General features: G+C 46.1%; 1 protein-coding gene across 1 annotated transcript; it reads right to left on the bottom strand.

Moving 5' to 3' along the window:
- Positions 1-36594: 36594 nt before the first annotated feature.
- Positions 36595-127688, bottom strand: WNT3A (Wnt family member 3A). The gene is made up of 4 exons (XM_037385484.1): positions 127499-127688; positions 76625-76866; positions 40083-40348; positions 36595-37077 (listed from the first exon to the last, which is right to left on the bottom strand). Exons 1-4 carry the CDS (start codon positions 127567-127569, stop codon positions 36598-36600), a joined length of 1059 nt encoding a protein of 352 aa, XP_037241381.1. The 5' UTR covers positions 127570-127688; the 3' UTR covers positions 36595-36597.
- Between the last annotated feature and the right edge of the window lie 16491 nt (positions 127689-144179).

The following is a 144179-nucleotide window of genomic DNA, read 5'->3' as shown; positions in this document are numbered from 1 at the left end:
AAACCTTGGGGTTTCAAGAGGGAACGAGAGGTTAGATTAAGCCTTCCCAGCAACCTCTATCCAAAAAGTTATTTTTTTTTAAATCTTACATTTACATGGTGATGGAATTTCCTTGGCTTTTTGATAAATGCTTTGAACTTCCAGCTGTTCTTGGGAAGAAAAGGAACATCAAAGGCATCTCTGTGACAGCTGTTTGTGTACCTGAGTGGATCAGGGCTGTGTTCTTCTCCTGGAGTGCTGCTATGAGACTGTGCAGGGGGACCAGGGAGGGGGAAAGTCTGAATTTAGTAATGAGGGACAAAAATCCAGTACAGGGAACCCTACCAAAAAAGCCAAATGCATCCAAGAACCTTCATATAATGCAATATTAATGTGCATATTAAGAAGACAATGTTGTGTCTGGGATTGCACGAAGCTACCTAGGGACTCTTCTCCCCTCTGGGGCTGGGGTGCCAGTTTCATCCTGGATTTACAGGGTTTTGTTTGAAGCAATGATTTATAGGGTGGTAGGAAAACCATGATCTCTCCTGAGCTTTTCCTGAGGTGCATGATGGTTTTTGTCCTTCCTGTATTTGGTTGAAATTCAATGTGCAGGGCATCACACTTGAAAACGTCATGGTCTTTTTTGGTGTTCAATTCTTGTACATTTATGAAGTGCTAAAGAAAATTAATATCCTTGCATATAAGTGCTTAAATGTAAGACACTTGCTTGGCAAAGCATGTTTGAACCAGCTTAGTTCCTATGCATCCTAACAGGGCTGAATTATACATTTAGAAATGTTTTTTAAAGTTTTTGCAAAATGTGAGGAATATTCTGATTTAATACATGATGAAACAAGTGAATAGGGAATACAAGGGTGAATTAATAACGTAAGAAATCTTTATAGCATGGTCCAGATGTTTAAATATTCAAGCTATAATAATAGCTGTCTCACTCATATCCAAAGTGGTTACAGACAATGGTTTAGACACATTCACAGAACCCTTTAAACTGGGAGATGTTGGGAGGTCCCTGACCAGCCTCCTGCTCAAAGCAGGACTGGTGTCTGAGTTGGATCCAACTTGGACATTAGATCTACTTGCTTAGGGCAAATTTTGACTCTCTCCAAGTAGAAGGGTGATGTACCCTGAAACACCTCCCTGGTGCAGGGTGCACCCAACAGAGTGTGGTTCCCCAGTCCTTTGAGTCTGTAACTACAAACTAGCAGCAAGAGGACAGCAATATGGTACAGGCACAGACCTCCGCAGGCAAGAGTCGTGGCCTTGGTTGAGGAGGAGCATACAGGAAAGATGGAAACCATCAGGAGAAGCTTGGGTGACAGCAGCAGGAGAAAGCAGAGGCACTATGTGCTCCTGCGGCTGGTGTAGTAGGCAAGGCTTGTCATGCAGGCAGGTCTATGTGTCCTCCTGGGCCAGCTCACCTCCGCTTTATCCAGCTCATTTCCAGGGTGGTCCCCGGGGTGACGATGGCGTTGGTTGTTGCTGACCAGCACAAGCTTTCCATAGCCATGAGATTGGCTCCCTCTGGAAAAGAAGGCTGGTTTAAAATCCGTAAGACTAAAGTAGATTGTCTTTCGTTGAATACTGATTTGGGCTCGTAAGTTAAGTCTTCCTCATAGTCATCAAGGTTGGCCGTTAGCAGTTAGAAAAGAAAGGGAGGGAGAAATAGGTAGAGAGGAAGAAAGCAAGAAGGCAAGACAGAAGAAGAACAAAAAGAAAATGATACCTGGAAAAGTGACAGAAGGAGCATGGGGCTGTGCAACCAGCCGCAATATCAGGATATGCTCAGAAAACCCCAAGAGATGGCAACATGGTAGCAATCCAGCTGCAGGTTGGAACAGGGCTGGTGTGGCTTCTCTTGGGAATTCAGGAGAATTTCCTGGGTTTTGTGATAGACTGGCCTTTTCATCAAACTTCACTGGAAAAACTTCTCCATCTGTCACTGTTCTCCAAGGCCCCACAGCACCTCAGTTCTGGTCGCCTCCCAGCCGTGTGCAGAGCCACATTGCACTGTGCAAGGTCCTTTGCTCGGTCTTTCCATAATTGCTTGAACTGTCTCATAACAACATTTCAAAACACTGAACAGCAACCATTTCATTGCTGAGAAAGGCAACCAAAGGATGGCTCTGAAGTTGGGGCACTGCCTGTGGGTGAGAGAGAGAGTGGGGAAGGGACTCCCGTGCCACAGATTTCTTGGATGACCTTGGGTGAATCACTTATCCTCAACCGGAGTCTTGCTTTTTAAAGAAATCAGAGCTGGTATTGCTTCCTCAGCTCAGAAAGGTTGAATGAAGATGAGCAGGTGAGGCCATAGGGCTCAGATGGGCGGTGGAAGGGCTGTGCAGGGCGGTGGAAGGGCTACAGGGTGGTGGAAGGGCTGTGCAGGGCGGTGGAAGGGCTGTGCAGAGCGGTGGAAGGGCTACAGGGCGGTGGAAGGGCTGTGCAGGGCGGTGGAAGGGCTGTGCAGGGGCTCGGAGCCAGCCGGGAGCCACCTCGCCTGGTGGGTCGCTGCGTGCAGGCAGTGTTCCCCCTGCAGGGAGCTTGCTGCAGCTCCGGAGCCTTCGGTGCTTGTGGTTTTTTTGGGAAGGCAAACTGATACAGGCAGCTAGGAAAGCAGAGTTGTGTGATTTATCACGGGGAATACGCACAACTGGCTGTTGCTTAAATAATTGCTAACGCTGTCGTGGTGTAAGGTAGGAACGACTTAGCAAGCAGCATCCATTCCTTTTGAAATCAGAGCTTCAATAAACACTTCCTGCAGGTTGTGACTGGAGAGATGAGCTGCCTGTTTTCATTTTTGGTTGCTTTTGTTTTCTTCACCACCACCACCACCACCCCCTCCTATTTTCTGGAGGAGAAAGTGTTGCTTGCAGGCAATCAATAGAAACAAACCCAGGGGATTTGAAAGTTGGAGGATCTGATTGTGCAGAACGTCCCAGTTCCAGGCCTGAAGTGACGGGGGAAGGGGAAAGGAGAAGAGAAGAGAGGAGAGGAAAGGAGAGGAGAGGAGAGGAGAGGAGAGGAGAGGAGAGGAGAGGAGAGAGGAGAGGAGAGGAGAGGAGAGGAGAGGAGAGGAGAGGAGAGGAGAGGAGAGGAGAGGAGAGGAGAGGAGAGGAAAGGAGAGGAGAGGAAAGGAGAGGAGAGGAGAGGAGAGGAGAGGAGAGGAGAGGAGAGGAGGGGAGAGGAGAGGAGAGGAGAGATAAAAAAAAAAGGAGAAAGAAGAAAAGAAAAATGAAAAGAGAAGAAAATAAAAGAAAATAAAAGCAAAGCAAAGCAAAAAGAAGAGAAGAGAAGAGAAGAGAAGAGAAGAGAAGAGAAGAGAAGAGAAGAGAAGAGAAGAGAAGAGAAGAGAAGAGAAGAGAAGAGAAGAGAAGAGAAGAGAAGAGAAGAGAAGAGAAGAGAAGAGAAGAGAAGAGAAAAGAGAGAAAAATACAAAATCAACCCCCACCACGTTAAACACTCTGACCTGAGAAAGGTTTAAGAACAGGAACAGGGTGGAGGGGATAAGAGAGAGATTGGTGACTCAGCCACTTGGCAGGCCTTTCCACAGGTCCAGTGACTTCTGGGATCTGGGAGGGATCTGTAGATCACCAGGGACCACCCTGACCTCTCCCTGGAAGAGAAAACCAGGGGTGCATTTGTGTACTTCAGCCTCACAAGCACATCTTATGCTAAAGAGCATTCAGCTTTGAAGCAAAGTTCAAGGTTTAGCCTAAATTTGGAAGGTAGGGAATGGGGAAAGGGATGGAAGAAGGTGTCTAAGTTACATGGGATGTCTGGGTCTTCTCATGGAGCATAGGGAGGGCCTAGGCAGATCCAGGAGGTTGGATGCTGGGTCTGACCTCCTAGACTGTGCAAGTGTGAGTGATCCAGTTGCAAACTTGATGCCTTATGGTGAAACAGATTTTTCTTCATTCAGCAAAAGGTCACCCCCCAAACAAGTAAAAGAAAATAAAAAGGGCAGTGACGCTGTGAAAACCAAAAGTGTTGTTCTTAATCGACTAAATGAGTGGAAAGAAAATTACTCTGAGCTGACAGACAGTCAGTTCCGTTTTTTCACTCATTTTAAACATCCATTTCTTAAAAAAAAATTAAGTGTTAAAAAAAGAATTTAATAACAAAAGTGGCATTGAGGCACGTTGATGATCAGAAACCATACCTCTTCCTTTGGAAATGCTGAAATGAAACATTTCCATTTTCCTCTGATCCTCCACCGACAGATTTTCCCCCTACATAACAAAATGAAAGAAAATCAAACCCACCAGTTAAACTGTCAGAATCTTGTAATGCATTTCAGGACCAGGGGCACGTGGTGAAAAAAAAAGATGATGGATGAAGAAAAATTACTTTGCCAGGCTCTTGTTTTCACTGCAGGAGTTACCAATGCCTGTCTGCAGGAAAGCAAAAGCAATTTTGCTACAAAACTTGTGTACTTGGGTTTGCTTTATGTGGGGACAAACATCTGGGATGCCACAGCCAGCTGCTGCCCAAACAGCCCCTGCACGATGTTGCAGTGCTCACCAACATCAAAGGCTGAATTATTCGACCTGGAGTGTGACACATCCCCAGTTTAGGAAAATGGTTCAAATAGCCCCCACCACAGCGGTAGGGATGTATAGATATGCAGGAACGCCGTCCCTCTGGGCTGTTCGCCTTGGCAGGGGGAGAGGGCGTTATGGCCGTGTTTTTTTGTGCGCTGGATGCTTGGGAGGGAGCTGATTGCCCTGAAAGCCGCCCCCAACCCTTTTATATGGTCATTAGGAGACCTGAATGGGGGAGGTGGGGGGAGCTTCTCACGCCTCCAGCCCAATCCAGCCAGCAGCCCCTCTCTCAAGTACCTGCTAACAGGTCGACTTGCCTTTGGTCTCAGTCAGGTCCCAGCGGAGACCAGGCACCATTTCCTAGGCTAATAGGTGTGAGGGGAGCCAAGAATTTCACTCTTTTTTTTTTAGGGCTTTTCAAGACAGGCTATAAACCTCTTGTTTTCGCCCTCCTTCTCTGGGTTTGTTTCTCTGTTTCCTCCCCCCACCCCCCACCCCTCCCCAGGTGGTGTTAAAAGTCAACAAGCCCCTGTATCTCAGGGCTGGCTTTTTTTTCTGGGATGCTGGAGCAAATCCACGTTGCTGGGGAGGTGGCAGTCCCACATCCTTTCGGGCTTTCCAAGTCCTCACTGGGACTTTCCCCACCTTTTGCTGCAGCAGATGATAGCCAGGCTTGGGGCAGGGTCCTTGGTACGCAGACTGCAGCCCGACAAGGCTGGCAATCCGCGTTTTCCTTCCTTGGCAGTGGTGCAGGTCAAGAAATACTGCATGACGAGCTGCAGGGATGCTAAGCTGAGGACAGCCTGGCTGGAGCAGGGGCAGGGACTGGCAGCTGGGTTTCCCCCTCCTGCCCTGGGTCACTCTTGGACCACTGGAGGTTGAACTGGATCCCAGTTTGCCTTGTAGCTCCCGATTCACCAGCCAAGCACCCAGAGCAGCAAACCCAGTGCATTAGGAGTCCTGTTGACAGCCTGGCATGGGCCGGATTCTGCTCTTCCTCTGGTTATTCCCACTGGAGCAAAATGGCTGTGAGCTGTTTTCCCAGTGCAGCAGGAGCAAGGAGGGATCGGGCCCAAATCTGAGGCTGATTCCGTGGTTTTGGCTTGGATCACGGGTGTTGCTCCCCTCACCAACCTTTTCTGTTTTTTAAAATTTGAACGACCCAGACCTGGAACATGGTTTTCTCCCCTCTCAGAGTGTTAACACTGGAGTAATTACTGTTACCTTTTCCCTATAGGAATTGCTGGATGGTGTTGAGAAAAAGTTGGTATTTGCTAACCAGCTTTGCAAAGACCTTCTCCTTCAGAGGTTGTTTGGGCTCTGCTCTCGAAAGACCTGATTTCGATGCTGTGGCTGCTAGAGAGCAGTGGGGCTGCTCTGCCTCTTTGCTTTTCTGTGGACGATGGAGAGCTGTAGCTCTGATGTCCTTACCCCTGGCCATGGGAAAGAGGGATGTGATGGTCCATGCACCAGGTAAATGTCTTGGTTTCTCCAGCCACCACCATAAAAAAGATACTTACCAGCAGCCCCTCAGGTCACTGGGTGGAGGGTGACTTCCGAAGAGGGTAGGTGAGCCATTAGGTCCGTGTGCCATTTCATCTGGTGTCTTCTTTTAGCCAGTCTCCCTCCCTCAGTTTCTCCACCGGCAAGCCAGGGATGGTGAGCCACAGCTCTGAGCTGAGCTTTGGGAGCTGCAATGTAGTTTTGTTTGAAAGGGCTTTAAGTTCTCTCCCCTCCTGCATTACACTGTCTTTTTTACCCCACTGCAGGAGAGGACTCAGACCTCAAGACATTTTCTATTTCAGTGTAAGTTTTTTTCATTGCAGACTTGACTTTTAACTCTTCCATGTGCTGTTTCTAACACTGGAAAGGGGGAATGACAGGATGGCATCCAGAGGTCTCTTCCAGCCACCATCTCCAGGACTTTTTCTACTTGTCAACTCTTCCCCTCCTGACAGCATCATTCATCCTCCTTGTCCCAGTGCAGTGGTAGGCAGAAACACCAAAGCCCCTTGCAGGGGTTGGCAGGGGAAAAAATTCCTGTGTAGTGCTCAGAAAAATCCCATCAGTATGTGCTTTTGAGGGACACCCAGAGACATTCCCTACAGAAAGCCTTAGATCTTATAGAAAAGAGGCCGTCCAACAGTGGTGAAGAACTATGAAAAAAATCCTTATATCAGGGGACCCTAAAGGAGTGCCTTTCTGACCAGGATAAGGCAGGTCTCAAGACAGCAAGGGATAGTCTGGGCTTAGACAAAAGCTTGGCAGTGTCATTCCTTCTCTGACCACATTGGCTTCCCCAGAAAAGAAACAGGCACTTTGCCCTCACTTCTCTTGACCGTTTAGACTAGAAGACCCTCCAAACGCCTTAGGTGCCTCCTGCTGAGGGCAATGCAAGAGAACACCTTTGTGGACATGAGGCTGGGGACGCTGTCATTTAAAAACCTTGGAAAGATGAGGATGAACTCTTAACAGGGTCTCTGAACCCTCATGTCCAGCAGAGATGAATGATCTTTCTTAACTGTTGCCTGGAGGACAGCAGATCCCTCTCTCATGCATTTTTTTTGTCCATGGACTGGGTTTTGAACACCACTGTGGAGGTGGTGGGGACAGGTGGGGACTGGAGGGATCATCCCCTGGGGATGTGCAACCTGGGGTGTGGCGTACAGAGGGTTAATTGTATTAGAGTGAATACCTGAGGAATTAATAATGATTTGCTGTTCATCAGGCAGCCTTCCTTGAGAAATGTAATGCAAGAAAAGACACGTTAGGAAGTGCCAGAAAAATGCAGCAAAAAAAGAAATTGTGGGTGTGGGGGGGTGGTGGTGGTGTGAGGAAGCAGTCTGGAACCTTGGCTGGGCTGGCTCCAGGAGTCACACAAGACGTTTGATTGCCTGCTGGAGGGGGCCACCCAGCACCCCCAGGGCCTGACTCTGCCCTTTGCTCAGCTCCACCAGCCTCCTGGAGACTAAAGGGTTGTAGGGGCTTTCATGCAGGGCACGACCTGGCTTGCTGTGGTGCTGCAGTTCCGTAAAAGGTAAAAGGAGCCTGGAGAAAGCATCTGTCTGTGCTGGGAAGGAGAGGCACAACCGTGGTATGACAAGTATTTGTGCCGAGGATAGATCATCTGGGTTCCCGTCAGGGTGAAAGGGAGGGATGCAAGCCCCACACAAGCCATGCACGGCTGTAGCGGAATGTCCCCATCTAGGGAACTCCTTGCTGCAGGACACTACTGTGCTATCATAAAGAAGAAAAGAGAAAAAAAAAAAAAAGAGAAATAAAGCACTTTAGAAAAGTGATAAAAGCATCTGAAGGTCTGCTTGGACCTCTGAGCTCTTAAAAATGCTCATGTTTCAGGGTATAGGGAGGTGAAGCAGAAGTGTTTAACAACTAGCCCTAACTTCGTACATTAAGGGTAGATGTAGACAGCCACCTTGGCGTGGGAGCATCTCTGAAACTTGAATGTCCCTGCTACCGTAGGGATGCCCTCGGAGGGATGGCAGTGCTGCAAACCCCGCTGCACAGAGAGGGATGCTGAGGTGCAGGGAGGTGGCTGAGTGATTTGGCAGGACACATGCAGATAGCCCGCAGCTGCCCCAGGCCCTAAGTGTGCCTCCACAATAGTCCCCTTATTCCCCCTCTGGGCACTCGTCCAACTTGCCATGACAATGCCCTTCCAGGGAAGTTGGGTGTCAGAGGGTGGGGGGGACTCGGCAAGATGAGACATTCCTGCTTGGCATCCTGTCCCCCACGGGGGCTGTCCCTAGTCCCCTGTTTCTTTTCTTTGGGAAATGAAATCCTTTGGTTTGCATCAGTCCCACGTTGCCCTCCTTGTGCTTGTTGGTTCCCACCACTGGCTTTCCCTAAGCTGGGGCTTGCGTTAGCCTGGGACCTGCTTGCTAACGGTATTTTGGCAGCAAAAGACAAGAGACATGTCATGCACTTCCCGACGGGCACCATGTAATGGCAGGGACGTCCAGAAGTTTTGAGGGCATTTTTTTCCCCCTCCCTTTTTAGAGGCTTTTGGGGTACCTACCCTAGTTATTAAGCAAGCCCACAACGTCAATGCAATCTACTGCCTGTCTTCTGCTTTCTCTCCCACCCTCTTCCCCCCTGAAGTGCAAGATCTGTCTTTGGCAGGTTGGAAATGGCCCAGGCTGGACGTCAGCTCCGCTATCAGAGAACTGATGCAGCCATTTCTGGTGTCAAGGTATATATTTCGATAGCCAAGGTGCTGCTCCCAACTCCCTTGTCTGTCACCCGCTCGGAGGAGGCAGCTGCCTCGTGCTTCTGGTTTGGAGCCAGCCCATGGACCAATGCTGCTTTCCTGCCGGGCTAGAAGCTCGTGACACTGCCAAACAGCTGATGAGCCATTTCACAGCCATCTCTTTCTCTGCCTTTTGCTTGGCATGATTTTTGTCTTGCTACCAGCAAGTTGTTGGAACATGGGAGATGTCTGATTTTGAGAAGAAATTTGTAATTGTACCATGTCCAAAAATCATGCAATAGAAAGAAAATATCTGGTGACTTCACAGACATCTATTTCATTGACCTTAGTGGGTATCAGGAATTCATTTAATTAACACCTTGCACCAGCCTTAAAATGCAGAGATTGGACCCTAGCTCTTGGATTTGCAGGGCTCATATAATCCTTCCTATATGACTTTTCCTGAAACTGGCATTCCTGTGAGGAAAGCAGGAAAAAAAAATAATCAGGACAATTTGTGTCCATTTACAGATCTGTGGTTCAACACCCCAGCTCATTCTCTCCTTTCTAATTGCTGCTTTCTTCTCTTCTTGGGCTCCTTTGTTTCTCTCTGCAAGCAGCCACAGCTTTCAGATGTTTTAGGGTCATTCCTCCATGTGCTGCAATGCTAATTATTTCTTCTGCCCTAATTCAGTTTTACATATCGCTCCCAGCCACACGGGCCACGTAGTGCACACAAGCACGCTCTCTGCATTCACATGATAAAACCTCCCCACAGACACAGGCAGGACAACACAAAGCCAGAGGATCCTGACGCCGGAGAGCAACCCACGGTTTCTGTCGTGCTGCCATCGCTTCGTAATCGTGCCATCTTAATTAGAGGGTTTCCAAAGCTAGAAATCTGGTGCAGCCGGGTACCAAATTTGCCCCATGAAGTCTTTGGAATGATGAAGATAGCATTGACAATCATTGCCAAGACTCCCTTCCTTGATGTTTATTATGGCCTGTCCGCAGCATCCAAAAGATATTAAGTGGAAACTACCCAAAAGACTTTCCGGTTAATGAATGATTGGTGAAAAGCTCTCTCTTCCAGAAATGACCAATATTAGAATCGGTGCTGATGTCATGTAACAACTCCCATTCAGGAAAACTATTGAAAACAGTCCAAATTCCTCAGAACTGTTAAATCTCTTTTAATTTCTCCTCTTTGTGTATATATAAGCTGTGGGGGTTTTGTTTGTTTGTTTATTTCCCTCTTGTGGAGAGTGAGCTTTAATTTAATTTGCATGTTGGGTTGCTGCTCTTTTTGTGTTGCATTTAATATATTCAGATCATTTGGGGAGCCTGAGGTTTGGAGGCGGCGGAGAGTGAGATTGTTTCCATTGATGAATGTGGCTTTCAGAAAAGAAACGAAAAAGTTGAGGAAAATAAGTTCCATGAGTGCCAGCATGGGCAAGGAAACAGAGGATTTTTTTTTTTTCCTTGCATTTTTCCCAGGTAAAATCAGCAAAAAGACCATCCTTACTCCTTTTGTTTGTTTTTGTTGTTTTTGTTTTTTTGGGTTTTTTTTAATGGCATCTGCTTTAATAACAATAATTGCAGTGATGGCAAGAAAACAACAGCCTAGGCAGGGATTAAGGTAGATAGGTCCTAAGGAGCAATTAATCAGAAGAATTAATGGAGATGTGCAGCTCCTAGCCAAAAATATACTGGGAAATTAATACAGAGAGGCTTACGCAGAGCTCTCCACGCACAGCGTTGGGTCTTGTGTGTTCGGATGGTGTTTTGCAACCTAAGCACTGTCTGCAAGGATGAGGGGCTGTGGGATGGGGATGCACAGCATGTTTTCTGATATATAAACCACTCTTCCTTAAGATCATTTCTTCCCTCTCCCATCAGTTCCTCAGACCTGCTTCTTTTCAAAGCAGTATTTGTAATTTCATGTTTTAGAGCCTGAAATGAGCGATGTGTTACAAGGAGGAGGTTTCATCCTGGCTGAAGGAGGAGGTGGTAAAGCTGAGGACTCCTTGCTGAGGACCCTTGTCTCTCCTAAAGAAGGATTTAGTATTTTTGAAGGGGAAAGAAAAAGCAGCTGTAGGAAGGCTTGTCCCTGGCTAGCAAAAGGCTGTGTGATCTAACCAGATTTTGCCATCCTGAGCTGCTGAGGTTTGGTGTGGTTGAAAGACACACCGTGCACCTGCACCCGGGGTCAGCCTTGCAAATTCTGCATTTGCAATGGTCTTTGGGAACATGTGGCCAAATCCAGACTTGCCTTTCAAAATGAAAGAGGAGGGTCCCTCAAAGGGACCTTGGGGATGTTTATTTTTTTCTTCCCTTCCCCCCAAAATACACATTTAGAAAGTGCACCTGTCGCCTGCCCAAGGGGTGCATCTGGGGGATGTGAGGACTGGCGAGAGGTGATGCTCAGGGATGCCCAGATGAGGGTCAAACGCCTGCATTTCCCACTTAATGCCGGCGACCCGTCCATGCTCCAATGTGAATTCCTGGAGACAATGCCAGCCGTCCGCAGCCGGTGAAAGGCTCCCGTCCTGCTGGGTCTTTGGGGAGATAACCCCGCCAAAACCCCCGCAAGCCTCCGCCGAGCGCCTGCAGCCCTCCCGCCGGGGAACCCGCAGGATTGTATCCCCCGTGTTTGCAAATTGTGTGTGTGGCACCATTAAGAATTGATATGCTCGATATGAATGGCCATACTTCAAAACGCCTGAATAGACCCTGAGCTCACCACCATCCCCCCCCCTCCCCCCCCCCCAAAAAAAAAACCAACATTGTTGAAAAAGTCCCCTACTCAGCCTGGGAGGGAAAGTTTGTGTATCAATCTAGTTTATAATAGTGTAATTTAGTGTCTAGGCCTGGGCTCTGGTGGTGATATTGTACTGCAATGAATGAAACAGAGGGCTCCAGGCTGAGCAAGAGCTCGAGGACCCGGCTGGCTCTATTCAGGCCAAACTAATCGGCTTCAGCTCAGCTCTCCGCCAAAGCTCCCCTCTCAGTAGTGGGTTTTTCTCTGGGTTTTTGTTACTGTTTCTTAAAGAGCTCAGCTGGCTGCTGAGGCTGAAAAGAATCAAATTATTAAAGATTTTGTGGAAAATCCAGTGAGAATGGGCCCATGCAAGAATAATAGCATTGTGCCACCGTGGGCCATTCCCAGCTTCCAGTCGGGAGAAATTGTCAACTCTGTCTTTGTTTTCTTAACCCTTTCAATGGAAACAAAATAATATTTAGCTCAGCACAAAATACTTTCTTTTTAATTTCTAATCCTTTCAGGTTCTTTTTTTTTTTTTTTTCCCTTCTCCTCCTCCTCTTCCTCCCTCCCTCTCTCTTTCTCTCTCCCCCTCTCCCTGTTTTTGTTGGCTGTCTTCTGAAATACATTTATATACCTCATACAATCCCCTTTTCCTTGCCAGTTGGCCAGAGGGGCATCTGTTATCAGGAAAGCCCCTTCTTTTTTAAGCAGGATGTAAAATGGGTGATGAAATCCTTTATTAACAGTCACCAATAGAGAAGGGAAGAGGAAAGGGAAATGTTTGCTTTCAAGCTTTTATTTTTAACATTTATTAGTGGTTAATAAATTGTTAGGACATTGTTCAACAGGCTGGCTATATGTGTCATGTTTTTAAATGCCTGTACATTTTAAATTCAGAGAAGGTATTTAATTGGGGCATTTTAATGTCATGAAAGGACAAGAAGGGAATCCCTGCCTGTCTCTCCATCCATCCTCAATCCATTAAGGCAGATACAGACAAGCAATTTTATCACTCTCCTCCTCTTGTGTCTAGGGAGTAAGTAGCTTTCCATTTGTGGGCGATATCTTTTCTGGGCTCTTTCTCTGCTGCATGTGCTGATTCTAAATGGGCTGAGGAGCAGCATTGTGTCGGTGATGGGAGGAAAAGGGCCCCGGCCACAGGGTGGACGTGGAACCCAGCTGTGCTGCCGGTCTCTCCAGCCTGCAGAGCAACTGGTTGTGGGGAGCTGGGCTGCACCCCATCTTTGCAGGGTAGACAAAAGCCCATGGCCATGGCTGCTTTGTGTGGGGAAGGCAAAGCTGCTGCCACCTTTTCAAGGCTTTCTCAGGAATGGAACAGAAGAAGGAGAAGGGATAAAATAACCCCCACAACAACTTGTCAAAACAACCCCCCTCCATGCCAGCCGGCCAGCACCAGGGATGGGGTGACAAAGCGCAATGCCGGATCTGCTCCTGGTGTAAACTTGACACTGGCTGAGTTAGGCGGAGGTAAACTGGACAAGCCTGTAACCTGCTGAGTTATAATGTTGATAGCAAGCCCAGTATTAGGGTATGGGGTGAAAATTAAAGGACAAAAGGGTACTCACTCTCCCATTGTGGGAGATCCCTCTAATCAGGATATTCTCCCTCAACTTTGCTCCAGTCTAACCTATTAACAACAGAACTAGGTCATCTTGGTGAATGGAGTAGATTTTCTGCCGCCTCAGTGTCTTTGAGGCTGGAAGGGATTGTGTGTTCAGTGTTACAAACAGACCTTCTGTCTTTATTTCCCGACCAACAGTGCGCCGCTTAACAAGGAGAACTGGACCAGCCATTTTTTCCCGTAACAAATGGAGGGTCCCATCCAAGCTGTCCTTGCCAGTTGGCTTTCAGACAGGGGAAGCTTATTCATGTTTTTAGACCTCAGCCAAGTTCAGTCAGGAAGCCTGAGATGTTTTAAACTGGGGGAAAGGCGCGGGTATTCAGGGCTCCCTTGCCAGCTAGGAGGAGGGAGATGTTGAATTATTTAGGTATTTTCTTGAGTTGGGTCTTTTTTGTTGTTGTTGTGGACTCCCAGGGATAGAGTTGTCTCTATCCCTGGCATAACACTGGCTTGGGAGGGAGGTATGCAAGGACTTTTTTTGTTCTCCTGGCACTCATCAGGAGGACAAGTCCACCCCTGCTTGCTTGAATCACCGACAATGGTGGGAGAAGAATGGAGCTGAGGTTGCTGGTGGTGAGGGATCTCACAGGTGAGTCACCACCAGTGTAGGTGGATATTACACTACAGCCCAAGACACTAAAACATCTTGTGATGAGCCAGACACAGAGAAGCTGTTGATTACCTTGCTTTAGAGAAGGTGTTTATTCCTCATCCCACCCCAGGATCTTTCCTCTTCAGCTGTCTGCTTTGGGGAAGGACAGAGCATCATCATGTTTTCCATCTGAGATCATGGTGCAACATCCCAGAAAAACACTTGCACTGCCTTTGTGTAATGTTGCTCCTGGCCCTTTTCAAGTCAAAAAACATCCTCAGATCTTTCAGGGTAGATGATAAGAATACTCCCTTCTAGGGAATAGCATTGCTCTATCGTAGAAATCCCACAGACATTAGCTCGTGGCCTTACGCCCGCTTTCCTAGTTAGCTAAACCTCACCTTGTTTACGATGAATGAGTGGCTGGTGTCCTGCATCCTTCTCTGCCCGTTTTCAAGCATCAGACAGAAATATCACCTATACCTGCTGAATGGCCACCTCCTGTGGATGGATATGCAGGAGAGAGCACCCTGCACTGTCCATCAGGTGCCCTGTGACTTTCCCCACTGTGATGCCCATTCCTGACCCCACAGCCACTCCTCAACATCCCCTTTTGGGACGTCTGAGATTAGGATGAAGGAGGAACACCTGGATGGGGCTACGGAAACACCGCAATGGTGTTTGATGCAGCAAAACCTTCTCAAGGACATGTCTCATCCTGGTAACACTCAGCCTGCCTCTTCACAAGCTTGGAGATCGGACAAGTCGGGTCAGCAGGAGAAGGGATCCTTCTCAAAGTGTCCTGTTACTTGTGGTCATCTCTAACTGTCCTCTTTTGTCTGCTCTTGGAGACTAGTTTTGGGGCTCAGGAGCCTTTTGGTCTGATCTATTTGAGCTGTTCTTGAGCTGTAGGATGCTCTTGTAACTGCTACAGCCAGTGCTGAAGATATTGTAATACAGGAGACAATGTGTCCTAAACTTGGCTATATGCCTGGATTAGAAATTAAAGGCAAATAAGGCAACCTAAGCTCTGGAACTGCATCAAAGGCAAATCCAGGCTAAACGGGAAGGATCCAATTTCACACTTAAGTTTGTTAAATAGGTGGGTGGTGGTTGCTGGTGGTGCACACGTCCCTTTATTAACAATTTAAAAATGAAAGGTCCCTGCCTGGAGATAGCTGGGGGATCAGACCTTTTTCTGGCTGCCTTGCCATAAGTAATCCTTACTCATGCAAGGTTCTGACTAGAATCGACAGAGCTGCTCACATGCACAAGGACCATCCTGGATAAACGGAATGTAACGGCAAAAATGATGGGAAAATTGCAAGGAGAGTAAGACATGCTTGGCAGACCCAGCACAGCAAAAAATAATCCGACAAATCTAGCTCTTTCTTTTGCACTTGTGAGTAGTCCACAAGCAAATAACACCCAGCCAGAAATTGTTCAGCTGTTTGTTCAGGCAAACATGTTTTTCATTTTGGATGCCTTCTGAATTTTGCTGAAATAAATTATACTTCAGTGTGTGCCTCTTGCACAGAGCCTCTGCCTGCTCTCCCTGAAGCACACGTCAGTTAAGGGTGACAATTGGCAGAAGAGATTTTGACAGATGATTTTTTTTCTGGTGAAAATCATGTCATCCTTAATGGGTATTCATTAAAGCGGGAGTTTGTAGAGCTTCCACTGACACTGTTTTGGTACATAATTCACATACAGATTACTTTTTGTAATGTGAAAAACAAAGGGTCTGTATAACCTTAGAAAAAGTTTAATAGTTTCGTTCAAGGGCTCTTACATATGTTTGTTCACAGTGTTCACTGGATGTGAATTATAAAAGGTGCTTTCTCCACCTACATCAACATCAGGATGAACAAATGTGACTATTAATATGCCACCTTTTGTATATATCTTTGTGTGCAATGCTGAATTCTTACTACCTTTTGGCTGATTTCTTTCTTGTTTATGGTTCTTTATGATTATGTTGCAGACCTTTTATATCTGAACACTATCCATAGCATTCCCATTCTCAGCCGTGTGATAAGTAGAAAAGAAACAAAACCTCTTCCCTGGATTTTTAGTACTTGGAATCAGCTTTGACAAAGAACCTCACAAGGACTCAGAAAATAGAAAACAAATTGCATGAATCCAGCACAAACTATTTCTAAGATGTCATGATTTTTAAACAGATCTTGTAATTTTAGCAGGGAAATGACTGGAGAAGCTAGGCTGCTTGGCAAGGGCAGTGCTGTGGTATGCTACATGAAATGGTCCTATAAACAAAAGGAGGTAATTAAAATACATTTGCCAGAAAAGAGCCCAGATTTCCCATGCAACGTGCAATACTATCTACACAGCAGAGCTTTTCCTTTCTGTGCTCCCCTCAGCTCCTTGGTTTTATCATCTCTCAGTCAGAGGCAAGCAAGACAATAGACATTCTTTGAGAAATTCACTACAGGGGATACGAAGCTAAGGTTTGTGGTGCCAGTTTTACATCTCCTTAGGACTTGTCTTCATGGCAAATGTGACCAGAATAGCTATTTTAGAATTAGCTTTCTATGGTGTCACTATTCCAGAGGAAAGAGATTTTATTCCAGATGAATTACCCTGTTCAGGAAAGCACTTGTTATTTTGCAACTGAAACACGTATGTGTGGAACAGCACATGGTGATGTATGGGGAACCCTGATATGAGGAGGGTCAGCACCAGCATGGCTGCACTAATGCCCTGCTCAGATCATGCTCTGATCTGCAGCATCATGTCGTTACATGCCCCCAGCAAAAATAGGGTATTCCTCAGTAAAATGTAGTTGCCTAAAATGCCCTGCCCAGTGTGAGCTGGCTGGACACCGTGTCTCTCTGCAGGTGTTGGGGTGGCAGGGTGCTCCAGAAGGCTGTTGGTCTCAGCTCCCTCAGGTATCCTAGGGTGGGCAAACCGCTTTGTGTTAACATTTGCCTCTCTGCCGATTACAAAGGAAGCCAAAATTCAGAGCTTAATCTAGATTTGCAAGAGTGGTGATGAAACCAATCCTTCTTCAGGTGACTTCTGTTCTCAGACAGGGGGTGGGACTCACCCTCCCCAGTTCAGGTCAGGGTACACATTGCTTTTGCAGGGCTGAACACACCTAAGGTAAAAGTTGTTGCAGTCCCTGTGATAAAGGTTTAAAATGCCAGCAGGTCACCTGTAGACAAAATCTTGGCACCTGAGTTCGGTTGTGTATCTGAGCTTCTTAGAAGTTACCACCTTCTCATGAATTTCCCTACATCGTTACCTCTTGCCAAGCAGTGTCTTTTGTGTGGCTCAGTTCCCACCACCTGCATGTTCTCTGCTGGATTTAGTGTGTGTTTAAGTGGATCAACTGGCCCTTGCCTTCGGCTGGGAAGCTGGCCACCGCTGCCTGGTAGTGACCTGCCTGCAGAAGCATCCATCCTGTCCATGATGGAGTTGATGCTTCTTTTTCGTTAACCATGTATGACCCATGGGGAATGATAAAACAAAATAACACGCTACCTTCAGGCAGCATCAGAAAGCATCTCTGAGCCACAGGACCTCCCGGGACAGTACCCCAGAGGACGCATGCCTGCATGGTTTCTACCACTTGGATGGAAAATGAGTAAATATAGCAGCTTTGGGGGGAGAGAAGAGAGTGAGGATGTTCTCCTCTAGTCAAGTATTGTTGGGGAAACTGGTCATACCCTCGACCTTGTGGTGAAAGATGCTTTATTAATGCTGAGGAAAATCAATGCTAGAATAGATATGGGCCAGTCAGAGTTTGTGGGGAGGCAGAATATTTTTTTATTAGGCCATCTGATACAACTGGAGCAAAGAGATGTGCTTCTGGGTACACAAGATCTTCTTTTCATCTAGATTAGTCAAAATTAGGAGAGATCAGACAAATGAAGTATGTAGATTAGATTGTGCCCTGTGGTGGTAAATGGTTTTTCAGCCTCCTAGCTGTGACGTAGGCTGAGCCTTATCTCATCAAGCTATGCTCAGAATGAACCTCAGGGGCCTTTTCCAGGTACAAGCATTTGTACAGGTTGGCCTTATGTGAAATACAGTTCCTAAGGATGTCAATGGATGGCTCTGGAGAATATGGGCTGAAAGGTTAGTGTGTTGCAAGACCGATTCCCTACTCAATACATGGATCAAATGTTTCTCCTTGTTGCCAGAAGGCATCTTACAAGGGTTAGGTTGAAAGACTGGCCCTTGGGATGAAGGGGATTCAATCCCTGTGACGCAAACGCAACATTGGGGAAATTATTTGATGTAGGACCTACCTCACATTGCCTATCAAAAAATAATGCCTAATCCAAGCTAGTCTTGAACCTTCTACAGTTAATTAGAGAGATCTAGTTGTCTAGCAAGTGATTTATCCCGTCGGTGTCAGAGGCAGTCCAAGACTGTAAGCTCAAGGTGTGGCAAATCAAAGACTCATTTCAGCAAGCTTTGCAGAGTGAGGCATGCCCATCTGTCTCTCCCGAGGGTAGCAAGAGGCTTGATACCTGAATTTGAGAAGACCAAAGTCAGGTGAAATGACTCGTCTTTTGGGTCTTTGTGCTTCAGCTCCTCATTTGTGAAATAAAGTTAAGTGCACTCTACTCCATCAGAGAAGGTGTGGATAGAAATACTGTGTTTGCTGTGGTCACAGAGCTGGAAGGGCAGTGTAGGTTAATTATCCTGACATCTGCTGTCTACTGCCTTGGTGGACAGCGGGTGAAGGCATGCAGTTCAGAGAAGGCAACCTATACAGTAAACCTCATCCCTGTTTCTGCAGGCTCACTACCCAAAATCAAATGCCACCACTGGGAGGCATCACTGGCAGGAGAGTTCAGTTACGCTCAGGAGTTTGGACTACAGCTGGTGAAGAAACCAACCTGGTCCTAGCATAAGGAAGTGCTCCAGCTTGCCTAAAGCAAAGTTGACTTGGGGAATTTTTGTAGGTGTTGATTCACTATCCAAGAAATAGTGGTGGAAGACCATGGAGAACTGTTGTCACAGTTTTGATGCCTAACATGACCTCATGAGTAGGTCAGTCCATCATTGTGCTGTCACTTTTAGCCTTCTGAACCGGGCTGAAGTGCTGATCTAAAACCCTTGTCTAACACAGGTGAACAAAGAGTGTGTGTTGCTATGGGAACGCTTTTGGTGGTGGGTACTTTACAGCCTACGACAGCTACTAACAGACCTGTGTACCTTAGTGAATCCCTTAGCAAATAGGGATAGTGATAGTCAGCCAGCGCTGTGCTGTACTTCAGTGCTTGGGGTGCCAAGAACCACGGGAAAACAATGTAGTGTGGGCCACCAGCTGAGAACGAAGCTAATTGTGGTACATTTTTTTCTTGCCTTTTTTTTTTTCCATTCCACGAGTAGACAATTCCATAAAGAAATCATATACTGGTGACTCTTCAGCTTTAGAGTCTGGACAGATTAACTGGAACCAGTAAAGGTGTGTCCTCTCCATCAGTGCTGCAGGTCTAAGACCTAAAGATCTTGAGAAGGTTTCTACGCTAGTCATACAGTGGAGGATTAGGAGGAATCACTGGCAGTGCTTCTGTAGGATTACTTTCCAGCTGCTGGTTTGAATGCTGTGACTCTTCTCTTTAGTCAGCTTTTGCTCTGGAGGACTGTGGGGGTTAACCAACCCTCTGCTCCACCTGAAACTCTGCTGCTGAGTGCAGAGGAGCTTCTTATGAAGCCCGGTGGGAAAAAAAACCTTTTTTCCCATATTTTCGTTAGGAAAGGAGAAATCAAGACCTGACTGATCACCATTCCTTGGATGTCCTCTGAAGTGAAATGAGAGAGGGCAGAAAGAAGACTGGGATGAGGGAGATGGGCTTGAAGCCAGGACTGGAATTCTTAAGATTTTGTTTGTATTCCCTGTTTCTCTGCACCACCACCACCACCCCCGAGATATTTTCATTCTTTGTAAATAGGGTTTGTGTTATTTATCTTTCCTATCTATTTTTAACATCTATGGGGCACACAGTGCCTATCATTATGTACATGCACAGTAGCCCAGCTTTGATTATGCCATAATAGAAATAAAAAAAAGAATTTTCTTGAGACCATTGTGGCAGAAAGACACCTTAGTACCAACTGCGTTGAACGCCTTTGCTGCACTAAAGCTGTGCAACATATCTCTGAGATTTGAGCCTTTTTTTGTGTTTGTATAGCCCCGAGCACAATGGAGACAATATAATTGCAGAATCTAGGCTCTGTTTGAAGGTAACAGCTGAACACTGTGACTAGCATTGCAGCGTAGGGGACAATACACACCTGCTGGCAGTTGTCCTCTACCCGGACAATAGTCATGCAACTGCTCATGTGCATTCCCCAGGACAGGGATGGTAGGCAACAGAATTTTTAGAGCAGAAGGAATTGCATATGCTGGTAATAAGAGGCGGTTTACACAAGCATTACAGACCTAGACTTGTCCCTGTTCCAGTCTGCAGTCACTGTACCATTCATCGCCTCAGTGGAGTGAGCGGTGAGAACCATCCCCAGTTCATTTCAGTGCTGTCAGCAGTTTCCAGTGAAATCCAGTGTCTGAGGCATCAAGAAGACATCCGTTGTCTTGTCAGACACATTTTGGGCTCTTTTTTATTGAATGGCAGATCTATGATTGAAGTGGGAGGTGTGACGGTGCTTCCAGCAAACTGAACGGCACTGTGCCTGGGAAGATACACATGAAGCCTGTGTCCGGGAAGATAAACATCCTTCTTGAGACACCAGCACAGCAGGCACAGCCCGGGAGGATGTGCTTGCTTGCGAAGAATCATTCAGCCACCAGATGTCTCTCCATGCTACCCTGGTGAACAAGGAAGACAAAACTGGAACTCCAAGTCATACAGAAAAAAATCCTCATTTGCCGTTTCTAACGCTTGTCTTTATTAAACACCTTCTGCCGGGAGTTGGCTTTACACCACCTCAGGAGATACTCTGCTTCAGGGGTGGTGTTTGATGCGTCTCCTTGGGTTGAGGAGACTGGAATAGATATTCTCTGTAGCTTTGTAAATCAAAGGGTTTTGTCTGCCCATGACTATACATGACAGCGCTGTTGAAAGATTAGTACTAAGAAGGTCGCTGAGGAGGTCAGAGGAGCTTTATGGAAGTGGTGGTCTTTAATGAAGGGCTTCAAAATGGGGACTAAGACGTAGTAGTCGAAGAAATCCAACCATGAATATAGAGCATGGAGAACAAGACTAGAGAGGACTAATTTCCAACATGCATTGTTTCTGCTGACTGCTGGTTCTCAAGCTTTTCATCCTTCAGATACCCTATACTCAGTCTGGAGTCTGAAGCAACTTTTGCCTGCTGTTTATTTTGAGAAGTTTATGGTTAGAGACCATCATGTCAGCCTGACATTTTAGGGTATTGCAAACAAAAGGGGAGACTGCACATTTCTGACGCTAAGAGATCATGGCCCTGGAATAAGTAAGTGCAGCTTCCTCTGTCCTCACCATTTGTGAGTGACTTCAGTTCCTAATGTGTTAGATCTTTTTTCCCAAAGCATGTTCTCTCTTCTTCTGCAGGACAGTCACATCTTTCCTAAAAAACTGCAGCATGAGCTGAGTTTGTGGTACTTGTGGAGTTACAGCCCCTTAAATTTACTTTTCAAAGTCACCCCCAATTTGGATTTACAATCAGCTCCTGAATCTGCCAGGAAGCCCTTCTCTTGTGGAAGTGAAAAGACAACAGCTCTTATGACTTTGGATCTGGAAGAGGAGTCCACTCATCACCCGGCACACTCTGAAAGTGTCCTTGCTAAGGAAGGCTTAGCAAGATGCGCACTAGGTTTGAACTGCCTAGATTCCTTGCAACCACAGGGTCAAAATCCAGCTGACTCAACCCAAGCTTGTTGTGCTTCTTCAGCAGCTGAGTAGAGTCTGTTCAGATTACTCCCACTAAGGATGTATTGATTCATGGTCTCGACAGACGTTAAGGCCATTTTTGGGTCAGAAATGGAAATTGCTTTGGTGTCCTCAGTTACAAGTGTCTCCCTAGTTAGAAGTGACCTTCATTCTTCAGGCCCTGTGATTATCAAAAACTTCTACTTATGGAAAGCATTTTAACTTCTCAAGGAGGACTATTCTGGGGGGCAGGAGCGGGCATGTAAACCTGGGGGGTTTAAAGGAAATTTTGGTGCCAAAATGGAGTTAGCCCATACAAAGTAATATTGAAATATATGTGCATTTTCTTTAGCCTTCAATACCTTTTTTTGGTATTTTTTTCATCTTCCACCTCACAGCTGAGATTCCTGCAAATTTGAGGTGAGGCTTGCAGTTTTGGGATCGTTTCATCAGCCCTAATTTACACCTCTAAAAGTTAGATGCACAGGTCCAAGTTAGTCAGCCCAGGTTTGCTTTGTAGTCAAGGGAGAGGAGAGTCACCCTTAGGGGGAGATTCATCTCTTAAAACACACAGCCAAGGCTGGCCATGCCAATCACTCGCTGGACATGTCCTGTTCTCCCTCTTGGCTGTAAAGGTTTGTTAGACTTTTAATCTTTTCAAAGTTAGGTGACATGACCAGTGTCTTCAGGATTTCTAGCCAGACTGAAAGAATAAAACAGCTTTTTCCTGGAACTCATTCACCGCTGATGCATAGAAAGAATATTAGTCTTCCCAAGTGTGTTTCATGGACATTTACATGTCGATGAATATACGATCAGCTGTGCTGGATCAGACAGAAAGTTGTGTTGGCCCCGTCTCCTGTCTCTGACAGAGGCCAAGTGTAGGTGCCTGAGGAAGAGCAGAACAGGACAAACACAGGGTGATATTTCCACTGGCATATGCCCAACTCTCAGCAACCCCCGGCTGGGATTTCTGATTGAAGAGCTGTATCTTGGAGTGTAAAAATTCCTCATGCATTTTTCTTTAGTGAATTTTGTCTGGTCGCTTTTTAAACTCAGGTAGATTTAAATATCCACAGCTCCCTGCAGCAGAGATTTCTGCTGTCAAACTACCTCCCATGAGAAGAAACACTCTTTTCTATTGTTTTCAAGCTGCTAATTACAGTAGATGGCTCCTAGTTTTAATATGATGAGAAACGGTGGATATTTGTTCTATATTCACCTCTCAGCCCTATTGTCTCCCCAGGCATGGCTGCTCCAAGGATTTCTTTTGCAGATCATGCCAGCTTGCACCCTATGGCCTCTGCTTACAGAGCAGTTCCCACCTCTTTATGCCAGCGAGGTGTAACCACATGCTTGGTGAGCTAGCAGAACTGTAACTTTTTTATTGGATTGTACTAATTGCAAGCCACAAGTGAAAAAAAGTAATTTCCTTGGCATGTTTGATAAATGATGCTAAAAGGTGGACGTTGCTTTTCTGTAGTTAAGCCATCATTGTTACTGTTACTAACTTGACGCTATGCTTGTGTTCAGGTGACTTGCATGGCATGTGCTTGACATGTACAGCTTTGTGGGCTCCTTGGGTATGGTTGTGTCTACAGGCAAATGGGCTCAGGCAGCCTACAGCCATGGCTAGGAGCTATTTTTATCTATCAGCATCACTGATGAATGTAAACAGGGTTATATAAAACCTGGTCACTTGGACTGGAAGTTCTTTAGGGCAGGGTCACCACTTCATTCTGCATTTGTACATCCCCCAGCACTAGGGTTGGTCTTCAGCCATGATGAGCCCAGAGACACCCTCACAAGAAGGAGATTATGATTGAGGGTATCATAATAACAATGGCACCTGGATCTTATTGTGTTCCTCAGATATGGAAGCATCCTAATTAAAGGGGAGGGAAAAAAAATTCAACAAAGTTGCTCAGCCGGCCTTTTGGTTGCATTTTATTCCATATGAATTTGGAATGTCTGCTGCCTTTTAATGTGTAGCCTTCCTCTCCCCTGCAGGAACAACATCTGCTGCTACGTTGAGGTGTGTCAAGCAGTCCCTGCCAGCCCGTAACAGCAGCTGGGGAACTTATTCAGAGCTCTTGAGGACCACTCAATTATCATTCATTAACAAGTCTAAAGGTTAGCTCCTTGCCAGCCTTCCATGTGCCAAACTCCTGGGTGACTGCTGTGCTTGGGGGATGGTGTTCCCACTCTGTGTCTGAACCAGTAACAACTGTGCTTATTGATTTAGCTGTTAATGTCAGCCAAAGTCCTTCCCTTACCCAATTCAGGAACTATTTACTTGTTCTGCCCTCTCTACTTCATTGAGACACCCTACTGTCCCAATGGACACTGTGGAAAGCACGCCTGAGAGAAATCCCCTACAAAGTCCAGCCTGCTATTCTGGCCCGGGTAAGCAATGTGGAAAATAACACTATCTCATCACGTCTATGTGCAAAGGGATAAGTCTTTGTCAAAAAACTTACCCATCTTTCATTCACATTGACTAGCCAAAGGCTACTGTGTAATCTCTGCTGTGAACTTGGGTCTAAAGAATGGGTCGGACCAAAGTTGCTTTTTTATTGTTGAGAGCACTCGGATGCAGGTGTATGGCTTGAGAGGGAGCAGCATGAGGAACAGAGAGGGAGCAGCAATTTCAGAGGAAGCATTTTTCCGCTGGAAACCAGGAGTTTGTTGAAATCAGAATTCCAGTGAGGTTGCTCAAGACTAGGTTAGAGCTATCAGTCACTCAGAAACAGCTGGTGACTCACCCAGGATACTGGCTGTAGGTTCAAGTCTCTGTCTGATAGGGAGGGGAGGCTTGCACTTGGATTTCCATACGCTGCCAGTTGTCCTTGCTGTGTGGCTGTTATGAGATGCTTTTTCTCACTGAAGCTATGCCATTTTGCATAAGGACCTTGATATTCCGGGGATGAAAGATGCTGCCTGCATAAACCAACTGCATTGATTAGGACAGAAAAAACAGGTTCAAGACTCTCCTTGGATGCCTGCATGAAAGAAATTCTCATTCTAACAAGTTGGCACCCCATCACTACCACCACTGTTTCCCACACACACCGGTGCTGCAGAATTGAGAATGGCTATGGCCTCACATATCCCAGGGGAAAATATCATAGGGAAAAAAATCACTTTATTCCTCAGAGCTCAGGTGCTTGGTAAGAGATACTCAACACAGCCTTGCTCTACTGCCTTTGACAAAAGAGCAGATGAAATTCAGGGTATTGGGATGTGCACGAGCCAGGGAGAATAGAACAAGGTTTCAAAGGGTCAGGTCCAGAGCACAGATCTCTTTTAGATCACTGTTAGAGTCTTTTTAAGCTTGCTGTCCTTGCACAAAACCAACTTGCAGAGAAACTGAGCTGACCTCACCTTAACACCACCAAGTTCATTAGTTAACACTTCACCTGTTGACACTCGCAGGCAAATCCCAGACCGGATTGTAGCCCTGTGGAATGCAAATCTGGCTATGTGCCTCCAAATGACTATATGATGGGGAAAAAAAAATCCACACCTGCAAATAAAAGAGATCTGTAAGCAAATTCCAAAGCCAGGCTGGGTAGCAATGAGATGGCAAAGCTTTCAAATTATTTTGGGTCACAGCTTATTTCTTTATGGCCTGGTTAGCTGCTGGTCAGGAATTGCTTTCAGCTGGTTTTTCGCAGCTTCAAAGGATGCTGTATTGGACCGATTGCTCAAGCGGGATTCAACTTGCAGATTAAGACATCTAAATTCAGGCAGCAATAAGTAGTGCACTGCCTACATGTGCTCGGAGAGCCTCGGCTCCCATTACAGCCAGTGGAGACTGAATTTTCAGCGTGCTTGTCTAAACACGGGTGTCTGGTACCATCTATGGTATCTTAGTGTAATTCCCCCGGTTAGCCACCTGCCAGTCCAGAAGGACATGTATCTCCTGAAGAGTCTGTAGCATTATATGTGCCAAGCCCATATGATATCGCAGACCCTCAGTGACAGAAGGCAGCACTCAGACCTCATGGTGAAATGAATCCCTTGTTAGACTTTACTAACGGGAATTTGAAAGTCAGACCTCAAATTTAGGCAAATTGGTCTCAATTTACTTGACTAAAACATCTAGTGCCTTTTGACATGTCTTGGGGTATCTGAGGCATCTTCCTGGAGCTGCCAGACATGATTCAGACCTGCAGGACACCCATGGTGGTTCTGGAACAGCCCCTGGAGGACATTAAAACGCCTGGAGGGCATCATATGCCTATTTGTTGTTCTGTGGGCACCTAAATTTGTGTGTTTGAACCTGTGAGTTGAATCCCACTCCTTGCCATCAGTGAAGCCTGTGTGGCAAGTCTGCAAGCTCATGGAGGCTTTGGAGGCCTTGTTCACATGCAGATTTGTCTGACTATGGGTGGTTTGTTTCCACCAGACTGGTGCGCAAGGACTCGGGGGGCTCTCAGAAGCCTTGGGCTCATTCTGCATCCACAGACCAATTTGTACATGGGCGGTGAATGTGGCACATCCCAGACTGGTTTGAGTTACTGTTCATATGCAACTAGGAAGCCTGTGCAAGGAAAGCAGTCGGGAGAGATGATGTAGTACTACCAGCAATGTGATGTGTGAACTTGGCCGTGGTTTTGCTTAGGAACAGCGTGGTCAGTACTGACTTTTTGCTTGGAACCAAACCTTTGGCCAAGTTCAGTGCACTGTTTCTTGATGAAGAAATGCGGAGCTCTCAACTGCTGATTACAGGAAGTTGGATGCTCTACTACCTCTCTGCACCCAGACCTGTGTGCACATCAATCCTTAAATTATTTTTGGGAATGAGGTTAGACCCTTGGCTCTGTGTATCAAATAGCTGCCACTTGGCAGTGGAACAATTTTAGGCGACTTCTGTGACCTAGGTTGTCACAAGCAAAGCCCATTGCCATGGTTAAATGTGGCTACAGTTAGGCTGTGCTACCTACCCATAGAGGGGAAGAAGATTGCTCTGCAAAAGATATGACCTCTACTGTTTCCTAGTGATGAAAAGTCCAAGTCATGGGGTAGCAGTGCTTTATCAACACCAGATTTTCTTTAGTTCATAAAAGAAAGGGTCTGTAGGGGTTAATAGCACATATAAGGCAAAAGTGACTGAGATGTCCACTCATTTCTTAGTTTTTCCTATTTAAGCTGGAAAAAAAATAAAAAAAAAAGGCTCTTGCTCAAACCTGGTGAAGCAGGCAACACAGCTTAACAAATAAGCTTATCTCAAGGGCTCTTAATAATAAGAATGTTTATCATTTATTTCTGGAAAATATGCTGAGTCTGGTATGCTGAAAGCTCTCTGTGGTGTTTGACCTGTGTCATTCAAAGCAAGGTGTGGGTGTGGGTTTGGGGGGGGGGGGGGAATATTTTGTCTGGGACATCACGGTATGCTACTTGTCTTCCAGTCCCTTGTCATAGGAAAGGTCTTTTTTTGTTAATAGATGTGTTCATTTAGAGTCTCTGTAGAAAAGCAGATGTCTCTAGAAGGTGATTTATACCAACTATATTCTCTATGTTTTAAATAAGTGGGATCAATCTCTGGATGTGCTCAAATCTCTCCATTGGCTATAAAGGAGTCATCAAGGACAAGCTTAGAGGAGATACCTGTTCTATGAGGGATAAAGTTGGGTGGCTTGAATTTCTCCTAAATCAGTGCCACAAGACCTGTGGGATCTGATCTGTTTCTGTTTGTATGAGTGGGGTGGGAGGTGAATAAGTACAGAGCCACTGGAAATGCTGCCCTGTCTGCCTACAGCTGTCTCCTCTGCAGCCAACCCATCACCTCTGCAACCAGCCCATCACCTCTGCAACACAGCCCATCACCTCTGTAGCCAACCCATCTCCTCTGCAGCCAACCCAGTCAAACTGAAAGTTTGAAGTTGAAGCTGTGCTGCTTTCTGAATCAAATGAGCCCATTTCATGAGGATGCCATTCCTCACTAAGGACAGAGGAATGGGAAAGGCTGCTGCAGGGTTTCTTTTGGGAACAGATTTCTCCGTACGCAGTCCATGGCAGGTGCAATGAAAGGCCAGTCATGGTAGGCTCCAGTGAAAGGAACATGGGTTCTCCATCTTGTTGTCACAGTGTCTCCTCCTGTGTGTATCCTGATGCTCGGTCCCTGCGAACTATTAACTTTTCCAGCCTGACTGTGCCCAAGGTACTAAAAAATTGGGCTCTCAACCCAATGTGCCAATAGAGGAAGAAAATGGCCTGAAATGGCAGAACCAAAATAAAATTTCTTAGAGCCTTCCAGGGGCATTGTGCAAAGTGATGTTTTGCCCATGTTGGGCTTTTCTTGCTCCAGAGAAGGAATATTTACAGTACTCATGAGCTGAGGTGGTAGTGGTTTACCACGTACCAGCTTTCAGCCATGAGTAGCCATGTGGCTGGTCTTTGTCCTCTCGATGTTTGAAGCAAGATGCATGTATTTCAGCCACCTGTCTTCACATTACAGCTGGACTCTTGGAAGGAAACTGGGGCCCCTGTCCTAGTGATGCTTAGTGGAGAAATAGGCTTGTTTAAGTGTACATGGTTTACTCATAATTGGATTGTCACCTACCACAGCAGCTGGGCATGGCTTAAATGGTGCCAAGTCAGGTGGCATCTCTTCTTCCAAATCGTGACTTCTGCCTACAGGAGGAAGGCACATTTGTTCCCCACTTCTCCCCAGCTGTATTTCAGCCCATGATATGAAACACCATCCCATCAAAACTGTGGAATGGTGGGAAAAATACCCAAACACAGATTAAAATTAATGCTTTTTTTTTTTTTTTAATTTTCATTATAAAGTTAACACATCTATCAAACTTAACTGGTAACAAAAAACAGTTACAAGACATCGCTAGTGTGCTGTCAGTAGAAAATAGGGTAAAAGCCAATGAGGTCACAAGCACAACAGCAGAGCAACAACACTGTCCCGATGAGTTATTTCCGCAAATATATACTCTTACTAATATATACATTTATTCATAAAATAAATAATCATAAAAAAAATCATCAGACTTAACAAAATACTGAGGAAAAAATGGTGACAATCCTACTTTGTACAATAGCTTTGGAATTTCAAGTTGTATCATACATGCAATCTGTACAAAGGGGTGCTCAAGTGGGGTGAGGGCAGGGGCAGGCTGGGGAAGGGTTACAGACAGTGATGTAGCTTTGAAGAAGGCGATGTAATCAGGCAGACAGTCTGTGGGAAGGGAAAGCAATAGTGAAAAAACCCACCCACAAGAAAATACTTGTCCATGACTGCTGGACAAACATGTTTTGTACCATGGGGGAATCCCCTGGGGTGCTACAGGTCTGTGTTTTATGTCTTCCACACTGCTGGTGGGCTTGTCAGATAGTCCAAAGCTACGACAGGTCTTGTTCAGGCAGGTTTTGTCCTGGGAGTGACAGAAAGTGATGCCATAAGTGATAGATCAAGTGGGTCTCCACTGAGATTAAGGGGCGTAAGGCTGAGCTGCAGTCAGCTGGGGACAGGTGGGCAATGGGGCAACCAGGGCTGGAGTAGCACACACCGATGGGAACCAGGGTTTCGGTGGGGAGGATTTAATCACCCACAGGAGGATTTCTGGAGGTTTGGGGGGGCCTGCCTTGGAAAGGCTCAGGCCTCCTCTGCTTTCCAAGTGGTAGCAGCGGGTTGCAAGTGCATGTTGGAAAGGAGATCTGACAAGATGGTGCCTTCCCTTAAAACCATGAGTGATACTCAGCTGTTTGCTAGCCTATGCCTGTAGCAGATGTGCCTTCAGTATTTTTGGTGGAGTGGAATGAATAGTGAGAAATAAATAAATACTAATAAATAATAAGAAGAAACTTGGGAAAGAAAGGAAAATGAGGAAAGCATCTCCTCACACCTTCCCCACTCTCCACTCCCATGCAGGGCTGTCCGAGACATCCCTTGGTCCACAGAGCATGTGTGAGAAAAGAAAGGTCTACAGAAACAGAGGAGGAGACCAAGTCCTGTGGAAAAGACCCTTGTGACTGTTGTGCTTCAGGAGCTTTCTCTATCTGGATGGTATTTATATAACAGCAGGATTTGGCCTTGGTGGAACTTGTCCGTTTTCACTGGGTGCTCACCAACAGCAAAAGCAGAGATGCTCCCTTGGGGGTCAAACCCATTACATACCAGTCAGTAGTGTAGATTCAAATAATTATTCTTACAGAATAGGTTTGCCCTCTGCTCCCTTTGATAAAGTAGTAAGTCTGGCATTATGGACATAATGGCTTCTGATTTATATCAGTTTTTAGTGAAAGCATAATTGAATCATCTTAAAGTCTCTAAAGACATGAGAGTTAGGAATCTGGAGTGGGATCCAGCTCATAGATTAAGACACACACTTATAGAAGCCCACAAGCATGTGCCTCCATGTGAGTTAGACATCCAAGCACCCATACCTGATGGAGATCTGGTCAGCACGGGCAGTGGAGTCCAGAGAGTGGTTCAGCTTGTCCTACAGCAGACACTTCAATTTGGGCAGCTGAATTGCTCTCTAGCCTCCACTGCTTATTGACCAGGAGCTTGACTGAGTTGCTCACCCTCAGGCATCTACTGCCATCTGAGATACGCTGGGGTTTCTGAAGCTGGCAGATAGGTCATGGGACTTAAAGGAAGCCCACAATCTTTCAGAGTAGCTTCTAGAAGCCAGTGGGGTACCCTGGAGCATCACAAATGGCTTTAGAGACCTATCTTCAATAATTTAGTTCAGCCCTAGATGCTATGTTTAGTAAAATGGATCCAGCCCATCACTGGGCTTGTATGGGAGTTAAAGCACCTAACTCACATGTAGATACCTGCATTTAAGCATCTCACTTTATAATCTGAATCCCACCCTAGGTACCACTGCCTGGGAGTTTTGGACTCTTGTTTTGCTTTGGAAAGTCTCTCTCTCCAAGGTGGAAATGCACCAAAGACACCTCTGCAAACTGCAGCAAAGTGGGAGAGGAATGACTTGTCTAAGTCCATGAAGATCCAGACGTGTCAGGAACGAGGACCAAACACCCTTTTCTAAAAATGGAGGCCATGGGAGCCTCTGTTCCCCACCAAATGGAAGTATCTGCACCCCACAGCAGTTAACAGGGGCCTGAGGCAGGAGTGTCCTGTGCCCTTGCTGAGTAGTGATTGACTGCACATCAGTAGCTCTTGTTGGAGCACACAAGAGAGGGCAGGCAACAGGAACATGGGCGAACTAGCCATGAAGAAAACAATTCAGCAAAAAGCAAGCTAGATCCCACTGTTACTGCCCAGTGAGAGATGAAAAATCTAGAAAAGACATGCTCCCATACTAAGAAGTCCCTACTATAACAGCCAAGATTTATCTTGGAGGGAGGTAGGAAATAGGAGATATATAGCTATGAGGAGGAGATGGGATCTCCTCCCACCCAGCCCACCTTCTCTCCCATCATCTAATGCTCCCTCTACAGCTTCTCATCCAAACAGCTGTTTGGGCACACGACTGACAGACCTGAGTGAACGTCCCACTCAGTACACCTGTGATGGCAAAGCATTGCCTTCTCAGCAGTGTCAGCTCTGGAGCAGGTCTCTGGAAGAGCTGGCTGTCAGTTTCCTATGGACAACCTATTTAACCAGGTGCAACGGCTGGTATCTGCAGGGCAGTTTGATTCAGTGCCTTTTCATGGCCCTGTTTTATCTTCCCAAAGCAATATCATTAAGGCATCAAGGGAAGCCTAGAGTAATTTTCATAGTGCAGAACCTAGGACTGGATTCACAACTCCTAGCTCCTGCAGAGTGCTCATGCTGTATGTAACCTTGAATATCCCCAGGAACATCAAACTCTGGATTTTCAGCACTGAAACCCCTCTTTGAAGCTAAAAATGTGACCCAAAGCTCATAGCGTTTCTCCTGTATTAGAATTTAAGGATGGGGGCATGACAAGTGTATGAACACACATGACAAATGTATTATAATCCATGGACATCTCTGTGGCAATGTATCTGAATGCACTGAAAACACCAAAAATATTTTAGATTGAGTGGCAGAAGAAACTGCTCTCTGAGGTTTGCTGATACAGAAATCCTGCAGTGCTCAGCTAAGGCTACTGCACCTCTGTCTGCAGGGCTGATATGGTTGGTGCCGGCTCAGAGACTTCTGCACCATATTGCATTTTGTGGTGTGGTTGTTGCTGCCGCCCCCTCCCATGATTAAATCCTGACTGCTTTAGTTCTGCACATGGAGATGCTCATAAGGAGCGGAAACAATTCTGGGAACTTCAAAATGCTTTGGAGAAGACTGTCAGTGCTGAGCATGACACTTAGCCATAAGAGATACATCAGGGGTCAAGTAATAGAAACTTTCATGCATTTCCCACCCTGTGTTTTTCTTTTCTCTGAGAAAGAGAAGCCCCAAATTCTAAAACTAAACTAAAACAAGAAAAAAACCCCAAACCTCTAAACATTCCATTTCTTTCATAGAAAGAGAAGAGATGAGGCCAAATTCACCCCTCGCAGGTAACTCCACTGTCTTTAATGAGGTTGAAGGTGGAACTGATGGGGCCCATCAAACCCATCTGTTCAGCTAAAGGAAAGGTTGGATAGCAGCATGTAAGAGGATGGAGTTATGTTCCTTTTTTATTTTTATTTTTTACATCTGTGTTACTTGGTTGGATAATATCTTCTCCCTTTTCCCTGGTACTGCCAGACACATCCCTGATACAAACCATCTGCCTGAGGACAAACCTCATCAGAAGTGAAGACTGAAGGGAAGGACACCATGGATCATGGAGGCTGAGTTGGCCAGCTCCCTTTTGTGGGAAATGATCTTTTCCTTTTGATCATAGACTGGTGCATTACCCAGCTCAGCTGAGGTGGAGGGGAAACTTTGACAGAAAACCATTTCCAGAGAAGTGCACAATTCAACTGTCTACACATTGGCACCTCATGTCATTTTGGACACCCTACAGTCTCTGACATATCTGCCCAGGTTTAAGGCTTGTGGGAATACTATGTCATTGAAGCAACAGATGGATCCCAATAGGATATTGTAGGGCACCTAAAATGTCACCAGATGCTTCTATTATTGAGTGAAACCATAAGTCCCCTCCGTCAGGGAGGCCCTATCATTGTCACAGAATGGGAGAACTTCAGGCAGAAGACGGCTCTGGGTTGTAGAACTAAGTTTAGTTCATCTTCTAAATGAGGCTCAACATAGGCATGACGATTCAGAGCAAGGGATGGCACCTCGCTCATCATCGACTTGATCTTTCACACCACTACTGTGGCAATCCTGGCTTGAGACATACATCTAGTATAGGCAGTGGAATGGGATCTTGGTTTCCCAGAGACACTTCCTGAATTCATATGTATTTGTGTACAATGGCCCAAGTCCCTTCTCCAAAGCCATGGGGTCAGTTGTGGGCCTGGCATGGGCACTCAGCGTGCTCCCAGAACCTTGGCTGGCTCTCTCTATTCTCTCCTCATGGGTGGCCAGAGTCAGACCCATGACTAGGACCTTCAGGTGCTCTTGGGGTGATTAACAGAATTCACACAGGCATGTTTCATTGACTTTAGTAACAGCTGCTCATTCCCTTACATTATATTGTCATGGTGGATGACTAATCACATAATAAAACCGAACAGTATGTATAGGCTTCATTAAAAATCCCTTGAATGGGGTGGAAGTCCCTATCAACTCAGCTGTTTCAAGCCTGACCCCAGCTCTGAATGGAGTACAACTTCCAGCCCATCTCAGTTGATGATCAGATTGTAGCTTCACCTCCTTGACTCATGGTGAACTTCACATCATCAGACTGTACCCTTCAAAGAGCTCATAATCTAGTATGAGCTCATGAGCTAAAGTCAGAAAAAAGACAGAGGTACACCAGAGGGCAATTTACCCAGCATAGTTTAGATACCATCCTAGGCTATAATTCGTCACCTTCTGGACTGGTTTGTTTCTTGCCATTGATCCCAGCAGAAAACTAGATAAATAGCTTAGACTAGATGACATGGCCAGATGAAACAAATTCCACTGCTGCAGTCAAAACTCTGTTTGTTCACCTCAAGAAGCAATTACTCAGCAAATGCCTAGTTTGTTTTTTTTCACCCCCGTGTTTCCCAAAGAGCTTCACCTGTTAGTGATATTGGGCTTGGTTCTGGTGCCAAAGCAGAAACAGTGGATATTAGCGTGCTGTGGATGGGCTGGGGTCAAAGTCTAGCGCCCATGCATGGAAGCCAAATCTTTCAACCCACTTCTTCACCGGTATGGTGTAAAAGGAGTTTGAAACCACCTTGCTTAAAAATATTGGGGTTAAGTAAGTTGTGGGTGTGACCCTGCTGAAGTCAATGGACTGACAGGGACTGTGACCTGCAATGATTTGCATCTTTGCTGTTGGGGCACCATTCACTGACAGAAGTACCTGGTGGGACATGTCTAACATCTCTGGCTGTGACTGCTAGCACTGTGTCACATTCAGTAGATCAGATATATCTTCCCTTGTCCCATCTTTTCCAATTCATCAATATCTTCCACCGCATATGTGATTTTCTTCAGCGTTTGCTTTCTCGACAGCTTGTGCTATTGTGGCAATTTCCCCCTGAAGTGGCTTCCTTCTCTATTTGCCATAATGATCAGTTTTTCCTTTTCTCCCAGACTGTATTACAAAAATCAGTCACACATTCATTAATTGGTCCATCTTTCTCTCAGTTTTTAGTCATCTATTGCTTTCTAACCTGTTGGTGTATGGCCATCCATTGGGTGCGATGTTCACATGTACAGGTAAGATTGATTGGTTTTCTCCCCCTTTTTTTCTTTGCCTCTCTTCTTGATCTCTTCCTCTCTCCTTCCCTCCCTTCTGTGTCTCTGCTCTCATTTCATTGCAGCTTTTTTTTTGCAGAGCATTGATAGAAGTGCCTCCATCAATAAGCAAAGCTTGCTTGTGCCCTTGGGCACAGCCCTGAGACAAATGGGTGATGCATAAACTGCACCAGCCTAGGAGTAGTCCCAGGAGACGCCATGACTCAGAGTCAACCCTTGGAGGCATCATTTCCTCCTGTTTTCTCTCTGATGGGATTAAGCTCTGTTCCCTGCCTCTTCTGCATACTCCCTCCTTTGGTTCCCGGGAATAAGCTGACGTGCAGAGAGAGAACAGCACTCTGCTTCCTCTACATAGATGTCCAGGCATGAACTACGCAACAGCCATGATTGCGTTGCCATGAAAACACTCTTACCGGTCCTTGGGGGTTAGATCTTTTGCCCCATTTCCCTTCCTGCACTGAAGAGGAAGAAAAAATGCCAATCCATTGTCCTTTTCCCAAGATAGGGACTCGGAGGTACAGGTAAGGCAAAGAGGACACAGGACAAGTGCATCTGAGGCTCATCAGGCTGCCACTCTGTTCTTGATTAACCACTCATTTATCTCAGTATTGACCAGGAATAACTCAAGCAGAGTTACAGTGCTGTAAATACTAAGGTGATGGGCTGAGAGTCACACCTGATACCCACGGCTGAAGGAAGCCCTGATGCCCACGGAGGAGGTGAGAGCTGTTTCTGTAAACTGGCAATCCTGACCTGAAACCAGAAGTAAAGCAGCATGCAAAGATGGGGAGTCAGAGGTGAACAGCAGAGATGGGCCAGTACTGCAAAGCTGGGATTTGGCTCTGTGTCCAAACATGCCCAAGCTCTGGGCTGGTTCCGAGTCTGGGTTTTGTGCATTTTAATCTGTGCCACTTTTAGACATGGGAAAGGCTGTAGAAATTAGGTGTGGAACAAAATTTGGCCCGAGTTTGAAACTGTTCCAGCTTGTGGGGTGTGGTGGTGGTGGGTTGGTTCACCATCATGTAAATTAATGGGTGACAAGCAGTCCTTCAGAGTCATGTTCCAAACAGACTTGTGGTCTAGGGCATTTGCTAAGTGCCCAGAAGGAAGCAGCCTGCATGAGGTGCAGAAAGTGGATGGAGTAAGTGCACTTTCCACTGTTGGTGACGGTGTTCTCTGATGAGGTGGGAGGGTTGAATGCTTTCCCTTCCCTTTACTCTTCTACAGGAACAAGCTGGGATGCTGAGGAGCTGGATGTCCTATGCCCAGAAGCACGTGTCCAACCCCGGGAGACTCGCTCTGCACCGCACATTTTCCAAGGAAGACTTGTTGGCTGAGCCACATAGCAGGCCACAGCTGGAGCAACATCTCTGTTGGTGGGACTCTCTCCTCAATGCACACACCGAGTCCTCTTCAGTTCACATATCAGGCACTGAACTTTTCCATACCGTGCACTTCACCTGGGTGCCAACAGGGCATTTGCAGGAAAACATCAGCAGTTCTCTCCCTTTCTCTCCCTCTCCTTCACCCTCCCTCCCTCTCTACAGACGTGACTAAATCCTATGCCAAATCTGGCAGAAGCTACTATGCTACAAAGTTCACGCAAAGAGCCTGCCCACTCTACAGCTCTAGGATATACTTGTAGACTTCTCCAGTTCCATGGCAAAAGCAAAGGAGTATTTGTGTTTTGTGGTTGGTTTTTTTCCCCCTTAAATCATTAATTTATCTGCTTTGATTTCTTTTGCTGCTGTTGTTGTTGCTCACATTATACACAGAGTCCGGCCGTTTGGGTATGTAGATAGATCTCAGAAAGCTTAGTGCTGCTGTCCAACAGCCTCTGCCTGGCTGAGGGAAAAGGAGATACTTGGGAAGATGCAAGTCTTTCAAAGGACACTTAATCACGAGTCACTTCACGTGGGTGAGAGCAGAGCAAATCCATGCTTTTGCTAATGCTCTTCTTTCCAGCTCTGTGTTGTCGGCTGGTTGAAAAGCCGCTGTCTCCTAGAGGAGGCATCGTTGGGGCGTAACTTGTGTGACTGCCAGATGTACCTTGGGATAGCCCAGAAGTCATTAGACCTATTCTATCCAACCAGTTTTAGCCTTTTAAAAAGTTTTTATTCTTTTATTATCAAAAATGTAGACTTCTCTCATGTCTGCAACCTCAGAGGAAGTAGGCTCAAATCTGTTTCTCCCCTTGGAGCCCAGCGAAGGGTTTTGTCTGCTTTATTTGCACGTGTGGACATCGTAGACTCGTATGCACTCCTGGCAGCGGACGTAGCAACACCAGTGGAAGATACAGTGGCACTTCTCTTTCCGTTTCTCAGTCCTTGTGTTGTGCCCGCGGCCGCAGCACAAAAGGTCACAACCGTCAATCCCATGGGAAGTGACATTACAGATCCTGTCACGGGTTCCAAAGGAACCTGTCTCAGGGTTGGGCTCACAAAAGTTTGGTGAGTTCTCATAGTAAACCAGGTCCTTCTCAGTTGGAGCCTTGAAGAAGTTGTATTTGGGCCTGAGGGTTTCAACCCAGCCACGGGATTCTCGATGTTTTTCCACCACCATTTCGGAAGCGCTGTCGTACTTGTCCTTGAGGTAGTCACCGATGACCCTGAAGTCTGGCTGAGACCACCAGCAGGTCTTCACTTCACAGCTGCCTGAGAGGCCATGACATTTGCACTTAAGATGCATGAGTTCAATAATAGACTGAAAAAGAGGAGAGGAAAGGCAAAGAAGGAGGAAGATGTTAGTCTGTGATCAAAACACATATTGCATTCTGCTATTTAGCCAAGATTTCCTAAAAAAATGCAATGTTTTCATAGATACATTTACACTTGTGAACAAAACCCATCTTATCCTCCAGTCAATGCCCTGTACAGATGCCTGGTCTAAGGCAGATAAAACCCCTGCAATTTAATTTTGTTTCCCAGTGACTATCTCTGATTCCCACTCCAACTTCAAGCACCTACCAAGTGCTTTTACTAAGGGCGGAAAATATTTCTGTGCATACTAACTTCTGTCTTCTCAGTGTTCATGTGTGAACGTTGCAGTACTGTCCCACAAGAACATAATTCAGACACATAGGGCAGAGGAGTAAAGAACACACAAACCTACTAAAACAATGTCTTCATAAACGAAGTACACAGCCACTCCACTGGAAATTAAAGAAATATCAAATGTTTTAACCATCTAGCATAGAATTCCATCCTATATGTATGTTTCATGTTTACTTAAACAAACAAGGGTCTAGCCTTGCTGCGGCTATGTTTGGAAACCTGAAAAGCGATGTATTTTTGTTGTTAAGCCAGGCTTATGTTTTTTTTTCTAAAACCATTTCAAAGAAAAAAAATAGGAGCCCAACTTTTTATTTTGAAAGGCTCAGACTTCAACGCAAAACGCTGTCCTGGAATAAATGGAAAGGTGATTATTGATCCCAGAAGTTTGCTATTCACTATATGAATTGCTATTATGAAATTAGTTTAAAAGTTTCTAGAGGTGTTGCCCCACAGTATTCTGAGGTGGGAGACAACCTTATGCAACTTACTTGATAATCTGCATTTTCAGGCTGATCAGCAAATTTCCGAGTACGTGAACAGACTAGTGCCAGCCTGAGTCCAAAAGATTTGCCATGAATCAGCACCTTGGTGTTCACCAGGTGCTTTCCTGTGTTATTTACGGAGTATCGCCCGCCGCAGAGGAGGTTGTAATTAGCCATGAGGGAGAACCACAAAATGTTTGGTTCATATAATCATGCTGAACTTAATCAAAGCTTCTGGTGTAGCGGTAGGGTTTGAGTTCATATGGGAACTAATATGAAGTGTTGCCTATGGCTCAGGTTTAGCTGGAAACACTTGAGTATGGAGGCCTGGAAGAGCTACCCCATGAATGCTGGCACGTAAGATTGGAAAACACTAGTGCTTTATAAAGCAGTAGGATTTCAGATGGTGGTGTCACCTGCTGTCTAATCTTTGACATCTCTAAAATGTCAGAAGATAACTCGGTGTCAAGGAATGAGACTTAGAGCAAAAAGAGCTCTGCAGGCCTGTGGTCACAGGGATGTTTGCTCAAAGCTCAATCCAAGGATTCTCACTTTAAGGCAAATCCCTCCTTTCCACTCTACCCAGCTTCTCCACAGTCCTATTTGTCTCGTTACCTACCCCATCAATGGCCACCAGCAATGCATGATGCCTTGGGGTACCTGGGATAATTTGGGCCAGTGCTGGAGGAGACCAAATTATTGCTTGTAGTCATCTACATGGCAGACAATTCTTGTTTCTGGTGGTATTTAATTTTGAAAGGTTGTATTCCCTATTTGAAACCAGGCTTTCTGTGGTGTGAGGTGGGATAACTCCACTGGACTTTGATGGTGTCTACCTGGGGAATTCACAGGGGAGCCCTGTCCTGCCTGAGGACAGCCGTTTCTTCTCACAGTACAACTGTGGTGGCTTTGCTATAGCTCATTGCAGTCATATGTTCTCCTAGACGTATGTAAGGCCTTCTGCTGAGGGAACAAGCCCATATTTTCCTTCTGATCACAGCGAGGTATCTTTCTTCCACTGAGGGATAAGCTATCTCAAGTTCACTACCTGAGACAAAACATTGTTACCTGAGAAGTAGAAGCATGGTCTCCATTAGCAAGAGCTTTGTGGTTCAGATTTATAAATTGTTTCCCTTAGATTATGTTCTTCTGGTATCTACAAGCTATTCCTGACATGAAAACCAGGATGTCCTCTCACTGGGATTGTCCCACTTTATGGAAAAGATTCACTGTGTATGAAGCAGTCACTGAGATGAGGGCAAGGTTTTGTACTTTCTGTTCCCTTATACATTTTACTCCATGACTATTTGAAGCAAAAACAGATTAACCGGCTCTGGGGCATGGTCCAAGTTTAATCAGGAGGTACCAGAGTCACACTGCCTGTTATTTCCTTTAAATATTCTCTGGGAAATAGAAGAGTGTTGAGAAAGAGGGGTGGTAGGAAATGCTCTCCTGCTCTTCCCCACCCTCCAGCCTACAGAGCAGAGTGGTGATCCCAGGGGAATGGACAGCTGCACTCAAGCTACGATTCAGTTGCCTAAACACAGGCATCTAATCCCATTTGTGAGCTCCAGAGGTGTCTAAAGCATCAATCCCAAGATGGCAGAGGACCTGCAGGAGATACACAGTCATTCCCAGTAGCAGTCCAAGGACAGGCTGGATACTTCAGGATATCTCAGTTTATACTAAGATTCATTTGCTTAAGGAGCTGAATCCTCCCTGTAAACCCTGATCCTTCTCTCTTAACTTCAGGTGTCTGCAGTACAGAGATCTCTGGCTGTACTCCGCATCTTCTTCCAACAGCCAATGGAAGGGAACAGGCACAGTTAGGGCATCATTAACTGGGCTATTTCAAATGTCTCCTTCAAGCTGGGATGAAATCCCATCCTAGACCTGTCTGTCTTGACCCATTCTCTATAAAAGAGGTCTGGACAGCTGCCTTCAAGGTAGACATTTACATCTGGGTGGGTGAATTTACTTCTAACTTTCATAGGTCAAGTATATCGATCACCTCCCTGACAAGAACTACCATAGGACAGGTATCATCACTTCATGATGTAGAACTTCCCAGATTTATGTTTGGTTATTCCTCTCAGCTCCCTCCCACTGTTCATTATGGACAGTAAGAAAAGGTTGAAGGGAGATTGAAATAGGTGAAACTAAATGTCCTTACGGTCCTTCCAGCTTCGTTGTTGTGCCTGTTCATGGCTGATCGAGCATCTGGTCTGTTCTCACGGGCATCCGCAAACTCCCGAGACACCATGCTCCCAAACTCCACGTCCTCGCTGCAGCCCCCCCATTTCCAGCCTTCCCCAGGAGAGCCCTTGTGGCGGGTGTCACAGCCGCAGATGGTGGCTGAGCCTTCGGCGCAGGATCTGGTCACCGCAAAAGCCACTCCAGCAGAGGCAATGGCATGGACAAAGGCTGATTCCCTGGTAGCTGTGAAAGAGAGAAATCAATGAATAGCGGCCAGTGAAGGGACCACGCGTGGCTTTGATCAGCCCTGTGAACACCTTCACTCGAAGGCATGGCAGAAGGCCAGGAAACTCTTCTCTTCCTTCTGGTCCAGCTTGGAACTACTCCAAAGACATTTTCTTATCCTAAGAAATAAGCTCCTGTGTAGGCAGGACCAGGCTTGATTCAAGACCACTGAGGTCAGCCAAGAAGTTTCGACTAAGGTCATCCTAAGGTCTTAGCACAGGGCCATGGCAAAACAAAAAGCAGGGCAAACCTGAGTTTCAGGGGACATACAGAAGATACTATATGGTACTTTGCAGGCAATGCACCACATAGTGATACCCTGAGCTACTGTCTTGGCTTTAGATGCACAGAATTTGGGCTATGTTCCTGGAACATGGAAAATGCAGGTATACACTTAATGACAGCCTCCATCCTTTGTGGTGGGACCAGCACCAGGTAAAGCACCTCTTCCTCCTTGACTGGGAGAGCTGCTGATGGCTGGAAGATAGGATAATGCCAGCATGGCCAGATACTCCCCAATCCTCACTATGTAAACTATACATTGTCCCCACCCTCCATCCTAAGGCCACCTTTTTTTTACCAGGCTGTCCAGTTCACTTAGAGACTGTGTTCAGTATATGACAACTTGCATCTATTCAAAGTTTTACTTACTTGCCCGATTACCTGACAAGGGGACGGGAAATGAGCTTTCCTTTTCTGCCCACTGCCTCAGGCTGGTAGGTGGGATCAGCCAAAAGATGTCATGGTTAGGGATTGAGGAGCCTTAGTCTCTGTGGAGACCTTCCTCCATAGCCTTTCATCCTAGCTGGAGCTGAGTGGGGAAGGGCAGCTCAGCATTAGCCTGGCTTTCCTGGGTGACAGTGCTTTTTTTCTACACTGTGCCAAAATGAAAACCAAACACTTCAAACTGGTTTTTAAATGAGGAATATATCAACATATCAGTTTTTATTCCCCCTCCCCCAGTTTTGGTCGCATGAGATTTTGTCATTCACTAGAAATGACCCTGGAGTTCAACACCGCACCTCAGAAAATGCCACTGCAATGCTTTTTGGTTACAGCAAAATGACATTTTTACCACAAACAGGGATTTTCTCAAACCTCTGTGGTAATTCCAAGAAGACACAAGAATTCTGATAACTGGCCTCCCTTAACCACTCCCCCCACGAGGTCACCTTGTGCCTATAGACCACTTAGCCAAGAACACATGTCTCTGACACATTTCAGATGGTTTGGCTAGGACAGAGTTGGAATATGAATGGATCCATCAAGGCAGAAGCTCAGGTTTTCAGGTGATGCAGCTTCACCAGCTTCTACTGAGCTTTGCATCAGCTAACGAGGTGCCTACTCAAAACCACTCAAGCCTTCTCTGCACTGCATTTTGCTGATCTGAGCTTTCTCTGAGCATTTTGGCTTAATCTTTGCCCTCTAGATGCTTCCAGGCTTTACTAATGTGAAGAGAGTTTAATACTCCAAGTCAAAAAGCCAACATGTTCTTGGGGAGAAATAAAAACTGCATGCTTGCAGAGAGGTCCCGGCTGGACTGAAGGCTTAAGCAAGCACTGGTGCAACACCACTTTGCTTTGGGAAGAGTACCAAATACAACAATATGCAAATCAAATAATGTGCATGAACTTACAAGCTGAAAGTATGAGCAATGTCCTGGAACATGTTCTCAATGCGCATTGTGAGGTTAGTAAGTCACTGAGGGCTAGAACCAAAAAAGGAAAATGCAGGAACCTTCAGTTCCACAATGTGATTTTAAAAAAACCTTGTTCAGCATCTGTCCACTCTGGAGGATCCCAGCTTCCTACAAAAGATGCATCATGCAGTTCATAAGCTGTGTGAAGGCTCAGTTTCTGAGCATGAACAGATGAGTCCAGTTCTAACAGGACTGGGAACCTGGCATCTTGCCCTTGCCTAAGCCCAGGTGGGATCCAGAAATTGAAACTTCAGGCTTCATATAATGTCTCAAAGGGTATCAATGACCAGCCCTGGAGTCTCTGAAAGGCAAAAGGGAACTTCTCTTAGAAGCCAGTCAGATAAGCTGGTGGGACAAATGCCATTACCCTCTGGTAGGGAGGTAGAGGGTATAGTGCCTGAGAATAACTGACACCCCTTCCATTTCCTCCCATTCTGGCCCAACTAATCTTGGAACCTTTTCATAGAATCCTAGAATGGTTTGGGTTGGAAGGGAACTTAAAGACCATCTAGTTCCAGCACCCCTGCCAGGGCAGGAACACCTTCCACCAGATCAGGTGGCTCCCAGCCCCGTCCAGCCTGGCCTTGGGCACTGCCAGGGCTGGGGCACCCACAGCTGCTCCGGGCAACCTGCGCTGGCACCTCATCACCCTCACAGGGAAGGATTTCTTCCTAATATCTCGTCTAAATCTCCCCTCTTTCAGCTTAAAGCTATTCCCCCTTGTCCTGTTACTACAGGTCCTTGTAGTAAGCCCCTCTCCAGCTTTCCTGTCAGCCCCTTTAGGTACTGGGAGGCTGCAATAAGGTCTCCCTGCAGCCTTCCCTTCTCCGGGCTGGACAGCCCCAGCTCTCCCAGCCTGTCTGCACAGCAGAGGGGCTCCAGCCCTCTGAGCATCTCCATGGTCTCCTCTGGACTTGCTCCGAAAAGTCCGTGTCCTTCTTATGTTGGATGCCCCAGAGCTGGCACAGCACTGCAGGGGGGGGGGGTCTCACGAGAGTGGAGCAGAGGGGAAGAATCCCCTTGCTTCACCTGCTGGCCATGCTTCTTGTGATGCAGCCCTGGATTTGGTTGGCTTTCTGTGCTGCAAGTGCACATTGCTGGGTCATGTTGAGCTTCTTCCACCAACACCCCCAAGTCCTTCTTAGGGCTGCTCTCCATCCGTTCTCTGCCCAGCCTGTATTTGTGCTTGGGATTGCCCCGACCCAGGTGCAGGACCTTGCACTTGGCCTTGTGGAAGCTCATGAGGTTGTCAGGGTCCCTCTGGGTGGCATCCCTTCTCTCCAGAGTGTCGACTGCACCACACACCTCGGTGTCATCGGCAAATGTAAACTTTGCTGAGGGTGCACTTGATCCCACTGTCCCTGTCACTAACAAAGATACTAACAGTGCTGGTCCAGTATGGACCCCTGAGGAATGGCACTACTCACTAGTCTCTACTTGCACATTGAGCCGTTGCCTATAACTATTTGAGTGTGACCATCCAGCCAAATCCTTATCCACTGAGCGGTCCATCCATCAAATCCATGTGTCTCCAGTTTAGAGACAAGGGAGTTGTGTGGGACAGTGTGGCTGTCACTGGTCACCTCCTTATTTTCCAGGTGCCTTAGCACAGCTTCCAGGAGGATCTGCTCCATGATCTTGCCAGGCACAGAGATGAGACTGACTGGCCTGTAGTTCTGCAGGTCTTCCTTGTTTCCCTTTTTAAAAATGGGGGTTACGTTTCCCCTTTTCCAGTCAGTGAGAACTTCACAAGACTGGCAAGACCTCTCAAATATGATGGATAGTGGCTTAGCAGCTTCATCCATCAATTCCCTCAGGACCTGCAGATGTATCCCATCAGGTCCCATGGACTTGTGCACCTTCAGGTTCCTTAAATGGTCTCAGCCCTGCTCTTCTCCTGCAGCAGGTGGTTCTTCATTCTCCCAGTCCCTGTCTTTGCCTTCTGTGACTTGGGCGGTGTGGTTGGAGCATTTGCCAGTAAAGACTGAGGCAAAAAAAGTTGTTGAGTACCTCAGCCTTCTCCATATCCCCGATAACCAGCTTTCCCATCTCCTTTCAGAGTGCGCCCACATTTTCCCTAGTTTTCCTTTTATCATTGAAGTATCCATAGAAACTTTTCTTGTTGCCCTTGATGTGTCCAGCCAGATATAATTCTATCAGGACTTTAGCTTTCCTAACCTGATCTCTGGCTGCTCAGACAATTTCTCTGTATTCCTCCCAGGCTACATGTCCTTGTTTCTGCCCTCTGTAGGCTTCCTTTTTGTGTTTAAGTTTGTCCAGGAGCTCCCTGTTCATCCATGCAGCCTCCTGGCATTTTTGCCTGACTACTTCTTTGTTGGGATGCATCATTTCTGACCTTGGAGGAGGTGATCCTTGAGTATTAACCAACTTTCTTGGGCCCCTCTTCCCTCCAGGGCTTTATCCCATGGTATTATACGAAGCAGATCTCTGAAGAGACCGAAGTCTGCTCTCCTGAAACTCAGGGTAGTGATCTTGCTGTGCACCCTCCCCACTGACTTAATGATCTCAAATTCCACAATTTCATGGTCACTGCAGCCAAGGCTTCCCTTGAGCTTCACATTCCCTACCAGCCCCTCCTCACTGATGAGAACAAAATCCAGCATAGCACCTCTCTTCACTGGCTCCTCTGTCACTTGGAGAAGGAAGTTACCATCAATGCATTCCAGGAACCTGCTTGATTGCTTATGCCCTGCTGTGTTGTCCCTCCAACAGACAGTGGGGCTTTTGAATGTGGGGCTGCTCCTGTCTGTCTAAAGAGGGGCTCAACCACTCAGTCTTCCTGGTCAGGTGGCCTGTAGCAGACCCCCACTATAATGTCATCTGCCCTGGTCCCTGCCCTCCCTTTAATTCTGACCCATAGGTTCTTGATTGGCTCCTCATCCATTCCCAGGCAAACCTCCATGCACTCCAGCTGGTCGTTGACACAGAGGGTGACACCCACTTCTAAAGAGCCTGTAGCCTTCCATCAAGCCATAGGAGCCATCCCACCAGGTCTCAGTGATGCCAATAAGATCATGCCCCTGCAGGCATGTGCAGGTCTTTAACCCCTCTTGTTTATTCCCCGTGCTACATGTGTTTGCATAGAGGCATTTAAGTTGGCCCCCAGATGAAGGTGACTGACTGAAGCTGCCTTTTGATATGCTGCTATGCCATGGACAGGAGAGGGAGATGATAATTCTTATTCTTCTTCCCCCTTCTGTCTGATGGCTGTAGTGGCTAAAGCATGCCGCTTGGGTAGGTTAGCCCTCATCTCTTGGGAATCACCCCTTCCTCTGCTCAGGAGAGACCTGATTGAGGCCTTTGGCTATCTGGGAAGGTTCTGTACGTGCTGAACTGATGTTTGCAAATTCTGTGGAGAGCCACTGAAAAGAAAGCATCTACAGCTATGATGTTTGTGTAGAAAACCTTCTCTTGTGTGGGTATGAGAGGGGTGGCCTTGACTTGGAAGTCCACAGGTCATGGATCGCACCGGGACTTCAGCAGGAGCCATTAGCTCAAAACAGAGGTATTTCTCTGTGCGTATGTGTGCAGAGCTCACCAACACCCAGGGAGCTTCAGGCAACGCAGCCAGCGGGTCTGCAGAATTTCTGTATTCGCCAGGACTTGGCTGCAGCTGAACAAGGAGTTAAGAGGACAGCCCTGGCTGTAGATCCTCCATCCTAAATCCCAGGTCCATTACCTAAGCTCTTCACTGTCGCTAGCCTCTACTGCAAGCCTACAGCTCGAGGAAGGTTGTGATAGGATTTGCCACAAGAAGCACTGATTATACTTGGCTCTCCTCTTCCCAGAAAGAGCCTGATGCCTTTTACAGCCTGTGCACGCCGTAATCACTCCCCTGCTTTTGAAATGCAGCCACCCCTGGGGTGGAGTGCAGCCACCACTTAACAGCACACAACAGGAAGCAAATAGCATTGTATCTGATGGTAACTACCTGGGGAATGTAGGCAGGCAGAGCAAAGCAGCTGAGATCTGGCCCCGGGCACTGAGGTTAGGAGTTTGTCTCTTGAGAAAGTTGCAGCCGATCTCTTAATGACTCTACGAAATTAGGGCACTGGGTTTACAGCTCCTACCCCTAACTTAAGGCACCGAGTTCAATATTGACGCAGATGGAAGAGCGCCATTGCGTGAATCACGTCCTGCCACCTCCTAAGTTATAGGACTGTCCTCCGATTACTAAGCAGACCTGACCCTGCTGAGCTCTGAAGAGCTCCCCAGCCTGTAGCCGGAGGCAGTGTGGCTGCAGGAATGGAGGAGGAGTGTATAAAGATACAGATAAGCAGAAGGAAAGCATGCACTTGTAATGGAAATGAGGGGTTATTAAGGTGCCATATAAAAATGCAAGAGACTTCGCAAAGATAACAGGAAAGCGCAGTATATTTGTCAGGTCGCCTCATTCCTCTCTGGGTGGTTCTGGTAGCAGAAGACAAGCAGCTCGTTATGACTTGAAGAGAGCTTCTGGAAAGGCATCCGGCAAGAGAAGGTTAATAGGGACTCATGCCTCTTGGGGAAGCTGACTTAAGAGCATTTTTACCACTCTGTTTTCACCGCAGCGTAAGGTCAGCTAGAAAATGTTGCCCATTTCTTCTGCTGCAAGCTCTGCCTTCAGCTTGTCTAACTCCTGCCTGCTCCTGAGTTTTCCTGCAGGGCTTAGAGACTTGGATGGCAGGTGCTGCAAGGTACGCTGTTCTGAACCCTTTTGAGGGAGTTGACTGTTAGTGAACAAGGGGCTGAGACATACAGAGGGCCTGTAAGGATGCTTTGTAGCTGCCCTCTGATGCAGGGGACTCCAAGTCACTGGTCACTTCTGGAAATCGTTTCTTAAAGAGCCCAGACCATGAAGCTGAGAGCCTGAATGTCCTGTGCAGACCAGCTCCAACTACCCTGGCTCAGCAGCAAAAACATCTTGAGGTGCAAAAACCACAGGTCTGAGCAGCAGCAATATGACGGTTGAGAGGCCCGAGGATGAGGTGACCTGAGATTTGATTTCCTGCTTCACAGGGCTTTTTTATGTGACTTTGGGAAAATCCTTTAGTCGGTCTGTGCTTCTGCTTCCTTACCCATACACCTGAGGAGAATCCTGCTTATCTCCTCAGGAGACTGCAATGCTAAATTCAGCAATGTCTTCAGAATTGTGGGCAGAAGATGTTGGAGCCAAACAGAGTGTCATCAAGTTGTGGGATGAAGAAGACAAATGAATAACCACATAAATATCTCAATTGCCTTATATATTAAATCTTCTCTTGTGTGTTCTTCTGCCCAGACAGTGACCTATTTTCCCTGAATCTTCCTCTGAATGGCTAAATGATTAACCCCAGGTCAGGTAGATATCCCAGATATGTGGGAGGAAGGACTGTGGTGATGCAGAAGAATGAGCATAATGGTTTATTTGGTCTTTAAAAGCTACAGCCCCTTTTACTACCTTCATATCCATAGCACTGAGCCCTGTCACCCCCAGTCTTGACACCCTAAACCTTTCCCTCCTCCCTAACCAGTGGCCAGGTGGTAACAGCAGGTTCATGGGACAAGGCAACACAACCCACCTTCAGATGTGTTGGGAGCTGAAATTGCAAGTCCCTTGTCCTGGATCACAGCTTGAATAACTAGGTGGTATTTTAGAAAGGGGGCACTGCTGTTTCCACTGACTGCTCTTAGAAAGAAAACTGAGATCTGTGCAGTCAAAGAAAGAAAGAAAGAAAAGAAGGGAAGGGAAGAGAGAAAGAAAAAGGGGAAGGGAGAAAGAAAGGGAGGGAGGAAGATATCTTGTTTGAGATGGTTCTGGGCTGTACATCTTGCAAGGAAGGAAGCAGATCCTAGCAGCTGGAGAACAGACAGCCAAGCAGTAGAGATGGACCCTGATCTAAGGGTTTTCCACTCAGTGTGCCACTTTTCCAGCTCCTGAAGGTGTAGAAGTTCCTGTGCAAAGGAAACCTTGATGCCTCCAGGATGATGCGTCACACTGACTCTGCTGTGTGAAGACAAACTTCCCATGCCAATAACCGTTTACTGCCCAGGACCATGTCACCATCCTTTTTGAAACATAGCTCTTTGAGTAAGACACTGACTTGATGCCTTTTTGGGCTCATTAACGTATAAACAACATGGAAAAGAACAAATTTGTCCCAGATAACTCCTGGACATCTATGACAGTTAAGGAAAGAGTTCCCACATCTTAGCCACTCCTCCCAGCCATCATGAGCATGTCTGCTTTTGAATGGAGGCTCCTACTCCCTGTTCCACACTAGGAAAGACACTATCATGGTAGGACTGCAAGTCTTGAATTTCTGACACTGCAGACTTCTTAAATGCCCCTGGGAGAGTCACTTAGCAAGCAGTGCAAAATGGAGAAAACACCCCATCTGCTTAGCAGGACTGCAGGGGGAGACATGCGGTTTTCTCTGAGCTTCATTTTTCAAAGCTAAAAGACAAGAGAAAGCTACCTGTTGTGTCAGCTGCTTCAGGCACCCAAACACCCATCTCTGAGGGGCAGAAGGTGTAAAGTCTTTCCAGCACTTGTCTGGTAGGACACGCACCCAGGGAGTGCAAGAAAGGGTTTCAATTCCCTCCTTGGTTTGAGGGATTACAAACCCAGAGCTGTCATGTTTAGGATTTACACATCAGTTGACACTACATTGACTCTAGATTAAAAAAAATAAAATATATATATATACACACCTCTAAGTAATCTCCAGGAGCCAATAAACTGGGGGAAGACTGGCGTTTATTACTTAGAGCCAGCACAGACCTGCTTTTACACTGGGGGGCCTGTCCCGACAGCTCAGTTTCCCCCCAGTTACTGTGGTTTGGGGTCCTTCTTGCAGGTTAGACATCACAGGGATTGCAGGGGAGGAAGGTGGTGAGGAATTTGTGAAGTGAGCTTTGAGAGTTTTGGAAGCTCAGTCTTTGACTTCGGTCAGGTGAATTTTGTTTTTGACTGGAGTATAAAGAGGACTACCCAGCTGCTGTCAGCACAGTGGGGTTTTCTCCTTGAATCCATCAAGAGAACCACCTCACCAAGATGCAGGAGGAAAGCTGTGCTGTTCCCTTGTGGGAAGGGTCACCCATGAACTCCTCCATGGTGAAAGCTAAACCAGAGGGGCTGGAATGAAAAGCCATGTTACATTGCTTTGAATGAAAAGGAAGGATGCCAGAAAAGATTGATACCAAGCGCTCGTCACCATGGATGCGGGAGCTGAAGCACTGGTGGTGTAAGAGTCAGTGCATGCTCATTAGAGCCTACACTGAGCCAAGGCTGGAGAAGATGGCCTCAGCTGTGAAGGGTACCTCTCAGAGCTACCTTGGGCCAAAGCCTCATCACTTGTTAAGCAGATGTTAAATGACCCCCAGGAGAAGTGGATTTCTTTAGGCTTACTCTGACAGCCTTGCAGGCGCAGCTACTTTCAAAATAGCAGAAATGAAATCCAATGGGACTGATGAGTCAGAGCTCACAGGAGCTGCAAAAACATACGCAGACGTCACTGTTGGCTTGTGCTGCCATAAACGGCATTGCCTGCTGGCCCTGAAATCTGTACGCAGGATGAGCAAGGACCACCTGCAGCAATACAGCCTGGCTTGTTCCAGATACCGGCACAAGACAGAATCATTTACATTGGAAAAGGCCTTTAAGATCATCAAGCCCAACCATTAACCCAGCACTGCCAAATCCATCACTAAAACATGTCCCTAAGCACCGCCTCTACATGCTTTTTGAACTCTTCCAGGGATAGTGACACCACCACCTGACTGGACAGCCTGTTCCAGTGCTTGACCACCCCTTCAGTAAAGAAATTTTTCTTAATATTCGATCTAAGTCTGTCCTGTCACAGCTCGAGGCAGTTTCCTCTTGTCCTATTACTTGTTACTTGGGAAAAGAGACCACCTCCCACCTCACTACAACCTCCTTCCAAGTAGCTGTAGAGAGCAATATACCCCAGTCCTCTGCGTAGGTGGCCTCTGTGATAAACTTGCCAACCAGCAGATCCCTCAGAGCCAAGAACTGAGAATTCAGGACATGGTGTCCCCTACCTTACAATACTCTTTGCACTAGAGGGGGCTTATAAGAAGGGTGGGGGCATGTCACATCACTATCAAAACTAGCTGGCTGCAACAAGGCTTTTACCATCCCATCCCAGGTTAACTTCAGTAAGCAGTTCCCACGCCTTGCCCCAGCACAGCCACCAACCCCCCACAAGGTTTCAAAAGTTCATCTACTGTCCAGGCTGTTTCTTCAGCCTCTTCAGTCCAGTCCACCTGCTTCTTGCCTCTGCTGTGCCTGGACTTCTCCCAGCTGCTCTTCCAGCCAACCTTTCCTCAGCCAGAACCCCTTCTTCTCCCAGGGCCTCGCCTTGTCTCTCCCACATCCCCAGGGCACACTCTCTCCTCCCTCTGCTTCTTCCAGGTCTCCCTTCACCCAGTGCTCCCCTTCCATCCCCTTAGAGCTATTTAACTACTTAGCAGGAACCAGCCACAGCTGCACCTTATCCACATCAGCCAGCCCACTGCCCCTGAAGCCAGCCCACAGCTGTGTATTGTCAGTGTTAATTAACCTGCCTTCATTCCTCTACAATTCCTCTACAGGGGCAGTCTTTTTAGTAGGGCCTGCTGCATTAGGACAAAGGGTAATAGTTTTAAACTAGAAGAGGGTAGATTCAGACTAGATATGAGGAATATTTTTTTTTTGTGCTGAGGGTGGTGAGACACCAGCACAGGCTGCCCAGAGAGCTGGTTGATGCTCCATCCCTGGAAACATTCAAGGTCAGGCTGGACAGGGCTCTGAACAACCTGGTCTAGTTGGAGATGTCCCTTCTCCCTGCAGGGGGTTGGACTACATGGCCTTTAAAGGTCCCTTCCAATCCAAACCATTCTATAATTCTGTGGTTCTAAGAAATAAAGGGTCACATCTCAGAGCACAGGACATACTTCTCCCCAGGGAAAAAAGGAGGGAAGGTGGGAAAAAAATGTTAAAAGACATTTCTTTTTTTTTCTTTTTTTTTTTTTTGTTCACAAAGATGCAAATGGTTTGCCAATCAGAACTATTAAATATTGGCACGGCACCAGGTGAAGATGGAGAACAGGGAACCCCTTGGCACACGCCAGCTGACAGATCCATCCATGCTGCAGAGACAGTGCCCAAGTGCTGGAGGGTGAGAAGCGTTGTTCCCATCATAGAGGAGGAGGAGGAGGATCACAGAGGTGTCATGGTTGCTTTGAGCCTGACATTGCTTGTGGGGAAAATACAGGGAACGTTGGAAACAAAATATTGGCTCTCGTAGCCTTGGAGGCAGGCGAGCTTCAGTTTCACCACATTCCTCTCGATTGTAGCAATAGAGGATCCCATATCAGATAAACCAACTGAAAGGGTTTTACATAAACTGTCTGGCTCAGCCTCAAACTTCCTTCAGCTCCTCTCTGGAGCAGCCCCTGCTCCCAGCGTTCATATTTCCCCTGACTCATCCTCACCAACCTCAACATGTTGGTCTCCTGCAACAGCATCTCCTGGCCTGGCACCAAAGGCTCCTCAATTACCCCCTTACCCCTTAAAAGGGGAATCCTTGCACATGGTTGCTGTTTGCTTTCAAAGATGCACCTTCCACCTGTTAGGAAAGGTGGAAGGGAGCGAGCTGTGGCCTTGGACGTGCTCAACACAAGGACTATAAAAGAAGGGGACAGGTCAGACTTCTTGCTGGGAAGGTGAATCATTCCACAGACCACATTCCCAGATGTGACAGCATGTGCTGTATTCATACTAGGTACATTGGAAAGCACTTTCCAAAGGCAAAGCTTTAGGAAGAGATCCTGAGCTGCTTTAAAGCTTCTTTACTCTGTGTCACTCCCAAGTCTCAACACCAAGCAGCCAAGTGCCCTGAGCCTGATTTTCTGTTCTATCACAGCAGCATCAGTCAGGAAGTCCTTGTTGTTACCCTGAGAAGACCCTGGAGGCTTTAGGAAGGTCAGAGCCTGGTGACTGCCTCACCCAGTGGCCTACAAATACTGCTCACAGTCCCTCTCTGAACACAAGTGATTCTGAAACTCTGCCTCAGTTCCCCCTATTTGCAAAAATGAACAAAATTCATATATCATGGCACATAAAAAACCACTCATAAAGCCATTTAAATGGTGATCACTATTGAGTGAAACCACAGACCACATCTGACGTATTGTCCATACAGGACAGAGACAGAAAGCTCAGCTTACACTCTATAGCCGAAGCATTGAGCATCCTTTCAACCTACAACATTACAGAGGTGAGGGACAGAAGGGAGGACTTTTCTTCTCACCCAGTACTGCATGATGCTTTATTATCCTAGGAGTGATGCTTATGCTTGGATCACTCTCTTTCCACAGGGTATTCCATGAGAACATCAGTCCTTCAAGCTGCCTCTGTGCTGAGCTGTGTGGACATGGCTACTTTCTTACCAGCACCTTATCTGTGCTTAGAGCCATTATAGGTCTTGGCAGTAGCTCCATGACTTTCCAGAGCAGCTCTGTATTGCACAGAGAAGACCTGTGAGAACTATATAACCTCCCATCGATCTTGTCTAGAAGAGCATGATTGCATGGGATGCTTTGGACAAGAGCAGAGCCTAAATGATTGTCCGGGATCCCTCGGACACAGAAGGATCAACAAGTCCATGCCTTGGAGAGCTGTTTGTAAGACTACAGTCTCGGCGTAGATTTAGAGACTGATCTGAATGGTTTGGAGCCAAACACCAGTGAAAGCCCAACGCCTGCTGCCGTTGTCAGGTGTATAGGCTTGTTCCAGGTTTCGCAGTCTTTAGCAGCATTTCCCAAGTGGGTTTATCTCCAAGTCTGGGGAATCCTGCTTTGCAAAAAATGCAGTCCTTGGGGGCTGCAGATAATGGAGGCTTTCAGCTCTAAGCCCTGAAATGGGGTGGGGGGGGCTCCAAGAGCTAATGAGGAAATGCAGCTTTGAAGTACCCACACTGCAGCAAGTGATGTCCACCAGGAGCTGCCCCACAGACCCATGCTGGGCTCTGCATGATGCCACAGCCTATGCCCTTTGCGGAAAGCCAGGCCAGTTCCATGTCCAGCTGATTCTGCACTGTTTCTCATCAAAATCCGGCTCTGGGATTTTTTTTTAACTTTTTTATCCTTTTAAAAATCAGGCCCCTAAATGCAAAGCCTTATGCAAATGCAAAGCATAATAACAAGAAGCTAACCACACTTTTGCATATCGTAAAGGAAAGGTTAGGTTTGGGTCCCATCTGTGTTTTGAACAAAGTTCTGATTGAGTTCTTGTTTCCTCTGAACCAGCGTGCTAGTGTCAACACATCCCTGGGAAGATGAAAGGCCCTAAAAAGACATTTGATCAGATTAGCTGTGATTCAGATCATCGGAGGGAAATTATTAAGTGGGCAATTCCTGCCAGGGAACATGAAGATAAGACAGAATGTTGGATTGAAGGAGGTTGGATTACCAAGCTTGTAGAATCCTGAAGGCCAAGTTCCTCTAAAACACCTGAAGGGAACTTTTTTTTTTTTTAATTTTTTTTTTTTTCGGCTGGCTGCTTACAGTGATCGTTGCACCCAGCACAACAGAGCTGCAACCTCCAGTGTGGCGCTCGCACTTCCAAACCTTTCAGACTCTACTGAAACAGGTAAAGCCAGATTGTCAGACGCCAGAGCAGCCCGGCAGCCTTGTGTGCGGTGCTGGAAGCAGGGCTGGTGCTCCCTGGTGCCCTCCCAGCCCTCCTGTGAGCCGAGGGTGGGTCGAGGGCTGGAATGCTCTCCCTAATTAGCTACTGTCAAAATAACCCCAGGTGATCACAGGTAACCAGACCCCCAAGACAGGCAAATCAGCAGGACAGTCTGATATCAGTAACCCAAGTCTGGTACCTGCGAAGCAAGCATCCCTCTATCTCTCGCTCTATCGCGCTATCTCTCTGTCGATCTAATCATTACCATGGATGTCTCCCTACCTACCCTGCTTAATGCAAGTACGTTTTATCTGTCTTTCTGTTGGCTTGGTCATGTGTGAAACGCTCGGTGTCTGATCACCCCCCTCCCACCATCCCAATCCCCCCCCTCCCACCATCCTATAAATGCCGCCTTCTGAATATTTCATCGCTGTCTCGAGTCCTGAAGCAGCACGGTCCCCTCGGCCCTTCAAACTGCCCTGAATTACCCCGAGCCCTCGTCTCCCCAACCGTCCGATGGCCCTGGGAGGCTCTGGACAAAAGCAAGCTGTGTGCCAATTGGGGGTTATTAGCAGAGATACAGCGAGCTCATTGTGGCAGGACCGAGTCCTTAATGAAAGGGGAAGATGGAAAAGGAGCAGGGAAGGACCGGGGTGAAATTCTCCGGGGTGTGTTCCAGGTTAAAGGATCATCGGGGTCCCTTCTGGCCTCGAAAAAAAAAGACAAGGAAAAAAAGGCAAGCCCCAAAGACTGCTATGCAAAACAGCCCTGCTGGTCAATAGGATACGGGGAAGAAAAAAAAATATAATTGTATTCTGTTATCAGAAGCAACATGGTCGAACAAAAGGATTGCCTTCGCCCACCTGAGAATGGAATGTGAGGCTCCATTTCGCTGCTCTGATCGTATTTGACAGCCCCCCTCGAGACTGCCTGGTTGGTATGGCAAATCGTCCTTATTACCTGCTGGGGTGAATGAATCTCCCTTTGTGCTGGCACTGTCACGCTGCATTAGGTTGACAATGGCCCAAGATATTTTATATGAAATTTGCCCTCACTTGTGATTAGCCAGCACCAACTAAGTCATAGCAACCTAGAACTATGCATTGGCCGGGCCCCGTTGTCGGCCGAAAGGGAAATCCCTATTCAAATGGTTTAATAAAACAATCTAAAGGGCGTGTGAATCGTGAAAAGCATTTTCACTTTTCTCTTTAGCTTAATCTCATGGTCGCTGGGATATTGTGCTCTGAGCAGACCCCAGCAGGGTGTGGGCTAAGGTCCCCCATCAACTTCTTTTACAGCCTCCTTTTCTGCGAGTTAATGATATACCGGTGTGATTGCCTCCCGCAGCAAGAAGAAACACGCATTTGATGAAAAGGATGGACCTCCTAACACATCCTAAATGGCAACAATTTCTCATCCAAAGGTCACAGGTCATAACCTGGATTTTGAATCACCACCCAGATCTTTTTCAAAGCCCTGCTAAAGCTGAGGGATTCTGCAAGGCCGTTTTACACACACAGACACACAGACACACAGACACACACACACACACACACACACACAGGCACCGCGTTATCTCCAGAGGTTCCTGCTCCGCTTGAGTCCTGAGTTTAGTGTTTGGATACAATTGGATTTTCCCCTGGTTTTGGGCTACAGTTTGCTGCCATTCACATCCCCTCAACCCCAGGTTGCAACCAAGGGGAAAGTACAAGACAGAGGTGGGCAATGCAGAGATGCATAGTGGCTCTGCAAGGCACCTCCTGAGCATCCCCAGAGGGTCACCCGGAGCTCGGCGGTGCCCGGGGTGCAAGCAACACCCTCGGTTAAATGAGCAGCTGGCCCTTCATCCAAACCCTGCCATGTTCCCAGCCCCAAGCATCACCTCCAGCAAGGCTCTGAGGTCTCAGAACTCTCCCCGCTCACTTGCCGGTGTAGAAGCTTCCTCCAGCGCTGACCCCTCGATAAGCAAGGTCTCCCACGCACGGGCGAGATCAGCCGCAGAAACTTGGCTGTGGGGCAGGGTGGGAGGAAGGGGAAGGAGAAGCGTAGGGTTCCCCTTTCACATTTTTGCTCCTCTTCCTCACCCAGGCCAGGAAGCAGAGGAGGGCAGCGGCGGGTGCGGGGTCTCTGCAAGGCTAGCTGAAGGCCGGGTGCTCATCTTAGCATTTGCCTCAGCAGAGGAACGCTTCGCGTCTGCGAAATGAAGCTGGAAATCCCCGGGGAAACAAGCTCCCTCATGAACCTCCTGCAGCCAAGCTTCCAAGCACAAACGAAAGGCGAAGGGGAAAGCAGCACGGGAACCTGTTTTGTTTTCCCTGCTTTCCTCTTCTCCATTCACTCCCGCTTCCCACCGTGAAGCCTTAGCCCAGGTGGGGGGTTCCTCTCGTGGTTGTATCTCAATATTCCCCCTCGTTTTTTTCCTACCAGAGCTCAGCGAGGAGAGCGGGGCTGCAGGGGGCACACACAATGAAAGCAGCCCAGGCTCTCAGGAGGGACCCTTTTGGTTTTCCAAATCCACATTAGCCTCTCCTAGAAGGTGTTCACACTAGCTGGGGTATGCTTCCATCGCAGCTCTCCAGGTAATCATAAGCTATCTGGGGCAAGGAGTGATTTTGTTATGATGTGCTTGTACAGTATTTACCACAATGAGGCCCTGATCTCTGCTTGGGGCCTCAGAGTCTACTGTAATACAAATAATTAACCATAATAGAGCTGGGAAAATATCTTAATAAAACCATGGAATCAATTTGAGGCAATTAAGCAATTTTTTGGTTTGCAGAACTTTTTGCTTTACAGGCTCAATCTGGAGAAGGAAGGGGGGTTCTGGGTGCTGGGGGCACTGCAGGCAACTGCTCACCCTCCTGCAGCAGGCTTTGGCAAGCTCCTTTTTTTTTTTTTCCTGTGGGTTTCAGTTTCACCTACTTGGGGAGGCAGAAAATTCTTCTGCAACTCCCAAAGCACAAAAGCCACTTTTTATAAATAGCTCGTAAGAGGAAGCATGGCTTGGAGGCTGGAACTGTGGTTGCTGAGGGAGAAGGGGCTCAGTCCCCAGCAGCGTGACTTTCCAACAGCTCATCTGCCCTGCCTCTGCCCCACTTGCCCACCTGTGAAATGGGGAGCAGTCACGATCTTCCTGCTTTCTAATCCCAAGCACTTGTGGATGCAGAGAGCTGCTACAGCAGTGGGGATTGCAGACCTATTTAGACAGAGAGGAATAAGAAAACTGCAAAGCCCCGGACACAGACTGGATGATTTATAAGCAATTTTAAGTCAGCAGATAAGCTTTGGTTGACAGATACTCTGATTATAGCTGAAGCTCTTGTATAATTTGTAACTGGAAAGGGGAGCTAAATATATTGAACACTTGTTTAAAGCTGTATTCAGTTCTGTACTTGTCCGTCACGGAGGGATTGCATGTGAGGACACTACAGCAAGGAGCACAGCTTTTGAGGATGGGCAAACTAACAAATCTACTGTCTTACCCATCCAAAACAGTAACCTCGAGAACTGAATTACAAAACCCTTTCCTGAAGGAAATAGCTGTCTCCTTCACAAACTCATCCACTGGCCAAGTGAATGCAGACCCTAAACTTTGTCATGCACAAATCTTCTAGGGCCAAGCTGTTGCAGGAACTCCGATGACCAACAGCCATGTTCTAAGAGGCATTCCCTTCAATCTTTCAGTCCTAGGAAGACACAATCAGAATAATCACACCAGAAAAAGTAAGAAAAGAGGATATCCCTCCATACACCACTGTGCATTGGGAGTATGGCTAAGACAAGCCTGTGAACTGGTGATCAGCCTGATGTTGGTCCCAGACATGGAGAAATGAGTCCTAATACTTCAAAACTGAAGGAAAGGTTCTACACCGCAATGCTTTTGAAGTAGACCACACCATCTACTGCACGCATGTCCTAATAACAGTTCACTTCATTTACCACAAAGAGTTAGCCTGTCATGCTGCTGGATGGAAAATGTCATCAGTTTGATTTGGGAAGCCGAGCAAAAACATGCGAGGTGAATACTTGGCTAAGGAGACCACCTGGCAGTCTGTCATACCCAGAATAAGACAAAGAGCTTGAGTTCTTGGTGAATATGATACCACAGAAATGAGATAAATGGAAGTTTTCCATCAGCTTCACTGTCAAATGATAAAGAGGTGTTAAATAATAGTAATACTAAAATAGTAATACTAATAATAGTAATAATAATAATAATAATAATAATGATAATAGACCTCAAAACAATTTCAAAGTTGTAGATAGATGTTGTCAAGACTCAGTTCTCCTGCTGCTACGTGATCCCTCCCACAATCAGAACTGCAACACAGTTGTGGCCTGCATGAGATAGCTACTTGACCTTATGAAAACCCCACAACCTGCTGCAGAAGCAAAGGATATCAAACACGTCCAGACCATTCTCTCAACCAGTCATCATTTTTGTTCATCAGACAAAGCAGCTTCATAAATCTTATATTTACCTTATTTTGCCCAGGTTTCTTGAGCTCAAATAACACCCACCTACCTAGTTACAGAGATGCAGTTTTCTCGCCCAGCCCCATGCCGTAGACTGGTTAGCCCTCATGATGAGCAGAGCTGGAAGTATGCAGAGATGCTCTCTCCTATGGAGATGATCTCTGCTGGTCTGAACTGCATATGGGCTTTGCCCTCCCAGGCAAGGAAAGTGATGGGCATCCAGAATGTGCATCAGCTCCAGGTAGGGACCTGAAACTCTCTGAAGAGGGATGGGGGCTGTGAGTGAGTGGGAAGAAGAGGCAGGTGCTGTGGGTTTTGATTCTGCTTCAATCTCTGTCTCTGGGTTCACCCATTTTAAGCCAAATGATAACATTTCCTTTGATGAAGCATTCCCTTCCTCAGGCTATATGTCATTATGGTATTTTTGCTTCTTCACTTTCACATTGTGAGGCTGTACCAGAGCTTTGCCAACCTGATTGCACAAAAACTTGCAATTCCGGCTTATACTTCTCATTCTTACTGCTTCTAATTCACCAAACACCTGATTGCTCTTATGTCAGCCCTGCCTTTGTATTTGACAACTGGACATGCCGTTATTCTTGATTTTGCATCTGCTGTTCTGCTACAGGTTCTTAAAGAGCATCCACATCCCATAGCTATGGGTGTGTGCACTCCAGAGTTGGTGGGAACAACTCATGGCTCCTTATCCGGCATCTTAACTTGGTGGGGGGAGGAAGGCTGATGACCTGTTCTGCCTGCACCGTCCTTGGTGACTTTAGTGGGAGTGAGTGGAAGGCATTTGCCAAAGTGCTGGAGGATCCCAGTACCTTAAGGGTTTACTGACAGTGCACATTGCTTTCATCCCTGCCTATCTTACAGCAACAGAATCAAAGCTACGCATCCTGCACTCTCTTGGGACGGGAGCTGCTAAAGATTCCTCTCTTGCTGTTAAATGTAAGCTCCCTTGGTGGCAACACTGCAGCTGCCCTATGTAATGAGTGGGGATAGATGAAATGTGAAGTGCGGGGGGGGGGGGGGGCGGGAAAAGAACAACCAAGAACCCTTAGGAAATGTCTTTGAAAATAAGTTACTGAATAAATTGTAAATATATTTTGGCCATCAGCAGAACAACATGGGACCTGATTCTTCTCTTGGCCTGATGTAAATCGGAATAGCCTTTATCTAATTCAGTGGAAGTGGCAGGAAAGTTAAGAAAGTGTAATTAGAGGTGTATCTTGGTACAGGAGTATTTTCTTCCTACAAAAAGCTTACTTTTTCTAATGAGACCCCCTCACTTCTTGCTATTTTGCATGAAACTGCTATCTAGATGCACCAGTCTCAGCCCTTGCTCCAGAAAACCTTAGAATCACAGTTATCAGACTTGGCCCTTGCACCCTTCTGCCCAAAGGCAGGATCCACTCTGCCTGAGCTACCCCTGACAGATGTTTGTCTAACCTGTTCTTGAAAACCTCCCAGGTTGGAGCTCCCACCCCTTCCCCAGGCAATCTATCCTCATACTTCACTGCCCTTACCGTTAGCCCGCTCTTCCTAGAGCCTAGCCCCAGTCCCCCAGCTGCCACTGAACGTGGAGGAGAACTTGTCCAGTTCACCTGGGCAAACCAAAGGAGGAGGTGGAAGCTCAAGGAAGAGGGGGAAACGAAGTAACGCTGTGAAGTTGCGTGGCAGATCAGTGGCAGGTCTGGGAATAGAGCTCAGGTCCCTTGACTCCATGACTTAAGCCTGCGTAAGCCAGGGAGCCCTTACCTCATTAATCCCACTGGGTACCCTGCCTTTTCATGGCCTTCTCTCTTGCTTCCATCTCTCATGTTAATTTCCCTTGCCTGCCAGCATCTCACATGTACCCTCAGAGGGAGAGGCTGTTGTTACATACGCAGTCTTCGACTGATTCATCCCTTTGCTTATACATGACTAACACTCATGCTATTTGTCTAACTATTTCGATTGATGTGCATTTATTATGTAAAAATTTAATTAAAGTGTTATTCATAAAAAAATATCTGGGCCAATTTAATTTTTTTTTTTTAAATACCCAAAGGGAATATTTCAATTAGAGACTAAATGCCAGAAAACACTGTCAGATTCCTCCTCCCCCCCCGCCCCCAATCTGTAATCAAAGCAGCAGGTCTTGATATTATAAAGAAAAAGCCACCAAAACCACAACGGTATTTACAGGAATTTGCTCTGCAGGTGCAGAGATCAATCCTGAGAGAAGCTGAGAACTTCCAGCTCTCAGTGGAAACCAGTGGAAGTTACTCTGAGGAGAAGCCAACTACGTACCCAGAGCCAGCTACGTACCTAGTGGATCTGTGCTAATGCTCTGATTGGAGAATTTGCTACATCTTTCTAATCAACTTGGTCCTGCAACCTTTAATCATGCAAATGGCTCCTGTCTTCAGTGCAGTTCCAGACTTGCCAGCAAAAGGCTTGCAGGACTGAGTACAGCAAGGGGAGTTGGGATTGTGCTGGCACAACAAAATTTCTGATAGTTATGGGCCTGAAAATGCATCCCTCCAAAAAGATGCTTCTCCATAGGTGGGAGGAGTAAAAAATCTTGGGCTTGCATAGTATGTGGCCCAACAAGTCTCTTCAGTGGACAATGTCATTCAGGAGCTTAGTGGATATATTAGTATTGCCTGCTTCCAGATAGGCAGTGACTACCAAAATGAAGCAGTTAAATGGAAACCATCACCCCAAAACCCACAGCAGACATCTGAATTTGTTTATCCTAAGAGGACCAACTTGATTTCGGTCTTGGGAAAAGGCTGAGATGAAATCACCCAGTCTTCAGTTTAGCATCATCCAGACCTGATTCACAACCTTGGTCAGAAAGTTTGGTTTCCAGCAATTTCAGGTAACTGTGTAATAGTGGTTCAGTTCAAAAGTCTGCCCAGGACAACTCTCCACAACAAAGTTGGGTGTGTTATGCACAGTGTGCAGTGGGTGGTGTAATAGTGAGGGCACAGAAGTCTGGTGTGACTCAGACGGGGATGCCGTACCAGTCAGTGCTGATGGTGGACCTTGGCCTTCCTACTCCTTCCCAGCCTCCTGTTGTCCACCACAAGCCATGAAAACTTGCTCTCTCCAAAACTCCCAGTGCTCCCTAACAAACTTAAGACTTCCAACATGAAACATCAAAGCTTCAAGAGCAGCAATGATCAAAATGTCCAGTCACCCACTTCCCAGGTGGACACCTTCACTCCAGATCTTCAACTGCTCCATGGCTGACACCTGCCCACAGATTTTTGAGACCTTTTCAAGGCTTTTCAAGACTGTTATTCCTCACTGTCATTCCAGTGCAAAGGAGCTGCAGAAATCTCAGAATTTTCCTCCAACTGGAGTGCCTATTTCCTACCCACACCAATGAGGTCAGAGATGCCATACTAAAAACAAGGTCAATGGAAGTGCTGTGTGTCACATGCAAGGAGTGGTCCCCAAACTCTCTAGCAGAAGGCTGTGAATTAGTCATGAGATTCATCCTTCAGGAAGATCTCCAAGCCCATTTAACCCAAGTCTTCATTTCAGGCACTTTTATGAGGTTGTTGCAAAGGCTTAGTCATTTATGTCTTCAGAGGGAGATAGTTGGGTACCTGAAGTATGCGTTGGTACATGATATACCTCCATGGAGCAGTAGCCTTGCAGTGCACACGTAGGAGCTCTTAGATATGCTAATATGTGAACACAGGCCTTGTCTTGAAACCTTAAGAGGGGATTAGAGCAGATGAGTCCTCATTTAGTTTTGCAGAACAGCGGCAGAGATAAATCTGGCTGCTCCTTTGCAGGGTGTTAAAGGGGGATTTCCTGGTGGGTGGGTCTCCTCAGTGGGGTATTATTGTATTGACAGTGGGGCGGGAAGGAATGGATTAAGCAGCTGGCAATGGGATATGGAGCTTTTGCATGTGCTGACAATGGATATAAACTGGGGAGGGTGGAAAGCTGTCAGTGGGCTATAGGAAATCAGGTTTGGTTCCTGGCTTATCCCTGGAGACCACACTGTTGCTCCTGAGCTGAGCGTTACTCTTCAGAAATTCAGCCATGGCTCCCACACTGGATATGTCACTGGTGACCAGCAATAGGGCTTAGGTGTTGTGGACACTGCTGGACCTCCTACTGTGGAAGGCCATCAGCCACTTGGAGCTGTTGAACTTGGGCCACCCATACACTGCCCAATCCTATCCTGCAGTGGAGCAATGCCAATCCTGGTAAGAAATGTTATCTACTGTCCATAAACCACTCCCAGGTCCCGCTGTCCTCTTGGCTTTTCTGAATACGTGCAATTTTTCTGCTGTGTTTCTTGGCTATGGTGAAGGTTTTGGCATGCTTTTCTTCTAATCTGCATGTTTGGTCTTCTGTTCTGGATAAGCCTAGATGCTATGGGCCTCACCATCAACTTTGGTGCTAATTTTGGGGATTGGTGGAAGCCTGCAGAGAGTTCAGGAACTGAAAGCAGAGTTGAGCAAAGCAGAGCTGGGAATGGCTTTCCACTTCACCCTGGAGATGCCATCTCATTTAGAGAGGAGAGATTTTGGTGAGGAACTGCAGGGATTCTTCAGATTTCAGGGCCTGTGTTTGTCCTTCTTTTAGTGCTAAGTGCCACATGCCAGTCTCTGAAGCTCAGAGCCCTGTTGGGTAAATATATTTAAAATAAGAAGCAAAATGCCCGTGATCTGCAGATTGCCACAGTCTCACAAAGCTGCTTAGAGATCAAGCCCAGAAATGAAGAGCTCCCAGCTGGTAAGCCCTACACAAAGAAGACGCATACTTCACCCAGGCTGGTTAACCTCAGTTGGCTAAGTCGGGTTAAAACAGTTTTTAAGGCAAGGCAGTTTGCGTATTATTTCAGGTGAGTAGCTTAAGTTCAAGGCAGGTTTGGGTATTCGCTTGGGCAAGTAACTTAAGTTCAAGCTGTTAGGGCAGGAGTGGCTCCCCAGCAGCTCCTGAGTCACATGTGGCTCCCCAATGCTTTGCATATGGTTCTTTGCCCCGGCTATGGCATGTGCTTGGTTAGCAGTAGGGCTGTGCTGTGTGGGGGCTAGAAGCCCAGTATCACTGGGCTGTATTACTTTGGGACGTGGGTTACTTGCCCAGTCCAGCTCCAGAGGAGCCACCATCATCCTTTGAGGCAGTCCTGGTACACCGCTGCCCCAGCCTTGCTGTTGTACGTCACGTGTGGCTCATGGAGTGAAGAAGCTCCACCACCCCACACAGGTTCATTCCAAGCTGGCTGATCCCAATCAGTATCAAGTTTAGCTCTCCTGTCATTTTAAGACAGGCTAACCAGCTCAGTCACCCAGTCTGAACTAAGTACACCCTTCTTCTGGCTGGGCTGATGGAACCAAAGTAAAGTCTAAACCATCAGGAGGTACAAAGCTCATAAAAGAAGGTGCAGCCCTGGATTAGCAAACTAGCAGTCAGCTCCAAGCCTCTCACATGTCAGAAGACCCAGCCCTAGCAAGAAAAGCCCAATATACATCCAGCTTTTGGTCAACCACATTAGTGGTCAACTCCATAAAATAGGCAAATATGTGTAGTCTATAGTTCAGAGCGCTTGACGCAGTGACCTCACTGAGTTGCAGCACCGGTGATTACAGCCTCTTCTCCAGTAAGGCTGTAATGCTGATACATATATTTTTAAATTGCATCTATCCTACTCCACACTCTCTGAATAACTATTGTTTTGTTGTCAGCACCAATGTATGAGGCGTGTGGCAGAGCTGTAATGGTGAGCATGGCTGTTAGAGCAGAGTAGCATCCATTTCTAAAGTATCTACGTTTAAAGTCAGGTTGAACATGGAAGGATGTTTGGATTGCTTAAAAAAAACAAACAACAAAACAACCAGATCCACAAAACAAACACCTTTATCAATTTTCCTTCTCTGTTCTTTTTGAAAAAAAAAAAAACCAACCAAACATCAAAACACTGGCTTTATGTCAGGTTGATTTAAAGGTTTCAGGGAAGTCAGAGCAGCCTTAACATGAGTAATAACAAAAGTATTAATGACTGATGGGACAGGAATATTCTGAAAGTTAGTGGTTGCCTTTGGTTGAAGTGAGGAGGTTTTAGGAAGGGTTTTTAACTCCTACATTTGCTTATTCTTATATAATCAATATTGGTTTTTTGATATAGTTAGTGAAGCCTTGGGACAAACATTGGAAACGTGGAACTAAAAAGTAAGATGGTGCTTTTCTGCTGGCTGAGAAGTTCCAAAGCTTCAGTGCCCACCTGGCCTCTTGAGAACCATTGCAAGAAGGCAAGGCTCCATTGTCTTTCTCAGTGGAAGTTCACAGTATTTTATGATAACACATTTGTACCCTTTTCAACTCTTTCCTGGGCCACAGGGATCAATGACATGTTATGGGGATGTGTTTGGACCAGCGTTATAATCAATAAAGCTGTAAACAGAACCTTACAAACCCAACAGGATCTCTGATGTGTTCAGCTGCAAGTGATGTGCACACTAACTTTTGATTGAGAAGACACTGCTCTGGTGAGCTAAAGACAGAGAATATTCTTCATTTCAGGTGCTGGGCACACATGGTAATTCTATTACAAATCTCACCAAGCACCACTGTGCTGGGCACAGACTGACCATCTAACATGGACTGGCTGTGCTCCACAGAGCTCCCGTCTACCTCTCTGAAGATTCATCTCTGTCTTCAAATTCATCTGTCAAGGAATATGTATGCAAAATGCAGTTAGGAAAGCAGAGCAAAGATGTTGTATGAACGGAAACGCCTTTCTCCCCCCAAACCGACAGCACTAAAATACTTTTCCACCTCTTGTTTCTTCTCTAAGAAGGATCTGTGCAATTCCCTCTTGGAGCATCTTCATGACAGGACTCAGCATTTATAACAGGGGAGAATAAGTCACAAATTTGGGGACTATCTGTTACAGTTCTTGTTTTATAGAGCTGTAAGGCTCTATTTATGAATTTAGAGGGGTCCTTAGGACACCAGTGCTAATACTTTGCTCTTAGGTAATCTGGATTTAGGCAGCCCATCAGAATGAAGGACTTTGGCGAGTATACCATGCCTAAGGCTAGCAACGAGGGCCAAAAAATTAGATTACCATATACTGGGAAATTTTCGTTTGTTTTCTTTTTAATATTTGAAAATCAAATGGAAAATATGAGAGTCTGACTTTTTCCATGTGATAAGAATGGGAAAAAAAAAAGATATTTTAAGCTGTTGAAGTATTTTATCTTGTTAGTATCAGAATTTTTTGTTTGGCAAGATAAAATCATTGAGCTTCAATAATACAAAAAACACTCCAATATTCTATAAAATATTAAAGGTATTGCAGTTTGCTACTCTGATAGTTTAATGACTTTCTATTTTGACATTAAATCACATTCAAAATAAAAAGAAGCAAAATTACTTCTTTTCAAGAACTGAAATGAAACTACCTGAAATGTGCAAAACAAAATGAGAAAACCAAAGTGTGCGTTTTTGCCTTGAAATTGAGTGGGTTCTGCAAATTGTCTCCATTTTGACGCAGCTGCCTTTTCTGGCGGAAAACTGGCCCAGAAAATAAATACATTTTTGACAAGATATAATGTCTCCTAGGCTGGATCCTGCCTGCCTAGCCTAAGGGGTCTCCAACTTTTTTATGGCTCCGGGTGAACAGAAATACCTCCTTGTGCCCTCCCCACCCATTCACACTCCCACAACATCCCTGTGGCAACAGCTTCCCTGGGAAAGTAGCATGATTAGGAAAGGATAAACCATAATTATTAGCTATCATTTAATGTGATTTAGCACCTGGAAATAATGGAGAGGAAATTGTGCCAGATGCTTAGTCAACAAACTGCAGCCTACCAGGAAGTGTTCCATGAAGCATTACTGCCCTGTCGATCAAGTCTGAGAGCAACAGTCATCAGCAGGCCAATAAAACTACCTAAATTATGTTGCAAGAGCTGCAGGGCCCTACATATGACCTATTTTGGTATCACACTCTTTGAAGTATCCAGTTGCTTCTGTGGTGTACTCCATGGGAAATGGAGATGCAGAGGAAGGAGGACCTGCTCTCCTGTCTCCATCACAGCCAGTAGCAGAGCCAGAACCAGAAGCAGAACCTCTCTTCTCTGCCTTGCTCCCCGTCCTTGGTCCAGACTGGGTCTGGAGAAGCCAGACAAATAACATGTACACTTTGAAAACTGTTGTTCTTTTCCAGGAAGGCTGAGATGAGTCAAGATGAAATAAAAAGTGAAAGACACTCTCCATTCCTCCACCCATGAGGTGTGTACCTACTCTTCAGTTCCACCTCAAGCCATGCGGACAGCTGTGTCTTCCAGGATCTGGTGGGCTCTCCGGCTTTCTGCCTGTGCTTTGCCATCAAGTTTTAGGGTCACCTACCACCAAAGCTCCAGAACCTCCCTGAGGTTCACCATGCCACCTTCTACTTCCTAAAAAAGCCTGTCCAAACCTAACCCAACCCAAACCAAAACAGTTTCCTTCAAATCCTTCCCTAAAGCATGTCCGTACAGTGACATATCTAAGCCCTCTTTTACAGGCCTATATTACAGTGATCTGCTGTAGGCAACACTCTCCAGAAGCAGCCCAGTGATCCATAGGAGCACACTGAAGGTGAGCAGCAGATAGCGCACCACGCAGTTCCCTGCTTACTGTCTTGGGATCTACTTCACACAGTCCTCAGCTACCTCGGCTTCACTCATCTTGTGCTGTTTTCCCCAAAAATGCCACTTCTGTGCAGCAACTCTGCCTACCCTGGAGGGGTGGAAGTCCCGACCTACTTCAGCTGGGAGCTGCCTCCCATGCAGCTCTCTGATTCTGCGACTTTACATCTCCCAAGACTTTGGACCCCACCAAAGCCTGCTTTCCTCTTACTCCTGCTTTGTCCTCACTGCTTAGTCTGAAGTCAGCTGTGCCCTAATCATTCCTACGAGCCCATCGTTCACATGCACAACAGAAATCCAAACCCAGGCATAACAACCCTTTTGAACCATCCCCTCTCCTGGTGGGTGATTCCTGCCTCTTTGTCAGTCCGATGGATCTTCTTGGATGGCCAGTCCTTCCTTTGAAGGAGGTGCTCCTGAAAGATGGGGCGGAGGAAGCAAGCAACAGAAGCAAGCAACAAGAGAAGCTGATCCATCAATGCTTCCTCCTGCGGCAGACCGTAGCGGGGAGCATGCGAACCTGTCTCCTGCTGAAAAGTGCCTCGGCTGCCTGCCCTGTCTGCTCTGCCGGAGCCAGCCCCCTTCCCCTGCCCTGCCAGCCCATAGCACAGAAAGAAGCACGCTGGGCATCTTTGTGTGCTCTCCTTTTCCCCTTGCTGCCCTGTCGTATGTGCTCGGGGAGGGACAGGAGGAAATTCTCTGCTTGTTACACAGGAATCCAACCAGATGATCCCACAGCCCCTTCTGGCCTTAAAATCCCCCCGTCTATTCAGCACTGCCAGCTAATAACACATCTCACAGGGAAGAAAAGCGACATTCATGGGCTTGGATCCCTCTTTGTCAGAAGACTTTGCTTGTTTTGGCTGTTTGGTACATAGAAGCGTGGGCAGACACACGTCTAAGCTCCTCACCCAGCAAAAAAACACCCTTGTGGACCTGAGGACCGTGCACCCTGGCTCAGGACCCATCCCACAGTGGGACTTAGGGGTGAAACCCACCGTGTCCCCCTTCCCCCCAGCACTCGGGTGAAGGCGACCAAGCCTCCGCTTTCCCTGTTTCCCTCCCTGGCTCCCGTCCATGCGTGTGCGTGTTTGCGCCGGCTGTTGTGAGCCAAGGGCCCGTTTGGGGCCGGGATTCTCCCGGGACAAAGGGATGCTAATCAGCTCCCTCTACTGTTCCCTTTTGTCTAGGACTAGCTCCCACGCTTGGACTTGGCACTCCGGGATGCAGCAGAGGGAGCTCCTTGTTGCAACCAACTTGAGCCCAGTTGGGGAATGCAATGTACCCAGCAGGGAAAGGGGAGGAAGGGGAGGGGAAGGAAGGGGGAAGGAAATAAATCTATAACTCCACACAGCCCGCTCCCTGCCAGCCCGTCACATTGTGCATGCCGCCGGAGGCAGAAGTTTCCAGTGCCTCCCGCAGCCGGGAGAGACGCCACCGGTTTTGTAGCCACGGGCTGTCTTGTTCCTTCTCCCCTCCCTGATCCCCCGTCGCCAGAAAAATCTCCATGTCAGGGTTGACAGATCAGGGTTGGTGCAGTGGGAGGTAGAGGGAGCACAGACAGCAAACAGGATCGGCTCCTGGCATTGCTGCCATTTCCTTTTCACCATCACTGATCTCCCAGGTTTGCAGCCTGTGTCTGGGTGTTGGCTGTTTACAGCTGTTTACACGGGCTCTCTCATCTCCAGAGAACTGTACAGATGCACAAGAGCCAGATCTTTATCCCGGGATCACTTCACAGCTGGAGCAGTGGTGAGGTGAGGTCCTCTCACTAAGAAACCCAGAAAACACTTGAGCCCACCAAGCCCAGAGCATACACAGCCCCCAGTTGCACTGGGGATGGAAAGACAAATGCAGCTGCAGCCAGATGTGACATTAACCATGTTCTTCTGGGTGCTACCCTGTTGTACCAGAGGGCTGCCCAGTGCTTGCCCTTGAATGCCTCTGAAGTCATAAGAGACTGAAGTTTCCTCTTCTGATGGTGACCTGCCCCTACCAGCAGCTCCAGCAGTAAGAGAAGGAGCTCCTCTACCACCTCATTGGTGTCCTGCTCCCAAGGGCTAAGGGACTAACGTGTTGGCAAGTTTCCCTCAGCATCTCTGCTTGCTGCCATTGCAGCTTGCAGCTCTTGCCAGGGCTCAGTGGAAGCTGCTAATCTCCCAGTACTGATGTGGGCTATGAACCAGAGATGTGGCTACAGCTCATCTAGACCCCCACAAACTGCATTTACCACCTGATGCTGCTACCTGTACTGAGGTAGCTACGTAAAAGCCAGTTCAGAAATGCTGCCACCATGAATAGGGTCTGTTCTGTACCTGTGGGCAGGAACATGGGACTTGGGCAGTGCAGTGACACGCTGGCAGTTACAACTGTCTCATCCCCTGCAATAACTCCAGCTCCAGGCTCAGTTTACACCAACATTAAGCACAACTGATGTTTCTGTCTTAAACCGGGATCTGCCAGTCTTTTTCTCAGCGGCATTGGCAAACCTCTGGCCTACAGTATTTATGCATCTTGATGGCTGAGTGGAGCTTGCATAGTCACATTTTCAATCCTGATCCTTCCAGTTTCCTTCCCCATAGTTACAGGGTAGAGTTTGTAGATCTCGGTTGTTGATACCAGGGCAGCTGCCCAAATTGCCATTAGCGGAGAGGTAGACGGGGTGTGGTTGGAAATCAGATCCTCTTGGGAAGAGTTTCATGAGAGAGCAGAGAGTACCTCCTACATGTAACTAACCTCCTGGATGGATCAGTATCTTGTGGCTTTCTGCTCATGCCTGACTTTATTGCAGAAGTGGAGAAGTCTGATCTAGAGCAGGGAAAGGGGGGGAAGAATTTGGCACAGAGACAACTGAGATGCCAGAATGCCATTGAGAAAATATGATGAGGTCTGCTAAACATATTAATTTTAAATCATGCAAGGCATTATGAGATGGTATTATGCCTGAAATAGCAAGGGACTGTCTGTGTTCAGTGGTCCAGGAGATCCTTTTCTATGTCACGTTCTTGCGTTAGTAAAATGGCCTCTCCAGCAGAGGCTGGCTGTCAGGACTGCTTTCTGACAGGAGAAAGATGGGGGAGTGGGAACTATTTGCCCCCAGACTGGGCCTCTAAGACATACACATGGAAGTCTGAGCCTGTAGCCCTAGGCTCCCTCTATAGTCAATGGAGAGAAATAAACATCTTGGTATGATTCATGTTATCCTGAGATAGGTGTCTAAGATAGGTCAGATGAATTGCTCTCCGGAGATGCCGAGTGCTCTCCACTGACTACAAAGGGAGCCTGGGGTGACTAGCTCAGACTTTGACATCTAACTTTGGTAGATGAGATCAGGCCCATCAGTGAGCCTGTGGAGCGATATTGTTATGACACAGCAAGAAAAAAATACAGAGGAGACTTGTTCTCTGCGGCATTATAACTGAATTTAAAAGTCTTGTTCCATTCTTGCTAAACCTGGGGAAAAGCTCACATGGATGATGTGAGACACAAGACGAGGTTTTTTGGCCACAGTAGTAACAGGGACAAAAGAGTTAACCCATGAACACAGCTACGTTTTGGCTTTCTGGAGAGACGAGACGTGGGGCTTACCCCCAGAAGGTCTAGAGTCCAAAATAAGCCTAGCTGCAAAATAAGCCTAGTCCAAAATAAGACAAGCTGAAAAGATAACAGTGCCCAACATCCCATATGAATCTGGATGTGATTGGAATCCCACATCTCTCATGAGCTAGACAAATGTCTGCTCTGCCCTTCATGTGGTCCCCGGGAGCAGGAGTCTTCTCATCAAAAGCCGGTCTCCCTGGATTCCCTGGGTGATTGATGGAGAGATGTAGAAACTTGAGGGTGTGAATAATTTAATCCTAACTGTCTAGAATACATCAGATGAATCATGCCCCAGAGGACCCCCAGCATCAAATGGAACTCCCTCAACCTGTCTTGCTGTCTGACATAGTGCACCCAAACTTTTGCTGACCCACTGCTCTTCTGCAGGCCTGTTTTAACTTTTCATAAAGTGCAAGTAGCAAAGAAAACACTCAGTTTTAGAGGAGTTATTCTGCATCCAGCAAAGGAAAATACAGTGGCTGGTTGTCAGCACCAGTGCAGTGTTGCATTAGAAATGAAGAGACTTATAAAAGGGGAGGTAGATTGGTTGTCTATCTCTTGGTGCTATGTCAAGGCAAGATGTCCTTTGGGAAGAGATATCATAGTAAAATTCAGATTTTGGTTTCATTCCAGAAGTCTTGAGGGGAAATTCTCCAGTCTGCATCATGCAAGAAGTCTGCTTGGATAATCTGACAGTCCTGGCAGGCCATAAACATGCAGCTTGTGCTTTACTGTGGGAAGCCAAGAGGCATTTGAGACCCAGAGATCTCATATCTCTACCAATAACATGCTATTATTGCTACTCCTTCCCATTGCCAAATGGCCTTCAGAAAGATTATTTGGTATCATTTTGTGAAGGACACTGCCATGTCCATAAGACAATATCGTCTGCAGAAACATCGTGAGTGCAGATAATAGTAATTCTTTAAGCTTCATGGTCCCCCTGGATAAGATGACATGGAGATACCACTCCGTCTCACACCATCCCATGCCATCCTGCCTTGATTTGATTTGGAAGTGCTGGAAGGCAAGACATCTACCCAGTTTCATAAGGAAGCAATCAAGTGGTCGTGAATACTCCATATTTCATTCCATGCTCATCCTGGTAGCTGCACAAACAGGAGCTGTATCAAAAAGGACACCTCTTTGCCAGACAGGAACAGGGTTAACCCAGGGGGGCGCGATCAGTGGGTCACTACAGCGCCCTTGTGGCTCTCATCACTCGCCTTCTAACAGGGTCGACGGCCAACAATTATGTCTGGAATTAATCTATGCCTCCGAGCCTCTGCATCACCCATTAGGCTCTCATTTGTCCAGCGGGGAATTTGATATATGTCCTCAGAGGGCACATCCGACGGGCGCAGACACTTGACAAAGCGACTGGACGCGCGCGCACCTGCCCTGGCTCGCTCAAAGCCCCGCGCACGCCGCGAGCACCCCAACGCGCAGAAAGGGACGGTGTGGCTTCCCAAGGCTGCACGAGTGTTAAACTCTAATAAACAAGCCCCGTCGGCGAAAGCTGAAAGAATCTGAGCCCTCCCCAACAAAGCATTTAATCCAGTTTGGCGTAACCTTTGACATTATTAGGGATCGCAGTGACCCTAATCCAATCAGATTGATTAACTAAAGCGGAGACCCCATAAGCTGACCCCCCTCTGGCCTCTGCTATTTAGTCCTGACCAAACAGTGGGAGCGACGTGCTGTATTTACACCACAATGGGTCCGCACTGAGAACCTGTTTCATTACAGAGCGACTTAAACTCCCATTACTCCATCAATGTATCATTCTTCAATAGTTCATTAAAAGCTGCTCCTCCACAATAACTATTAACCATTTCTCAGTCCAGCTGGCAGGTTTAAAGCCCCAGCCAGTCTTTAGCAGAAGGAGGTGGGAGTGAGTGAAAGAAACAGATAGACAAGGGCTCCCTTTTTAAATTTAAACGAACTGAGGGCTTAAATAGTTTGAGGTAATTTACTTTTATTGAATGGGGGGAGGAGAGGGAGGAAACTTTTATTTTGACTTAATTATGTGCTGAGGTCCTTTAAAGAGACAGGGCCATCATAAGCTTTTATTATATTACTTCTCTTGAGATTGGTTCATATTTCTGCCCAGAGGAGTTTCATAGAGAGTTGGCATGGTGTTGAGAGACTACAAAATGCACCACAACCCAAACATGGACAGTGTCTTCAGTCCACAGAACCTAAAACCAGGGTGAAAGACACAATTATACCCAACATACGGCACTTAAGTTTGGGGTGGAAAATGCCTGATAGGTTGCAATGTTCACATTCTGTTGTTGGTGACAGCATGTCCCTTTACTACATCCTCCAAAGTTTTATCTTGTATGTTTTTAAAGGCAACTCAAAAAGTCTTCCCTTGTCCTTAGGAAACTGAAAGACACAGCAACTGCCTGACAAGCCGCCAAACCTCTCAGCTAAGTGGCTGGGCATGGGCTATGGCTAAGGTGATCACTTAAGGTCGTGTGGCTCCACTGCTTCACGCAATACAGGTGAAGAAACAGATGACAATTTTTTTCCTCTAGCAATGACTCTGTTAGAAAAACTTATGTGAGGGGTTCTTTCTACTGTCCGGTTGCTGAGATCTGCACTTCTGTAAGAGTGGGAATTACATGAACTGTAGCCTCTTATAGATGGCTGATAAACAGATAGGTATGTTTAGGCAGAGGTAAAGAGATCAGGCTTGCTTCTTTTCCCATACAGGCATCCTGTTCTTTGCATTCCCAATAGCCTAGGGTACCCCAGACACCTACAGTGTAGCAAACCGCTAGTGCTCTGCAAGAAAGACCCAACAGTGGCACCTATCTGAACATTTATCCATGGAGCTGCACCACTACTCATACACTCCCAAGACCACAAAGGAGGAGAAAACCCCTCTTCCAACGGCCCCATAGCAATTTCACCCTCTGCTAATGCCTGAATCATTCCCCGTGCAGGTAGCAGAGCACAACGAGGAAGGTGACTCTGTTCCCTTTGAGCAGGGAACATTCATTCCCTGACCAAGGACCTGCAAAACAGAGTAATCAAATACTGGATGGAATGGAGGCATTCTGCTCTTCATATGTCCTGAGTGACATATGAAGAACTAGAGTGGCATAGGTCCAAGCCTGCCAATATTGCTCCCAAATAGCGGCAGGTCTGGATCCCCTGTACATCACCATTCCCTTATAGCCGAGCTCATGGATACACACCATTGCTGTTCAATATGTGATTCATTAGGTCTGGCTATGGAAATATTTAAAAAATAATAATACAGTTAATATAGTTGTAGCTAAAACATAAGGGATTTCTTTTCATAAGTAAGCTGATGGGAAAAAAAGAGTCCGGTTTTAGGTGAGATATCAGAATATGGCTCTTAACAGGACCAGAGTCTGGTGACAGTTTGGCATCGCTGAATCACAGCTCAAGCCTAGCCCTGAATTAGCAATGAGATACCAAAGCAGCGAGGGCAGCGCAGGCCGTGAAGCAGCCTCAGTGAGATTTGGGCCTAGAAAGTATTTCCTGAAGGCATTAAAATCGGCCTTTTTCAGTGAAAGAATTGCAGATAGTCGTGCAAGGCAAAAGGGAGTTGCTTTAGTGACTAGGCTGGGTTGTGCTGGGGGAGGATGGGGTCCCTATTGACTCAGATGAGAAGCTGCAGTTAGATCTTGGGTGACTTAAAATCCAAGCTGCAAAATAGGGTTTTGCTTGCTCGCTTTCTTTCTCTCCTTTCCTCCTTCTCTCTTTCTGGGTAGGAGCTCAAATATGTTCCTACCCTGGGGGATCTGCTGCACAAGAATGCAACTGAGCTGTTGGGTTTTTTTTTTCTCCCCTCTCCTGCTGTAGGTGAAGCAGAACTGAAGGGTGGTTTGATTCTCCCTCAAGGAACAACATTCTTCAGTTATGAAATCGTCCCAGCCTTCTTTTCCTCCCTGAGCCTGGCTACCGAAAGCCTGCAGTCTCAAGGAGGGACAGACTTTTCATGTTGACATCCTTGTGAGATAAGAGCATTTGGAAGCTTGTGGGATCGAGATTCCTTCGATCAAGAAGGGGGTGAGGGTCGCTTTCCTTGTGCACAAGGTGTAATTGCTACAGGAGATGTGGAGCATCTAATCCGAGACCGTCTGGGAGCATGATGTGCTCCATGTGTCCTTGAGGACATCCAGCCTTGTGACGAGGCAAAGACATTGGGTTATCTGGCTCACTTACTGCCTGTGCCCAGTGAATGCTCTTGGGAAAGTCACGTTGGGCTTGTGTCTATGAGGAAAATACTCAGTTTGGTAGTTGTGGCCAACTGCTGTAGTCACCCAGGAGGGATGTACCCAGAAGAGATGCTTTAATTACAAGCAAAACATTGCGGTATGACACTTTCATAGGGACTCAAGTGCACCATGCTGCAGATCTTACAGGTGTGATCAGTTTGGGATGATCTCTCACCGCTAAACCCCAATAGTGACAGCAGCATTAACAAGGTGCCTCAGTTGTCCAGCTCTAATGGGGTAACCCCACTAGCCAAAACCACCCCTTCTCCTGCTGGGTGCCGGTAAACGCCTCTTCTGGCTGGTGGAGGCCCTGCCATGATACAAACCAAGGCTTTGCTCTCTCCTGGCTGCCCTATTTTTCAAAATTAATGCAAGTGGAAATGTCCAAGTCTCTTCCGAGTAATGCAGAAAAAAAACCAACAAACCCCCTACCTCCAGATGCTGGAGGAACGTGCCCCAAGATGGGTGTAGATCAGCTACATATGCCAATACAGGAGATTCCCTGAAAATATCCCAAATGCTCCCTCTTCTCTCATATGAGTTCAAACGGTGCTACTCCACTATTCCAGACAAAGTAATTCCAACTCTTAGATTCTCAGGACCTGTAACTGTTATTCTTTGCAAAATAAATAAATAAATAAATTGAGAAAGAAAGGAAGGAAGAAAAGAGGACTACCAAGCCTCTTCTGCTGGTGCTCTCCTAAGAGAAAGCAGCCATATTCCTGCAGGGCTCTGCACAGGGCACCTGGAATTACTATCTGAGCAGAAATCAAATGCAAAATGAGTCTACATTTGGGATGAACCCCTCTGTAGCAAAGGGAAAAGCAGAGCTTGACCCAGGCTTACTGAGACCAGCAGGAGCAGGCTGAACTTTAAAACCAGTATTACAAGGGCAAAGAAGGATAAAATACAAGCTATAATAGGTTTCTGCCAATTTATAAGGGAAATGACCAGATACTCAGACTTAGCAACGTGCTTAAATCCCACTGCATTCAACAACACAGGGCATAATATTTCTGAGTGCTCCCATTTATATCAGTGTGTCAGAGTTAGTTGCCTGAATTGCCACCCTCGTCTTAATTTGCCACATTTATAACCAATAAAAGCAGAACCATTAATTGATGGTGATTTCCTCAGGCCTTTGATCTTCATTATATCCCATTATGGCATCAAAACTGATGTTATCTGGTCAGTCCAGCCCCTTGGAACCATCCCCAACAGCCCATCATTTCCCCTCTGCAATCATCCATCGAGCTGAAAATGCGGCATGAAATGCCATGGGGTCAGAAAAGGAGCCAGACGTCCAGCTTGATCACTGAAAACACAATAATCCTTTGTGCTCCTTCCAAGGGGCATAGGATCATAGGATAATTCATGTTGAAAGGGACCCTGGGAGGTCTGTAGCCCAACCTCCAACTCCAAGCAGGGTCAGAGATGACCCCACTCTCCGTGTGCTGGGCTCTTCCCAGCTCTCTGGGTCACCTACACAATCCCAGTAGAGGTTTGAGGTAGAAGTAGTGGTTATCTGTGACTGGATGTTGTCTGTATAATCGAGGTGGTGGGTAAACACCCTCCTTACGTTGGGGAGGCACACATGTCCTTGCTATTCCTCTAAGAATGCTTAATTATATTCTTGTCTCTACAAAAGACCTTCTGAGTCAGGTTTGAGCTGCTTGGATGGGGTCCTGGGATAACAAAATTTTCCCTGCCTGTGTCACAGGTCTCCTTCATCAAGCTCAATTCCTGTTTCCTGCAGCCCATTTTGCACGACACTTCATCAGAAGCAAATGGGCTCACAGTAGGTTTCTCAAGGTCTTTGTTGCTACTCCACCATGGATGTTGCTGTCACCAAACCCGTAGCGCTGCACTCACCTTTATCTAGCACAGGCCCGAAGATGGCTAAGCTGTCATTGACAGTCGTGCAGTTCCACCTCCTCCCTCGAAATTGGTGTTGGCATTCCTGGATCCCAATCTTTACCCCTTCTGCTACACTGGGCATGATCTCTACATAGTTCCGACAGAAGCGTAGCTGCTTGGGTACCAGTCCTGGGATGCTCCCGCAGAGGATGGGCTGAGTCCCCAGGGAGGAATACTGGTGACCAATTGCCAAGGACCTGGAAAAAAAACCAAGGAAAAAAGAAATTGTGTCAGGCTGGCTTTCACCTTTGTACTTGGTTCACAAGAATGGGGATGGAAAACCAACATCTTCAGTTCTTCTGCATTTCCCTCTCCAGAAAACATCCTTTCCACTCTCGTTTCCCCCCAAACATCATCCTCTCTCTCCTGAAGTTCCCTACAGGCCCAACAAGGCAAGAAACTCAACTTTTAATATCTTCCTTCCCTTTTCTTCATTCTCTCAAAACCTCAATCCATCATTGTGCTTCTTCTTCCCACAGACGCCCAGCTCATGAAGCTAGTTTCCTTTGCAACTGGAGGGTTAAACCCACATTTATTTCTTTGCAAGTCAAGCAAACCTATACAAGAGCACGTCAGTATTACAGGAAATTTTGGCAGCTGAGGAAGCCCAGGGATTAGACAGTCAAAAGTACTTTCAGAGCTACACCAAATAGTAATACCAACAGTGGAAGACACCATGCTCCAAGTCTTGCAAAAGCAATCACCAAGAACTGACAAAAATCATACAGTTCAGCAGTGTGTCCTGTATATTTGAACCTTACCAGGTAACTTCTGTGCCCTGAAGGTGACCCTAAAGACTCAAGGAGTTTGGATCCTGAGAACTTTCAAAAGCCAACTCTGAGCTAAAGGCTGCAGGAGTGCTACATAAGTGTGCTACCATAAGCAGTTAAATTTGCTGTGCTACAGAGGAAAGGGAGTGGAAATGTAGCCCTGCTGGAACAGAAGAACTTGGGTTAAAACTCTCCTAGGGCTCTGGTATGGGTCCAATATCAATGTTATTCTCCTGCGTGAACAATGGTACTGATGCTACCAGAAACACTCGTGATTATGGGCATGCAAGTTGGGAGCCATGCCTGGGATACCAGTAACATCCCTGAAAGACTGGGATGGAAAAGATTTTCTACTGTTTAGCAAAGCATTTCCACACCTGCTTGATCCAAGTATATACTTTGCAAAGCAATATCGGGTCTTTCTAAGCAGGTTGAAGTGTTTTAAAAATAAATTATTAGAATGGCTGCCAGTGTCCTTCTGGATATTAATTTAGAGTATCTTCACCTTACTTTCACAACAGTTTCAGTTTGGGAATTTTCAAAAATGGTGCTGTATTTTCACAAAACAGCGCCAGCTTTGCTGTACTGTCACAAGGATATGGAGAGCCTGCTTTGGCCATCAGTCTGTGAATTGCCTTGGTTAAAGTGAACAGTGTGAAATTAAAAAAAAAACAAACCAACAAAAAACCCCAACAAAACAACACAACTTGAATGCAAATTCTGTGCTCAGTCTGTTGAAAGGAGTGTCCATGAACTATTATGTTGGTTAAAGCCTTAGAGACAAACAAGTCAGCTATGCAGAGAGATCAGCAGATATGTGGCTAATTAGATAGATTTTTAAAGTGTTTTTACTGGTGCTTCTAATAATAACCTTGATTACTAAAACTGAAGGGATTTTTAGAGTATAATTTCCTTTTATTCTAATTAAATCTCTTGATTGACTTTTCTGCTCAGAATTAATGACAAACAGAAACCTGCCTGGGCAGTGTGTATTTCTGTTTACATTCAATTTTGCGATGTGGTTTTCATTTGGGAACATCCTGGTGTGTTTGAACTATCAACAAGGCAGTCAGGGAACATGCCTTCATTGCTCTGACAGAAAAAAAAGTGCAAGAATTCTATCATTGCTGGAGTTCGGAAGAAAATTAGCTTGACTTTATCACTTCTTTAGGCTGGGATAAAAAATGCTTTAAAGTGTCTGTCCTTTTATGGAAGAAAACCAGCTGCAGCCAGTTTGCTCCCTTCCTGGTGGTCCAGAGGGGACAGAAGTGAAAAGGAGACGGACATTCAGATGGTCAGGTACCACAACTATTTGTAGTCAGCTTTGCTGACTGTGCATAAACTAGCCTTTACAAATCAGTGCTTCCCAGGCAAGTAAGACACAGGGACATTCACTTCTGGAGCTCAAATGACTCTAGGTAAGAATCTAGAACCAAGATAACCAGCTCAGCCCTCCAGTAAATGAACTTTAGGTGGACAAGGTAGAAGGTGCCTGGGAAAGCAAAGAATTTGCAGCTGATTTCCTAAACTTAGATGCCTCTTTCCACCTCAGTTGCACTTTTAGGAGAATATTAATCTCACTTAACATTAGAGGACAATTCATCCTACCCAAGGGAGGTAAGATGAGACAAATAGCATGAACTGTCCTCCAGAAGCACGTCTCTCTTTCCATTGCATTGAAAGAGGGAGGAAGGCAGCTCGCGTTAACCATAATCTTTGTTCATGTCACCTGCTTTCTAATGTCTGCAACATGGACATCTCCAGCTGATCTGCTCAGCCCAACCTGCTTTTTCAATTAGTCAGTGGAGAGAAACAGGCACTTCTAGGGCATGGTTCATCTGCCCATTTTAGATGTCTGCTTTGGGATGAGGTGAATCATGGCCTTGCCTCCATTGACTGTATTGGCTAGGCTATCAAGACAGCCTGGGTGACTGGTTGAGTGGGATATGTCTGCACTGTAAAAGTCTCCAGATGAATCATGCCATGATACCAAACAACTGGAATGGCTAGGTTCCTTGAAAAAGTCCCACCCAGGAAAGCTAAGTGCTGTGTTGAAGCCCATGCAAAGAGCTCAGCTGTAGGAAGGAGGCAAGCTCCTGCAGGAGCCTGCAGGAACCCACAGGAGAAGACCAAGAAAAAGGACCCAGATAACTTGTTTTCCCTATCTAAGTGGCTTGATGTGGGTTTTCTTGAGCTTGAGATTAATTCAGGGAACAACTAGTGGCAGAAAAGCACCTGTGAAATGGAGCCCATGCCAAGCCAAAGGGTGTTTGCACTTTGACTGCACTGTGTACAGTTTTGTCTCATTGTTAAGCTATATACAAACACTGGATCAAAGTTTCTGGACTGAAGACACATTTTAAAACACCTTCTCAGGTTTCAGAGGACTTGTTGAGTGTGTTGCCTCTGTGGTCTTGTTGGGAATGTGGAGTCTTAGGGTGCCACATCTCTAAATCTCAATCTGTTCAACCCCCTGAGGACTGGCAGTTGGGAGGTATTCATAGATTCCATCTTCAGGCTTGGGAGCTAGATGGTCCTATCTCTGTAAACAATGGGAGAGATAGATGCCTTCATCAAAGCCTCTAGAGAAGAGCACTTAGTTGCTTTTATTCATCCTTCAGAGAACAATTCAGCCACTGACTACACAGGGAGTCCAGGATGTGGACACTTTCCAGTGTCTAAAGTTAACTTTAGTGGAAACATCTGTGGAGTTTGTTCCCACATCAACTGGAGTCACCATCATCCCTCCTAAAGCTTTCAGAAGCACCCTGTCCAGTTCCCACCAAAGATAAAGTATCCACAGAGATAGAATCAACCTGCTGTAGGCTCCATCCATCATGTTGTGAAGCCAGGAGGACTTTCTTGAGCTATTTAATAGGACCTGGATGAAACTTTGGGATTCCAGTCTCATAAACTTTAATTATGTGAACAGCCAAACTCATGCCTGTCTATGTTTTTTGATGGTTACTACAGTGGCAGAGTGAAAATACCAGTCATCGGAAGAGGAGTTTATAGGTTGGTGCCCTCAACTATTCGTTTCCGTTGCTGGGAAGATCATCTAAGATTAAAAAAAAATAAAAACATGTAGAAATACTTTTAATTGCTTTTTACACTGCTCCCTTCTCAATACAGCAGGAAAACAGTCACACCTTGCTTTGATCTATGTTACAGTCTGGAAAGTTTAATCTGCAAAAGACAATCTCCAGCAGGAGTCTTGTTCTCAAGGTGTCATCAGGCACTGAGACAGTGTAATGTAAATTTGGCACTCCATGGAGGAGTGTGTAGTCACTTGACTTCCAGCTGAAGATACAGGGTGGAAGCTCAAAACATCTCTCCATGAAGAGTGCCTCTGCTGTTAGATGTAGCTAAGCACACTCCCCTTCCTAGCACGCTTGCAGACTCTGGAGTGTGATAACATCTAACAGAGCACCCTCTTTTGGTATCTGCTTTGCTTCCAGCTTCCAGATGTAAACACTTTCTCCCTCCATCTAAAGTCAATTTATCTTTAGGAGAACCAAATTCTTTCAGTTTCCTGTCCTTTTTATTGATCATGAGGTATGAACCTTATGAACCTCCCAACCCTCCCCTCCCCCTACAAAAAAACACCACCACCACAACCACCAAAACCTTTAGAAAAGATTGGGAAAGTCTATAAAGATCAGAATCTCATTTTGCTGTTACTCAACTCTCTAGTAGCTCCCATCATTCATTTTTTTCTCACTGTTTCCAATGATTAAACCTGTCTTTTGCATTTTTCCACTCTCCTGTGATCTGCTTCTCAGCTGTCTTCTGCATGTGGGTGGTTTTGAAAATGTGATGTTGAAAAATGAGCCAAGTGTCACCTATTGTGGCCTAACCAGGCATCAGCTTCAAACTTCTTAAGCACCAAGACTTCCCAGATGCATTGACACCAACCTCTCCTTTTCCACTGGAGAATTCATGCAGCACTCCAGTGTACAAACACATCCCCAGAACAGGTACTGCTCAAGTCTGAACCAAGGGAAAGGGTCAACGAGCTGTTCTTTCCAAGCCAATTAGCCTTTTCTTCTCATTAGTTCAGGAGGAGGCATGAAAACACTGTTCTGTATGTCCACAGCCAAAGTTCTTGGCTTATCTTTAAGCCTTGCATGCCCTGAAGTGTTTAATTCAACCTTCAGTGAGCATTTTTCTTTGCCAACACACCTAGAGAGCTCTTAATTTCCCTTATCTCAATCTATCTGCTCCTTCAGCAGAGCCGTTGTAAATAAGTACCTGGCCACCTTCTCAATAAATTACATGTACTCTGCCTTTTGGAATGGACAGCCAGTTTATGAGGAAGAAATATGCAGGAAATACATGCTCATAGCTTTTTCAGAAAAAGAGAAAGCTTCAGTTCTGGATGACCTAGCTGTACAGCACCACTTACTGACTTTTCAAGGTCACTACCTTCTCAGTGTGGCTGTCAAAAGTCCTTGACACATCGGTGGCAGCATATAGCAGCACATACATCTACTTGCTTCTTCCTGAATTCTGTTATTCTTGAACATTGCAGGAGTTCTATTTTGCTATTCATCTTGGAGAGGCCTTTTGCTGGCTCCAAGTGCTGCTGAGAGCTTCCTCAGCAAACGTCCTTCTGGGGTCCCCGACACAGGTAAAATAACTGCATTTATTAATGTTGGACAGCTAGAGTGTAACTTGTCTAATGACCCAGGATAAGACCCAGAAAGCACCAAAGTGCCCACTGAATATTGAGAACTGAGCAATAGCAATGCCTTAGCTCTCTTGTCTTACACAGAAGCAAGGTGGCAGACGGTCCTGCTGAAGAAGTTAAATCAAAGGATGTCCACCTGCTTACAACAGATTTATGTTTGCTAGCAGATGCCCTAGGTTTTCTTCTGTGCTGCTCCCTTTGTGTGGGATCCCCTAACGACAGGATGTCACACCTCCTCCCAGTCCTTTCTCATTATCTCTTCAGATTTCCAGAGGTTCATCTCACTCTAATGTCCTTTCTTGCTCCTTTTGGCTGCCTTTCTGTGGTGCCACAACTCTTTGAAGATGGATCTCAGCCACATGATGAAGGAGGGGGCAAGATGTGCAGAGCTAAAAAGATGCAGACTCAATAACACGCCCTTGGTATTATGATACTACAATACTGAAATGAAGAAGGTGGCTGGAGAAGTCTTCGTAGGTTCTGTCAAGCTACAAGGAAAACCTATCAAGGGTTGTCTCACACTTCCTGGTACTAGACCAGAAGGGCTCTCAGGGAAGCTGCTAGCAAGTGATGAGTGGAAGGTCCTTGCTCCATCCCACAGCATCCCAGTTAGGCCCTCTGTGGTGCCCCAACCACAATCTCCCATGGGCTGGTGAGGTTGACCAGCATGAACTTCATGTATCTGAGGCTGCCTAAAAACAAATATGGGGAGAAATAAGCAACTGGGGGGCTGTGAAGTTTCAAAAAGAGTGGAGGCTGCCATGAATGGTAAATGGCACCTGGATGTTCAAGAGGCTCATGGGACAGGATCTGTAAGTCAGCCTTGATTCAGTTCCCACAAACCCTCACCACACAGGGCTGGCATACACGATGGAGGAACTAAGGTGCCCACCTAACAGGGACAGCTGGAACATTAGTTAGCAGAATGATGTCCTTCTCCATTTAAAATGATGGGGTTTGTCAAGCTGGGAAGGATACCCCAGAGCTAGGGACCAGACACAGGAGACATAGTTGAGCCTACTGTGTCTTTTACACTCTGATAGCATACATCAGCTCCCAGCTCCATGAAAGTCTTCTGTAGAGACTTGAACCACCAACCTAGAGGCCAGGTGGCTGGACAGGTAGAAGAAATAAGTCTACACTTGTATAATGGTGTTCTTTTACGCAGAAAAACACCAGTGTTCTAGCATATGTTGTGTTTATTTTTCCGTTTTCCTAAGAAAATGAAAATAAAACCTGGAGAAGTTTTGGAATGGAAAGAAAGGAAATGGAACTTGACAAACCCCATCATTTTAAATGGAGAAGGACATCTTCTGCTAACTAATGTTCCTCCTGGGTGGAAGGGATTTTCTTCTCTGACATTAAAACTATCCCAGACCCAGGCAATTACAGAATGTGGACAATAATATGATTTTTAATTAACTTTTTAGTTGAAAGTTTGAAAACCAACTTAACATAGATCAGCAAAGCAATAAGTTTAGCATTAGAAGACATGAATCAAGATTGTAATGAAAAAGATTTTTTTCAGTGTGAGGGGTTTTTTTTGTTGTGTATTGTCCACTAATAACGAAACCTCGATGTAAGCAGTCTAACACTAATTACCAAAGTGCCATATTTTAGTTCAGAAATCATGAGTGTGTAACATTGATTGCAGTGAGGCCTTCAGCTTTTGGTCTCCGAGGATCTGGCTATTGGCAGACTATTGCTAAGAGGTTCACAAAAAGAACTAAGAAATCCAGCCCTGTTGTTAGATCAAATTCACTGTGCAGGTGTCCATCCTTCCTTTTCCTTTCAGTCTGGAAAAAAAAAAAGACTGAAACCTACTGGATTAACTGTTCTTTCCACCTCTCTTGTTAGATATCTCCTCTTCCATCGTAGAGAGGAGTACAAGAGCTATATTTAAATTCTTTTTCTCTTCTAGCCCAGAAAGTATGTACATAATTTTGTGGCTGGGTCCGATCCTGCAAACACGCAGGCATGGAGGTAGCTTTTCTCCCATGAATAATTCCCTCACCCTTGCCCTGCATTAATAATAACGATGGTGATGATGATGCAGTATTGTATTTCTCTAGCACCTTTCATCAGAGGATCTCTAAGTGTGGGACTCATCTCACTCGACTTTGACCATTTAAAAGTTAGGCATCTCAGCCAAGTTAGCTGTCTACTAGAGTCCATGGAGCAAGATCAGCATCTCCAGAGAGCAATTCAGCCCATCCTAAGATAGGTGCCTCAGATAGGTGGGCTGAATCACTGGAGATGCCTAGGAGGCGGAACTGGCTGTGGAAAAGCGATGAGCATAAACTAGACACCTTGTTTTTAGCAAGCTAAAAGGGACCAGGAATCTCACCTTTTTGCTGAAAAAGGTAGTGCCTGGAGGGCTGGGAAGAGGACACCAAGGAAAGCCTTGGCCAAGAGATATGTGGCAGCCACCTCTCGTGTGGATCATGGCAGCTTATTTATAACACCCAATACAAGTTTGGGTCTGGATTTGGAAAACAGCATGCTCAATGGCAACTTTGAGTGGATGTTAAAGCAGAGTGTAATTATCTGAGCTGAGGTTTGGCCAGGACAGTGAATTCCCACAGGAACTAAGGCACACCACAACACTCGGCAACTTCCACTCTAAGTGCAAGAGATGCTTCTTTGACTTTGTCTTCCCTTAGGATCTACAGAACAGCAGAGAAGAGAAGAGAAGAGAATATAAGTATTAACAACCCGGTTCCTTGCAAAAAGTCTCAGGAACTCTTTAATTACACTAGGCAATTAACTCCTCTGTTATACATGTCATCTGAGAAACAACCCATCTAGCAGAATAATGGCTCCTCAAACCACGCTTTCAAGCCTGGCTCCAGGACACAGTGACCCTGATATTGTTTCCATACCACATCCTACATCTGGGGTTTCTCCCTGGAGGTCTCTCTGCTGAGATCTGCCTCCATCCAGCTTCATTTATCTTACAAGATTTGCCAGGATCACAGTATTAGAGATGTATAAGCCTTAACATTTTAATCTGCCACCTACACTGCAGTTTATGAGAGCTGTAAATCTCGTGGTTATAATGAACTCATCTAATGATATTGCTGATGGATAAATTTACCTGGGATGAGGAACAACAGTTACTTGCAAATGAAAGAAGAGTAATTTAAAGTTTCATGTAAACACCTTTGCTGCCTTACTTCTGACTTCTCCCAGCCTAACCCCTATCAGGGTTTCATGACAAATGGAAAGTATGTATGTATGTATGTATGTGTTTGCAATGCAACAGCTGGCTGGCCTGGGAGAGAGCCTGCCCCTTTCCACCCAGTACGATGCCCATATACCTTGGGCATTGGAATCAACTTTTCAATGAAAATAGATCAAAATTTTTGGGTCAGGTATGCTAAGTTAGGAGAATGGAGGGAAGAGAGAAGGCAACTTATTAGGCAACAAAAAATACCTGCAGCATTTAAAGATATTTAGACTTGTACTATGAATTTCAATAGTAATTAGGAGTGTGGCTAGTCTTAACCCTCCTAGTTCCCCCCAGCCCCAAAGCATTCCAACTTGAACCTTTTTTAAATGATCAGCAATATAAGTTACATACTGTGGTTTCAAACCTCTCATTAACGCCCGTCCCCCTGAATTGAGGTCTGTTTGGGGCTATGTCAGTGCTAAATACCTTGAAGGACTGGGCTCAAAGACCTCAGATCCTTGTGAAGATTGGATTTGGACTTCTAAATTGCTTAAGTGCTTAAGTGCTTGGGGGAATTTTATCCTGAAACTACTCAGAGAGGAAGCCAATTTTGAAATGAGAACCATGGCTGGAAAGCTCCATCACTGTGGTGTTTAGGTAACCCTACAAGAACAATGGGATTTTCACCATCCACTGTTCCGATACAGCAAGTTACTTTTCCTCCAAGAGTGTATTCGGAATGTGCATGTGGTCATGCTAAGCTCACAGACGTACCCTCACTCTGTTGTGCACACACATGCGCGCACACACACACACACACACGTCTGCGAGTTCCTGCTTTGGCTTTCACTGAGTCATCAGGCTCACCAAATGTGTGAACTCACGCTATAATGTTCTCCCAGAAAAATAACAAATTGATTTCATTTTTACAGGCTACAGCATGCTATATAATTGGAGACACTGCCTTGTCAACTCAGACCGGTCTGACCCGACCAGAGACATTGCTTACAGCTGTTTACGGAGCCATAAAGTTTCCTCCTCTTTGTTTTTCCTTCCTTTTGCACTCTCTCTCTTTTTTTTTTTTTTTTTCTTTTCTTTTTTCTTTCCCCTTCTCCCTCTAATGAATCCTACAGCTACTTTTTGTTCTGGCCATAGAACACTGCTAAGGAAAATGCAGGAAGCCCAGATTCAGAAAAGCACTTCAGCCTGTGCTTCAAGCAAACGCTGTAATCGATGGGACTTCAGCGCGTATTTAAACTTGAGCGTGTGTTTAAGGACTTTTATTGCACCAAGACAGGCAGTAAGGAATTTTCTGTCACACTTGTGTGTGCTTTTTTTTTTTTTTTTTAATTATCGATACCAAATTAGAGGGTTTGATTGAGCAATCTCAGGGACTGTTTCCTTTGTAGACCCAGAGCACAGCTCCAGTTGCATCAGGAATTTTGCCATTTCTCACTGTCGCTTGTCCAAACCCTGATCCCTTGAGGAAGAGCAAAGTCCCCCACTAGTTCATCTACTCTGCTAAAACTGCCAGTTAGGACTTGGCACATATGTTTTTTAACATGAATCTATTTCCCATACAAATACATATATATACCACTACACCCCCCCAAAATCTTCTGAGTATTTTTCACATATCTATGTCATTTGCCTCATTTGCCAAGCACTCAGAATAAGTTGAAGTTTTCTGACCATTGTAAAAATACGGTTTTATAGAGGGTGGTTTTGCATACAATTTTACTTCACGTAAAAATCTTTCATGTTTGTCTTAAAATACTCAGAACCTCAAAACTTTAGAAATATTGTGATTTCTGTGGAAAAAGAATCAAATGCTTGGTTTTCCAACCATGAAAAAGATGCTTCCATTTTGAACTACTGAACAGGGAAAAAAAAAATAAAAGAAAAAGATCCCAAACCCAAAAGGACTTTTCATCTAGTTGGACTGTCCTTCAAAATACCATTTAAGTACTTTGCAATAAATTAGGATTGTGCTTCCTTTCATATCATCCATTCATCATGGAATCTGCTTCTCCTTTGGTCTGAAATATCACAAGACTTATTCCATCCCTCTGCAAGGTTCAGGGACCGATTCAACTGGTCCAAAGTTGCACATAGCTACAAATACATCTTACACGCTCTTTGGGGACCATTTCTGTACACAGGATGCACTTAGGACTAAGGAGAATATTTATCTGGATTTTAGTCCAAACATGTATGGGAAAAGAATATGATACTCTGTCAGGGAAGAACAAAGATACATTGAAGCTTTTCAGCTCTATATTTTTCTTTTTTAATAAAATGGAAAGCAGTAGCGGGCAGAGACCTCCTTAACTTCTCCTTCCCTCTGCTTTGGAAGGGCTGCAGCAAAAGATGACCTGTTATTAGACAACAGAGAATCCACATGGAGGAAGGTCATAAGGAATAACCCAACCCAAAGGGAAATCAATCCTCATTTAGGGCTAAACTCCTGCAAGAACTACATGAGACAGAAGCTCAGACTTTTTTTGTTGCTTGTAAAACTATTCTTTGAAATGAAATGGCAATTTCTGCTGCAACAGAATAACTAGATTTTTTTTTTTTTTTTTTTTTTGCAAAGAAACTACTTTGCATGGGAAAAAATCCTCATGGCTCCTTGACATGTTTCAGCTAGATCTCAGTAAAATTAAGGAGGTACAGACTGATGAGTCGCTCAAAGGTACAGGAAAAATGCCAGTGTATGTCCTGGCATTTGTATACACTTTGAGAGAGAGAAAAATTCTCTCTCAAAGATCATCTCTCACAACAGAAAGAATAACAACAGCAATAAAACCTGATGCAGAGAAAGAAGAGAAACATTTAATCTGCTTTAAGCACTGACTTCTACCACTGTTTGCAGATACCTCCTGTCTACTGAGATGGATGTATTGGATCTCCTTTATCCCAGAGTTTATTCTGGTGTGAATGGGACAGGTAGGGATGCTTCAGCCATAAGGCAGCTTCATTTTCTTGGGCTGCTAAGCAAAACATCTCAACTTCCTACGTCTATGTCAGTGACCTAATGCTAAGTCAAGGTTTAAAAATCTGTTTTTGACATAGGGAGCCCTATGTATATGTAATATGAACCTAATTAGCAACCGGCTGGCTTTTCCTAGCCATCTTCTGTGGGCTTCTAAGTAACAAGCCACCCACTGCAAGGGTGTCTAGATCTCTTGGTTGAAAAAAGGTGATGTTGGTGAAAAGCTCTTCCAGTCTTTCGAATGATCATGCAACAGGCCTGGTCTGATTTCCTGGAACACATCTGGAGAATAATTGTACCATGTGTACATCACCAGACAACGCAGAGAAGGACCAAGCTTTCTTCTCCAGGCTCCTCTCTCCAATCTTGCTGGAGTTTGGTGTTTGCACACCAGGAGCTGTGGCTCAAAGAGTTTCTTCTCCAGGTGACTCAGCAGATGCCGTGCCTTGATGTTCCTCAGAAAAACATAACTGTTCTCCAGCCTAGTAACTTCTCAGTGCAACTGGTGACTCAGTGCCTGGCTGAAAAAAGGCTGGCGGTGGTCAGGCTGATGAACGGGGAAGAAACTCAGGTGAGAGAGGAAGCATGTAGGAGGGGTAGGATTTAGAGGAAAGAGAGTGGGAAGATAGTTGTCCTTGGAGCAGGAGAAACTAACACAGATCTCTGACTTGGAGGATGAACTAAGATGCTGGGTGAAGAGCGAACAACCATAGCAAGGGGCTCGTTTTGCCTGGTTGGTGAGGGCAGATGAGCCCTGAGTGCTTGGGGCAAGAAGCCTCCTGCAGAAGGACTCCGGCAGGGTGGCAGCAGCCGGAGCCGCACCTGAGAGCTCACCGCAGCACCAGAACCTTAATGATTTCTTTCTGAGAGTGGCTGGGGAAATGCAGACAGGCTGCCAGATAGTGATCAGCTCGCGGAGGGGTGATCACTATTAGGCAAAGATACCAGCTTTGACATGCAGCAAGGGAAACGGCCAAGAATTTGGGAAAGCAATCCCAGCTTTCTGCTGCATGTTCCTCTGCCAAGATACCTCCTGTGTTTACTTTAGAAGCCAGAGATGAGCCCTCCTCTTCATCATCATCATCATCATCATCATCATCATCATCATCATCATCATCATCATCATCATCATCATCATCAACATCATCAAAATAAAGCTGCAGGGTCACTCAGTTTAGCAGATGGATTCCTTCCAGCTTGGATTTCTCTTCGTTACCTGCCGCACCAATACACTGATGTATCTGGGGGATTATGCAATGCTAATTATTAGGTTTCACAGGAGATCTGAACAGTGACAATGGGAGGCTGTGGGAAGGAAGCTCCGCTGGAGAAAATCAAGTCAACCTGTGGATCTCACGTGGAACCTGGGGACTTTGCTCAGGTCTAAGAGTAACCACAGGGACAGCACAGCCCTCTGCAGCAGGAGCTCGCTGCTTGCCAGCAGGCTGCTCTCACCATGCAGCAGAAGCAGCTCTGTCTCACCAAAGAGCTGCAGCCGCAATCAACCAGACGCTCGCTCTCTAGTTTTCAGCTTTCTCATGCTTATAGACCCTAAATATCTCTTGGTGCCTATCATAACAGGGTCAGAGACAGAAAGTCTGAGGGAATATTCCCTTGCATTTCTTTTCTAATCAAAACCTTAAGCTCTGGATGTGACTGTGCTGAAATCCTCAAAAGCCGAAGCTCCCCCAAAGCTTCTTGTGCGTTTTTGCAGTTTTCTTCCATGATGCACAGGTAGCATACAGAACACTAAACCTGTGCCCTTGTTGGGTTTAACCTACTAAGGTTTTATTTTTTACTTTAAAAAAATGAAGTGCTTTACTGCTGTAAAAGTAGCTTGTTTTCCACATTGAAACAACCTCTAGCATTATGATTTTTTACTATAGTCCTGCATGCATTAGAATACTGAACAGTAGAAATCTAAAGGAGATATTTTGACTGGCCAGAATTATTTAATTGAACAAATCACTCAGAATTTTGGCAACTTTTTTTGATTAAGAAACAAAGAAATTTCCAACTGTCCATATTGCCAGGAAAAAAGAAAATTCAGTGTTCAAGGATTTTTACAGCAACAACATATTAAGTGTGATACAGATGTTACAACTGCTATCTTAGAAGGCTTTGCACAACTCTGGCTTTTACTACAATGCTCAACTAACTAATTAATGGCCCTCAGTTTCACAAATTGTCATCGAGGTTCAGAATTCAGCAGGAGTGAGAAGGGATCAGGTATTTTACACAAAGCAGGAACACCTGGAGACTTGATAGCACAGGGTTTTAAAGGTTTCTAAGCCCTTCATCTACAGGACGTTAGCCCACTTATAACCTTATATGGGAGGGCAAACAGGAAGTTTCCTTTGGAAGGAAGAATTTATTCCTTAACTGCAAGGCTGAAAATGGCAATGGAAGCAAAACCACCAACACAAGAAAATGTTTATCCTTGATGCCACCATCAGATGTTTTCTGCCTTCTGCAGAGACACACCTATTGACACATCCTTGTCTGTGGAGGCACAATTTAAAATTTCTCTGCTCTAGTGCACCCAAGCATTGACCAGAAACATTGAATGCCCTCAAGGAACTCTCTCTTACATCTTTTTTTCTTACTAATACTGACTAATGATATCTGGAGATCAGAAGCTCAGAACTAGGTGGGTACAAATTTCCAAAACCTGGGGAGGTGTTTCAAGACATGGGAGGATCAGTTTGGTTGGCTGCACATGGGCATCTCATACCCTTCCAGCTACGTTTGGGGTTCCTACCTGGCTCCCAGCTGCCACACCAAAAGGGCACAGGTCATCTTCTCTAGGACCTGGGTGGTAGCTGCCAGGCCCATTTGGGTGTCTTGGGTGCCACCATGAATCTATGGCAGAAATGGGTGCCTTGATTTGGGCCACTTAAATGAGTGGGATTCAACTCACTGCCCTGTAGAAGGCTGGAGCATAGACCTGAGGTAGCCGTCCTATGTTTCCCATGCATCCAATGGAAAGAAAAGAGCACAATCAGGACACAAGTAATTTGGCCTAGTTTAGATGTCTGTTTCAATATGAGGTTAAGTCATCTGCTGGACTCCACTGGCTATAAAAGAATTATACCTCAGGTGTGAATTACTGACAGTGTAGGTGTTCAGTGAGATGCATCCCACCTTGAACTCAGGATCATGCGGTCAGGTGGTAAATAAAAGGTTTGTATTCACCTGTACCAAACCCTTTGGCCAACCAAAGACCAAGTTCTGGAGAAGCTCCAGAGAGACTTGCTGAGAGGAGAAGGGGGGCTGCAGTGGGGTAGGAACCCCCACCATGGGAAGTGTAAGAAGTACAGGGACAAAGACCCAAATCCAGCCATTTCCACTGCAGCCCAAGCCAGGACAGGGGGACTTTCATTGGGACACAAAATTCTGAAGATTCACCACCATTCCCCTCACTTGCCTCCTTTTGAAATAACTTTCCTCAGCTGGGGTGGGGGAACTGCTGAGAGGCAACGACAAAAGTCTATGAATTCTGCCTAGTTGCTCTTCAACAACATTGTAATCTTACAGATTCATCAACGTATATACTTTCCAAGCAAGGCCACCCATTAGCTCATCTCTTCTATACCACCGGCCATTGCTGAATCACCTCTTTCAGAAAGGTACCCAGTCTTGATCCAAAGATATCCAAAGATATCTGTCCTGGGATGGGGAATCTACTAGTTCCCCTGAGGACGTGTTAACCAGCTTCGCTAGTAAGAGCTGCTGGCCCTGCTGAAGCCCATCACTTGTAGCAGCCGTGACAATCACAGACCACAGAGAAGAAACTCGTGCAAAAGGAATGTGTGGGCCTTCCAGGTGCTAATTGGGACTCCACTGAAATCAATGAGACCTGAATCCTGTCTGGAATAGGAAGGAAGAAGAGGCAGACAGCCAGTCCCCTGTAATTTTTAATCTGGTTTTGCTTTAGTTCCTTTAAAATAATAATTAGAGGCTTCACCCACTCCCTACAAGAGACCATTTATTCCTCCTGCTGCAAAATGAGTTTGTAAGCAAATGTGTTGAATCTCTCCTGGAAGTGCTTCTGCTGGGTATCCACTTTAATGAGGGTGATCTCACCAGCCCAGGAGGGAGGTGGTGGTGGGGAGAAGGGGAAGGTTTGCACTGTTTAAGGAGGCTCATGGGGGAGGACAGGGACCTACCTCCCCTCCACCCCATGCTGCCTTCCCCTCAGCTCCCCACCATGCTAACCTCCTTTTCCTTTCTGAGCAAGCTGCTGCTGCTGCTGTTATTGACACATATTTCAAACAAGCCCGTGCAAGGGACTTGAGACATTACATTGCACATGGTGCCCCGGGCCACAGATTCGCCTCCTTACACCGACAGCACGTTTTGCTTCATAAAGAATGCGCAGGCCTTCACCTCGAGCTATTTATCTGGTGTGCTCAGGAGAAATAAGAGAGAGGGAGAAAGCCCTACAAGCCCATGTTGGCTGTTAACCCCGTACTACATATCCCATAAGTGGCCAAACGTTGACCTCTCCCTGCATGAGGTCTGGGCCACCATCTGCTGAGCCTGGACGGATGACTGCAGTCCATTCCCCATCTTTCTGCGCACCTGCATTTAGGAAAACGGCTTCTGGCACCTCTTTGTAACTTCACCGACCCATTCATACAGCTCCTAGCCCGTGCTCCATCATGGAGCACAGCCAGAACTCCAGACTCTAGTATCATTCCACACTGGAAGAGGAAGACTATCTGGTGAATAAAAGTTGCTGATACACACCTCTTTCCAGGATCAGGATAATCTTCTCTTGCTGTTAGCAACGTTTTTCTTCTCCAGCTTTCTCTAAATCTTTCCATCATTGTTATTATAATGATAATAACAATAATTATTACTATTATGCCTTGAACTTGAGTCTAAGATTAGAGCTCCCATTGTGTTAGGAGCTTGATGGAGAAATGTCAAGGAGCCCATTCCTGCTGTAGATAGCTCATTGTCTGCATTCAGGCAGGACGTGAAGGGGTGAAAGAAACAGAGAAAAGAGGCCAGGAATGAGGTAGGATGAGAGGCAGCAGTAAGCAGAAAATGAAGAGCAGTTAGCAGAACAGCCGGAGTCAGGGCTGGTGCCTTGCCTAAGCAAACCCCGCTCCTTTTCTGTGTCCACACATGTCAAATCTCATCAGAGGGAAGGGGAATGCTCCCTTGAATTTACCGGCTGCAGAAATGTGTTTTGGTTTTGGTTTTTTTTTGACGTAGGACTGCGAAAGCCTTTAGCAGCTGCACACAGGTCCAATCACTGCCATTGCCTTGTCACTGATAGAGCTCTGTTTCAGGCACATCAAATGCCCAGCAAAAACATTCCTTGGTGGCAAAATAGGGGTGGAGATCTTCCCACCACAAAACCCCTACCTTGCTTTTACCTTGAGAAGAGATATCTGCAGTCATGTCCTATCTGTGGGCTGGAAAGCTGCCAGGGATCTGGGGTAAGGAGTTGCTAACATCGTGCCATACTAATAATTCTTCATTTCACCCACCTTTTTTTCTGTCTCTTTAGATTAGATTTGAAGTGCTTCGGGGCAGGGACTGTCTCTCGCTATATGTGCATATGCTGCTTAGGACAAGGAGACTTCAAACTTCCTTGGAACTGGCAAATGCTAATGTATTGCAATTAATAACTACTTGGAAAAGTCTTGAAAGGTGAGATGTGAAATGACAACAGACTGACTGAGAGGGGCTGGGAGGGTTCTAAAATTGTTTTGAAAGCTTTTGTTTCAGTAAATGGTTAAAAACCACACACATTTCCTGACTGTATACAGGAAAAGGAAACGAATGCCTCTACCTGGACTGTGACACATGAGCACTGAAGTGCAGTCTAGGTCAGGGAAGGCAAAAGAAAAGCCTGTCCAGGTGGAGTGACATGAGAAGGGTAGGTAAAGTGGACATAATTCCCTAAGCAAACACTTTTGCTCTTACAAAAAAATGTCCGTGTAGGTGAAAATCCATGGGATAGTTTAAAAATCATCCATCAGCTCATAGTGCTGCCCATGGATCTCAGGTTCACTCCATTCTATGGGCACTGAAAAACAATGTGAGAGGAGCGGGAGATGGTGAACACAGTGAATAGAAACTAGGACCAAGTAAGGCACATAAGTGATAAGGGAAGCTTAAGCCATCAGTGAATAATCCATGACTAGTAGTGCTAAGAACATCAGAATGACCAATAAATAATTCAGTGTATTGTTAGAGAATATACAGAGATATTCACACGCACTCATACACAAACACGCATTTATAGTCTCTAATAACATATTAACCATATGTAGTTAAACAAGGAGATAAAGAATGAAGGGAATCTAGGATATTTCTGGATAACTGCTTTAACGTTTGTCATAAATCTTGACGTGATGATGGAAAACAAGACAATGCCAAATAGGTTAGGCATCTACTGTATTGTTAAAGAGCAAATGGATAACTGTAAATCTGTTATCTGGCCCAAAAAGGAAATGGATGATACAAGACTGAACCCACAGAGAATGAAAGAGTTGTAATATAATTAGTGGTAGTAACCACAGTCATATGGAAAATTAATTCTGTGCAATTTTTAAATGAGATTGTTAAACATAGACAATAAAAGCAAATCTGTTGATACAGCATTCTTGTCAGAATATTAAGAAAAAGAGTGAATAAAGAATTCAAAGTAGGATCAATATAGTACGCAAGAAATAGATGAACAGCTGACAGCTCTCCAGTATCATTCTGCTAAGCAACCATCATCAAGTGGGGCTGTTTCTAACTGAAACTCTCCAAGATCATCTCAGTGCTATTTAACTTTCTTACCAACAGTCAACAAAACCCTCCATCACATCATTATTGAAAAAAAATCTGTAGGATATTGAAGCACCGGGGGAGTGAGAGTGAAGGATACAGACAGGGCAGCAGCACAACTTGAGGGATCAGAATGTGCCCACTAAAGCCAACTTTGTGCCCCAGATGCCAAGTCAGGCTTGCAGGAGTGACATAAGCCATATGGAGTCTCCAAGAGGATGCAGGGATCTGGGGACTGGCCCCTGGGATGGGAACGCCGAGCACAGCAGGGCTGGCTAGGAGAGCGAAGACAGAGGAGGGGAGCAGCATGACCTCCACACACAGCATTGGTGGGGGGACTACTGAAATACCATGTCTAGATGTACTGAAAAGCTGGAGGAGGCCTGGAGAAGTAGAAAGACATCCAAGTTTGAGAGGAACGACTGATTCATACCATCTGCAGTCCATAGCTGCTACATCATGCTGCCCTTTACAGGCAACAAAGAAAGTGGACACAGGATTGAAGCCAGTCACATACAGGAGATGCGTTGAATATTACCAATGCTTCCTTCTGGTGACTCAGAGAGAGCTAGAGTTTTGACCTGAGTTATTCATTACTTTCTCAATCTCCAATGACACAGTATGCCATAAGTTCTTCTAAGGTCTAAGGATAGTGGTCTGAATGACAACACCAGGAATTTTAGGAAATGCCACCTTCAACAGCTTTCTAAATGTTCTGGTTGCAGCACAAGTTATTGGACCTGACAAAAGAGTGACCAGGTGTAGCTCTCAGACATCAGGGTCATAATGGTCCTGAACAGACAGAATCATACTAAAATTTCCTTGAAGGCTTCCCACCCAAGCAGTGACTCAACCTCCTTATTGTTTTAGGTAAGGAATCTGACACGATCAGGCCCAAGATGGTCCATGGCTTCAGGCCATAAAGTCCCCTATCACCGAGCACTATAAAATTCTCTGATCAGAGGAGCACTCACCACAAGCCCTCAAAGGGCTGAGCACCAAGATCTGCCTTAGACAATGGGATGTAATACATCTACAACCATATAAATAGCTAGTTGGATGAGAGTTGGATAAGATCATGGCTTTACAATGCTGCCCCTCCTGCTTTTAACCCATCCCAGCGTTGGCTGAAACCAGGATGTGGCAAGCCTCAAAAGGATTTATGCCTTGAAATTACCAGCCTTCTTCATCCTTACAGGAATAAGGATGTTGATTCTCACCAGTAAATTGCTCCCACTCAGCACTGACTTTCCTTGTTGATCCTTTTAGCACCACCTTTTTGTTTAGAGCATCTAATCACTTATCAGCAAAGGTCTTAAACTAAAAACGCCGTTTAGAAACATCTCAGTAGTGGCCCTTTCATTCCATTGTCCCGCAGCATCCTGCTCAAGGAAGGCTTTTGCACCCCGGACTCTCCCTGTAAGTGATACTCTGCTTAGCTGGGGTTGTCATTGTGAAAGACACCCTGTTGTAGCAGAAGAAAAGGAATTGCCTTGCTGCAATTTCGATGCTGCTTGCTGTGACAGGACAGAAATGTCTCTTCGGTACCCAGTTTGGTTGGCGCCAGAGCTCTGGGAACAGACTGAAAGGCGTGGGTTGTTTTTGGATGAATCATGTTTTTAATCATCAAACACTGCCAATCAGAACTGCAGAAGATTTTCCCCAGTTTGATATTTTTTTTTTGTTTGTTTTACCTTAAGAATGATAATTTCAGGCTCGCAACTCTGGATTAAGCACAGATAGGAACTTCACAAGCACTGACTAACGAAACCTCTCAGCCCTCTTGTTTGAGATGGAGAATCTTCAACATCAAAAGATTAGGTGATTGATGAACCTGTCCTTAATGGAGCTGACATTAGATTTGAGATAATAATCCTTCCAGCATGCACGTGGATCAATTATATCCATGACTAACCTTAACTAGGAGGGAAGATGGCGCAGTTATTAAGGCATGAGTGTAGGACTGTGGGTTCAATACCTCACTGCACAAAAGATCCCCTGTGGACTTGAGGCAAATCAGGCCTTTTGGCTTGCCTCAATTTCCCATCTGTGAAGTGGGAATAATATTACCATACACATTCATGAAAATAGCCATGTATTTAAGGATTTAAAGGCAAAAGCTGTTAACACTTAGATGATGGATTATTAATGGATGAGCCATATTGCGGTGGTAAACTGAGGCTCATGCCAACCACAGAAACACAGGAACAGAAGGTAGCTAGTGGATCACTGAAGATATTTTCTTCTGGAAGGGCTGCAAAGATGCACGTCATGCCTCTGCCTATAACCAGCTGTTTGACAGTCAGTACAGCGGAGTACGCAAACCAGACTTTCACGTCACTTGTAGCACCTATGAACACTATTTTGGGTGGGGGAGGCTTCACTTCTATTGCTATGTAGGAATCCTCCCACCTCATCCATAAAGTTTTCTCCTTGCAGTCTTTGGAGCAACATCAAACATGGCTGTTTTCTGTGGTTCTGGGAAAGCCTTGTCTGGTCACTGGTGGGTTTTTGTGTTCAAACTTTCAACCCGCTTTACTAGAGAGGGCAAATGGTGGGAAGCTGGAAATTTTCTTTTCTCAATCCTAGGTCAGTTAGTTTTATTCCTGATTTACCCAATGCTCCAGACAAGCTATGGATCAATAAGACATAAGCAAGTATGAAAGGACAAATTGTCCCAGGTGCTTAAAAATGTGGTTGTTTGGCTGAACCAAAGTTTACATAAGGATTAGATTTAATGCAATAAAAGTGGGTAATCACATGCGTGACCCAGGTTTTCCTCTGTTAGATGGTGTAACATTGGACCCTACTCTGAAGAACTTGTTCTGAATGTTTTAAGACTTCCATAATGTAAAAACATTAAATTCTCCATGAGTTAAAAAAAAGACCACAACAAAACCCCTTTCAGGTAAAATTTCCAATAAATTTATGTTCGGCTCTACTTCACCAACCGTAATCATCCACTTATGGATTTCATTCAAAATCTGTTTACCGAGGGTACTAATTCTTCATATCAGTTGCTAAGTCAGCAAAGATCTATGGGGATGCTATAGCAGTCATAGGCAAGAGTGGGCACATCATGCACTTACATTAGATGGAAGGCTTGATCCTCAGCCTGATCCATGTAATCTAAAGACTCTTCCTGGGTAGAGATCTCCAATAAAGAGACCTCAAGGAAACCTCTGCAGCTGGTTGAAGCTGGCTTGAAGGGGAGCCCAAACAGGAATATGATACAATATCCTGAGTTAGGAGAGTACCAAGGCAGCACACTTGTGTCTTTGCACAACGCATATTTTAACTGACATGTTTTCACCTATTCTTTCTATTACAGCATCTGGAGTGATGGCCCACAGGCTGAATTCAGCCTGCAAAGCACAAGTAGATAGGAAGCACAGATGAACTCAGAGAAGCAGAAGCCCATGGTTGTCTAAGATCTAGTACACACAGAGCTGAAGGCAAAAGTCCTGAGCAGGCATTGACCTTTAAGAAAATCACACAAATATGACTCAGATAAGAGTCCTGAGCTCTCATATTCACTTTACCTCTCCTCAGGCACTGTTGCACGTGGCCCGTACCCTTTTAGTGTCTTCTTGTATCAGCTCCCCTTTAAAACCAGTTGGGAGCTTCTGTTTGTATTTATTTTAAAAGATAAATGAAAAAGAAACCACTGGGGCAGTCAAGTCATGCACCCTAGTTTTTGAAAATGTCAGTCTTCATGTTGCCTTTTCTACTATTTTTTCTTTTTTTCACAGAGACAGGTAAGGAATCATATGGTCATGCTGTCCCTTGGGAGAAAGGCTGGATTCAGGTGGCCACAGCTGTCACATACATTGTCCCAGGAGAAACAAATCCAGAACAAACTACCCTCATCTGATGCAGGGGCTCATCTCCCAAAGAATGGAAATAGAGACATTTTGCACATTCCCTTCACTGTATGTGCATCACTTCAATCTGCTTTGAGCAAAAGCAGTATTGCCTGGCAAGAGCTGGCTTCAGAGCTTTACCAGGGCTTTGGATAAAATAAAGTAGGATGGTGGTCGTCTTTTTACACCCTGAGTCCCATGCCCAGCTTCTGCCAGCTAACTGCTCTTGGGTGCCCATACAGTGCAGACAGGATCAAGTCAGTACGCAATCAAGATCCAGGGATTTGATCAAAGTGAGGAGATAAGAATCACAAAGGGCAACTTTATGACTCTGTTACTGATAAGGTGACAGAGCAGGGACTAATCTAGATACTAGCATCATTGATAATAACCTTGGAGCTTCTCAGAGCTGTTTAATGACCCAGGAATCTGGGGAATGCTGTTTCTTGGCAGAATTCCTGCCATGTGCCTAACACAATCTCTACCTCCGGCGGTGAGAGGAGGCATTAGGTCAGTTAGATTGGATCAATAGGCCAATACTGAGCAAAAGGATTACTTCAGACCCAAATGCTGGGTGTCTGAGATCTTGGCTCCTAGTGCACCCCAGATCCTGGAATACAACATCATGAAGGTGAAGAAAAAAATATCTCCCTCTTGAATAATTCAGCAGCTGGGAGGCAATCCAAATTCACTAGGCAAATTTGCTTATATGAGCTAGGAACCTGCATGTCCCGCCTCAGCCAGGAATCAATCATATTTTAGTAGCTATGGTAAAATATGCAAACAGTGACTTCCAGCCGAGACAAGTTCAGCACAGCTCGGCCAACGGGGTGGAGGCTCCATTTTTGACTCACCTAATAGAGTTACTGCCTAAGGACCATGAGGGTCTCTGTGCAATGTGCACATGAGCCATGAAGTCCAGCCAATGCTGGGAGAAGGGGTGGGGAGGATCTGTTCGTGTATTTGGCCGCCAGCTGGATGGGAAGTGTGAGATTCTGCTCCCAAGCTTGTCTCAGCTGGAAGGAACTCACCGCAGACATAATTCATTCAGACTCTGTCCTCTGCAGCTTTCTGTATAAATCTCATCCCAAGGCATTTTGGAGCAGTACATAATGTAACATGACAACACTGCTGAAATCCAGTGATCTCTATCAGCTCTGAGGGAAGACAGATCCTCAGGTGGTGTCAAACAGCAGCACTCCTGGACGGTCAGAAAACCAGGACTCAGGTCCTCAAAGGCATTTAGTAGCCAGTCTGTCTCTAAAGACACTCCAGCTGTGATGACTAAACCCTTCCTCTTTCCTACCAGCTGCGTACCCGCAGTGACCAAAGGACTGGTGGCGGCTCCACAGCTCACACCATACTGGAACTTCAGCACAGTCTTGGGACCCCAAAGATGAGTTTGCAAGTTACATGTTCCCTTCATCTATCTGTATCTTGTCAAGTCAATCAATAAACTCTGGTTCTTTGCCCCATATATATGCATTTCTTTGGCCATTTTACATGTCCTGTGAGGAGCCTTGTCTTTAACAACCAGCCCTTTGATATGAGGATGCTGGTTGCCCAACTTTTCAAAAGAGTGCTAAAGAGATGAGTAGCACAGTGCTTAAATGGTGTTGATCCTGAGAGTCTTTTTACATCTGCTATAGGTACAGCCCTTTCACACTTTGTAACAAAGTGGGAAGTTGAGAAAATGACCACTAAAGGAGGGGAATATCAAAGCCCTACTCTAGCAAGTGGCAGGAGATCACTCCATCATTTCACCTTCACTTACAAAAATCAAAAGTAAAAATACTGACCTCAGTTTAGGGTCTCTGACAAATTATTATCTCTTTTCATACACGTCAGAGCTTCTCAGATGTTCATCTGCAGCTCAGGTAGGACCCATCTCACATAACACCAGCTATCTAAAATGTAGATATCTAGTGTCATCTACTCATTCAGTTCCTATTAGATTTAATGGAAAGAAAGGTGCTTTCAGAGGGCAATTCAGTCTACCACATCTGAGATACGATAACCTAAGTGAGAAAAGTCCCATTTGTGGAACCATAGAATTATAGAAGAGTTTGGGTTGGAAGGGATCTTTAAAGGTCATCTAGTTCCCACTCCCCTTCCATGGGTAGGGACATCTTCGACCAGAGCAGGTTGCTCAGAGCTGCTCCAAATTGCCCTTGAATGTTTCCAGGGATGGGGCATCCATCACCTCTCTGGGCAGCCTGTGCCAGTGCCCCACCACCCTCACAGTGAAGAATTTCTTCATAATATCTAATCTAAATCTACTCTCTTTTAGTTTAAAGTCATTGCCCCTTGTCCTAGGCCAACAGGCCCTGGTAAAAGGTTTGTCCTATTCTTTCTTGTCAGCCCCTTTAAGTACTGAGAGGCTACAATAGTGTGTCCCTGGAGCCTTCTCTTGTCCAAGCCGAAAAATCCCAACTCTCAGTCTTCACAGTAGAGGTGCTCCATCCCTCTGATCATTCCCGTGTCCCTCCTCTGGACCTGCTCCAACAGGCCCATGTCTTTCCTGTGCTGAGGACTCCAGAGCTGGACACAGTACTCCAGTAAGGGTCCCACCAAAGCAGAGCAGAGGAGGAGAATCCCCTCCCTCCACCTGTTGGCCATGTTTCTTTTGATGCAGCCCAGGATGTGGCTGGCCTTCCAGGCTGTGAGTGCACATTGCTGGCTCACGTCTAGATTTTCATCCACAGTACCCCCAAGTCCTCCTCCACAGTGCTGCTCTTGATCCCTTAATCCCCCAGCCTGTACTGATACTGGGAGTTGCCTCAGCCCATGTGCAGGACCCGGCACTTGGCCTTGTTGAACCTCATGAGGTTCACATGGGCTCACTTCTCCAGCTTGTCCAGGTCCCTCTGGATGGCATCCTGTCCCTCAGGTGTGTCAACCTCACTGCTCAGCTTGGTGTCACCTGCAAACTTGCTGAGGGTGCGCTCGATCCTACTGTCCATATCATTCATGATATAAAACAGTACTGGTCCCAATAGGGGCCCCTGAGGGACACCACTTGCCACTGATCTCTATTTGGACATTAAGCCATTGACCACTACCCTCTGGATGTGACTATCCAAACGATTCCTCATCCACTGAACAGTCCACCCATCAAATCCATATCTCTCCAAATTAGAGAGAAGGATGTAGAAGGGAACTGAATACAGTTATTTATTGAGCTAGAAGATATGTTTCACAATTGACACTGTGAAGGCACAGAAACCTGGTCACAGCAAATTATTGAAGTCAATGGAAAATTATGAGTTTACACAGTTTTGTTATACCTAGAACACAAAGTACTGAATTGATGATTTCACCATTTTATATCTAATTAAGTAAATGTCCAAGTCCTCAGGTTAAGTACGCAGATCAATGCCTAGGGAGTCCATACAGTCATATCTTGAATTTCAGTTGCCCCTTCTATGTCTTTGGATATCTGCAACAGCTTCAGCAAAGTTAGAGGAGCTATGGTGATTCATACCAGGTGAAGATAAGCCCTCACTGAATTCCATTAAAAAATTATGGATTTACCTTGGTTCCACCCAGCTATAAAATAAAAACCTCCATCACAAAATCCCCCTGGTCCTTCCTGAGATCATGTTGAATAAGTCATAGAATGATAGAATGGTTTGGGTCGGAAGGGACATTAAAGACCATCTCATTCCAGCCCCCTGCCACAGGCAGGGACACCTTCCACCAGACCAGGTGGCTCCCAGCCCTGTCCAGCCTGGCCTTGGGCACTGCCAGGGATGGGGCATCATCCATAGCTTCTCTGGGCAGCCTGTGCCAGTGCCTCACCACTCTCACGGGGAAGAATTTCTTCCTAATATCTCATCTAAACTGACATTCTTTGAAGTGTCTAATGGTGATGCTTCCATCGTTTTAAAAAGACTCCCCTACACTCTGACTTTCTACGGTACCAGACAAGTTGCTTTCCCTGACACCTGACTGGTATCCCGCTTTCTTTCCTTCTAGTTATGCCCACTGATACCCTGTAGAATGATTCCTCCTTGCCTTCCTTTTACTATACACATCTGACAAATGTTTGACAGCTATTATCATATCATTATTTGGTCCGGATTAGTACTTGCTAATCTGTGCTCATCAGCATCAGTCCTTCCAGCCCTCAGGCTCTTTGAATACCCTCCAGTTTGTCAATATCTTCTTGGCATGAGCATGGGATGAAATACAGTAGTCCAGGTGCACTCACTCTGGAGCCATATCATCATATCTACTCAATTCAAGGGCTCAGTGCATTGGATCATGTGGGTTCTTCTTTCCCGTCACCTTGCATTTCACACTTAGGCTGAAGGATGCATGCCTGTGCATAGCTGAACTGTTCATGTGTATCTATGTGAAGTTGTGCATGTTGGCATGGCAACGCTTTTCATAAATGTGGAGGTAGGGGCTCTACCTCCCTCTGTTTACTCACCAAGGTGACGGGAAGCAAGGTGCTGGCACACAATGAATGAGATCAAGTAATTGACAAGTTCCTGCCTGCCAGCAGAGCTGCTGCAACTGTCCATGCAAGTGCTCTTAGCCTGCGCAACCAGGAGGCATAGAGGCTTCAGTCTCTTCCTTTTGCTTTGATATTAGATTAAGTTGAGGTCAGGTACAAGTGTTACAGCGCTGCTGGTGACTGGGAACATGTTAAGCCACAGCAACTATATTGCGATCGGTCGTTTGAAGATGGTGCATCTTTTTATCACAAAGGAAGTTAAATACTTCAATAACTCACCTGTCTTTAACTTTAGTGCAGCTACTCTGGTTATAAACTGAAGATTACCCTATGCAACACCACAACTTATCCTTCTAGGCAAGACTAATATCTTAATTTTCTTCTTCAACCCTAATTGGATACAGATCTAAATCAGTAATACTGGATTACTCTTTAAAGTGAAAAGTATTTAAAGGCAATTTAAAATTGGTGACTGGTGCTAGACTACTGGTTTCTGGAAATGGTAGTTTTCCTTCATCTCCACACATCCACTGGCAAATTGAAATTCCACTTCCCTGAACATGAGCTAAACGTGATCTAAATTAACTGAACCAAAACACAGGAGCATGTTGTTTGCTTTCATATTTCATCCCACTGACTTCATGATCAATGACTCGCATTATGTCCTGATATAGCCAAGAGCCCCATGGTCAGGCTAGCAGAGCTGTCAACTATCAGTGCCATTACCAGGATAAATGTTCATTGCTGCACATAGTTTAGATAACGTTATTTTACATACTACCAGTTTTAGTCGGGAAATATGCATTCTGAAGCAAGCTTGCTTTTTGGGAGAAATTGTATGTGTCTGCTTGAAATTATCTTGATTTTTTGTCCCCTTTAGTTTATCACATGTTGAATTCTTGGGGTGGAATTCAATTGCTTAAGCATAGGTGTGTTGAAGTACCATTTGAGGTACGTTACAGTATCCACCCGGCTCCAGCCTGCCTTTCTAAAGCATGTGGCTACCTCAGATGACATAAAGCATCCTGAATGGAACTACACACTGCTGCATACATCAGATATCAGACCTATATTGAACCTTCAACCTCCACTGACTAGCAGGACTCAGAAAACTAGCTAGGCATTGATGTCTGTATTGTAGAAAGCCAAATGAAAATATCTGAGACCGAAGCCCAGGAATCAATTCAGTTGCCTAATTATTTCCACATGAAAGACCCTGTATGAGATACCTACACAAGGCTTGCAGATATGACATGGGACCTATGGGAGACCTGTACCTTCTGGAGCAGCACGTGGACTCCAGGGAAATCTCAAACAGCTTCGGACACCTATGGTTAGCCAAATGTATCAAACTCTCAGTGAGGAGTCTTACTGTTCAGTTTGAAAATTTATTATGTGTAGCATAAGACTAAAGTCCTCCTTGTCTTTGCTTAAGATTGTACCAGAAATACCAGAAATAAGGAATCACAAAACAGATTACAGAAAGGGCTGCCTGTGTTACAGAAAGGAAACCTGCAGCATTGTACAGACTATTGAAAGATACTGACAAAAAAATTAAAAAAGGCTTGGTTGGGTCTTTATTTCTACAACTCTCAGCCTCTCCACTCATCTCTTGTGGGCTCAGTTACCCAGTACCTTGGAATTTGACCAATTCTATTATTTTGGCTCACATGAAGGCAGGAATTGCATGCTGCAGAGAATCTCCAGTTCTCTGAGTCATCAGATACACCTATAGAACATGTACAGAAATCACTAATGATTTACCTACATGGGACATCATCGCACAGCAACCTGGATTGTAAATATATTAAGTGCTATCTATTCCTCATAGACCCTGACATACAAATAGTCAACACTGCATGCATTTTAATATTCTGCAGTGGAATGTCTCAGAATTAACATGTTCTTCATTGAAAGGGGGAAAGTGACTCCATGTTTCATAGAATCACAGAATCCTAGAATGGTTTGGGTTGGAAGGGTCCTTAAAGACCCCCCAGTCCCACCCCTGCCACGCGCAGGGCCCCCTTCCCCCAGCCCCGGTGGCTCCCAGCCCCGTCCAGCCTGGCCTTGGGCACTGCCAGGGCTGGGGCACCCACAGCTGCTCTGGGCAGCCCGTGCCAGCGCCTCGCCGCCCTCACAGGGAAGGATTTCTTCATGATAGCTAATCTAAACCTCCCCTCTTTCAGTTTAAAGTCATTCCTCCTTGTCCTGTCACTACATACCCTTGTAGTAAGCCCCGCTCCAGCTTTCCTGTTGGCCCCTTTAGATACTGGGAGGCTGGAATAAGGTGTCCTGGAGCCTTCTCTTCTCCAGGCTGGACAGCCCCAGCTCTCCCAGCCTGTCGGCACAGCAGAGGTGCACAGTTTGAGATATGCTTGTGGGATTGGCAGATATGACACAGGATCTTTGGGAGACATGGGCCCTTTTGGAGGGGCAGGTGGAAGCCCCTTGGATAGCACCAGACCCTTATGGCCTGCAAAAAAATTGCTCCTTTGGATCACTTTTGATCACTGGGAGGTGAAATTCATTTGTCCAGCTGATAACACTTTGCAACATAGTGGTTTACATCTAAGCATGTCATCCAGTTTTCCTTTCCAACAATCAAGAAAATACGCCATTTTAGGGCACAGTTTGATGTGTTTTCATGTAATTTTTGGTTTTTAAAACATCTTTAGGGTGAGAAAGACGTCTCACTATAATCATCCTTTTCTCTATCGATTATAAAGGAGGCAGAAAAAGATCTGTCTGTTGCAGATGTCTGAACGTGGATGTCCTAGGGTGCATCCTGAAGGAATCAGTCCACAGACACCAACTGTGTGATAAATTCGGACCTCTACTTACGGCTCAATCTCATGGTCAAGCAAGTGGAGCTCAAATTACTATGCGCTAGTTGACCCACAGCAATCCTACATACGTAGATTCCTAGCCTACAGCAAATGCTAGCGAATGTGATTTAAATTAACCCTTTTTTATTGTGGGTAAGCAAAGTCTAATTACCTCACTTGCTGCAGGCTAACAGTGAGCACGCGGACAGCTACCAAGGGTCAGCTGATGTGTGGCAACTTGTTGCACTGCAGAAACTCGATCATGAGTTTAATTTGCTATAACTTCCACATGCAGGCAAATCCTGAGACCTGGATTCTAATTTCTTCTAAAGCCTCAGGCAGTACAAAATTGACTAAAAGTTGTATTAAGGGGAGGGAGCAGTCACACTGATACCCCTCTCTGCTGGGAGGTGCTACAACATGGTGGATGTAAGTCTGTATTCCTCCAAAACATGCCATTTTGCACAAATGAAGTACCAACAGTAGTAACAATAATAAATAAAAATAAAAAAATCTGAATCTTTTTTCAGCTTAAAACATTAAGAGATACTTGTATCAAATAGCAACAAATCTGTTTTACTAGAGGCAACCAGCATCCCTCGCAACAGAGCTGTGTCTAATAGAAAACCATAAAATCTATTTATTTCTTAAAAATAAATGAAGTTATAAACAAGTTAATAGTACTCTTGCTTAACAACAAACAAAGGTCCCCAAAGGTCCTTAGTCAGAGGTACCATGACAGTCCAGCTAGCTCTAAGTCAGAAACACAACCTCTCTGCTGTTAGAAGAGACATCATTCAGGAGGGACACTGGCCTTTTTTGCATCCCCCACCCCCATCCCTTCTATGTTATCTGGTGCCCACCTAGAGGACAGACATGACCAGCAGCAATCACAATGTGAAAGACCTGCTCTCCTCACCGAGCCCAGGACAGAATACAGAAATGCTTGTTTCCCAGACCTCCACTGGTCCACAGGGCACTCTTGAAATTACTTACTCAGCAGGGTCTGAGCCCCCAACCACATATTTGGGTTATATGAGGGTTTTTTTTAAATCTAGCAGTAAAGTGGGGACCTGTGACGGTTCACTGGAACCAGCCCAATTCAGCTCAGAGGTAGACCTGAAGTACGGTGTAGCTGCTGATCCCCAAATGGCCACGTCCATCAAGAGAAGGGATGGGTTCTTCCTCCCTCTTGACAGCTTCAGGATCACAACTGCACACTCTTCCCAAAACTGCATTTCAGCCCAACACAAGCCGTTTGGATGAGTAGGTGAAAATGTGGTGAAATCCTCGCTGTCATCTGAACAAGAGAGTCCATCGCGCCTGATATGCCAGACCCATGTTCAGATGGGTGGAACTATCCATCACCTAATGTTGAAGTTTCTCAGGATGGGGTTCAGTTCATGGACTGAGACATACATGCACAGATGTCTGCATACAAAAATGCCCAATAGGGCTAATGCTGGCTTTACTGAACCCAGCACATGCAGAGTATTTTGCCATTAAACTTTATCTATCCAGGACTGCAGGGGTCCCTAGTCATCTCTGGGACAAAGATCTCCATGTTCATAAGACAGCCCTAGAACCACGGACCAGTGTTATGCTAAAGAGCTCAGCTTGCAGCTCCCACCACACCCTCTGACTTCTTAGATAATATTTATGCATGGATTGCACTGAACCAACAAAAGACTTTCTTAAAGCCCAGGTGAAGCATGATGCAAAGAGCAGGAAAGTGAAGGGAAAGGTGTTTAGACATTGTGGAGTAACAGGAAAGTAGACAAATATTTCAGTTAGAGAAAAATGAGGTCAATGTTTAAATTTTGCAGAGCTGAAGCTTTGCATTTACTTAGAAATTCAATTATCACTTGCCATAACAGTAAGAATGGGATAATCATCATTTTAAAAAATTGCTATGGGACTTTGAGTGTCTGTGGAGAGCAGACCTGTACTCTGCAAAGCCACATTAGCTGCCATGACACCTTGTTTGCTCAGGATGTTCTGAGGAAATCTCCCTGTTTCCAGGTTGCCTCATCTGAATACGCATCCATGAAAGCCTGATGAAATGCTGAGGTTTATGCTTATGAAATCAGTCTGGAGACAGAGACTTTCTCACTGTAGAGGTTTGAAGCAAAGCAAGAAGGAAGCTTCCAGAGGTTCATAGCTTGGTTTCAAACTTCCCTGGAGTCAGGGTTGCTATAGCGTTAGCACAATTAGGCTTTGAAAAGACGTGTAGGTACTAGTCAACTACTCAAGCCATAACACCATGCAAGCAGCTTCCGTAGCTTCCTCAGCCGCAATGACCTCATATTTCATCTCGGCACTGTAATACGGTTGGTGTGATATTTGTCAGCTGCGGTCCCCATCCTCTAGGCTAGAGAGCTGTGCCAGTGCACACCATTTCAACTTTAAACAGGTTCTCAAGGCTGCAGGACTTCAACAGATTCGCAAAAAACTCTCGATTCACCAGGACTGAAATCTCATGCATGCTCATGACAGAAACCAATGTTCATGCCAAAGCTGGTCATCTGAAACAGAGTTCATCTCATCTCTCTGAAAGTTAGGAATCCAGGTAATGGTATCACCCAGGTTCCTGCTGTCTTCCTAACAGGGAGATCAGGGCCTCAGAAGAGCGAGCTGCTCTGTCCCGGGACAGGTGTCCCGGGTAGGTGGGGGGCAATGCCTGCAGGGTGGGGGTCAGTCCCTACAGAAGGAGCCTACCTGAAAGCCATAAACTAGGTGTTTAATTTTTAGATGGCAGAAGCCTGCTACCAAGAGTCCCACCCTTCTCATAAGCCATAAGCACACACAAAAAATTCCACAGAGAGAGGTTTTTAAACCACCTTTCAGCACCGTTAACACGCACTGTCGGCAGCTTAGCTTACTATTTCTCCAAAACATTGTCAAAGTTGTACTGAGACATTGGCCAGACACAAGCCATCAGCTGCCCTCTGAAGGCTGCAGTGATGAAAAATTGCTTCTACCTTTCTCTACAAAGATCTTGGCATCCCCGTTGCAGCTATAAATGGATTTAGCACTTTGCACACCAGGCCGGTAACAATGATCCAGTCCTATAGAAAAACAGGAATTAGCAAACCTGAGGCCAGTGACCCTTTCCTAGAGGAGCCAGAACTAGCTGCTCCAGAAGAAAATGTAAGTACCCTGCACAGGACATTTGTGGAACACTGTTTCCTTGCATGAATCTTATTCTGGTCTTCAATAGCTAGATGTCACCTTAAGCCCAGAAATAAAATCCCTAAAATATTTGTTGTCATTAACTATGACAATGTTGAATATTTGTAATATCTCTGTAAATATTACCGTGAAAAAATATGTTGAAAAATCTTCTTGAACCTTGTTAAGTTTTTGGCCTGATTAACATCCTGTTGTTCATCCCAAAGGTAAAAACTGGCAGGTTCTTCTTCTACCTCAGGACAGAATATAAAACTCACTTCCCATGGGAAAGGAGGTCATTTTCATTTATTTCTGAGGCCTTTCTGGTATTTGGAGTAGACCTGCAGTCCCATTCAGTTTTCATTTTTTAATGGCAAGCTTTTTCTTTCTCCTGAAGTAACTCCACAAAGCAAGATCTACTCCAGGTTGTTTATGCATTTAAATCGGAAGAGTTGTGCTGTTTGCACCAAAGAGGATTTGGGTCTTTTTACTTTTTATCTCCAGGCGAAATCACCAAGCAAGGTCAAGGACCTGACAAGCACTTTAGGCTTCTCATCAGCCACTCTTAAAATAGGGATAAAAACCTTCTAGACACCAACTGGCACCACATCAATGACATTTGCTGGGTGTTCAGGCACCCAGTCATACCTCCCAACTTCAGCTGTCTAAAAGGTAGGTGTTCAGGCTGTTTTCTGGAGTGGATGGAGAAAGATAGGCAACTCCAGACAGTGATTCATCACATCCACTAAAAAGATACCTATCGCAGGAAAGATGAATCGCCTTCAGAAGATGCCCATCTTTCTAGAGGGAGGTAAGGTGATTAGCTCAGATAGTTAAGCATTACATGGCTAAAATTGAGTGAGTTCCATCCAGAGGTCTGCTGGGGGAGTGTGCTGTCACCCTGCGGGGTACAGATACACCTCCATGCTTGGAAATAGAAGGCATCCTCAAAGTTTCTGAGAAAGCCCAGTTTTCAAAAGAAACTTGTCCCGAGTTGGTGGGACACTTCCTCAAAGTTGAATTGAATCTTCTTCAACTTGAAAGGAGATACCTCAAGATAGCTTGAGTCAGACAGCCTTTGGGATCCTCATGAGACAAGGTCCCAGCCCATAAGCAAGTGTGGGGTTTGTGACTGGAACACTGAGTCCAGTTCCTGGAACATTTCAAAGGCATTCTCCCTTGCTCAGTCACTTGGGCTCTGACAGTTATGCTCAGCCTGCTCCTAGGCAAAGTTGTCTAACTCTGCAGCCCTGGAAGGCTCCCAGACCAGAATGCCAAGAAATGGACTCAAGGTCTTCTCTTCAGAGCCGCTGCCTGCCTTTGTGGCCATTTCCCAGGCCCATGGGAAGTGCATGAAAACGCACCCAGTGACCTCAAGGCAACCTGCAATCGCTGCTCATCTCACAACCACACCACCTTTTCTCCAATGGCTAAACAGTGCTTTATGTGCCTGTGTATCTCCACAAAGTTAAACTTCTTCAGGGCTCAGGGGCTGGCTGTGAGAAGTGGGAATATTAAGGTTATGTCAGTGCCCAGAAGGTCTCTGACTACCAGGCAGGCGAAGCCTGTGAGGTGTCAGCAGACTATCTGACCACGCTGGCTAAAGCTGGCCACAAGGAACTCAAGCGGAATTGTTCTCTGCCAAAACACTGCAGCGGAGTCCAGCTCAGCAAGTCATTTTGGCAAACAAAAAATGCACTAAAATAATTATAACTGGAAATGTAGAAATGGCAGATTTGGGTTTTTTGTAAAGCAGAAGAGTTTGATTTTTTTTTTTTTTTCAGGATGGATTCTCAAGGGTACTGAGGTTAGAGGCACAGACCCAAGTTACTGGGAGTCAAACCAGGGTGTGAGCCATGTGAACACCCATGTGAACGCTCTTACCCCCTGGTATATATGAACCATCTTGTATTTATTGCAGGGTAAGAGCATTCACACGGGCAGTTACCACAGAAAAACTGGCATCTTAATAGTTCACACCCTAACTTACCTCGTGGTAATTTGTTCATGTGCCCATCCCCTAAGGTGCCATTCCCAAAATGAAGTTAGAGGACGCAATGTCCCCTTTATACTCATAGTCAGCAACTTAGCGGTTAGGGCGCTTACCCATGGTATGGGAAAATGAGCCTTATAAGTTTCCTCTGCTTGATTTCAAGCAGAGTTTGGAACCCAAGTTTCTCAAATCTCAGTAGCACACCCTAGCCAACAGATTATGCTTGTTCCACAGAACTACCAAATCAATTATTCACATTGATTGAGTCTTGGCCAACACTGGGGATTCAGCCAGAAACCTCTGGAGCTCAGAGCAGAAGCTCTCAACACCCATCGTATCCGAGACCTGGGTGCAGATCAGGATAGGTAGTATATGGAAGGATTTTGCAAGTGCTGAAGCCCATTGGGATACATACAAAAGTGCAATTCTGCCTTTGCATGCCCCAAAACCCCATTCAGCTCCTCGCCAAGTTTTACTGCATGTTGTCAGATATCTACAAGCCTTAACTGGGTTCCTTCTCTCTCCTGCAATGGGATAGGAGATGGGACTGAGATATGCCTGTAATTTACATACATTATTACTGTATGTCCCTGATAGCATGTATGATAATGTGCTATGTATCAGCCCAACACAGGAAAGACTCTCCCTGCTCTCGGGCTTGATCTCAACCTGTGTGACCCAGCTTGGTGCCTGTGCATAGAAAATGAACAGAACTGCCCAGATATTTAAGGATAAACACAAAGCTAAGCAGCGCTTTCCTGGCCCAGAATCAAAGTATGAAGCAACTTGCAGGATAAAGACTGAAAGGAGCTAAGAGCCTGTCAGAAGACAAAGAGATTGCTCCAAAATCAGTTTAAGTCAAGGGAAGATTTCTGTCTATGGAGAAGCTAAAGCTAAGGAGAGGGATACGTCCAGGTACCCATCTATGCATATACATACATTTACATAGGCATATGTATTATATATGTAAATAACTATCATCCTTCATAATATGCACTTCTCTCCAAAAATCCTCAAAGTAGTGGTTAACTGGACTTTCCCAGGAGATGCCACTGGGAGCTGCTAACACCCATGCACCCGGGCAGTAGTGCATTTCTGCAGCTGTCCTGCTCCCGTGCTCACAAAACACAAGCTGGCTGTTAGCACAAACCTTCGTCACTCTCAGTCACTCTATCTTGTGACCTTCTATCAGAATGCTTGCAGTGCACAGCCGTGCTGTCAGGTGCCTACTAGGTAAGGAGTACAATGGTCTGTGTCCTGGTGTGGGAGGCATGCCATGGCTGGGAAACATGGACCTTCCAAGAATTAGAGCCCTCCATTCTCCTTGAACCTAATGAAAAGGTTCATTCACTTAATCTCTTCCTCAGTCATATGATGCAATATGTCTATCAAGAGATTCATGGTCTGGCCCTTTCCCTCCTTGTTCCCCTTCCTCCCACAGCCAGAATGAGAAGGAAGGGGGAAAAACAGAAGATGTATTAATGAGAAAAAAAATAGAGAAGGAATTATTCTGTCGGCTCTGAAACCCGTGAGCACTGACTCCTCTGTACGGGATGTGTGATGTCCAGGGAACATTGCACACACGTGCATAATTACTCACATGCACATGTGCACACACACATATGCACATACACATCTGGGAGGGCACCGCCACATGTCTCCTCTACTTAACTGCCCATTTTTGTGAGACTTGTGGGTATCCAGTATCTCTGAGAACCTCTGCCAAATGAAACTCGTTGGGCCCATAGGTTCACATGTCATCACAGGGGCAAAGAGACAGGCAGCAGGATTGCTTAAGCCTTGGCTCATCCAGAAACCAGCTGTAAGAGATGGAGTAGAGGAGCAACGCATCTGAGAGCCTTTCCATGAGCCTCTCCTGACCCCCAGCCTGCCAGCCCACCCGGGGTCATGAAGGACATCAGTCCCTTTGCACGAGCTCTCCCCTTACAAGTATCAGTCTATATTTTAAACACACTTTGGAAGGGCCTGAATTTCACAGAGAAAGGAGCCAGCACTGACTGAAAATCACACAAATGACACCTGAGGTGTCTCCATCTGTTCTCTCTTAATATTAATAATAAAGCCTAACTTAGCATAGTAGTGCCTAAGGCAAAGTTCATGCCTAACTTAACACCCAGACAGTTTTAATAGCAAAACCTATGCAGAGACCTGAAATTTAGGCAGTTTAGAGAGATGTTCACATCACTTCTCTCACTCTTCCATTATATTGATGCCACCATATTCTTCTGGCATCAAAGAAATTCCCAGGCATCTTTCCTGACATCTTTAAGATCAAGGAAATTTAAGATAAGCCAAACTCTTCCTCATTCACAGTAACAGAAACAGTCTGGGAATTTGAGGACTAGACAGCACAAGTGTATGAATAAATGTGTACAGATCTTATCAGCAAGGTCAGCAGAACCATAGAAATCTCAGGCTCAGGAGAAGACAACATGAGTTGGTGACTTTGGCTGCACTGATTTCAGAATCGTAATTGGCCTTCAGGGTGGTCTCTGTCTCAGTACCTCTATGGCAGCTCATTACTAGTTGCAAAAATCAGTCCAAATGACTATTTCTTTGACAAATGATGCTTCTGCAAGAGCACTTTTCTCAAATCAGCCTTTGCCTTGTAGGCTAGCACCACAGAAAACCAAAACAGACAGACTTTTGCAGAAATACAGATTCCTTGTCCGTGGGGTCCCACAGCTGTGGGCAGGATGAACATGAGGATTTGGGCATGATGGAGTTAGAGCATTTGACCTAACCTTGTTCATCTGGAAGTCAGGCACCCAACTAGTCATCTGGGTTCTCTGGATCACCAACATAGAGAGGTTGGCTGCTACAGAGAGAGTCATTGCAACCAAAGATTGACACCAAAGATAGGTCTGATGAATCACCATAAGGAAGTGTCAGCCCTCATTCATTGACTAGAAAGGGAGCTGAGATGACTTTCTCAGATTAGATGTCCAGCTCTGAGATGGAGTATGACGAATACTGCTCAGAACGGCTGCAGTGTGTAAGCGCAATGTACATCTCTACAACAGAGTGAACAAAGTTCTCTTCACTCATGGTCTCTGTCGTACTGACTCATGTGTGTCCAGCTGCCCTGGCTGTTAGCCTTACCCTGTGTTGTGGGTTTTTTTGAAACAGCGAGTCAAAGCTCACTCCCGCACAGCTTTTTCTCCTGTACCTCAGGCTCTGCGCAGGGACCCCACACTGTACATCGACATGGGATGTGTGCAGCCTGCCTCTGCCAGAGACTGCCAGAAACTGCCTTGTCTGCCAGCTTTCTGGTTCTCATCTGTCCAGGTCACCAAACTATTTGTTTAGGCTTGTGGAGTGCAGAGAAGGGATGTGACCAGGGGTCCCATGTCCTAGGGACGTGCTTAAAGCCCCTGAGTGCTTTTTTTTCTCCTGGTTTATCACAACTTCATTAGATAGCCAAGGTCTTGCATATTGCTCTACCCGCCTTGTACTAGAGATGGACAAAACCAGGCATGCAAGAATCCACACAAGAGCCTGGACTGCCCTATTCCTGGAGCCTGTGAGCGGGACAGAATTTCTCTATTTATTCTGCCTGAGTACCAGTGTCAGAGGCAACAGGAGCCACACTAGCATCACTGCTTGTGGCAGGCACCACTGCTGTATCTGTGGCTGTAAACACCTGCTAGACTATATGACCCTTAAATTAACTCTATAACTCTTAATTTAGTTTCTGTACTGCAGTTTGGAGACTCTTCTGGTAAACATGACAGTTTACTTGTAATTTTAGTGGAGCTGTTAGAACGCTGTACTGAGCACATACTGCCTCGTATCACAGCCGAGCTTGAACCTTTCATTCACCAGGAGACTGAGCCTGCACATTGTGTCAGGGGGACAGATGGACTCAGTGCTCCTTTCTGTCACAGACTTCCCGTATGCCTGTGGGCAAGTTGCACCAAGGATGCCGGTGGCCACTGAATTAGCATTTCCCTGTCTGATTGCCAATCTTCTGCTAATGTGTCTTATCTATTCTCTTTCAACTCAGTTGTTTGCCCCATCTGTCTGGACTCTAAACTCTTTCAGGCAAAAAGCTAGTTCTCACTGTTCCCTTAGTTCTCTGTTATTTTAGGTTTTGCAATCAGTCCATTAATATCCGTGACCTGTCCTGTTAGAAGAAGGCTGTGATATGGTAAACTTCTTCCTTAGCCAGATGACATTCTTGTTAGTAATGACTCAGTGCTAACTACCTCTTATATCCATTACCTCTTCACAATTCTGATTTAGGTATATTTAATCCAGCCTGGGGCACATGAGGGTGGATGAGATGATTTCTGGATCAAATGATTTAACGATGGTAGAAGCTGGTATACCTATTCCTGCAAACCCACAGAGGGATGCATCTCAACTAACCTAAGGTGTCTAATAGTTAGACAGCTAAATCTGTGCTGCTTAACTTCTGTTCTCTCTACAGCTTGTGAGGAGAAATAAGCACTTCGATAAAAGCAACAGAGCTAATCCACTTTTCCTCACATTCATATTCATGGACCAGTCACTGCCATCCACTGACAAGGGGCAGCTCAATAAAATCAGTTAATTGATCAGGCTGCAGCAATGCAGTTGATAAGTCTAAGGCATAAAGCCAGAACTATGTGTCTAAATAGCCTTGCACTTCACTTCTTCTGTCCTTTTCCACTTAGACCCTTGTTGTTTTGTCTGAGCACTTCCACCAGCAAATCTTTCCAGATGGTGAGCAAACCACCCCTCCGCTAATGCTGCAGCCAAACAGCTTTCAGACCCTGGAGATCGGGCTGCCACTTTCTATCGCTTGTAGATTTACACTATTTGTAAAAGGGAGCATATCCAGGCCTTGAAAAAAAATGAGCACGCTTTTTTTTCAAGTCAGCTGGTGAATGGGCTAGGCTGGACCGAGCTTCCCATCCCTGCATCCCTCGCTGCCAGAAAATAACAGGCTATTAACAACACACACTTCAAAACAGCTTTAGTTCATCTTCCTGGCATCTTCAGAAGGGTACTGTTCTCAAGAGCCTTCAGGACGGCTCTCTACCACCATTACAAAGCCAGTCCACAAGGAGACTGTGGTATGCAGGATGAAATGAGGTACCCAGCTCTCCTGGTCCAGATCAGTTAGGCAAATTATATCATGACAAATGCATCTGGACTGCTCTTTCCATGGGAGAATGTGCAATACATTGATACCTCCTAAGAATTCCCTTCTAACTCTCTTCTGAGGTAAGGGGGTTTTCCTCAGCTTTTCTATACATATGTGGAATGCAACATCAGGGCTTCAAGCGATAGGCTTTTAAATTCACTTTTTAAATTCAGTCACTAAAGTTGTAAAGCAATGCCCACCAAGATTTTCAAAAGGGCCTTTCAATGGAAGTATCCTCCTTCAGTATTCTACATGTCCAGGTAGCTCATAAAATGCCTAGATGCTCCTAGCCTTTAGAAGCATATCCAAAGGAAGAAAAAAAAAAAAAAAAAAAAAAAAAAAAAAAAGACAACGAAGCTGGATTCATCTGTCTAAAAGGAGTTATCTTTGTCTGACCTAGTCATTCAGAATCCTTTTGCAGGCAATGGTGAGAAAACTGGCACAGCTGGGATGTGATTCATCTCATCTGAAAGTAAGTGTCTAACATATGTCAGATGAGTTTCATCTTATTTCTCGCCAATAACTCTAAAGGAAACTTGGCTAGAGACTGCTAAAGCTGCAACATTGTTCTCCCTCCGAAGGACAGAAATCAAACCTGCATCTCCCTGAAATCAGCATTAACCAGATTATTATGCTTCTAAAGGAACTGTGGGTCTCCCAGCAAATTCTACAAATCCTATCTGATGCCCAGTGGCGTTTCCCCCCATCTTCACTGGGCTCTGGATGGGGTCCTACCTGTCCAGCAGAAACTTAGCCTGTCTCGTTTCTTCCCAGCTACTGGAGGCTCATAAAAAAAAAAAATGGAAAGGCTCCCTTAAATGTGTCCCTCAGCCTGCAAAGGATTTAGAGTTGCTTTCTGTCATACCACACAAGACTGTCTAGCAACAGGCGCTATTGTTGTTCTTCTGGGGGCAGAGGGACAAACTGAATGGTAGGCTTGGCAACTGTTCAGGGAGTCTCATTCCTGCCTTCCCACCCCTGAGTAAATATCTCTATTAGACAAGGTGCATCCTTCTGGAAGCCAAAGAAACTCCTGCTCTGCTCAGTGCTGTTTGGCTTCATTTCCCAGGCTTGGCTGTAGCACAGATGGGCTCTGTCTTTCCTCACCGCTCTGTCCCACCATGTGAATTCTGTGGAATAGCAGTGACTTCTTTGGAAAGCTGAATGTGCGTAACCACTGCCATGAAACTACACCTTCCGGCAGAGATGTGGAGGAAATATGAACCCGGATAGTGAAAATAAGAGATATAGACCAGGAAAAGAGAAAAGGTTTTCGCTTTCAGAGAACTGAAAATAAAACATCAGAGGAATTCTCAGAAATGCTGATACAACTCTTGCATCAATAGGAGTTACAGTCCCCTCTGCTGAGATAGCTGTCACTATAAGGAAGCCAGAAATTCATTTTATATCTCTTTAAAAAGTTTTGAGATGAAGTTCTATAACAAGCTTGAGCCAAAGACTTGTGGATGTGGTTGGAGGATGGTGGAAGCCACTGGATTTGTTTGAAGATAAGGAGTTTGAGGAAGATGCATTTGTGCTCTGCAGTGTGCTGGATTAGAGGCAGGATTAAATAAATCACAGAGAAAGCTGCAAAACCCTCAAGCTGCTTGGGCTTTCAGCAGCTATGCTGAGACATGACAAAATATGATAGAAGGTGTGAATTTGCTGAGGAGAGGGGTGGCCTCGAGGTTTTTAGTACCAGCCTGGATGGCACGCATGTTCCTGCAATAGCACACCACGGCTGCACCCCATTCCAGTACACCAGTGAGTACTACGCACTGAACAACTTATTAAAATACAGGAAAGCGATGGAGAAAAAGTCCAGGACTTGATTTTACCCATGTGAAACTGCCAGGCAATGGGAATGAGACCTCATATTTTAACAGCTAGGAAATAGGCAAATGAGCAAACTCTCAAAGAGGATTTCACGTCTTGGGTATAATCTGACTAAACTGGGATGACAGCGGTAGAGATAGCTCTGAGCTGGTTGCCTCAGCTCCTCTGTAGTCACAGAGGATTTGACCAGTCAAGCTCAGTCAAATGACAGACATGAATTGCACCATAAGTTCCCACTTCTCCCAATCAGTGAAAGTAGCCAAGAGCACCTGGCTTGGATGGAGACATTTAATGGGCAAAATGAATTCCACCCCAAGGCTTTGCTCCATTGCCTGCAGACAGGCATCGAGTGCCACTGAGATGCTCTAGGCTTTTCCTGACTGGCCTCCATCCGCTGCTGAGAAAGTAGCATGTCATCAGTGGATTGTATACAATCTCTGCCAGGCCTCTGAGGACAACCAGGGTGCCATCAAGCATCTGAACTGAAAGCAGAACCTATGCATGGGCTCCTCATGGGAACCTGGGCATCTTCATGTTGGGAACAGATGTCTTTCCTGGAAGGCATGCTTCAACTGAACACTAGGGCTGATGTATGGCAACCAGGAGAGTTTCCAAACCTGTGACAGACATGAGGCCAGGCCAGAAATGTGAGGGTCTACCATGATGTGAGTTCAAGGGACCTCTGAGGCACTCTCTGAGCCCTCTAGGCAAACCTGCTCCAACACACTTTGAGCCTACAGAGCCCCATGGAAGAGGAGAAATGACCAGCCCAGACACCTGGGATGCCTTGCGAGGCCTGTGATGTGGGAAGGGAACCAGCCCATGTGCTATGACATGGCCTTGTTGGTGAAGCCTGAGAGTGTGCAAAGATGCAACAAGAGAAAAGTATTTCACACCGATAAAGTGTGGAGGAATATCCATATTGGAAAAGAGAAACAGTATCCCTGCTAAGAATTATCACTATACTAGTATAAAGCATACCTGACTATTATCTATACAGAACAGAAACTGTGATGAGGAGACCAAAGGCACCTTGAAGTCCTTTGATGGCCCAGGCTCTACAAATGCAAAGCTCTCTCTGGGTATCGGCAACATCCGAGTAGGAAGGAGCCTGTGAATATGCAGGTAACAAACAAGAAGGGACAAACAACATCTTTGTGATGCATAACGCTCTCCCCTGGTTTACAGGCTGTCTTTAAAAGCAGTCCCCTATGTTAGGAGTTCAGAACAAGGGAGTTAATGTGTTGGTTCTTCTCCCCTCCCCTTGTTTTTTGCAAGTGCCAGTAGAATTTGGAGCAAACTGATGAACTGACGAATTTTTACATGTTGTGCTACAACAATAACAGGACTTAAAGCAAACCTTGCCACTCTTAAAGGGACAGAAGGGGAGAAAAGCATTATGAATGGCCTGAGCTAGACGGAAACAGTTGGCATAGACAGTTTCAGGAGTGGCTTTTCTGTCAAGCCAACCCTGGGCTTGATCCAGCAAAGTTGGGTATGTCATGGGAGGGCTCCTGCCCTCACAGACTTTCCTGAGTATTCCTCTCCTTTCAGTATTAAGCCCCACTGAACTGTCTTGGCTGTTATGGACCTTGGACTTCATTTGCTGCTCAGTGGTGTCAGCAAAGCAGAGACAAGTTTAGTGAGACAGGATGGGAGCAGCTCTTGCTGCAGCCTTGGGACTGTGCCCTATCCAGCCTTAGCTGAGCATGTGGACAAGACATACATGCTCTCACCAATACTTCTCCCCTGGCTATTTACCCTTCCTTTCCACTGTGTTTCAGTGGTTTCAACTGGCACCATCACCCCAGCACCTGCCACCACCTGACTGGGCAGAAAGCACCATGCTTCACATCACCAGGGTGTCTGTTTTGAGCCTAGAAAACCCTTCTCCTTCATTGCAGCAATGGTCTCCAGACCTCCTGCATGCTCCACCTCTCCACTTCCCAGCTGCACTCTTTGGCCCTGCAGGGTTCTCTTTGGGATCCAGAGCAAGCTTACGAGCCCAGCCCTGCTCTGGGAAGGAAATTCAACATGGATGTTGGTAAGAGTAGGACCGGTCTCTACCTGCTCGCAGGAGGCCCTGGGGATGAGACTGCGTACTCAGTGCACAGCCAGCTGCCTTCACCCTACTGCGCACGGCTCGGCTCTCCAAACAGAGCATCCGTGACTCAGAGCCCGGAGGATTCCCCCTGTGACACGCTTGTGCAATGCTTGTTAAGTGCTGTCATTATGCCAAATAAACCCCTTTGAAATGCGGCCGGGCTATTTGAATCATGCACTTGAGGAAAGCAAGCACAAATGCTGACCAAGGGGGAAGGAGGCACATCAAGCCAGGTTGTCCCGTTGGGCTTTGCTTGTGCTCCCATACATGCAAAGCAAAAACATCTGTCCCTTGCGAGGTCTAGCACAGAACAGCCTCCTTCCTCCGCTGCTTTGCACCCATGCTGAGCACTAGCGGTACGGGAAGCGGTGCAGAGACCGGCAGTCCCTGTCTGCAAAAGCAGCAGCATTGCTGCAAGGCTGGAATTGACTCATCCCAGTTGCAGGAAGCGGGATGTGAGCAGGAAAGGGATCCCATAGATTTGGGATGGAGACACCAGTGAGTCAGTCTCATTTCCCCTGGTACAATCAGCAATCCTTGATTTTCTTTCCTAGGAGAGGCCACAGAATCACAGCTAAAGTGAAGGCTCCTCCAGCCTGATGCTTTAGAGGGAACAGTCAAAAAGCCTTTTGTGGCCAACAGAAAGCAGGGCTATGAGCATGCCCCTGTTCCAACTACTCTACTGACAGCAGGCCCAGCTGTAGAGCTGAGTCTGGAAAAAGAAATGCCACGTGCACAAGTGAAATGGCTCATCGAGCCAGCACAGGAGCTCAGAGAGAACAGGACCCCTCCACTTCAGAAATGCCTCCTGCCCCTCATGCAGTTGTGTCTTTACCCTGCCCTGGTGCTGTGCACTGCAATAGCACCCACTGACATGAGGTCTCTGCAGAAAGGTCTTTAGAAAGGAGAAGAAAAGACTTGTGTGTCCTCAGTAGAGCTTGGTGCTACACCCAGCCCTGCTGCAGGCTTATTGCAATGTCCTGGGCAAGGCCTTTAAATTCTTCTGCCTATGCTTAACTGAAAAATGGGAATAAAACACATCCTCTCCCTTCCTGGGCACATATCAGAGCTTAAGCCATGTTAGTAAGTGCTCTAAAGTTTTCAGGCAAGAAGTCTTAGAGGTGTTCTAATGTCTGTAAAAGACATGTTTTGCCTCTGGGGCTACCTGGAAAGGGCTGGGGAGCAAGGTGATTCACTTTGGTTATCTTAGTTAGGAAAGGCTTGCTTGCTTGATGCAATGCCTGTGTCTAGTGCTTTACATATCAAGTCACTGGTTTAACTTAACTAGGTTAACTTAACTAATAAGTCCTCTTAAGATTGAAAGCATAGTAATAATAATTAAAAAAATCAATGAATATGTAGCAGGACAACAAAATTTAATAAAGTGAGTCTAAAATCTGAGTAGATTAAGGTTGTTCTTTAATACACACTGTGCACTCTGGGAGAGTCCCAGCCATCCCCATGTTTGAAACAGGCACTTCTTGCTAAGACCTTGTAAAATTTTCGGTTTCTGCTGTAAAAGAAGGCTCCTTGTGTGATCTTGGTCCAGTCATTTAATCTCACCAGCACAGCTCTTCATGCCTGGACTATGCCAGGAGCAACACAAGTACCAGTAGAGTCAGTTTCTCCAGTCCCACCAAGAAAAAGTGGGAGATGGGAAAATGTTTCCCCTACCCTTGGCACACTACACCCTGTGGACAGACCAGGCAAAGGCTGTTTCTCACCACCTACACAGCGAGATCCCCTTGACCCAGCCGCCCTCTATCCCCATTGCCGCTTGGGTGCAAAGCGCCCGTGCTGTGCTCCGGAAAATCCAAGCAGGTGGGTGAGCTGGTATCTGATAATAGGCTAAAACATCATTCCGTGATTATATGGCTGCCTGGCAAACAGAGCCATGTCAGATACAGTTGTAACACAGATACATGTATATAAAGGCAAGTCCCAAGCCTTGGGGCAAGGGTGGGAGAAGGCTGCATGTGCAGGGATCGCACTGTGTGCGGCTGAAATGCAGCCACCTCTGCAGAGGAGCTGTTTAACGTCACACCTCAACCTACTGCAGTAGCAGGGGAAAGGGAGATGGATGCCACTGCCTCGGAAATGTCAAAATCCTCAACTCCAGTTAATCAAGCAGAGAAGTGGGTAGATGCAATTCATATTTCTGAGCTCTAGAGATTGCTTTAGGAGCTCTGGTACCAACGCACGTGGCTCGTGCTGTCCCTTGGGTGACCTTCCACGGCTCTGCCTCCATCCTGGCTAATGGGGAACGATCACCCCTCACTTCACATAGCTGCTCTCTGCCAAGGCCTGAGCTTCGCTTTTCTCAAGTGCAGAGCCTGCCAAGACTCAGCTTGGTTCTCCAGAATTTACAGCAAAAGGAGACTCGGGTATCTCATGGGATCCAGAACCCACCCCAGCATAAACGGGGGGCTGTTCCACCCACCTCGAGGGGGACAGATCCCAGGAGAGACCTGAACCAGAGCATAAGCCAGGACTTTACCTGTGCACTGCTCTTACTGTGGTGTTGCCACCAAACTCTGACAGTGGCACGTTCAGGTGTTGCACCTGCGTGTTGCTGCAGCAATGCTACCAGTTTGCTTGTCCTTCTGTTGGCAAGGCTCACTCCCACCCCGCTCCCATGCACTTACGTTTCCTGAATTGCAAAAAATAGAGATGGAAAGATATGTTAGATCACATTCTCCAGCCCTTATGGGCTGTAAAGTGGCTACTGCAGGACATCACAGGGTTGGTCAACTTCAGCCTACACGGAATGTGTAAACTGACAGAGCTTCTGTGTCCAGTCTGGGGAATAAACAATAAAAAGCCAAGAGCAAACACAGGTCACAGCCAGGAAAATATTCCTAACGCACATCCCAAACACCAGCATGACATCTCCAGTACCACGGCATTCGCTCTGCTGCTTGTGGCTATGACTCGTCTCCTTGCCCAGTTCATTATGGGGCTGATCTCATCCCACTCCAGTTAGAATGAGACCGGTGTTACAGGGAACAGCAGAGGAGACGGAAGCCCCACCACAACCAGCAGAACAGAGGAAGGGACAGACACCGGTGCCTACAGCAATGCCACCACATAAGGTCCCAGCCAGCACCTATCTCCTCCCAGACACATCCTCTCCCAGTCCTTCTCCAGGCACAGGCTTTAACTACCTGCATCCCTCAGCACGCACCAAGCTGCCTCTCACCCCGGGAAGAACAACATTTGAGATGCCAGTAAGCAGGTTTCTCCCACGGTGAGGAGGTCTGCCCATACTTCTAATTCAGCCCAGAGATCCTCTCCAGTGATCATCTCCCCTACTACCATCCTCCTGGGCTACAGGAGTTGAAGATGCCCAGCACTGAAGCTCCGTGTTCATTTTTATTGCTGGTTTTTTCCTCCTAAACCAAACCCTTCTCCCTTCTGCACCATTTCTGTACTCCGGCTGTCCTCAGACCAAGTCAGGCCACATGTCACTGATTCAAAACCAAAATAAAATGCTTTTTCCATTCCATGTGCAGTCAGCCAGTCAGCCAAGGCAGTGCAAGTTACCTGGAAAAAGTTTTAATTTTGTTCATGCTTCTATTGTGACTCCACATGGACCCCAGACCCCTCCCAGGACAGGGGACAAGTTACTTCTAATCCTTCCCCACACATGAATTCTGCTTCTGAATTTCCCAAGTCTTCCTTCACTCACTCCACTCTCTCTTCTTTCTTTTTTTTTTTTTTTTTAAACAAACCAAAAAATGAACAGCACTAACATTTGGCAAAAAAAAAAAAAAAAAAAAGATCCCAAACCAACCCACATTTTTGCTCTTAATCTGGCCCCCTGGGTGTGGAAGAGCCTGTTGCTGCTACCAGTAGCTCCTTTAGGCTGAACAGCACAACGCTGCACTGCGTTGGAGAAGGTCCTGCGGGGTTACTGTGCCACAATAAATCATGCCAGCACAGCCCTAAAAACTTGCCAGCTCAGCCCCAATGGGTATCAGTACCCTCTTTTTTATTATTTCTAAATCATTATTTTTTAAGCCTATTTCATCCCTCTCTGTAAATGCCTTATTTGGGAATTTTCTGGTTTTAAGAAGCTCCTGTATCTTTCCCCCTCATCATGGTTGAAAGGATGCAGATGGAGCGTGAGAGCATCCCTGCTCCAGGGGATCTTTTCCCTTTTGTTCCACTGAACTTTTTCCAAAGGTACCAGGCATCTGGGTCTGTGTGGAGGCCACCAGCACTGCCTGGCCTGATTTTAAACCTATGCCATGGTGGGACGAGCAATTTAATCAGCTCAGCAAAGTAAAAAGCTCTGTTTAGAGGTAGATAGAAAACACAGTAACAGACACACACCCCCACTTGCTCCCCCTGACAAATACACATTCGATGTTTCCCCCCTGATTTCTTTCCTTTGGGAGGATAATTAACCAAAACCTACTGAGAATATGATGTCTCAGTCCCTGCCTCTGCTCAAATTGTCTTGAAGCTGAAAGCAGCCCAAGTGTCCATACCTCTGCGGACCTTAGAGTGAGTGATGCTTTAATTAGAAACTACTATGGGGGGGACATGACAATTTGGGGATGGTAAATTACAGATTTTTTGCTATAAGCAGTCAAGTCGCTATGAGCTAATATAGGAGAGGCTTTAAACAGGGATGGCTGAGATGAGGTGTTCGTTGCTTGCACTACCAGAATAAAATACTGCTGGCCCTCTCTGCAGTCCCTTCAAAAAAGAAAAACAACAAAAACTCCCCCCCAAAAAGAAAAGAAGGAAATTAAATTAAAATAAAATAAAGCAGCATGGTTGTTTTGCTAAAATCAGCTGGTTTGCAGCAGACCGTCCTCGACTAGGAGAAAAGAAACTGCACCTGCCGGTACCGTGACGTGCACGGGTGCATGGGGGGGACCCCCGTGCCACCCCCTAGCCCCCCCTCCCCCGCCCGCAGGGCTGCCCCCCAGCTCCAGCCGTGGGGTGGCCGTGAGGTGGTATCCTGCCTTGAGGATAAATACAGAGGGAAAAAGGGGTGGGGGTGGGTGTGAAGGGGGATTTGGGCAGCCAATGTCACAGCACCCAGCCTCTTCTCCGACTTCCCCACCCCAACCAGAACCTCCTTTGCATTTCCATGGCCCGAGGGGCTTGGTGTCACTGCGACAGAAACATCTAAACCCGCTGGTGGGCACCGGGGAAAGATGTGTGTTGTGTGGGAACAACCTCCAAAACCAAACAAAACCCCAAACCCCAAAGAGTCGCGGCTGTGGTCCCCCTACCCACACCTGACGCCCTGGGTTGGAGGACCCCCTGCCCCTCTCCCCGCCCCCCTCCCCCCCTCCCAGGGCCGCCTCTCTCGCCTGCGGGGCGCAGGACTGCGGGCCGAGGGGGGCCGGGGACCGACCGCTCTACCCTCGATGGGTGACAAGGGAATATTTATGTTGGTATTAAAGGAATGCGTTTCCTTCTCCAATCAGGAATGCAAGCCGAGTTTCTAATTATAAGTTAGATGGTGGCTGGGAATAAAAGATTGCTTTTTAATGACTCCCGTCCAGGTGCTCTTTCTGCCTGTCTTCCCAAGAATACATTTGCATTTTATTGCTTTTCTCCCATCCCAACGAATTCCCTGCTTTCAGACATACCTGACATAGTTGGAGAGGCTGCCTTCAACACCCTCACCTCTGCACCGCCGGGCAGCGCGGCCGCGGGCGGGAGGGACCGCGGCCCCCGTCCGCCTCCGCCCGCCGCGGAGCGCACCTGAGCCCCGCTAGCGCCCCTCGCCAGGCGGGGGTGGGGTGGGGGGGCAGCCATTAAATGCACTTAAAAAAAAAATTTTTTTTTTTTTTTTTTTTGGGGGGGGGGGGGGATGCTTCTGAGTTATTTACAGCACCGCTTCCGCACGTAGAGCGGCTGCAGGGACCGCGCAGCTTGTTTTCCCCTCCGCGGGCGCGGAGCTGGCAGCTCCCGAGCCGGGCAGCTCCCGAGCCGGGCAGCTCCGCACCCGCGCAGCTCCGCACCCGCGCAGGCGGCGGTGCAGCGCGGAGCAAGAGCGGTTTTGCCGGGGCTTCTGTGCACCGCACACCCGCCTGCGCGGCTCCGCTCCGCTCTCCCTGCGCGCCCGCCCGTCAGCTGCCTGCGGAGCAGGAGCCTTCCTGCGCTAGGGCTTCCCTGAGCCCAATTACCTCCGCGGGGTAATTAGAGCAGATCTTGCAGTTACATGCCTTGCCCAGCACCATTTGCTTTTTGTGGGGGAGAGAGAGAAAAGGCTCTTAAAGGCGTAGGGTGCAAAGCGCGGAGGAAAAAAAAATAAAATAAAAGGAGCTGCAACCCGGGAAAAGAGAGAGAGAAAAAAAGTGCGTTATACCGGGGGAAGGTGGGTGCGCAGGTCCCCGCCGATCTTACGCGGGGCAGCTCCGCGGCAGCACCGGGCACATCGCCCCCAGCCCCGTCCCTGCTCCCAGCTCTGCCTTTCCATAACCAGCCCAGGTTGTTCTGCGTCCTCTCACCTCCTTGCTCTTTCTTTCCTTACACTCCCCCCCCCCCCCCTTTTTTTTCCCTTTCCCCCTAAATATTCCTTAAAGCGAAGGGGAAAAAAAAAAGTTTTCAGCCTTTTGCCCCCCCCTCCTTCCACCTGACTAGCTCGAAATCACCTTGAAATGCTCATGTCAACTTGTATCATTATCTCTTTAATTCAGGCAGCGCCTTTTGTTCTTCACAGGAGAGGATCAAAGCACTTAAAAAAAAAAATAACTTTCCGATCGCTCTCTCTCGCTCTCTCTCTTTTACAGTAGGAGAAGGAGAGATCAGGTATAACCCAGTCAAAATAAACAAAGTGAATGCATAAATAAAAGAGGTGAAATGCAGGTTCTAAGAACTTGCTGGCGCTGGAACAATCCCACCTCTTTAGCTGAGTGGCAACGAAAGGAGAATTTCAAGTCATCTTAAGCTCAGGGGTTGCAGAGAAAACAGAGGAGGGGAAAAATAAATGAAAATGAGAGGGGAAAAAAAAAAAGAAGAAGAATAAAACTTACCACCAGATTGGGTAACTTGACAGAGCCTGACTCAACCCACAAAGAAACAGGAAATATCCAAAAGAGGCCATTGATGAAAAGTTGTCTTTCTTTTTTTTTTTTTTTTTTTAACCAGAGTTGCCAAAAACCTTCCTTTCTTCTGAGGCAGGATGATTATTTTAATAATAATAATAATAATAACAATAATTTAAAAAAAAAAAGTCAAATGAAGTGAACTCAACCCGACCAGGTAAATCCTCTCTTGCTTCCTCTACTACTCTCAAGGAAAAAAAAAATCTCAGAGAGGTAAAAAACTCTTCTCTCAGCCAAGACACTGAAGGCAAATATTAAAAAAAAAAAAAAAAAAAAAAAAAAAGTTTGAAGTAGCTCTCTTAAAAAGGACCCAATCAGCACTTATTGCCAAAGGGAGAATTCTGATGCTTTGGCTTGTTCTGTCAATCAGGAGCGCGAAGTCAGGAATGAGCTAATTGCAAGGAGATAGTGTTTTAATACTCATTAGGGGGCACGTTGGCCCACAAGCCAAGGGATAAAATGTAGTTTTAAAAAGGGGAAGGAAGATTTAGGGGGTTTAAATAGACAGGGGGGACCCCTGTGGATTTGGGTAGCTATAACAACCTGCCCGGATTTCACTCCCTGGGTCGAAGCTACTAAAATGTGGGGAAAAAAAAAAAAAAAAAAGGGGTGGGGGGGAAGTATGATTTTTAACAAAAATTATTATTTTCTCGATTTGCTCCTTCTCACTATTCTGTCTTCTCAAATCCCCGTTTCCTTACAGTGACAGTCAAGATGCATTTCAACTAACTTTCTAGAAACTTTCAGTCGGTTCTTTCTTTTCTTTTTTTCCCCCTCTCCTTTTTTTCATTTAAAAAAAAAAAAAGAGGATTTACACCCAGACATGCATGCACACACACAGACACGCACACCCCCCCAGACACGCACACCCCTTCCCCACCAGCCCAACCAGCCAGATATCCAAGAGCTCCACTGAAGACATCTGCTAAGAAATCAACTTCTTCAATGCAAATCCCAATAAGGCTCATCCAGATCATCGCAATTTGCAGGAGTCCCAGCCCCGGACTTGGCGAAGGCGCTGCTGCAAACGACTTCATCCACCAGATCCACCCCACAGGGCACTAGTAATTGATCTCTTTTTTAATTTCTTTCTCTACATATTGTAACAATTTCTCTCCTTTCAGTGGCGGTGGTGGGGGGTGAGTGGGGTTGGATTGCGTGGTTCCAAAAATCTGCAAGTTTTCAGTGGGGTGGAAATAAGAAAAAAAACCCCACCAACAAACAGAAAAAAAAATTATGATTAGTGTTATTATAAAGATGTAGCTTCTCGAGACTGGGTACGCGGTTAGATTTGCTGCTCCTCTGGAACATATTGTTTAAAGCTTGCTGTATCTGTGAGCAAGTGTCACCCAGCTGACAGGCTTTCTCCTTACCCTGGGTCATTTGAAAGGGGGCTGGAAAGGCGAAAACGAGGGGATGGAGGCACTGGATGAGCTAGGAGATATTTTCTCCCTGGAATAACAACGATGATTCTCTTTTACGTGATTTTTTTTTTTGGAGGTTGTTGTGGTTGCTGCCTGTTGGGGATTTTTTGCTGTTTTTTTGTTGCCCCCCCCCCCCCCTTTGTTTTTTTTTAAGGGGAGAGAGAAAGAACTGGGTGAGATTTTATTTATTTATTTGACTTGGTTTTATCTGTGAATCAGAAAATTTCTGTGGCTCACACGGAACAAAGAGAGGTACAATTTTTAATGACTTTGTTGGAGGAAGGCTTGCAACCTTGCATTAGCTCAAATCAAAATGTGCTTTCTTTCTCATTAAGGATTGCATATATATTTTCCCTTAGTAGGGAAAATTTCTATTTACACACACAGAGTTTTATATGCATATATATAAAGATATGTTTGTGTTTAGCTAGATGGAGAGATATATTCATTCTAGTGAAATTATACTAGAAATGCAGTTCATTCGGGGATATTTAAATCATTGGGAATTTGGCAGGGGTCGGGCCCTGATTATTTTCTTTAGGGTTGGATGACAAGTGATTGCAAATGTGAGCCCTGGCAAGTGCTCTGAGATCTAATCGCTTCATGTAGCTGAGCTCCAGTCGATCTGAGCAGCTTCTCGCTTGCTTCCACAGAGGAGGAGCGGATGCTCTCTCCGGCTTTCCCAGCAAATCTCTGTCGTGTCGATGCTGCAATTATATTGAGCGTATTAAATCCATCCCACCCCCACCCCCCACCCCCCTTCAGCGCCCTCCCCCACCCCAGAGGAGCCAAGGAGGCTGGAGAGGGAGAAAGGAGTTTTATTGCATAAGGTAGGATGAGGAATAGGAGGAGCGTGGTGGTGTGTGAAAAATCATTTTAAGGACTTTCCCTCTGTATTAGAGAAAATCCCATCCAATTATAGCATTACTGGAAAGAACCAAACACTGAGACTTTCAAAGGAGGGGATTTCTCTGTCTTTTCAAGTGAAATTGCTCACACTGCAGACTGGAGCACACAGACACACACACACACAGACCCGCAGACACCGGGCGTGGGGGTCCTGGCAAACGGGGACGGAGGGGGAGGAAGGGGCAGGACACGCATCCTTTCCAGGGGTCGAGCTAATCTCCCCTCCTTTTGTTCCTGGGGAGAGATTTAAACATCCCCCAAAGCCTCTGCCCCTCCCACCAGGAAGCACAAGGCAACTTTACCTGGAGGTACAAATTCAGCCACTCTCCCTTTTCCTCTTTGCTTTGCAGCTGCTTATTTGGGAAGGATGGAGATAATCCACTTTGTCATAGGCACACACACACACACACACGCACGCGTGCGTGTACACACACAGGATTGTACTGATTTCTTCAGCGGGCAGCATCGCTGCTCACTGACGCCAACTGCTTTTAATTACACTGATAAAAAGGTAGTCTGGTGGATACTAGCTATTCCCATTGCTAGGAACACTCCTGTACATTAATTATCTGTTATCAACGCTGCCTCTGGACCGCAGCCCTTTCAGGGCCAGATTTTGCAGTCTGTTAGAGGCAGTAAAAAGGCTGACACAGACTTTAGGGATGCAGGACTGCTGGCATTTGGCTGCCCAAATCTGCAGTATTTTCTCCCAACAGTTGGTTTTAGGGCCTGATGTCAAAACCTGGCTAAGCTTACCCATGCTGGTCCGTTGGTTTCCATCCCTCTCCCAAACAGCTGGACATGCATTCAGACATAGGCTTTACAGTGGGCAGGATCTGGCCCTCGGTGGGGTGGCAGCAGCATGGCTTTGGCTTCTTTGCTCTTGGCATTGCTCATCAGTGCCCAGGGAGAAGTTCTGAGGGAAGTCCAGGTTGCAAGGTTGTGACTCCTCAGTGGTAGACACCAAGCCTCAGTCCTGCTGGAGCTGCAACCTGCCTCACACAGATCTTCCACAGTGCCCCCACAGTGCCCAGCCTTACACCAGCAAAGTAAACACCAGTTTTGGTTCGTGACTTCCCTGGGAGGTGAAGGTCCACCACCCTGGCTAGTTAAGAGAATAAAGTTTCGACCATGCTCACAGCCATGGGGCCAATTCCTTGGCCCCTATAAGGCTGCTGAGAAAGGAGGCGGGTAACTTCAGTTATCAAGATGCCATGGGGAAAAGGGGATGGGAATACATGGAGCAGGCCTCATCATCATGGGGTTGGAATGCTTTATGAAGGCACCGAAGGCTGGTCTTATCTTGCTTACTCATGGGGATGGCCCAGCTGGCATCTTCAGGGCCCACTTGAGTGTGTAAATAGAGCTGGATTTAGAAACATGACTGCTTGGTGGTGTGGTTAGTCACCACAGGGAACAGCTGTGCTTGCCCATGTTCAAAAAAAGGCATGTCCAGGGTGCTTCCACCCCGGAGAAGTCTATCGAAAGAGATCAGGGTCAAGGGGTGGAGGTCTGGAGGGGTATGGGCAGACAGGAAAGCGGGCAGACTGGTGTAGTGCAGCCTGTCACACCTCAAATACTCTGTGTGTCACTTCTCTTGCTCTCCTTCCCTCTCTGCCCTACACGGAGATCTGTTGGGGTTGCAGGATGGGAAGATCATCCTCACTGAGAGCAAACGCAGAGCCAGGGAAGGCTCCTCATGGGGCAGAAGGTTTTGCTTATTTTTGGTGGAGGACAGAAGTGTATTCTGTCCCTTCTCTCTTTAAATTCCCACTAAAAGTTACCTGCTTTTGCGAATTGCAGCTGGAACTTGTTCTTGCTGGAAGGTGGTAAACCTTCCTCATTTGCAATTTACTCACTGTCTGCCCCACACACCACTCAACACAGTGGTCTCCATGGTTGGGTGTAGCCACCATGGCAGTGTGAGAAAGCCACAGCCTGGTTTTCCTTCCATGCCAAGAAGCCCACTCTGTGGCACATAGTAATAATGGCAGCACCAGTAAAACTCCATCAGGCAGCTTTGTAACCCACCCTCCCCAAAGTCAGTCCTGGTGAGGAAGCCCAAGAGCATGTAGGCGTTGCTACAGATATCTGGAGACACAGGTACCAAAACATGCTGTGAGCACTAAAGCCCCTCCCTCCACTGATGCTTGGAAAATGTCATATAACTGTTTGGATCCAAGATGCCTGGGCGATGGGTTGCTGAAGGCTTGGCTTTGCCACAGGCCGGTTGACTTGGCATGTCATTCTGCCTCCCTCTTTCATTTTGCCTCTGTGCCTTTTAAGGTCCCTGAAGACTGAGATCCATGTCACCCATGTCATCCATACATCTTGAGTCACAGCAGTACAAATAGCGACAAGGTAGGTTAATATTGACCTTATATTGACCTCGTCAGATGTGGAGAGCAAGGCAGAAGATGGGTAACAGCCAGCTCATGACGTGGTTCAGTGGCAGAACTGGTGAAAAGACAGATTTTGCTGCTAAATTTGTGTCCCTTCTTAAGCCTCCCTGTGACCAGTTGGTTTTACCATAGAAAGGTCACTGCTGTCCAGAAGTGGAGGTTGATCCAATGCTGGAGACGGAGAGGGTTTTTCGAAATGTGCCAAATACACTGATAGCATGGGTTTCACCTTGCCTGACTACAGCTGTGTGAATCCTACTTACACAATGCTGGCTGCCTCCGTGGTCAATGGTGCAGTGGAGACCCGAGCAACTCAGTCTACTGTGGATACAAGTCTATGGTAGGGGGGGGTGGATTGCTTCTGGAGTTGCATTTCTTTTTGTTTGGGGTCTAGTTTAGACTTGATGCTCAGTCTTCAGATAGCTGAAGGTAGGTGAGATGCCTACAGGCCATTGCCTCTTCTCTATTCTACAGAGGCTCTACAGGGTTCTACAGAGGCACGGATAGGCAATGAACAAATCAGGAGCACATGCAGGGTGGGTTTCTCAGCTCTTTAGGCTGCAAGATGTCCTCAGCTGCAAGGGAACAGCATATGTTTGGCACTGGCACCTTTGGCTATGACTGCTATCTGCCCAGGTTCTCCCATGCCAGTGGCAGAGCAGAATTTTGGCTGTTCCTGGATTCCCATCCAAACATTTCTATATAAAGGTGTTATCCCCTGATCACAGTGCTCATAAAAGAAAGGGAGGATGGCTGAAAGTGTGATATCCATCACTGGTACGTCCCCAGGAGGACAGGAAGGAGGAGGCACATGGCATGGCTCTCAGTTCACTGGAGGCAGAGCAGCCCCAAGGGCTGCACTGCAGCGTGCCAGACCTTTTGCAGAGTAGAGCAGATCTGTCATGGGTGATGATCCTTTCCTTCAGACTTTTATACACAGGATCTTCAGTCACCTCATCTTGGGTGGAAAAAAATCCTTATTTTGCGGAGGGTTTCCCTCTCATATTGTGTGTTCCTCCAGTTATCACCTGCAGGCACTGGTGCTGATCTGTTTCTTGCATACCAGGCTGTGAAGAGCATGTCCTGGCCACCAAGGAGCTGCTTTAGAAAGGCAGTAGGTGGGAAGGCCAGGCCTTGAACTGGTGGTGGGGGCTCTGCTCTTGCCTTTGCCACCAGTCTGTGATGTGACTTCATACAAGTGAATTCCCTGGCATATGTCACATCCCAGCTGGGTCGCTCTCCCTGAGATGGTCATTTCTTTAGGACAGGACGCCTGTCCTGCTAGGGCTTGAATGACAGCAAGACTCAGGGTGAAACTTGGGGCTCTCTGACATCACTCCCTGTTCCTTCTCTCCATCTCCTGTCCCTCAGCTGTCCCCTGGCCAGCAGGCATCAGGCAGGCACCTGCCTTGCCTGTCTTCTGCAGAAGAGGTAGGACTCTCACTGGTGTAGCTTTGGCCCACCTAGTGGTACAGATAGAGAACAAACCTGCAGAGAAAACACGGACCAAAAAATGCAGCCAGTGCACAGGGATCTGCACCACCAGGGCTCTGGTGTCCTTTCGCTACCACCAAAGAGCTGGCAGAGCCCAAGATGGGAAAGACATATGTCCCTGGTGAAGACATAGGGATATCAGAGAGGCTCGGTGGCCAGAAGGATGGTAGGGTCTTGCCTTGGAAAGTAGGAGGATGAACTGTGGGTGCTCCCTCTTCCCTTGCCTCCTCCATGCATGCTCAGCAGAGATCAGTGCTCTGGGACAGTGCCACCATGCAGCTATCTCCTTGTCACCTACACGGCACAGGGTGGGCAGGGGCACCCCTGGCCTTCTGCACTTGTGAAAGGTACACAGACAAGAAAAATACCTTCTGAGAGTGATGCTGGCAATTAGAAATAACATGGGCTTCACCCAAATGTCCCCTAATAAACACCAACAGAAGGGAACCGAGCGTGCGTGTCTAGCAGGGGCAGCCAACCGGTCAGTGCCATGTCTATGTTCAGATAAACATTTCCCTTCATCGTCCCTTCCTCCAAACCCCACTGAGTCGGTCACCTTCAGCTGTCTGCTCCAGAGCCCCCCGCAGCCCCCCGGAGCTCTGGCAGGAGGAATCAGTGCTCTGCTCAGCAGGTCCACCTGCCGAGGGCGAGGAATGCTTTGCCAGGCCATCTCTACCAACAGCCGCCTGGTTGTTGCAAAGTCACTTTGTGGAGACCATCCTCTGACGAATGAGTGCTGTGAAGGATAAGTTGGGATCTTCCTCATGGGATGAGATTTGGGGAAAACCAATTTATCTCAAAGCCAAACTGGCCATTTGAAGGCAACCTTAACTCCCTGAGTAAATAAGCAGAAGTCCTTTTTCTGGCACATTGAGAGCTCCAGATTCATGGAAGAAATAATCCAAAATAGGAACTGAAGGAACAGATCAGCGTAAGTTTTCCCCTAAGGCCTCTAATTCAATAAACGTATACATAATCTGAGCCCTGTGTGTGTAATGTGTGTTTGCTTATGTCGAATTTCTCTAGGCCAGATTCAGATTAAAAACCTATTAATCAGCAATGGAAGCTGATAATCTCTAGGGGCCCAAACCTGCTATTATATATACAAACAACCATTCATAGGATGATGCAGGCTTAGGTGCTAATAACTGAGCACAATGAAATATTTCCAGGAGAGTAATAGTAATCACCTGCTTTCTTTCAAAGAAACATTTTAGGGTCTGGTATTTTGGCTCCTGGGGGCAAATCTTGCATCCCTTTCTGGAGACATCCATCTCGCCAGGCCTCAGAATCTGAAAGAGGGATGACAACTTGTTAGCGCTACACATCCAAAGGGAACTCATGTCCTCGGAAGTGAAGGGACTTGGATGGGTGGAATGAAATGTCCTTCGGGGGTCCTTGCTGCGTCCCTTTTGTTAGCTACTGCCTGGACCTATATACCCAGATCTAGAAAGGTAAAGTCAAGCCAGGCAGTTCTCAGCACTAATGGTTAGTACTGCAAGAGTATCACTGCCAGAGCAATATTGTTGGTCTCAGAAGAAAACCACAGGAGCAGATCCAGGTTTTTGGGGAAGATTCCCTCCAAATTCACACTCAGAATAAGGACTGACTGGCTTAAAATCTGACATTTCTTTACTCTGCTCCATCCATCCAATCTGTCTTTATAGAAGTGATTTTGGGGTGGGGGTGGGGTGGGTGGGGAGGTGGCCATATACATTGGATTAAGAAAAAAGAAAAAAAGGAAAACCAAGTTTTTTTGAGACAGAAAGATCAACAACAGAAACAGTTATTTACTAAGTCATCGATGCACTGCTGTTCAAATTTTCTAATCCCATTCTAAAATGCAGTTCAAATAACTCCTTTTCAAAGGGCTAGCCACACTCCTGCGGCAGGTACAAACAAAAGAAAAAAAGTTAAAATTGAAACCAGAATTGTATCCCTTTATGAATTATAACACCCTTCTTTGAAACCCAAGTGATACTATCACTCGAGATGAATGTTGGGATTCAGTTTTGTGCTTGCAAATCAATATGCATTTTAAACAGGGATTACTTTGCTGCTGACAAGCACTGGACTGAAAAACTACCCAGACTGGAGTATCTTCTCTGCAGCCACAGAGCAAGCTAATTAAGATACATTAAAACCAATAACTAGGAACCTAGGGTACAATTTGAAATCACAGGAGCATCTGCTAGACTGGCACTCCTGTTTGCAACAGTGCCCTGACCAAAGTCTCCAAACCCTTTTCTAATGTGTTTTAAAAGTGCAAAACATCAAGATTTTTTAGATTATTTGGCATTTGGTTTATTTTAAAACAGCTTAACATGGAATAGCACGATGGCAAAGTTGTTGTCATGTGTTGCACCGGGTACCAGCTGTCCACAGTACGCGGGAGAGGAACATGGAGGGGGCTGATGAACTGGGCCAGAGCTTTGCCACACGGTGGGAAATGATGAAATAAGCAATGATATCTCTCATGCACACCAAAAATCACTGTCAAGGGCTGGACAGGGCCAGATGGGGGGTTGCCCGGTGTTTGGCTGTAGGAGACTCTCATACTGAGGGAAGATACATTCCTGTAAAAGTAATGGGAAGAAAAGATCTGCCTGCACTGAGGGGAGGAGAAAGAACAGACAGATTTGACTGAGAGAGTTAAAAAAAAAAAAAAAAAAAAAGCAAGCACAAAACAACACTCCCCAAACCCCACCAAGGTGCTAAAACCTCAGTCAAGTGAGGTGTCAACAAGGGATCCAAGCTGATAAATGAACAGAGCTCTCCCTTGTAAAGCCTGAATGACAAAGAGAGAAAACCAGGCACTGGGGAGTGTCCCTCACCATTTTCATCACAAAGGCTGATGGTGGGGGGGAGGTTTTAACACGGCAACAAGTCTGACTTTCTCTCCATTTCTCCCTCCCTTTTTTTTTTTTTTTCCTTCCTCCCCCCCATATAAACAAAGAGGACAAAAGGTCATATCCCCAGGGTTTAAAGAGACACTTCTCCCCCTTCCAGAGAGGGTGGATGTTCTTCCAGCCAGTTTACAAATTAGTCAAAGTTATGATGTCTTAATGTAGTTGCCGGGTGGCCACCTGTCCCAGACTTTCTTCTGGTGCGTTTAGTACATGTGCAGGAGTGACACCTGCAGATGGTTTCTTGCCCAGCACCCGAGTCTACATGTCAAAATGGGGCAAAATGCCATGAGTCAGGTTCTGTGCACCCATTTTGATGCAGTGTAAGTGATGGTGAAGATTGGTGCGTGGGTCTGCAAAGTCCACGGGATGCTTTGAGGAAGGGCTGTGCTCCCAGACAGGGTGACTGATGTGTGTTGGGTGCTGTACGGACCCAGAAGACACCCTAGGGAGGGATTCCTGCTAGGGGATTTGGGGCACGGTGAGCACAGCTGTATCACTACGATTTGGTCTTGACCTCATGTTTGCAAGACCATATTTAAGCCCAGATCCTCCTGTTCTTGACACTGCTCTAAAAGGTCGTTTCCAAGCCCTGGGCATGAAGCAAAATGGCTTAAGCAGCAAGCAGCTCAGTGGGGAACGATGCTAATGATGCTCGGTGTCCCCTGTACTTTTCCCCTCTGCTATGTGGGCTCTCTGGTGCTTAATAAAGGTTGAACTCACATCGCAGCCCTTTTCTCCCAGGGGGAAAGGAGGGAAATGCAGTAATAAGGTCTTTCTTCCCTACCTGTACACTTATTTTCATACAACTTAATCTCTCTGAAACTTTTATCCTTCTGCCAAATTGGGCTGGGATTGGCCGAGGGGTTCAGAAGTTGGAGGGGAGGAAACGAGCGGATAGACACACAACATAATCAGCTAAACCAAGTTTCCCAAGGAAACCAGACTTCAAATGCATTACAGTGCTTTACAAGTCTTGCAGGAGCTGCTTACAAATCCCAGTCATGAGCCAGAACCCCCCAGTGCCAGGCACTGTATGAACATATTCCTCAACACAATCCTTTCCCCGGGCCAGTGCTCAGGAGTTTAAAACAAGAAGTTTAAGGCACGTAATGTTGGCAAGCACCCGCTTTTCAATATGAATGTAGAGCAACTCCCTTAATGTGGCTTGTATTTGGCTGGATTCTGCAAGAGAGCAGAGCCGGGCTCTGCTGGAGTTGGTTTTTCATGGGAATGGCAAGGAAATCACAGGGCTTGAAGAACTTTGCTTCCTAACAGCCCTACTTGGCTTCCATCCTGCCCAGAAATCCTGTTGGCTCTGTGGAGTAAGAAGGGAGTAAAATCTGCAGGGCTTGGTCCCATTGGCAGCTGTGGGGTTTTTTTTTATTATTTATTTTTATTTTTATTTTTCCAAGAAAAAAGTTTTATACTCTTCCCTGCAAGCATGTCAGGTAGAAAAAGTGCTTAGGTCTTTACAGGGCGCTGGGCCACCCATATGCCATTGCCCTGCTGGTGTCACACCAGGGATGAGCTGGGCCAGTATCTGGAAAATGCCATAACCTACTAAGACAAGTGTTAACCTGGAGCCTGCAGTGTGGCCCACCACACAATTTATTTCTTTTTTTAGGCAGTTGTTGACCTCCGATCAGTTCCTCATGGCCCTTCACTTATTGGCTTCAGGCAGGACTTGCCAGGGACCAGTGGACCGGAGGGGAGAGGTGCCCTGTGGCCACAGCCCTGGGGTAGGTAGGGACAGCACAGGGTTGGGGGTATTTGGGTCAGTTCAAAAGTCCTGGCTCTCCTGGAAGTATTTGGCTCATCATTTCCTGACCCTGCATTTCCCAGAAAAGGGACTGCTCTGCTCTCGTCCCTGGGCCATGGTGGCAATACTGGCTGCACTGGAAAGGAGGGGGATCTTCAGCCACCTGCTAGGAAAGCCCTGCAGGTAGTTCACAGTTGCTGAGTCCTCTCTTAAGATGCTTCCTCATCCTCTTCTCACCTTCTCGCTCCCTCAGTGGACTCCTTGGAGCTAAAACTGCACAAGTCTGAACCTGAAAATTGAGAAGACATCGAGCAATAAACCTTTGGCACTCCAGACATCAGGAGTCAGCTCTTTCTGCCTCTGTTTCCTTCTCCCAGTACTTGTAAGGTTTTAAGGAATCAAATACATTGGATGGATGGGTTACTTTCTAGTTTCTGAACTTATAAAATAGGCGGGGAAGATGGTTTCTGAAATATTTTGCACACCATGAAACTTGATGTATGTTTGCACAAAATAGCATGACTCCAGAAGCTGGTGTGTTGAGAAGGAAAGCAAAAATACCCATCACATTTTGAGACATTTGGTAACATAAATCAAAGATACAGGCATTTAGGGAAGCAGTGCATGAAATGGAGAGAGCGACAGGTATATTCGGGTGGGATAGGCAAGGCTGGCCATAAGGAATGCAAATTTGTAGAAACTTTTTTTTTTTTTTTAAAGAAAATTCTATTTGCATGCAGCTCCTGTCATTTCTTTGCCATTCTAACATCTCCTTGAAGCTCTTTTGAAGTGCTGGGGGTGAGGGATGGTTGGAACAAGTCCCCACCAGCCCAGTGTGGCTGGTTAAGGGAAGGTGTGGGGGAGCTGCTGGTGGGAGAGGACAAAAACCCATGTTGTCCAAACTGCCTTTCTGCCACCCCATCCAAAGTCTGCCTGATGCTTCCTGCACAGTTTTGAACATGGCAAACTCTGGAGCTGCCTTGGTTACAAGGAACGGTGAGTTTTAGGAGAGTGGACAGACGGAAGTTCTCATCTCAGTTAGGCAGCTGGAAAATGCCCTAAAGCAAAGGCCCCGATGACCTTGCTTAAAGCTGCTGAGGATTATTTCCCAGTGTAAGGTTACAGGCAAAGAAAAGGCATCGGCAGCTTTTCAAGGCAAAGGTAGGTGACCAGAGAAGGTTAAAACCTTTCTCCTATTCCAGTACAGGGCTTTCAGGGAACAAGAGGTCTATTGGACCTGCGGACCACCTGTGTGGTCAAGAGAAATGTAGCATTGCCTTGGATGGTTGGAGGAAATACACTCGTGAGCTTTGCACCATCAAACACCACATTTGAACCTACTTTAAACTCAGAATTTTAGGGTTTACCTGAAAAACCTTCTTAATGCTGTTTTCCATCGTGGACAACATGATGAAGCAGGGCCATCACTGCTCAGTCCCTTCAGTTAATCACCAATGGCATCCCTAAACAGATACACCACCACATCTCCTCCCTGGGACCATGAACAGCATCCAACAAAAAGGTTTCTCACATGTTTTCAAGCTTTCTGCATCACCTCACATGTAAAACAGTGGCCTGTCACCTCCTTCAGAGTGAGGATTACTGCAACACCATGGACTATGAAACATGGGATAGATTTCTCATGGTCCAGGGGGAGCACAGCTCATGGAGAAACCAGCAGCTGTCCAGAAGAAAAAAAATAGCAAAACCAGAAAGAAAACACTGAACTCTGCTGAAGCAGATGGAAAGATGATGAGATGGGAAGAACAGGGAAAAGGAAAAGTAAAAGCATGCGCACAGGAGCAAAAATGTCAGCTCCTGTTAAAGAAGGTGGAGGAAGGTGGAACTGTCCCAAGTCAGAAACGTTGATTAAAAAATAGTTTACGGACATGCCAGCAAAGTGGTAAAGATCTAGTGATGGTTTAGGCTAATTGGGGTTCAGTTAGCATTGGGCAAGTGAGACTGGCTGATAGCATCCAGTACAGGTAGCAGGTGAAGTTGCCTTTGAAGAACCTAGATTGGTGGTCACCATGCAGGGCTTCTCCACAGACTGCCATCGCTCCAAAACCCAAGCTATTGCTCAATGGACAGCTCCTCGTGCAGGAATGATCTGGGGGGTGCGGGTAGGGGTGTGTGTGGAGAGAGTGAGAGAAAGTGAGTCAGAATATTTCTAGGAAGAAAGTGGGAATAATGCTGGGAGTGCCTCATGAGATTGCCTAAATACAAAACCTGTATTCAGCTCCAGTCACTCTCTGCCAAAATAGAAAAAAAAAAAAAAAAGAAAGAAGCGAGAGAGAGAAGAGGAGCAGATTAAAAATGTCAGGGTTTCATTGCTGAGAGGTGGTGAGTAAGAGATGTACAACATAATGAACACGGTAGAAATCAGTCAAGAAGCTATAATTTGTTCTGACTCATGATACCAGCCCAATGGAATTAAAAGCAACAAAATTAAAACCAGTAAAAGTAGACGCTTTTATATACATAGCTAATGATTAAACTGAGGAACTCACTGCCACAAGACAGCACAGGCATTGAGCGGGATTAAAAAAAAAATCCCAGAAGAAATGGAAAAGCAGGTTTATGATCTGATATCAAATAATTCCAGATTGTGTTTTGGAGAAGTGTTGTAATACCACCTCCAGCATGGCTTAGTGTCTCTGTTCTGGGCCTCCTGAGAGGTCCCTTGAGGATGCTCAGCCTTGGCTTGCTTTGGATCTGGTTTGTAGCATCTGTGAGGCTGCTTTGTGGTTCCCAAAGTCATGGCACTTGATCACAGATCCAAATTAAATGGAGCTTGCAAATAAATTTCTCTTTCTTCCCGCCACACTCACCATACCGGTACATGAGCATTCGTTGACTGCAAGAGATAATTGTAGAATATTAATGGATATTACATTCCAAGTTGAAAATCCCCATGCCAGATGAGCACCCACTACCCTATGCCTATCCCGTGTGCACCCCCAGTGAGGTCTGGTCTCAGCTCCTATCAAAAGCTTGTGGATCTGACCACCCCCACAAAATGACACTAAAACAATTCCTCCAGTCATGTCTACCCTTTATTCGGTTGGAAAATTAACAAATTAATGAGACCAAATCAGCCAAATAATTTTTTGATCCCCCCGCCCCCCAGACCACACCCACCCCCCCACCCCAGGAATTGTATTGCTTGGTGTAATACAGCATCTCATTGTATTACTTGGTGAAAATGAGATGGGAAAATGTGCCACCATCTCGAAAGTCATCTTGAGACATATCTTGTGAAAAAAAATAATCATTTTCTTTGTTGTTATCACGGTAGGTCCTTATAGTCCCAGCCACCATGGCAGCCTTACTCTGTGGGACCGATTAGGGGTGGTTTTTACAATAGCTATTTGGAGTCTGATGATTTTTTTCAAAACTCTGTCCCAGGTTTCTCAAGAAAAATTGGAGAATGGGATATATGTTCTATAACTGTCAAAAAAAAGGGCCTATTTTTAAGAAATTGTTTTCCTTTCCCAGGGTTGTCTGCACGTCATTGCCCACCACTATGGCTTGTAGTTCTCGTGCGCTGCTCTTGCAGAGGAGACAGCAGTGCCCTCAAATGGGGAGCAGACCCATTCCTTCCCCACCTCCTCTCCGTCCCCTAGGGTGCTTCAGACAACACAGTGGACATTTTCTCTTTCCCAGCCCCTTGCACTGTCAGAGACACTGGGATGCCTGCTTGGGGTCACAGAGGAACCCCACACCTTGTAGAACTGGAAAGATCTGTGCCAGACACCAAGCCAAGGACAAACTCAGGAGAGGACATGCCCAGGCTCCACTGATGTTCTGTGTTCAAACCCAAAGGCAAAGCATCATGTTTGGATGTGCCATCATTGTTTCAGACCCAACTCGCCAACGATGTCAGAGAGGTGGTTAACCAAGGACAGACAGGTTCCTCCATGTCCTGAGGCCCAGATGCTCAAAGGTTTCTTTACATCACCTGAGGCTTTTCTGCCTCAGGAGATAAATATAGTGGCCAGAGTACAACAATTGCGCCAACCATAATTGATCAGATTAGTTGTCTACCTCACTTAATAGCTGTCTGCAAACTGTGCCCAATTAAGGGCTCTCCTGGGGAATGATCTTGTGGGAGACCGCTCACACACCGCAGTAATGAGTTGCTTTCTGTCCTGGAACAAGAATGCTTCTCACCTTGTCAAGATATTGGTGGTTTGGTTTTTTTTTTTCTCCATTTGCTGTTATATCTCCTGTGGTTTTGTAATGAGGATAAATGTGCAATCCATTCTGCTATCGAAGTAAATTGTTGGCAGTTGTCTTGCCTCAGTGTCTTGCAGCAGTTGAGTTGCAATGCTGAAGGATGTATGTCAAAACTTACCCTTCAGAAGACTTCAGAAGCATAGGAGCATCTCAAACGTAGTGTCCAGAGCAGCACTGCAAACTTTTAGTCAGTGGTTCCCAAAATGTTAGCCACAAGCATATCCTGAGTGTGACTACAAATGTGGGATTTACAGAGGGAAAAAGGAGTCACCACCAAAATACTTGGTTACCTCCCTTGCTGTTAGTTCTAAGACGACTGGGGGATAACCACGTTTTGGGCAGTGTTGGCCATGCAGAACTCCATGGCTTTGCATGCAATTCCTGCACTGGTGAGAGGCCAGCCGAGAGGTCAGACCTGTGAACCCACACATCCCACGGAAATCCCAGGGAATTCAGGGATGTGGTTGAGTCCTCTGTCTCCTGTGCTGCAGAGAGGCTGAACGAGCTCAGACCACTCTCTTCCATTTGCTGTCAGAGCCGCTGGAGCTACAGACCTATGCCTGGCAGGATCCCCGTGTCCTCTGCTGATGCAAGACATATGCTACAGCACTGAGTGGCCAGCAGCCTGTAGCTGTTGCTGCTGGTGGTGGCACCCATAACCAGAGGTGGGGAAGGCATGAAGAGCCTCCAGCTCCAATTTGCTGTGCCACCTTGATCCAAAATTGCTCTTAACCACTGAAGAAGGAGCTTCCCAGTTTCACTAGGTAGCTTATCCCAGCGGGCTACCAGTCAGCATCCATCCCTGAAGGCCACCAAAGTTTCCTGGCTGAGAATCTTTGTTCCAAGTGACACTGATTTCTTATCGCCCTTAGCTGGCCCTCACCTGGCCAGAGCTGCCAAATGCAAACAGTCACTGCCATCTAGTGACCATGGCCCAGCTCACAGCTCCTGGAAACTTTTCTGGTTTTTTGTTTTGGTTTTTTTTTTTTTTTTTTTTTGCCTAGGGGCAATTGCGAGGGGAGGTGGGAAGGGAGATGACCGCTGGCCCCACACCAAGACCTGCCTATGTGCAGGCACGCGTGAAGCTGATGGGTTGCATCTGGAGACAGCATCTCATTGCCCATTCGTTTGCCATTTCTTGGAGCAGGTGGGAAGGGAGTATGCCCCTCATTGAAGTCTTCTTAGTAGCTGCCACCTCTGGGGACTTCAGCTTGCTGCTCATATCCTCAGCAAAAGCTGTCCTGTCCATGGAGAGTGTGATTTAGGGGATGTATGCACCTATTGCTTTTTCAGCTGCTGTAGTTGTCCTTTTGGCTCAAGCTAGAGCTGAGCTATATAGGTGCATCCAACAATTTGATTTAGCAGAGCGTTAAATTAATTCATTGATTAAATTAATTAAATTGATTGATAGCATTGTCTTCTGCAGTGTAAGAGAAACCCACTTCTAGGAAGGACTGTGATTTAAGGGGTCTA

This window comes from Falco rusticolus, chromosome 4 (assembly GCF_015220075.1).
Source record: "Falco rusticolus isolate bFalRus1 chromosome 4, bFalRus1.pri, whole genome shotgun sequence".
NCBI classification, from domain to species: Eukaryota; Metazoa; Chordata; class Aves; order Falconiformes; family Falconidae; genus Falco; species Falco rusticolus.
Note: the sequence above shows the minus strand (reverse complement) of the source record. Positions and strands in the feature narration are given on the sequence as shown.

What these genes read in the sequence shown, in the direction of transcription:
- WNT3A (XM_037385484.1), bottom strand. Translation starts at nt 127,569, where the DNA reads ATGGCCTCTTTTGGATATTTCCTGTTTCTTTGTGGGTTGAGTCAGGCT. An exon ending in TCAAGTTACCCAATCTGGTG is followed by an intron (nt 76,867 to 127,498) that starts GTAAGTTTTATT and finishes TTTTTTTTCCAG; the next exon opens with GTCCTTGGCAATTGGTCACC. An exon ending in CGGGCCTGTGCTAGATAAAG is followed by an intron (nt 40,349 to 76,624) that starts GTGAGTGCAGCG and finishes TCTCTTTCACAG; the next exon opens with CTACCAGGGAATCAGCCTTT.